At 47.2% G+C, this 132,292-nt stretch overlaps 5 protein-coding genes and 2 pseudogenes across 5 annotated transcripts; 1 reads left to right on the top strand and 6 right to left on the bottom strand.

The window, feature by feature from the left end:
* Nucleotides 1–24,621: 24,621 nt before the first annotated feature.
* Nucleotides 24,622–39,036, bottom strand: LOC136639097 (zinc finger protein RFP-like). The gene is made up of 6 exons (XM_066613122.1): nucleotides 39,001–39,036; nucleotides 38,288–38,383; nucleotides 37,670–37,907; nucleotides 32,683–32,829; nucleotides 28,903–28,935; nucleotides 24,622–25,139 (listed from the first exon to the last, which is right to left on the bottom strand). The coding sequence occupies exons 1-6, from the start codon at nucleotides 39,034–39,036 to the stop codon at nucleotides 24,622–24,624; spliced, it is 1,068 nt and encodes a 355-aa protein (XP_066469219.1).
* On the bottom strand, nucleotides 31,963–32,079 carry LOC136643505 (5S ribosomal RNA; annotated as a pseudogene).
* Nucleotides 39,037–47,205: 8,169 nt separating the features above from the next.
* LOC136639096 (E3 ubiquitin-protein ligase TRIM11-like) lies at nucleotides 47,206–63,830 on the bottom strand. Its single transcript, XM_066613121.1, has 7 exons — nucleotides 63,525–63,830; nucleotides 59,977–60,072; nucleotides 59,456–59,683; nucleotides 57,135–57,157; nucleotides 53,154–53,317; nucleotides 52,858–52,914; nucleotides 47,206–47,747 (listed from the first exon to the last, which is right to left on the bottom strand). The coding sequence occupies exons 1-7, from the start codon at nucleotides 63,828–63,830 to the stop codon at nucleotides 47,206–47,208; spliced, it is 1,416 nt and encodes a 471-aa protein (XP_066469218.1).
* On the top strand, nucleotides 61,761–61,880 carry LOC136643510 (5S ribosomal RNA; annotated as a pseudogene).
* Nucleotides 63,831–68,450: 4,620 nt separating the features above from the next.
* LOC136639095 (zinc finger protein RFP-like) lies at nucleotides 68,451–78,230 on the bottom strand. The gene is made up of 7 exons (XM_066613120.1): nucleotides 77,931–78,230; nucleotides 77,365–77,460; nucleotides 76,574–76,804; nucleotides 73,757–73,779; nucleotides 71,599–71,714; nucleotides 70,113–70,145; nucleotides 68,451–68,965 (listed from the first exon to the last, which is right to left on the bottom strand). Exons 1-7 carry the CDS (start codon nucleotides 78,228–78,230, stop codon nucleotides 68,451–68,453), a joined length of 1,314 nt encoding a protein of 437 aa, XP_066469217.1.
* A 5,476-nt stretch (nucleotides 78,231–83,706) lies between these two features.
* On the bottom strand, nucleotides 83,707–103,479 carry LOC136639094 (tripartite motif-containing protein 10-like). The gene is made up of 7 exons (XM_066613119.1): nucleotides 103,081–103,479; nucleotides 99,734–99,829; nucleotides 98,466–98,696; nucleotides 98,119–98,141; nucleotides 94,886–95,004; nucleotides 94,528–94,560; nucleotides 83,707–84,218 (listed from the first exon to the last, which is right to left on the bottom strand). Exons 1-7 carry the CDS (start codon nucleotides 103,477–103,479, stop codon nucleotides 83,707–83,709), a joined length of 1,413 nt encoding a protein of 470 aa, XP_066469216.1.
* An 8,001-nt stretch (nucleotides 103,480–111,480) lies between these two features.
* On the bottom strand, nucleotides 111,481–126,700 carry LOC136642168 (tripartite motif-containing protein 10-like). Its single transcript, XM_066618446.1, has 8 exons — nucleotides 126,615–126,700; nucleotides 123,385–123,830; nucleotides 121,332–121,427; nucleotides 119,476–119,706; nucleotides 118,035–118,057; nucleotides 115,885–116,003; nucleotides 114,872–114,904; nucleotides 111,481–113,170 (listed from the first exon to the last, which is right to left on the bottom strand). Exons 2-8 carry the CDS (start codon nucleotides 123,781–123,783, stop codon nucleotides 112,653–112,655), a joined length of 1,419 nt encoding a protein of 472 aa, XP_066474543.1. The 5' UTR covers nucleotides 123,784–123,830; nucleotides 126,615–126,700; the 3' UTR covers nucleotides 111,481–112,652.
* Nucleotides 126,701–132,292: the final 5,592 nt, after the last annotated feature.

Here is a 132,292-nt window from a genome sequence, read left to right as displayed (position 1 = left end):
CTGCCCTTGTTCAGGTAAAGCCTTTGAGGCATATCCAGGCCATTAATGTGGATGGTGAGAAGCATGAACCAAGTCAGATCTTGACCCTGATTGATAAATGGGGCAAGGAACAAGTTCAGCAGAGGCTGCCTCAAAGGCTTGAGAATTCCACTGCCCCACATCCCAGCAGGAAAAGGCCTGAAGGTCATTAATGGAAAACGGTGTGTGAGAGGTGGAACCTGGACTCTGAAGGGACAATGCTGGGATCTCAGAAGTTGAGCTTCTTCTCATCAAGAATAGGTACACAGCTTGGGAGTTTTCCTGGACTCTCAGCTCTCTCTGTCTGATCTCGGAAGCTAAGCAGAGTCAGGCCTGGTTACTACTTGGATGGGAGACTGTCTGGGAATACCGGGTGCTATAGGCTTATACCATAGTCTTTCGAGACTGAAGGTTGATAACCACCAGCTCTCTCTGGAGAACCAGGGGGCAGCAGTGGCTAGGAGCACGTTCAGGCACTTCTCTTTGAGAGACAGCCATACACTCCAGCATGCCCTGTTTGATGCCTGTTTCATTCAGAAAACTAACCTAATCCAGACAACTTTCTGAAAAAAAGAACAAGGAGTATTATTGACTGGAAAGAATTATCACAATTGTATCCCGAGTTGGTCTTATACTGTATATTCATCTATACCTCCCCTCCCCGCCCCTGCACAGCACTCATGCAGAGGCCACTGTCTCTTCTCTGTCCACCCACAACCTCTCTCACCCTCTCCCACCTGCCTGCTCATAGCTGTGCATCCCATCCCAAGTACACTGGCCCAGATAAAGACAATAGAACCTCAGACAATGATAGATAGGTGGCAATTCTGCCTTTGTGGGTGACTCCCACACACAGATAAGCCGATAAGCAAATAGTGAATTGGCAGATAAAGAGAACTGACTGCATTTGTATATCTTTTCAGCCAGAGTAATCCATGAAGTGGTTTACATAATACAATCAATCAATCAATCAATCTCTCCAGACAGCTTGCAATCTTCAAATAAAAATACAGAAGAAGCCAAACACAGAGATTCCAGAGAGGTTGCATTCATTGTATGATAAAGGACAGAGATGCAGTCATGAACATACAAGAGGGAGATGACACAGGAGACAAAAGGAGCTTGCATTCAAAGGAGACAATGCAAACAGGAGGTGCATAGGAAGGGCTTAATGATTGCATCATGTGGAGACAAGAGGTGGCATGATTTGGATTCTCTCCTTTCCTTCAAGGGTGTAGGACTAGCAGAGGAGGCCCAGGCAAATGAACCTGAGGTTCCAAAAACTGTCCAGAAACTTGCACTTAGGTATCCCAGTGTCCAATTTGTGTGCAGAAGATGTGGGTGAAACCTTCCAGGATGCTCTCCATTCGTCCTCTGCTCACTGCCAGCCTGCCAGGAAGCAAGGCTCCCCTGAGAGCAGGGCAGGATGGCAGGCCCCCCCCAACCTGCCGTCCTGCTCCTGTGCCTCTGGAGCTGGCAGCATATAGACATAGGGAGCAGTTTAAGGGCACTGCCCTCTGCCAGCCAGCCAGCCAGGCTCCTGTGAGAGCAGTGCAGGATGGCAGACTTTCCACCCCACCATCCTGCTCCTGTGACTTTGGAGCTGGGAGGCAATAGACATGGGGAACGGTTTAAGGGCACTGCCCTCTGCCAGTCAGCCATCCATCCATCCATCCATCCATCCATCCATCCATCCATCCATCCATCCATCCATCCAGGTTCCTCAGAGAGCAGTGCAGGATGGCAGACAGCCCCCCCCCCCCCACTGTCCTGCTCCTGTGTTTCTGGAGCTGGCAGGCAATAGACATGGGGAGCAGTTTAAGGGCACTGCCCTCTGCCAGCCAGCCAGCCAGCCAGCCAGGATCCTCTGAGAGCAGTGCAGGATGACAGGCCCACCCCCACCCCACTGTCTTGCTCCTTGCTTAGTGCTTTCCAGCAATGCACTGCAGCTCTGAGGTAAGGGAACAAACATTCTCTTACTTTGAGGAGGCCTTCGTGAGTGACACGCAACTGCAGGATGCAGCACATGTTCCATTGGCACTGCTGTGGCAGTGCTGGAATGTACTGACATAAGGGGTTAGGATCGCTCCCTTAGTCTGCCCTTCTGGGGTCTCCTTCCATCTCACCCTCTCAGAGCCTCAGATCCCTTCCTTAGGACTAAAGTCTCCCCCTCTTTTAAAAGTGTATTTCCTGTGTTTTGATTGGATCACATTGGATGACTTCACATCAGCAAAGATCTTGCTTCATTTGCAGGAACGGAGATGTTTAGTTGGTTTCCTGTAGGATTGACTGATTTCATCTCCTTGATGTCCAGGGGACTCTCAAAAAGTCTTCTCCAACACCACAATTCAAAAGCACCTATTCTTCAGCGCTCAGCCCTCCTTATGGTCCAGCTCTCACAGCCATACAGTACTACTGGGAAAACCATAGCTTGTCACCTTGGGAAAACCCCACCCATCACCTTTGTTGACAAGGTGATGTCTTGGCCTTTCATTAAGTTGTCTAGGCTTATCATAGCCTTCCTCCCAAGAAGCAAGCGTCTTTTAATTTCATGGCTGCAATCACTGTCTGCAAGGATCTTGGCGCCCAAGATGATAAACTCTGTCATGGCTTCCGTTTCTGCTCCTTCTATATGCCATGAGGTGATAGGACCGGGTGCCAGATAAATGCGTACAAAATTGAATCCTGTTTCTCTCACTGGGAGTCCAGCTACTGAACCATGTGACATAGTTATTTGTCTCCTGAATTCAGCAAGGCCTTAGACCTGCCATACTCTTCCAGCTGCTTCTAGTTGAGGCACAGCTATGTTGTGACCAACCTTTGCTCATTGCTTTGCTCATAACTCAGATATGATCTGCACAGGCGAGAAATTCTTTAAGTGACAGCTTCCAATATTCCTTACCATCACTAGGTGGCACCCATCAGATAATATCTACCTTGCTGTTCGGAAGGCAGGGAAGCCAGATCCCTTGGTCTCCCCAGAGCTTTCCCTTCATCCTTGCTCCCAAGGACAACTGGGGTGCCCCAACAACACTCAGCCCATTCTTGTCAACTGGGTACAGCAGTGGTTCCCAAACTTTGAAGCACTGGGACCTACTTTTAAAAACATCAGTCTTGGGGGAGCGTAGGGGGAACACTTGGGGGAGAAATAAAAGACAAATGGGATCTTTTGTCTTCAGTATGAAATGTACAAAGTGCTTTCCTATGACTTCCATGAATTCATTATAGGAGTTTAATAAATGGCATGTTCATGTTTAGAAATTAAAGCACAGCACAATGTATTTGCTGGCTGCCACTAATTTGGTAGAAAAGAATGCTTTACCAATTACACAATTGTTTTACAAGAAACTATTGCTCCCCCCTGGGGGCTGGGGATAAGAATAGGCCCTCAGTTTGGCTGTACTTGTCGTAAGAGGCGACTGAACAGCCACCGGGTAGATGGGACTCGTCAGCCTGGGAAGGCAGCTCATCTGAGAGAAGGAAAACTCTGATCCCAAACCTCCACTGCCTTGTGGCTACATCCAGTTATGGAAAAGGCTTCAGGAGTCAACCTCGAGGCAAAATCCAGAGCCGGAGTCCCTGAGGCAGTTCATGGCTGAACACAGTCACGTTCTGGCAACTCCTGCGACGCTGCTGGAACCAACCGTATTGGCTTCTGCCTTTCCATTGGACCATTTCAGCAATGTGGAGAGGGGGGATTTGCTGCATGGGTAATAGCCTATCCTCCATACCTACTTTACCCAGGCTTTGCGCACTGGAGAGGACACTCTGTTCCAGAGCCACCATTCAGAGCGTGACACCATGGTCTTCCGAGACTGAAGGATGCCAACATGCATCCTAAATCACTTTCCAGCACTGGCATTGCTGTGCCAGTGGGGCATATGCTGCATCCTGCTGTTGGGGGGCAGGAACGGATGCCTCCTCAAGGTATGGCAATGTTTGTTTCTTTACCTCGAAGGTGCATTACCCTTATGTCAGTGCTGGGAAGTGGGTTAGGATTGGGCCCTAATTGAGATAAGGCTTCTGAAAAGCCTAGAAGCCCAGCAGGCCAAGTGACATACCCAACCAATGAACACTGTGCTTGTGGCTCCAGCCTTTCCCTTCTCCAGCTACTGGGAGGGAGGAGGGGTGAAGGATTTCCCCTTCCCTAGAAGGCTTTGCAGAAGGGCTGTACTTGCACCCCACCTTCCAAATTCTGGCTCATTCACCAGCATGATTTTAGATGCTCAGAACCAGCCTGGTATGTAGTGCATCGAGTTTGTTGGACTCAGAATGGGGAGAGCAAGTTTCATATTCCTTCTCTGACTGCCCAGTCCTGCCCAAATCCCAATGCAGCAGCACTGACTCAGCTTACACTGAATCCCACTGGGAAGGGGGTTTGGCTGCTGGAGGCTCTGAAGAGCTAGGCCTTTGCCTGGCTCCATTGTGGTTGCTGCCTGACTCCATTTCGAGAGAGCTGCAACACAAACGTTACAAAAAAAAAAAAGGTCTCCTGCCAGTCCTGAGTAAATGGCTGGATTTATTTCAGGAATGTGTATTTCAGGTACAACACTTTTGGCAGTCCTCAAGTGGCTCAGGACAAGACTGTCAGGTGACCTCTTTTTGACACAAAAAAGAAAGGGTGAAGGGTTTTTCCACAGAGAGAGGAATCTGAGTGCACATAGAGTTGAGCTCCTGTATCGGCATCGAAAAAGGCCACTTGCCCCAAAGCACAGTTCAGGATCACTCGGATCTTCTTCACCTCCTGGCTCAGGAACAGAGGAAGGTCACCCAAGGGACCAGAAACTCTGTACTCTCCATCCCACATCCCCATGTCCCAGATCCCTATTATAGGATTAAGTCCAAAAAGGGTCTTTCTCCATAAAAAGTACTTGGTAACCCCCACAGCCCATTCTTCTTCACATCCCACATCCACATCCCAGAAGTGTCTCCCTGCTCTGTATCTCTGAAGGCCCAGCACAAAAGGTGAGTCTTCAAATCTCTCAGGATTGTCGGGGAGCTCTTGCCATTCGTCTCCTCTTCACACACTTTTGAGATCCTCAGACAGAACGAGTTGGCGATGAGCCGTGTCTGGAGCCAGAGTCACTTTTGCTGTCAGGGTGGAGGGAGAGGAGGAAAGCAGAATCAGCTGGGAGGCAGACCAACATCCTAACATGGTTAATTGCTTCATATACAGTCAGTTCTCTTTATAAGCACATTTGCTATCTGCGAGGGGCAGAATTGCTACCTTCTCTCATTATCTGCATCTCTGTTCTCCTTATCTGCCATGCAGAGGCCCTCCAGAGGCTACAGGGATCTTCAGAATGGTGCCCACAACCAGCACAAACCCATTAAAATGGCCAGCAGAAACTTCTGCATTTTAGAGGGGTCCACACTGGTTGCAGGAGTCATTCTGAAGATCCCGGCAGCCTCTGGAAGGTCTCAGCAGCATGCAGAGATATTGTGGCACTTCAGGCTTCACTCTGCTGACTTCCTGAGGGTGTCTGCTAGATCCTTCTGATGGCAGGGTAGTTACATGGGGTACATAACCCCATCGATCCTATAGAATCAGTGGTTCTTTATCTCCAGATTTGCTAACCACCAGGGTTTCCAGGAACCAAACCCTATCGGCCAATGAGAACTGAGTACATTTTTTTATACAGTGGGATAAAAATAAATGAATGAATCCTGAACCTGGAAACAAAACCTGGCTTTCCCCACACTGTGGAGGTGAGAAGTAGGGTCTGGCAGTGGTGAGCGAGGGGCACTCTGGAGATTGTTCAGCTGTGGATATTTTGTGCTGCAGCTTTTATTTTGGATATCATTTAAAAATGGTTTAAAGTGCTTTCAAGTTTAAACAACTTAAAAATGGGTTCAAATCTATATATTTAAAATAAGAGAGTATTTCTGTTCTGCTTCTTAAGGAAGTCAGCAAAGGAAGAGAGAAGGGAAGGAGAGAAGAACATTCCTACTACCTTGACACTTCCTGTGTGAACTGGACTCTTGTGGCTTCTTGGGAGAGTCAAGAAGCTCAAAAAACAGGCCCTGGTCATTCCCTTGCAATGACCCCAAGTAGAAACAGCATTACTGCAGACCAGCTCTGCAACACCTGGAAGCAGGATACAGGTGGGACCTTGACATCCACAGATTTTGTGGATATCCACTGATTTGAGTCACCACTGACACTGAGGTCCACCTTTAAATGCCTTGTAACAAGGGAAAAAAGTACTAAAATCCAATTTCTCATTTCACACTGTTAAATAATTATAATTTCATTCCATTAGATTCCATTACTTACTCCATTTAGTGGCTGCATGTGGTATAGCGTCAATACCAATGCATTCTGGGGTGACAATAGAGGAGTAAGAAAGCTGGAAGTGGGATTTTAAAGCTATTTTTTCCACTGATTTGGTATCCACTGATTTTTTAAATCTGTGGTTCTGGAGTGGAACCCCAGTGGATAGCAAGGCACTGACAGCCCTTCTGAAGCCCCATGTGTGCTGCAAGCAGTTGTGGACCTGCCCTTAGGTCCAATGGGCAAAAGCCCTAGGTCCGAGCCGCTAGGACCCTGTAGAAGCCTCTCTGAGGCTCCTGATGGGGGCAGAAACTGTGCTTCATGTTTCCTGGAAGCACAGTTTATAGTGTCGGGGAACCTCAGAGAGGCTTCCCCGATGTGGGCGGAGGTCGTGCAAGGTTCTGTGAGCCTTTGGTGAGTGGGGGGGGGGTGCTTTTTGTGTGGGGACAGCAACAGCCCACGGGGGTGCTATCGCAGGCCTTTTCCCTGGGCACGGGGCTGGGGAGGTCCACCGCTGGCTGCAATGGGTCTGCCCTCCCCCTTCCTGTCATACCAGACTGAAATCTGCATGATCACCCACTGACATCTCTTATCCACTCAGGCTACCATCATGGAATGATCATTAGTCAATTAGGATCAAAGGAGATCAATTAGGAAACTTTGACTGGGGGTAAGCCCTCACTGCCTGCTGAGGGCCCAATCCTATCCAACTTTCCAGCACCGGTGTAGCCACAATGCTGTCCCAAGGTAAGGAAACAAATGTTCCCTTACCTTGAGGAGGCCTCTGTGATTGCCTCCCCACCACAGGATGCAGCACATGCCCCATTGGCACAGCAGCACCGGCACTGGAAAATCGGATAGGATTGGGCTCTGAGTCTACTTGGGCATGCACCAGCTATACAGTTGCAACAAGTCCAAGTGGACTTGGTAAAGCTGGACTGAGACTGGGGATTGGGATAGGACAGAGGCTGTACCACTGCCACTGAGATCCCCATCCCTGGCCTCATAAGAACATAAGAACAGCCCCACCGGATCAGGCCATAGGCCCATCTAGTCCAGCTTCCTGTATTCCACAGCGGCCCACCAAATGCCCCAGGGAGCACACCAGATAACAAGAGACCTGCTTCCTGGTGCCCTCCCTTGCATTGGCATTCTGACATAACCCATTTCTAAAATCAGGAGGTTTCACATACACATCATGGCTTGTAACCCATAATGGATTTTTCCTCCAGAAACTTGTCCAATCCCCTTTTAAAGGTTTGGCCTCCATCTGCTTTCTCTGACCCATTTTGCCTCCTCTAACCCACCTCCCTCCTTCCCCATGAGCCGATTTAGCCCTGAACCTCTGCTTAGTAACCAATTTTCCTCCCCATCCTTATGTCAACCATTGGTCTGCCTAATAGAAAAGAAGTTCTTTGTTTCATAAAGCTCTTGAGCCCAGTTACTGGAAGAGCTGATGTTACCAGGCGTGTAACTGTTCACAAGCCACCCCCAGGCACCAGATCCTCAGAACACGAGCTATGTCCAAGGCTTTCGGGCTCCACTTGTGGGCTATCCTATGAATCTGGCTGCCCCAGATGAACCTTGGGCGGATTCAGCACTACTAAAGTATCAGGATTGGCTCATTGGTGAGCTGCTGTGGTAGTTAAGAATGCTGAATGATGGATGAAATTTTTCAAAAATGAACAAATTTAGAGGACTAGACGGAAATAAAGTATTGGCATGAAACTAGTCCCCCTTCTTTCCAATGAAGCCAATGAATGGCTACTGCCAGGGAAGCCACTCATGGTTCCTGAGAAAAATCGAATCAAACAAGCAGACAATTCTTGACAAGTCCCCCATCCCCTTTATGGCCTTTCCTCCATCTGATCCCACAGTTTACCTTCTTGAAGCGGAATTCCAGATTCCAGAGAGTCTGGGGAAGAAAAGGGAACAGAGATGAAGTATCACATCACTGTGTTCAGAACACGTGCTCTGCAGAAACGAAAAATCAGCTGATAACTTAATAGCATCCAATTTTTCTTAGAAAGTTGGGATAGACATGGGGGGGCAGAACCTTCCCCCAATTCTGATTTCTTCTGCAGTAGTCACACTTGTCTTCTCTTAATGGACATTTCTTCAACAATCCCTATTATACCTGTGCTAGAATTTAAAAGATAAAACAAGAGGGAAATGATCAAATTTGGGCAGGCAACACTTCAGATTATTGCCTTAAAACTTTTATTTATTATTATTATTATTATTATTATTATTATTATTATTATTATTATTATTATTATTAACAGTATTTATATACCGCTTTTCAACTAAAAGTTCACAAAGCGGTTTACAGAGAAAAATCAAATAACTAAATGGCTCCCTGTCCCAAAAGGGCTCACAATCTAAAGAGATGCAAATGAATACCAGCAGATTGCCACTAGAACAGACAGTGCTGGGATGAGCTGGGCCAATTACTCTCCCCCTGCTAAAAAAGAAGCACCCACTTGAAAAAGTGCCTCTTACTCAATTAACAGGGGTTCATAAATTAATTCTAATCATGGCTATTCAGAAGTTAAATCGCCTTATATGGGCATTTAATTTGGTATGATGCATATAGGAAAGCCTGAGGCCCAAAGCTCCAAATTAGATAAACATGTGATAGGATGAAATCGTATTGAAGCCATTAATTTCACCCTGAGTCACAACCATCTTTTTCCATTCAGATCAATGGGGCTGAGTAACAATAACTTTAGCTAAACTGGGGCCTTAGGGCCCAATCCTATCCAACTTTCCAGTACCGATGCAGCCGCAATGCAGTTCTGAGGAATGGGAACAAACATCCCCTGACCTTAAGAACATAAGAACAGCCCCGCTGGATCAGGCCAAGGGCCCATCTAGTCCAGCTTCCTGTATCTCTGGCAGGAGGTCTGGTCTAGAGGGTTGAGCCTCCATTTGCCTGAAGATAACATCCGAAGGTCGCCAGTTTGAGGCCACCGGCACCGTGCGACCTTGGAGCAGCTGACAAGCTGAGCTGAGTTATTCCATCTGCTCTGAGCGTGGGAGGATGGAGGCCAGAATGTGCGGCCAGATCAAGAACGAAACATCTGAATGTTGTGGTTCTTGGAAGATAGAACCTTTCTAATTGTAAAAATCCCTACAGGGTTTTAAATTGCCTGCCTGTGTAAACCGCCTTGAATAAAGTCCAAGGAGAAATCTGAGGACCTAGAAAGGCGGTATAGAAATACCTATTAAAAATCTCACAGTGGCCCACCAAATGCCCAAGGGAGCATACAAGACGCAGACATAACCTGCGTCCTGGTGCCCTCCCCTGCATCAGAGGCAGCTTGCCCCTAAAACCCAGGGACCTCAGCTTTGATGAGTGCCCCCCTACTGCAGGATGCAGTGTATGCCCTGTTGGCATGGCTGCACCAGCACTGGAAAACTGCATAGGATTTGGCCCCCAGTCTACACAAGTATTTTCCAAAGTCCAACCTGAAAAGCACATGTTGCATATTGCTACAACTTCATGTTGGGATCTCAAAACTCCAAAAGTTTGGGGTTTTTAGGAACAATCCAGAGCCATTTAAGCCAGGGAGAACCTTGAGTGAAAAGAGCCAGGGAGGCTATAGAGCGCCTGCAGAAATGTACCCCACTGCTTGCTGAAAGTCAGACAAGGAAGCCATTTCTGCCCAGGTCAGTCAGAGGGATGTCCAACTGCATACGTCAGTTCAGACTGCAAATTAAAATTCTTGTGTTTTTCTCTGAAGCCAGAGTGATTTGCTCAAGTGATCAGTTTTTTTTATTACCAGAGCTGAACTATTTTGTATAGTTCTCTTCCATTTTTCCTCCATGGAGTTGAGAGAAGTCAACACGAGTTGTCCAAGTAGCTTCCCAACCAGATATTGGGGACCAAGATCAATCACAGCCAGTGACTCAGCTAAGATTTTGGCTGACATCCAAGGCAATGACCTGGGCCCTGAATCAGATACATCTCAAGTGGCCTCTGCTGTCCTGTGGAGCCAGGGCAACTTCTTGATTTACTGAGGATTTACTGAAGAGTTGAGGGTTATGAACCAAGCAGGCAAACACCTAAAATAATGACGACAAGTCCAACTGAACACAAGTTAGAGTTCATCTGTGAAAAACTGTTTTTTTTCTCCCATGATTGCATTTGCAGAGACTTCCAGCAGAATTATTTCACCTAGTGCAGGGCCTGCTCCATTTACCTCCAATGGTGGAGAGGTCAGAACATATGACAGTCCCGCTGTGACATGTCCACTAGGCACTCGGAAGATAAACTCCACTCGTATCCACCAGGACTTGGACTCAGTGGGGTAGCCAACTGGTGCATTACCCCAGGACGTGGTGGTCAGCCTGCCATGCCCCCGTCCAAACAGGATGTAATTGTGGTGACATCCTGCCCCAGTTCATTTCTTGGCACACTCCTCAGAAGCAGCGGGCTCCCCTCTGGCCAGGCTGTACCCAGGAAAGCTCCTGGAGCTGGTTCCACCCATCCCTGAGCCTCTCTTGGTACCGTTGCCAGGAGAGAGTCCAGCTTCTCAACCGGTGACTGTGGTGAGACTCCTGTGGGGTAATCTCCTGTGGGGATTACCAACATGGCTATGAGAGGCTGCAGAGGCAGATACATTGCTGCCCCCTCAGAGATTAAATCTGCAACCTGGTATAGTAGATGCACAGGCAACTACGCAACTGCTTGGACTCCATATTGGCAAGTCCAGCTGAGGTCCCTGGGAAATCTAAGGATCCAGTTCTTTGGATTCTTTTCAACTTGTAGGGCCTGAGGAGGTGAACTGTATCAGATTGTCCAGCTGCCAGGGCCCCAAGGCCAATCCAAAGGCCAAATGTCACTCATGAGGTCCAATTAGGCAGCAACTGTTACCCTGCAGATGCCTGATCTCCTCTAATCTCGAAAGATTAGACCCTGACCCTGACCTAAGCAGGGTCAGGCCTGGTTAGTACTTGGATGAGAGACCACCTGGGAATACCAGGTGCTGTAGGCTTATACCATAATCTTCCGAGACTGAAGGTTGGCAACCAACAATCGAGGATACATTCAAGTCAGTGGAGTTACTCACACAGGCCTGTTTTGACAGACCCAGTTTGGTCACATTCATACCAAAACAGAAGCTAAACTATGGGCAATGCCACAAATATGCTCCCAAAAAGGGAGGTGCCCTGGAGAATAAAGACCTCTCCCCCCCCCCCCGTGCCAACACTCATAGGCTTCTTTTTCAATACTGTTCTATCCATTCCTTTTGTTAAATAAGAAAAGACTTGGAAGAACCATAAGCCAGTAGTGTAGCTAGGGGGGGTGCAAAGCAATAAGTTTTGCAGGGAGCCACAATGCAGCGTGTAAGCAGCCCCTCCACCTCCCCTTTGAAGCCATTCTGGGTGGTGGGAACAAAGCAGAGGTGGTTGTCTTGATTGTCCATGTGCTCCGTGCTGCATTCACCTCCATTTTGCTCCCAATTCCAATACTATGGGCTCATAGTGCTGGCAGAACTAGAGTTACACCGGTGTTACCTGCCTTCTATCAGTAAGAAAATCAATTTCAGTAGCGCAGTGTTGCATACGCCAAGAGTGCCAGAGTTGGGATGGAGGCATCCTGTGCAAGTTGGGAGAGCACCTTAGACACTCCGATGGAAGTGAGGCAGCGAAGAAGATGGAACAGGGTGAAGGGACGTGAAAAGGGTTGAGGAGGGTGTAAAAGGGATACAGTGGAGCAGCTTTGGGCAGAATAGGGCTGAATCCTAACCCTCTTCCTAGGCCTGATCCACCATCCTAGTTTAATATGGACTTGCATCAGCATTTTCTCTGGTTCAGGGAGTCTACTTGGACCTGCAGTGCAGAGGGGAAAGAATGTTCCCCTACCCAGAAGGAACCTCCACAACCTTCCCACCCCACAGGGTGCTGCAGGAACCTTTTTGGCACCACAGGAGCAGTGGGGATGGACAATAGGATTGGGCTTTCTAGATTGTTTCTTCAACTGGCACTGAGCTTTGTGGAATTCTCTAACACTATTAACAGCTGGGAACTTTTCATGTCCACATCTTTAACAGTGTTAACAGTCCAGAGTAATGTCCTTGTTGCCATTATTTTTACCTTTGAACTCTGTCTTGCTGGCCTCTAGAAAGAGATTTCTATCAGAGAAATCATGGATCCTCCACTTCAGTGCAGCAGCAAATGCTCCGGGGTTCTTAAACGACTCCATCTGGCACCTGGCGGAGATATTTAATATTTAATATCATCACTATCCATACAGTCCAGAAGTCCCAAGTGCAATAAGATTAAGGGATGAGATGGAAGAAACCAGCAGAAAGTCCAAAGTTTCCATTGAATGGGATGGGGTGAATTGAAATATCAGGTATCAGGGGCTGTGGGACCCCTCTTGCATTAACACTCCAAATTCCTTCAGTCTAATCACAGCGAGCTATACTATGTTGGGCCCTCAGTATCTGTTTGGGATTTATTCCAGAACCCGCAGTGAATACCAAAATCCAAGGATGCTGGAATCCTGAGATGGGGCAGGGTCATATTGCCACAATGACTTACTCGGAGGTTGCACCAGGACACTTGGAGGTTGCACCTCAGTCCACTCCAGTGGCCTCCCAGTACCTCAGAATGCCTGCCAGAGATGAGCAGAAGTTGCTGAGGTAAACTGGAAGTCCCTTCCGGTTGCTTCCTAAAGGCGCTCTGTGGAGCAGGGAGCCATTGACGGTGGTTGAAATCCACAGATGTGGAGCCTGCAGTTAAGGAGGGCCCACTGTACTTGGCTGCAAAGCCTTTCACTAGCCATCTTCCTCTTTCTCCTTTGTCCAGACACATTCCTGGCAAAGTTTGGTGGTTATTCTCCAGCCCCCCTAAGAACTCCACACTCCTTTTCCAGACTAGAGTGGGTACTGCTTTCAAAGAGTGTGTTTTGTTGGATTTGTTTTTCAGGAGTAACGTTGGAAGCCCAGATTTTTCAATCCTGGTTTCCATTAATGCAAACCTCTTAAGCGATCAGCCAAATGGGCCAAAGTATGAACCTCAGAAGAGTACATAGACCCCATTTTGTCTCCGATATACCCATTAAGAGCATTATACAGCAAGGAGCAAACTGCCCACCTGGGATGAACTTTGGTCAAGTTACTTACATCATTCTCTATGACTAGTCTCCAAATTCACTATCTCCAGTAGCCAAGGTAAGCCAGTAGCGGACTGTGGATCTACTGTTGGTCCCCTCCCGCTCCTGGGACATTAAACTCACACCCCCTGCTCCCTTCACTGCCCGCTCTCCGCCCCTGTTACGCCCTACCAGCACTGTTTATTGTAACCAAATAATCTTATTAGAAAAAGCAGAAAAAGTTACCATGAAGCCTGGTCCAGTGAAATTATTTTAGCACAGTTGGTAAGAACCTCAGCAGGACTGGGACACAATCTCCTGGTACCTGAAGGGGGGCACCGGATGACTCCCACTTTACCTGATGATGCTCTAGTCCAGTGATCTTCAACCTTTTTCATTCCCTGAAGTTGTCACGACTGAGGCTTACCAACCCCATTGGGGTCCTGACCCTGAGGTAGAAGAACACTGATCTAGAGCAGGGGTGCCCAAACCCCAGCCCTGGGGCCACTTGTGGCCCTCAAGGCCTCTCAGTGCGGCCGTCAGGGAGCCCCTATTCTCCAATAAGCCTCTGGCCCTCCAGAAATTTGTTGGAGCCCACACTGGCCCGATGCAACTGCTCTCAGTGTGAGGGCAACTGTTTGGCCTCTCGAGTGAGCTGTGGGATGAGGGCTCCCTCCACAGCTTGTTGTTTCACGTCTATGATGCAGTAGCAGCAGCAAAGGAAAGGCCAGCCTTGCTTTGTGCAAGGCCTTTTATAGGCATTGAGCTATTGCAAGACCTTCATTCCTTCATATAAGTTCATCTTTAATATATTCATTTATGTAAATTTATTCAAATTTGAAATGTAAATTAATTCAGTCCCCGACATGATGTCAGAGAGATGATGTGACCCTCCTGCCAGAAACATTGGACACCCCTGACAGCATTCCTTGAATCTTAACAGAAAAAGAAAAACATGGATTCCACTCACCTCTCCAAGATGTTCCCAATATTCTAGAGAGAAACAAAAGAAGGAATGGAAAAATCAGCATCTGCAACAGCACAAATGAAATCTGGCTAAGTGTCCAAATGCCTCTACCAGAGGCTGAAGATCTAATTTGCATGCCCTGCTGTCTGACCCATCTGCAGCTCAAGTATGTTTCTTGCACAGAATCTTCTCAGGGGCAGCACTACAGGAACGCTACCTCAGGGCATCCATCCAACCTGCTCCTTGTCTCCCTCCAAGCACACAGTGAAGACACTACTCTTCAACAAAGCATCTGATGAAGACATTAGGGCTGCAATCATGTACACACTTACCTGGGGGTAAGCCCTATTGCACTCAGCGGGGTGCACTTCTAAGTTAAGGCGTCTGCTACCAGGAGTCAAAGAAGATTTTGTAAGGCTCCCCCCAGAAGAAATCAAAATTAGTTAGGTAAATAAAAGAGTGTGCCCCATATTGGTGAGAGACAAGTTCTACAAGGGCCCTTGCCCAGCACATGATTCTCTCTGGGGCAGGGGCTCTGTTAAATTCATGGAACTCAGAACAGGGCAAGACACATACAAGATGGGGCTGCTTGGCTGGAAACGCAATGTCAGAAAGCTGAATAGGCAAGCAGCCTTTTTTTTAGCAAGGCTGTTCCCAACGGAGCTCCCTGCCACTGAACCCTTGAAGAGCTCCCTGCTGCCAGCCCCCAGCCCCATCTTCACGCATGCCCCTCCCCCTGAAAACAATATAAAATTATGCACAAGAACACCAGCAAACAGCCACTAGAAAAGACAGGACATCCACTAAAATTGAGTGTTGGGAGGGTTAGGACAGACAAAAGAAAGTATTTCTTTACTCAGCATGTGGTCAGTTTGTGGAACCCCTTGCCGTAGGATATGGTGACAGCATCTGGCCTGGATGCCTTTAAAAGGGGATTGGACAAGTTTCTGGAGGAAAAATCCATTACGGGGTACAAGCCATGATGTGTATGCGCAACCTCCTGATTTTAGAAATGGGCTATGTCAGAATGCCAGATGCAGGGGAGGGCACCAGAATGAAGTCTCTTGTTATCTGGTGTGCTCCCTGGGGCATTTGGTGGGCCGCTGTGAGATACAGGAAGCTGGACTAGATGGGCCTATGGCCTGATCCAGTGGGGCTGTTCTTATGTTCTTATGATGGTTATTCTCTCCCTGCTAAACATAAGAGCAGCCCAACTTGAAAAAGTGCCTCTACCCAGTTAGCAAGGGCAACTATGATACATGGAAAGGAGAACTGACTCATATTATCAGCTTATTGGTTCCATGCTGTATCGTAACACCTCATTGGCTCATGGAACGATCAGTTTCATTGGTCAGTTTTGAGTTAAGGAAATCCACTTTTTGTTCCATAAGGCACAAATGCCTTTTTCTGGTTAATAAGCTGTGGCTCTTGATAGAATATAGATATTTCAATGTCATTTGTTTCATTGCATTCTGCCTTAAATTACTTTTCCAATGATATATAACAAGATCATATTATTCGTAATTAGCAAGGTTTTCACAATTTTGGCCACTGGTGTCAAGCTCAGCTTGTTGTCCCCCTAAAGCCTGGCAGCTGTGGCAGTTGACCCCCAGCCCCCCTTAGCTATGCCACTTCTTCTGAGTAATGCATAGGATTCTGCTGTAGGTCTCAGTCACTGGCAGACTGTCTTTGATTGCTCCCCCTTCACCCACAAAAGTATTCCCAGATCTTAAAAATTATTACAGTTTTAACATTGGAATATTAGACTAGAAAGATGAAATGTGGGTTAATATGCATTAATGAATCAAATAAATAAAAACCTCAGTAGCAGTAACATAGAAGTGCATCTATTCATCAAAGCAATACAAAATTCTCCTCCATTAAGGTGTTTAGAGTAGCACCTTCTCCTTGGCCCCAGTTGCCAGTTGCCCTGGAGAGATGCACAGGAGCCTGTTTTTACTCCCTCTCCAGCACAGATGCACTTCAGAGAGTCAAGCCCTTTCTCAGCTGGCCCTGCAGTGCATTCATAGCACAGATCTGGCTGGCAATTTCCTTTGCCTATGAACTGGACCTGATGGCACAGCGAATGTGGCCTCTGGCTCCTCCTGAACAAGTCTCTTGTTCATTACTTCCAGCAACCTTACAGTGGGCAGCCAGAGAGATGCATATGGGAAAACTCCTATAAAGGCCCTCTTGCTCTGGAGAGCAGCACTGTAGTAGAGGAAGGGCTTAAAAGGGACTTGGCCTGTATTGCAAGCTCTCAGGAGAAAAAGCAGCTGAGATCCAGAAAAAGGGAGAGGTTTTGCTTTGACGATGAACCCCCCAAAGGCAGCTGATACGTTTTGAAACTTGGATGAAGGTTCCATACAAGTCCATGAGTCCATCAAGTCCATGACGACTCAAAAGACTGACTCGAGTCTCAAAACACTTGTTTTCCCTGGCTCCTGTGGATTCAACTCATGTGCATTTTGAAATTGGAAGTGATTCAAGACTCAGGAGTTTTTCTCAGGATCAATGAATGTGCAGTCCAAGTATCCTCTTCCCCAGTCACCTGGGAGGAAGCCCATGATAGCAATGAGGCTCAGAGTGAGACTTCTGAGTAGAGCTGCAAAAGTGTGGGTTGTAAGCCTTCCGGCTGTTGCGGGCGATGTGCATGCCCGCCCACCCACCTGCCCCCCCTCCACCTCTGTCCCCTCGCTTGCTAGTGCTGCCTGTCCCCTCCAACCTTGCTAAACTGGGACACCTCCTCTCTCCCTGTTGGTCCGTCTGTGGCATGCTGCTTGGCGTTCCTTCTGAGGGCAGAATCGGGAGTCGTGATATGAATGGGGGTGGGTGTGTTCATTGCTGGGGTTTGTAAGGAACTGATTGGTGCTTTCTACACTGTTTCACTCACTCAAAAAATAGCAAAGATTTTGTTTACTGATGGAATGGGGACATCAGGGGAGTGTTTAGTAAGAACACAGACACACTCAGCCAGCAGTTTTATTTTTTTCTGTGGAGCCACACCTGACTTGTTCACTGAAAGACTCTGACTTGAGTCAAACAGAGTTCCCAAAAGTCTCCTGCTGAATCCTGAAGGCCGCCCATTAAGACTTGTGCACAAGTCGAGTCAAAGGGGGCGGGGCTAGACTCAAGCATTGCCATGATGGATCGGCACATCCCTGGATAATGGCAACATCAGGAACAAGCAAGTGCAATTGTTGATTCCTGAACCCTTAAGATAGCAGTTTTCAAACTCTCAGGGAGAGCTTGAACCGCAGTAAGGGGGCGGGGAGGAGGTAGCGGCATCGCTAACAGGGCTGCAGGGACTGGGATGCACTCACCAGTCCCCGCAGCAGCCGTCCTGGGGTGCAGGGAGCCCTGTGCAAGCCTCTGCAGGGCCCTCCAGGCTTCTAAAAGCGAGTGCTCCACTTCCGGTTTTGCGAAGGTGGAGTGCAATTGCTCCACTTTCACTGTTGAAGACCTGGGCAGCCCTGCAGACGCTCGCACAGGGCTCCCTGCACACCAAGATGGCTGCTGCAGGGACTGGTGAGTGCATCTCTGTCCCTGCAGCCCTGTTAGGGACATGATCCTGGGGATCGCGTTGCTGCCTCCTCGCTGCCCCCCGCCTTAAGGGGGCAGAGGCCAGGGCCTTCAAGCTGGGGTGTCGTGACACCCCAGTTTGAAAATCACTGCCTTAAGAAGACTCCTGATGGATACAGTCATTCGTAGTTTGAATTCCCTGAAATCTTCCTCTATGGGGAACGCCCAATAAATTCAGCCATTAACAAGGTCAGAGAAGACCACTGGCTTACCTGCAGTTCATTTGCTGGCTGCTGCTGCTTCTCCTCCAGCTCCTGGATGAGGCTGTCAAGGGAGGAGAACTCCCCAGAAAGTCTGGCCAGGTGCTCATCCCATCTCCTTGCAATCTCCTTCTCCACTTCTTCTCTCTGGGACAGCAAGAGTGACTCTTGTTGCTCCACAAACTGGCGGAGTTCTCTGAAGGCAGCTGCAGTCTTCGCCCTCTCTTTTTCCATTTGTACCTGCGACAGGAGTATGGAAGAGGAGAAAAGCAGGTCAGTCCTGCAGTGTCAGTCCTGCAGGTTAAGAGGACTCGGTAGAAAGGGCACTTGGGCCTGTTGAAATCGACTGTATTGGCATTAATCATCGGGGAAGTGTTAAGGCCCAGCCTTAGGCCACCCGAAAATCCATGAATATTTCCTGGATGGGATTAGGACATCCGAAATTCTCAGTAATGCAGTCTGAGAATCGGGGCAGCCTCATGGCCCTTGAGTGTTCCACATTTTTGTGCATTCCAGATATGTGTTTATTTCCCAATATTATTAATTAGTACTACTAATACTTACCAGCAAGTCTAGGCATTCCTGCTCATTTTCAGCCTTATATACCAAAATGTTTTCTCTCTCTTTGCACAGGATCTTCACAGAGAGAAAGATTTGATCCTGGAGAGAAAACAGAAATCTCCATTTTATTGCTTTGTATTCCTAATCGCCTGGCTTCGTTATTTTTTTTTCCTCCTGTGCTATTGTTTGTTGATGTTTTCCTGCAAATTAACAACTCAACCACACAAATTAACTGCAAATTAACAACTTCCTGCAAATTAACAACTCTAGTCAAAATCCCAGCTCGTCTCAGTCAAACAGGAAGCAACAGGTCAAACCTGCACAGTTCTAGCCAGTTAGAAAGCTGCAAAACATGAAGATTAAATATATGGGAGAGGGCATATGAATCAACTCTATCCGTGTGCACCAGACATAAAGATCACAAGAAGTGGGGAGAGCCTGAGTAAGAAATCCTAAAAGCTACAATTTGGCAATACAGTTGCATTTCTGGGGTCCCCATGACAGGGCAACCCCCCATTTTCCACACACCCCCACACCCTCGGCCATGACCCGGAACTAATTGCAGTGACGTTGTCATCACCGCAATTACTTCCGCGCAGCTACCTCCTCTGTTTCCCTTTTTTTACAAAGGGGGAATGGAGGAATCAGCCTAGGCCCCGACGGAGCCTTCCGTGCCACTTGTAAGCTGCACGGAGGTCTCCACTGGAGTGGTTTGGGGCCACTGGAAGGCTCCGTCGGGGTCTGGGAAGCAGCACACTTCCCCTTCGTCTCTCAGGGATGCCCTCAGAGACAGAGGAGGGGCGCCCAGGAGTGCTGTGGAGTGGCAGCAAGAAGCTGCGACTCTAGCAGCACCTCAGCGCCAGACTGGGCCTCCCCTCCTCCCTTCCTCCTTTATAGGAGGAGAGGAGATGGGTGCCCTAAACTGTCAGCACAACGGGAATCGCGATTCCCATCACGCTGCCTCTCTAGGGCACTCCTTTCCTCTCCTCCTATAAAGGAGGAAAGGAGAGGGGACGGGCGAGTCCGGCACTGAGGCGCTGGAGAGGCAGCTTCTTGCTGCCTCTCCACAGTGCTCCGGGGTGCTCCTCCTCTGGTGGGGGGGACGAGGTGAGGAGGCGCCCCCGGAGAACATAAGAACCGCCCTGCTGGATCAGGCCATAGGCCCATCTATTCCAGCTTCCTGTATCTCACAGCGGCCCACCAAATGCCCCAAGGAGCACACCAGATAACAAGAGACCTCATCCTGGTGCCCTCCCTTGCATCTGGGGCTGGAGCTGCATCTTGCCTGGGGCTTTTGCTCCATTTGCCCCCCTCCAGGTACGCCAGTGAGGCAATACCTTTATGAGCACCACACAAGCAAATAAATGCTTAAGTTTCAGGTTCTCCAGAACTCGTCATCATGTCTGATGGAAAGCATAGCAAAAAGGGGTGGGGGCATGACATGAAGCCCCCAAAGCTCTGTGGGTTACGACAGTCCTAAAATGTACAAGAGAATTATGTGGATTCACGGCCCAACCCAATCCAACTTTCCAGTGCTTTCCAGTTCCAACAGGGAGCATGCTGCCTCCTGTGGTGTGGGGGCAATCATGGAGGCCTTCTCAAGGAAAGGGAGCCTTTGTTCCCTAACCTTGGGGCTGTATTGCAGCTGCATCCGCGCTGGAAAGTTGGGTAGGGTTGGGCCCTCAGTGTGGATTAGGAACATAAAAGGAGTCAGAAATCTTTCTATACCACCTGGAGATGGCTGTCACGTAGCTCTCCAGAGCAATGGATTTGGGTTGGAACTTTCTGTCAGCAAAGGGTGCAAAGAGAAAAGGCTGTGCATAAGTAAAATGAATAATTATAATAATTAAATTAAAGTAATTAAAAGTAAGCAAATATCTACTAGAACAAACTGGCTCGGATTCAGAATTCTGAATACATGAAGAAAGCCCTGTTTTATCTATCTCCGCTTTTATCAGCAGCCTACCTTGCACTCCTGGACGGCCTCCTCCACGAGAACCATACGGCGCTTCAGAAGGTCACTGAGGTCTTTGGCAACCTCAGCCATATTGGCCAGCTGCCTGTTTGGCCTCAGCTTCTTTGTCTGAACTATCACCCTACACTGAGGGCAGGTGGCCTCCATGGGTGACTCCTTCCAGCTCTGGGTGATGCAGACGCGGCAGAAACTGTGCCCACAGTCCAGGGTCACTGGATTTGTGCAATAGTCCAGGCAGACTGAGCAAGTCCCTTCGTCCCTCAGTCTCTTGCGGTAGCCTTCTGCTGCCATCACTCCGTCTACACAGTGCAGCGGACCGAATTCTTTGCATTCAGATGGGTTTTCTCTCGTCTTCCCTGCTCACCCAGCAGTTCTTGGTGGGTGGCAGAACTGAGTGTTTGTCTTTCCCAAAGTGCAGGAAAGGATCCAATCGCAGGCCTGGGGGATAGCAGAGTGCCGGCCTGGACCTGAAGATGTTTTCTTGCAGAGTGTATGCGAGCAGCAGAACATAGTCTCTGAAGGGAGAATGCTGGGAGGATTCTAGAAGATGAGCTCATCCCTACTGTGCTATTATTCCATGTATATGAATTGTGACATCCTTCAGCAGGAATATATGCAATCTGCACATGCCCAGAAGTACCCTTTTGCTTACTCCCAAGCAAGGATGTGGTGAAGGCACTGTTCCGAGTCACAAGTAGTCGAGAGTCTCTGCCCCCTTGACTCGACTCGCTCAGAAGTCTTGATGGGCGGCTGCCCAACTCGTCCTGAGCCATTTTTAGCCTATTCCACTCATATACATGGAATTCATATACATTTTGTCTCAAATATGTGTTTTTGCAAGAGGCAAGTCAACATGTGAGTCAGTGGGGAGTGTGTGTGTGTGTGTGTGTGTGTGTGTGTGTGTGTGTGTGTTGGAGTGCTTATTTAAGACTCCCCTGATGTCCCCATCCCAGCTGCAGTCAACAATGTCTGTGTGAAGTCCTTCACTTCAACCAACCAACCAAATCCACTTTCATGTCATTTATGAAAACAAAAGCTGTGCTGGGTTATTTGAGTGAGTGCAGCAGAGCAGAAAAACAATCCGTTACTTATGGACCCCAGCAAGTGCCCCACCCCCATGTTCACATCATCTCCTGATTCTGCCTTCAGAAGGAGTGCTGAGCAGCACATCATGGACAGACCAACAGGGAGGCATCCAAACTCAGCCAGGCAGGAGGGGATGGCCAGCCCAAGGGGACAGAAGCAGCAGGTGGAATTGAGGGTCAAACGTCGTAGCCAGGAGGTTTATGTTACAACCCCCAATCCTTTGCAGGTCTACAATGAAAGCAAGACACAAACCCAAGTCATGGATCCCAAAACCACGAGTCTTCATTACTCGAGTCTATATGAGTCATGACTCTTTTCAGAATAAGAGCCCCAAGTCAGGGCCAAGTCAGTGGCACTGGTGACTTGAGTTCATATGAGCTGCGGAAAATGTGTGACTTTGCATCTTGAGTCGAGTCTTCACGAGTCGAGTTCCCATCCCTGCTCCCAAGGCTGAACCCCACTATTGTGAATGGGTGCTGGGAATCCACCTTTCTTCAGATAAAGCTTTTGAGGCATATCCAAGCCATAAATGTGGATGGTGAGAGGCATGAAGCAAGTCAGATCTTGACCCTGACTGATAAATGTGGTGAGGAACAAGTTCAGCAAAGGCTGCCCCAAAGGTTTGAGAAATCATATTTTCCCCTCTTCCAATGCCCTCATTCCCAGCATGGAAAGACCTGAAAGGTTATTAGTGGAAAACTGTGTGTGAGTGCTGGAATCTGAACTCTGAAGGGACAAAGCTGGGATCTCAGAAGTTGAGCTTCTTTCTTCTCATCCCTCCACTGTTTTAATTGTGTGCATATGAGTTGTGACAATGAGTCCTGAGATAGAATATATGCACATGCCCAGAAGTATCTTTATGCTTACTACCAGGGCTGACCCCTGGTAGTGTAATTGGGTTCTGGGATTCTGCCTTTATTCAAATCAGTCTTTTGAGGCATATTCAAAGTGTTGATGTTCAAGGTGAGACTCATGAAGCAAGTGGGATCTTGACTCTGATTGATAAATTGGGTGAAGTTGGAATGACCACAAAGTCAGGGAGAATTCAAGGTTTTCTCTCTTCCCCTGCCTCCCAACCAATCAGGAAAAGGCCACCTCCCACTTCTCAATGTTAATGTGATGGTTCAGAGCTTGCAGGGCTATTCTTATGTTCTTATGCAAATTTGCAGAGCAGGCGTTGCCCCAGTACATGGTGGGAGGTCTGAGCAGAGAAACACCCTACCACCCAAATGGGACACATCTTCCTCTACAGTCTGTGGCACTGACACTTGGCCATTTTAGTGCATAACTGTCAATTGGGTGACAAGTCTTTAGTGAAGGACTTTGTCTGAAGCTTTGTTGGGTCCACTTGCATCACATCTATCAGACGGCTTTGCTCTAATTGGGGTGTGTCGATGCTGCAGCCCTTGTTGCTCAGTGTTCCCTCCTGTTCTTCCACGTTCAGTCAGAGATGCCATCTCTATTGTCATTGTTCATAAATGTAATCAAAGGATATGTGGGAGAGAGGGACAAACTTCACATGGGAGGGAGTTCCATAGTGAGGGGTCCCCACAGACACTGTCCCCTGGCATGTCTCCTCCAAGGCTGGTGGAACACACAAGACCGCCTCCTTGGGATCTCAGCACGGGTAGACTCCTGGAGGAAGATGGTCCATCCCAAGGGGTTTAGGGCTTTGAAGACCACAACCAGCAGCTGAGTCACTTTTGGACACAAACTGGTAACTCTGCAACGGAAACAGCAGAGGCCAGATGTGGTCAGAATAGCTTGCATCTGTTAGCACCTTCATGGCCACATTCGGTGCCAGCTGCAGCTTCCAAAGGGTGATCAAGGGCAGGCCCGTGTAAAGTTTATCACCATGCTGCTTGCCTGTGGCCCAGGGCTGACTGACAGCTTCAGGGCTGCACATCAACTTGGATGGATGAGAGCTGGGAATTGGCACCGACCCTCAAAGGCTTCAGAGATGGAAGGAGACAGGAGAGGAATTCATGTGGGTCTGAAGGAGGAAAGAGAGTTAGCAAGGACAGAAATAAAGGGTGAGAGATGGAAGAGGAAAAGGCAGGCTGCAAGGAGATGGTGCAGCAGAGGAGGAGGAAGAACAGAGTCCAGAGAGGGAGGCAGCAGGTGAGGCGGAGGGGGCTGGAGGGAGCCTAAAGGTGGACTGGGGAGAAGACAAAACCGCCAGACCTCTCCATCGATTCAATTATCTGCAGAAATTGGTATATGTTTGGGGTTCAAAAACACATCCTGAGGACCCAAAGTACTCCGCAACTTGGCAGAGAACTGTGCTTGGATGTTTCTGGAATGTTGGCCCCTTGAGATAGCCAGGAATGGTAGCACTACAAACCCATTGAAGGGTGTTGTGACAGTGGAACACACATTCCACTGGCACAACCGTTAGATAGGGTTAGGTTGTGAGTGGGCTTGAGAACGGCACCAATTCTTGGCCAATTAATTTTGCAGTTGTTGGTAGGAAAAGAGCTTTAATGGCTATCATGGAGTCTTCTCCTGCAAAATACCTTCATCAGCATCAGACTGAAGGTTTGTTCCTTGATTCCCCCCCCCCCCCCGTGCTTTGAGCACAGCTGTGGTTAAGGGGAGGGGTGAAGATGGCTCTTTGACTGATAAAAGGCTCAGCCCATCAGCACCACAAGTAGTTCTCTGACAGCAGGAGGGGGGAACTATTTCATGACAGACACAAGGGCTAGCCAATCAGTGCTGCACAAATGTTTGCAAATATTCAGTGCAAACATTACAGGAAATGATGTCTCCCGCCAGTCCTGAGCAAAAGGCTGAAAGTATTTCAGGAATCTGGTGAGGTTAGGTACAACTCTCTCTCTGCTGTCTTTGAGTGGCTCAGGGACAGATGGTCAGGTGGCCTCCTTCTGACACACAAAAAAAAGGGAGAATGGCCTCTCCGCAGAAAGAGGCATCGGAGAACACATAGAGTTGGGTTCCTGTGTCAGCATCAAAAAAGGCCACTCGTCTCCCAGCACAGTTCAGAGTCACTCGGATCTTCTTGAGCTCCTGACTCAGGGACAAAGAAGGGTCTTCCGGGGGAATAGAAACTCTGTACTCGTCATCCCACATCCCCATATTCCACATCCCTTCCGCAGGACTAGGATCATAGTCTCCCTTTCTTCTCACAGACTTCCTGGCAACCCCCACAGCCCATTCATCTTCACTTTCCACAGCAACTTCCCAGAAGTGTCTCCCTGCTGTAAATTCCTCGCATCCAAGCACATAAGGAAACCACTCAAATCTCTCGGGACTGTCGGGCAGATCTTGATCTTCATCTTCGCATGTCACACATTTGTGGTCCTCGGACACGATGAGTCCGGGATGAGCCGTCTCTGGATCCAGACTCACATTTGCTATTGGGATGGAGAGAAAGGAAGAGAAAGGAGAGAAGCAGAATCAGCTGGGCACTGACCACCATCCTAATATTGCTAATTTCATTCATATGCATTTTTATATGGTGGGATACAAATCTCTAAAATCCTGAGCCTGGAAACAAAACCTGGCTTTCCCCCCACTTTTGGAGGTGAGAAGGGCGGGTCTAGTGATGGTGAGTGAGGGGCACTCTGGGGCCTGCAAAACTGTAGATATTTTGTGCTGCAGCTTTTATTTTGTATATCATTGTCTTGTGCTGCTTAAGGAACAAGAAAACTGGAGTAAACACTTTTACCTTGGCCAGTTTGAAGAGACACTTTGCCAACAGTCTGAGGCTAAGAGGCAAAGAAGGAAGGCCCATACCCAGGGAGACAGACCAGGGAGAGACTGCACTTGCTCCCAGTGTGGAAAGGATTGTCACTCCCAGATTGGCCTTTTCAGCCACACTAGACGCTGTGCCAGAACCACCTTTCAGAGCGCGATACCAGAGTCTTTCGAGACTGAAGGTTGCCAACAAGAACAAGAGGAGTAAACACTTGGATTTAAAATAGCTTCAGATATATATGAAATGAAAGCATTGTTCTGGTCTGCTTCGTAAAGGAGTTAGCACAGGAGGGAAGAAGAGAAGAGCTTGCTTGACACATCCCACATGAACTGGATCCTTGTGACTTTCTGGGAGATTTGAGGAGCTCCAAAAACAGTCCCCTGGTCATGCCCTTGCAATGGCCTGGACTAGGAAGAGCTTCACTGCAGACCAGCTCTGCAACACCTAGAAGCACGCTGAAGCCCCATTTGTGCTCCAAGGGGTCTGACCTCCCACTTCCTAGCACACCAGGCAAGAATCTACACCATCACTCACTGATGTCTCTGCTCCACTCAGGCTACCACTGCGGAATGATCTTTATTCAGTTAGGCTCAGAGGGAATCAGTTGGGGAACCTTGACTGGGGGTTGGTTGGCAACCTTCAGTCTCAAAAGACTATGGTATAAGCCAGGGGTGTCCAAACATTTTGGCAGGAGGGCCACATCATCTCTCTGACACTGTGTCGGGGGCCGGGGGAAAAAATAATTAATTTAAATTTAAAATTTGAATAAATTTACATACATGATTAGAAATTGAACTTCTATGAATGAATGAAGGCCTTGTAGTTGTTCAAGGCCTGTAAAAGGCCTTGCACAAAGCAAGGCCAACCTTTCCTTCGCTGCCACTGCTGCATCACAGACATGAAACAGCAAGTAGTGGAGGGAGCCCTTGTCCCACAGCTCAGGTGAATAGTCGTCCTCATGCTGAGAGCAGTTGCATTGGGCCAGCATGGGCTCCATCAAGTCTCTGGAGGGCCAGAGGCTAATTGGAGACTGGGGGCTCCCCAAGGGCCTGATTGGGAGCCCCTGAGGGCCAAAAGTGGCCCCCGGGCTGGGGTTTGGGCACCCCTGGTATAAGCCTACAGCACCTGGTGTTCCCAGGCGGTCTCCCATCCAAGTACTAACCAGGCCTGACCCTGCTTAGCTTCCGAGATCAGACAAGATCAGCATTTCCTGCTGAGTCTACATGGACATGCACCAGCTATATAGTTGCAACAAGTACAAGTGCACCCAGGAAGGTGGATTGAGGCTGGTAAGGGGGATAGGACAGTGGTGGTGGTGGTGCTACCAATACACCCCCTTCCTGGCCTCCATCTGCTTTCTCCACTCTGTTCCTCCTCCTCCAACCCACCTCCCTCCCACCACATGTCCTGATTTACTGGTGCCAAGGCTGTTTCTCTGGATGCTAGCACACAGCCCAGTAGCTCATCATGTTCCTTGACGTCCAGATTGTAACGTATGGCGTGTCACCCTTTGCAACAGCCATAAAGAACTCTGCTCTGCTGGAACATGAGTTCCAGTGGCACAGGGGTTTATCAGAACTGGATCCTGAAACTTACTTCTCAATATAAAACACGCATTAAAGTGTCAAACGAGACCAGGGATGCCACACTCGTTTCATACAGAGGGCCAAAGTTAGCATTCATGGTGCCTGCTGAGGGCTGGAAGTGACATCATTAAGCAGGAAGTGACGTCATTGAGCAGATGATGGCCAGAAATAAGCATTTTGTTCTCACAGAAACTCAAAATGACAGATGATAAAATATGCAAATCTTGTTCGTATTTTCAAGATATGAGAGAGCCCAATTATAACGGGGGCCAGAATAATTGTTTCCAGGGGCCACATTCAGCCTGTGGGCCTTATGCTTGACACCCCTGAACTAGACTGAGGGCCCAATCCAATTTTCCAGTGCCAGTGCAGTCGTGCCAATGGGGTGTGTAGTGCATCCTGTGGTGGGGAGGCAGTCACAGGGGGCATCCTCAAGCTATGGGAACATTTGACCCCTTACCTTGGGGCTGCATTGAGATTGTACTGATGCTGGAAAGCTGAATAGGATTGGACCCTAAGGCTCCAATCTTTTACATGGCACAACTACAAAATATAACAGAGACGCAGTCAGGGCCTCAAACTAAATTTAAAGCTGGAAATTTGCAGAAACTGGGTTTGGAGCAACTTAGTTTAGGGAGGGAAGGGAAAAGTTCACTCTCTTTCATGTGATAGAATTGAGAGTTGCCCAGTGAAACTGACTGGCAGCAGACCAAGGTCAGACAAAATGAAAAGAAAGGGAAAATTTCAGAAAGGGAATGATCTAAGAATATCTATAAGCCTTGGTAGTGAAATGGAGCGCTCATGTCAGGAGAACAAGATACTTGAGGTAGGGTGGTCCACAAAAACCCTGAAATATTGGTGGCCAATATTCCTCCCCAATCTTAAGTCAACCATTGGTTCGCCTAAGAGCTGATGTTCGCCTAAGAGCACAGGAGACCAGGCATGTAGCTATTTGCAGGCCTCCCTCCAAGCACCAGATTCTCAGAACAAATGTGATAGCCTCGGCCTTAGGGCCCCATTTGTGGGCTTCCCTAGGCATCTGGTAGCCCCATTGTTGGACTAGATCAGAGGTGTCCAAACTTTTTGGCAGGAGGGCCATATCATCTCTCTGACACTGTGTTGGGGGCTGGGGGGAAAAGAATTAATTTACATTTCAAATTTGAATATATTTACATAAATTAATATATTAGAGATGGAACTTCTATGAATGAATGAAGGTCTTGCAGTAGCTCAAGGCCTATAAAAGGCCTTGCACAAAGCAAGGCTGGTCTTTCCTTTGCTGCCACTGCTGCATCACAAATGTGAAACAGCAAGTAGTGGAGGGAGCCCTCATCCCACAGCTCATATGAGAGGTTGAACAGTCACCCTCATGCTGTAAACACTCGCGTTGGGCCAGCATGGGCTCCAGCAAGTCTCTGGAGGGCCAGAGTCTCGTTGGAGACTGGAGGCTCCCTGCGGGCCGCATTGGGAGTCCCCGAGGGCCGCAAGTGGCCCCCGGGCCGGGGTTTGGGCACCCCTGGACTAGATTAATTTTGGGCTGACTCAGCACTACTGAAATAGCAGGACTGTAGCATCTGTGAGCTGCTCTAGTATTTAAAATGCTAACCGATGGGTAAAAATTACTAATGATGGGGTAAAAATTTTCAAATATGAGCAAATACTGAGAGCTAGAGGAAATTGGCACGAAATCAGTCCCTCCTACTCCTTTCCCACTACTGCCAAGTAAGCCACTCATGGTTCCCAAGAAGAACTGAATGAAAGAAGCAAGAAATTCTGTACAAGTCTCCCATCCTCTTTATTGACTTCTGTCCTCTATTCGATCCCACCGTTTACCTTCTTGAATCTGAAGTCCAGATAACAGAGAGTCTGGGGAAGAAAAGGGAACAGAGATGAAGTATCACACCACTGTGCTTAGAACACATGCTGTGCAGAAAAAAAAAAAAATCTAATTTTTCTTAATTCAAATCACAAAGTTGGAACAGACATGGGGGAATGCAGGCATCTCCTACAATTCTGATTTCTTTTGAGATAGTCACACTTGTCTTCTCTTAATGCACATTTTTTCAACAAATCCTATCATACCTGTACTAGAATTCAAAAGAAAAACCAATATGAAAATGATCACATTTGGCCAGTCAACACTTAAAGACTATTACCTTAAAACATTTATAGATCAATTCTAATCTTGGCTACTCAGAAGTTAAATTCCCTTGAATGGAATTCATTTGGTATGATGCATAGTAAGGACTGATGCCCTAAGGTCGAAATTAGCTAAACATGTGATGGGATGGAATCAAGTTGAAGCCATTAATTGAGTGAGTCACAATAATTGAGCCTAAATGAGTCACAACAATTTTTCCACTCAGGTCAATAGGATGTGCAGCGCAATCCTATATTGCACTGGAACAGGCAGGCCAGGAGGCCTGTGTTGTATCCAGCGCAAGATTGGGACCAGAAGTGGCTAAACCAGAGGCAAGGGGAAACTCTTTCCCTTACCCCTGGGTAAGCCACCACAGCCCTAATGGGTCTCCTTGGACTGGTGCCACTTCCAGAGATCGCACAAGTCCAAGGAGAATGGAGCAGCTTCAAGCTGCTCCGCACTGCTCAGGAAACAGGGCTGGGATTCCGCATCACAGCCTGGTCCCCAGCCCTGCTTCCCACTCTCCACCCACCTGCCCCCAGGAACACCCTCTGTCTGCCCTCCCCCTGCTCAGGAATGCCTCCCTCCCACCTCCTCCCTGCCCTCTGCAGACTCCTGCATCGGCTGAGCTTGGCCAACACAACCCTCCCTCCCCAAGTCGGTGTGGCAGTTGGATGCAGTTTCTGTGGGTCAGTGCACGTCCCTGTGCCAGCCTAGCCAACTCCTGAGGAGGAGCAAATGTGCTTTATAGCACGTTTGCAACCTTCCTGGGCTGGCGCAAGGGACTTGTGCCGGCCTAGGACGCAGTTGAGATTGTGCCCTTAGTCACAATAGACTTTAGCGGAACTGGGGCCTAAGTTTACTGAAGTATTTTCCAAAGCTGCATCTTGGCACCATCTCAGAACTCAAGTTTGGGGTTTCAGGAACAATCTAGAGCCATGTTAGCCTGGAAGAACCTTCAGTGAGAAGTGCCAGGAAGACTGCAGAATGCCTGCAGAAATGTGCCCATGTGCTGGCTGGAAAGTTGGAGAAGGAAGCCAATTCTGCCCAGATCAGTCGGAGGTTAGTCCAACTATATATGGCAGTTAAGACTGCAAATTAAAATCCTTGTGGCTCTCTTATGCCAGAGTGATTTGCTTAGGTGATCACGCCAGTGTTTTTTATTACCAGGGGCAGGGACTTCACTAGGGTTTGTGACACCTGGTGCAAGAGCTCATTGTGTCACTCTCATGATGGACCTCCTCCCGTATCAGACCATACAGAATAAATTACAATATCATACACGCAACCTAAATACAATGGCATCACTAGAATTGGTGTAACCCCCATTAAATTCATTCATTCATTTTAATATATAACAATAGAAGTAACCCAACAAATCAGTAACCAACAAAAAACTGTTCGCAGTGATCAGCTTGATGACACTCACACAACTGAATAAGAGGTCTAGTATTAGCTCTGATACATGGGAATGAGAGCTGAGTCAGACTAACACCTTATTGGTTCCCTGCTGTTACATAATAACATCTCATTGGCTCTCAGAACAATCTGTCTCACTGGTCAGTTTTGAGTTGACACAATCCACTTTTTGTTACATACGGGAGTTGTGTTTTCCTTTTCTGGGTATAAGGTTATAACGTCTGATAGAATACAGATCTTTCCATGTGGTTTATTGCATTTCATTCTGCAGTAAATTACTTATCAGTGATATATAACGTGAAGGTGGTATTTGGAAATACCAATACTTTACAAATTTTGGTCAGTAGTGGTGTCACCACCACCCCCAAGAGCATCACCCACTGCAGTCCACCCCCCCCCCCCGCAGCAATGCCACTGCCAGAAGTGAGCTATTTCCAATAGTTCTCTCTCATTCTTGGAGTTGAGAGGAGACAACCTGAGTTTCCCCAAGTAGTTTCCCAACCAGATATTCAAAACCAAGATCAACCAGAGCCAGATACTCATCATCAGATACATTGGTTCGGCCCCCAAAGAAATGACCTGGGTCCTGGATTGGATGAAATGAGAGAAAGACCCCTGGAGTGATGATGAAGGAAGGCTCCTAATGAATTCAATCAAGCTCATTTAGGGCTCATTTAGGGCCTATGTGGTGGTGACAGCAGTGACAAAGGTTATTTTATCTCCCATGATTGCAACAGCAGAAACACCCAGCAGAATTATAACGCAGGGCCTGCTCCATTTGCCTCCAACGGTGAAGAGGTTGGAGCATATGACTGTCTGCTGTGACATGTCTGCAAAGCACTCTGAAGATAAGCATCACTCACATCCACCAGGACTTGGACTCCATATTGGCAAGTCCCACTGCGGGCCCTGAGGGTTCAGTTCTTTTGCATTCTTTTCAGCTTGTAGGGCCTGAGGCTGTGGATAGGATCATCTGTAGTATGAAACTGTCCAGCTGCCCTCTTGATCCTTCCCGAGGGACTTCCAACCCCAAGGGCAAATCCTGGTCACCATCAGTCCATTGATGAGGCCCAGCTAGGACACATTCAAGTCAGAGCAGTTACTCACACAGGCCAGTTTTGACAGACCCTGTTTGGTCACATTCATACTGAAACAGCAGCTAAACTATGGACAATGCCCAATATGCACCCAATAAGCATGGTGGCCTGGAGAATTAGGACCTCCCCCCCCCCCCCCGCAACACTTGGGAAGGAGAAGCTGTGGCTGCCTTGTGTCCTGCAGCCCCAGGAAACTGAAACGGTTGGCAACCTTCAGTCTCGAAAGACTATGGTGTAAGCCTACAGCACCCGGTATTCCCACGGGGTTTCCCATCCAAGTACTAACCAGGCCTGACCCTGCTTAGCTTCTGAGATCAGATGAGATCAGGCATGTGCAGGTTAACAGCTGCTGCAACACTTACATGCTTCCTTTTCGATGCTGTTCTATCCATTCCTCCCTGTTAAATAAGGAAGGACTTGGAAGCACTGTAAGCCTTCTGTCAGTCAGAAAATCAGTTCCAGCACTGCACAGAGCTGTGTTGGGTTGCAGCCACCCTGTGCCCATTGGAAGAGTGCGCCAATGGAGCTGAAGAAGCTGGGAAGGCAGGACAGGGTGAGCAGGCATGGGTTGGGGAAGGTGGGAAAGGGTGGCGATGGGGATGAGTTCAGTCAATGGTGATGGGTTAGCATTGTCCTGAGTTAATGCAGACTTGCACCAACAAATTATCTGGTTCAAGGAGTCTACTCAGTAAACCTCTGCACTGCAGATCCATCAGGTAAGGGAAGGAATGTTCCCCTACCCAGAGGAGACCTCCACAACTTCCCCACCCCAAACAGTGTCACGGTAGCCTTTTTGGCACTGCTGCACCGGGGGGAGGGGGAAAGGAAAGGGCAGGCATCTCTGTATTCTCCTCAACTGGCATCTACTGTCTTAGCGTTCTCCAACACTACAAGTGACTGGGAATCTTTTACATCCATAGTACCCATGAATAACGTCCTAGTAGCCATTATTTGTACCTTTGAACTGCTTCATGATGGCCTCCAGAAAGGGATTGATGTCACAGAAGTCATGGATCTTCCACATCAGTGCGATAGGAAATGCCCCAGGATTCTCAAACGACTCCCTCTTGCACCTGGCACAGAGATATAATGTCACGTCACCATCTATAAAGTCCAGAATTCCCAAGTGCAGTAAAAGGAAGGAAGGAAGGAAGGAAGGAAGGAAGGAAGGAAGGAAGGAGGTGGAAGAAAATAGCAGGAAGTCTAAAAATGGAGAAAAGTGTAGCAGAGAGAAATGGATGCTCTCTGGGGAGTCATCTCCCAGGCATGAATAGAGCTGCTTCTGCTCAGCTTCAGACAGCTTCAGGCAGCCCCAACTACTGCCCCACACCTCCTGCCTTTTGTCTCCCATTTCTCCTTTCCCCTCCATTTCTATTCTATTTAGTACCAAATGCTGCTTGGCTTTTAGCTGTGTGCAAGTTGCATACACGCACTCTTTTCAATGACTGCTTGTTCATTTTATTGCATTTTACATTTACTCCTAGTGTACAACCGACCCACCTATCAAAACACATAGACGAACAGGCCTTGCTGAGGGAGAGTCAGCATGGCTTCTGTAAGGGTAAGTCTTGCCTCACGAACCTTATAGAATTCTTTGAAAAGGTCAACAGGCATGTGGATGCGGGAGAACCCATGGACATTATATATCTGGACTTTCAGAAGGCGTTTGAAACGATCCCTCACCAAAGGCTACTGAAAAAACTCCACAGTCAGGGAATTAGAGGACAGGTCCTCTCGTGGATTGAGAACTGGTTGGAGGCCAGGAAGCAGAGAGTGGGTGTCAATGGGCAATTTTCACAATGGAGAGAGGTGAAAAGCAGTGTGCCCCAAGGATCTGTTCTGGGACCGGTGCTTTTCAACCTCTTCATAAATGACCTGGAGACAGGGTTGAGCAGTGAAGTGGCTAAGTTTGCAGACGACACCAAACTTTTCCGAGTGGTGAAGACCAGAAGTGATTGTGAGGAGCTCCAGAAGGATCTCTCCAGACTGGCAGAATGGGCAGCAAAATGGCAGATGCGCTTCAATGTCAGTAAGTGTAAAGTCATGCACATTGGGGCAAAAAAATCAAAACTTTAGATATAGGCTGATGGGTTCTGAGCTGTCTGTGACAGATCAGGAGAGAGATCTTGGGGTGGTGGTGGACAGGTCGATGAAAGTGTGGACCCAATGTGCGACGGCAGTGAAAAAGGCCAATTCTATGCTTGGGATCATTAGGAAGGGTACTGAGAACAAAACGGCTAGTATTATAATGCCATTGTACAAATCTATGGTAAGGCCACACCTGGAGTATTGTGTCCAGTTCTGGTCGCCGCATCTCAAAAAAGACATAGTGGAAATGGAAAAGGTGCAAAACAGAGCGACTAAGATGATTACGGGGCTGGGGCACCTTCCTTATGAGGAAAGGCTACGGCGTTTGGGCCTCTTCAGCCTAGAAAAGAGACGCCTGAGGGGGGACATGATTGAGACATACAAAATTATGCAAGGGATGGAGAGAGTGGATAGGGAGATGCTCTTTACACTCTCACATAACACCAGAACCAGGGGACATCCACTAAAATTGAGTGTTGGGCGGGTTAGGACAGACAAAAGAAAATATTTCTTTACTCAGCGTGTGGTCGGTCTGTGGAACTCCTTGCCACAGGATGTGGTGATGGCGTCTAGCCTAGACGCCTTTAAAAGGGGATTGGACAAGTTTCTGGAGGAAAAATCCATTATGGGGTACAAGCCATGATGTGTATGCGCAACCTCCTGATTTTAGAAATGGGTTATGTCAGAATGCCAGATGCAAGGGAGGGCACCAGGATGACGTCTCTTGTTATCTGGTGTGCTCCCTGGGGCATTTGGTGGGCCGCTGTGAGATACAGGAAGCTGGACTAGATGGGCCTATGGCCTGATCCAGTGGGGCTGTTCTTATAAAAGCTATTTTGATTGCAACTAAAGCTTGGATTTCACCTGTCATTGTTAAATGCCACAATCAAATGAACATGTGCCATGACTCTAAATGTCTGGTTCCTGCACATTTGTGTCCCGTCCCCCCGGTGTGTATGTAGCACCACACATGTCCTAGAGTAGATCAGATAGCATGACAGAAGGGGCAGAGACATGCAATTGTAGTGAAATGGGGACAAGGGGAGCACCAGCAAGCAAATAAGTCACCCTTGGTGTCTTGGACCAGTCCTCCAGTCTAGTGAGATGTGGCAAAAACAGACTTCTAAAAAAGTGCATCTGGAGCACCAATCTCCCCAGTATGGGCTGGGAAAGTGCTAGTCAAGCTTCTCAGGTCTAATGCACCCTTGAATGGAAGCTTCCACTTTGAGGTTTTCACTGCTGTAATTCAGTCGGGCAACTCAGTGGGGACAGAACAATATCAGCTTTCTTCACATACGACTACTAAGAATACTTATATAAAGTTTTTCAGCAAGAGTAGTCCACAAAGCAGCTTACATATCAAAATACATCAGTACATGGTTCCCTGTCTCCAAAGGGTTCTCAAACTAAAAAAAAAAATACAGAAGAGACACCAGGAGCAATCACTGGAAAGGACACCATAGTGGCTGAAGAGGGACAGTTGCTTTCAGGAAAAGAGGACACCACATAAAAAGGTGCCTCTGCCCAGCTAGCTGGGGACATCTAGAGACAATTCCTTGACTCATAATACATGAAGGAAAAAGCGGGCTCCACTCACCTCTCTAAGGTGTCTCCAACATTCTAGAGAGAAACAAGAGAAAGCAGACAAAACTCAGTGAAGAAACCCTTATGAGACAATGAAATCTGACTAAGTGCCCACATGTCTCTGCCAGAGGCTGAAGGTCTCCTTCATAATCCCTGCTTTCTGACCCACCTGCAGCTCAAGTATGCTTCCTGGGCACCAGGCACAGAAATTTTTCAGCAGCTGTGCCACAAATGTGTAGAATCCTTCCTGAGGACACCCCTCAAACCCGCTCCCTGTTTCCCTCCAAGCACATGCAGAAGACACTACTCTTCAACAGAGCAGTTGGTGAAGATATTTGGGCTGCAATCTTATATACGCTGACCTGGGAGTAAGCCCTATTGCACTCAGTGGGGCTCACTTCTGAGGAGACATGCATAGGATTCAGTGCCCAGAACTCCTGTAAATAAGGAAAACTGTGGGTATTCAAACTCACAGTTTTTGGGGGGTGCACCCTCTGAACCCAACTGGAGCACAGCTCTGGTCAGGTTTGGAGGTTTCTGAGACCTGCAGAGGCAGCATTTGACCACTGGCAGTCCATTGCTTCTGTGGGTCCCAGAATAGGCATTTAGGTCCAAATAACCCTGCTTCCTGTTTCCCTGGGAAACCAGAAGTGACATTTTTATGCCTTTATAAGGCATTCCGAGGCCTGGGGAAGAGTTCCCCAATGTCCATTCTGGAGACAGCATGCGGGCTCAGAAACCTTCAGACCCAACCAGAGCTGTGCTTCAGCGGAAGGGGGGCAGATCGGCATCTGTAGGTTATGAAGTCTACAAATGTCAAACCAACAAGTAACATGGGGCCTGCACTACGCTTTTAACACCGATAACTGACTTAGGGCCCAATCCTATCCCATTTTCCAGTGCTGGTGTAGCCACAATGCAGGCCCAGGTAAGGGGAAAAAAGTTCCCATACCTTGAGGAGGTTCCCATACCGTCAATTGTAAAAATCCCTATAGGGATTTAGTATAGCCTGCCTATGTAAACCACCTTGAATTAAAGTCTGAGGAGAAATCTGACGACCAAGAAAGGTGGTATATAAATACCTGTACTATTATTATTATTATTATTATTATTATTATTATTATTATTTGAGGAGGCCTCTGTGACTGCCTCCCCACCACAGGATGCAGCGTAAACACCATCGGCACTTCTGCGCCCGCACTGGAAAACTGGATAGGATGGGGCCCTTAGGCTACAATCCTAACCACACTTTCCTGAGAGTAAGCCCCATTGAACAAAATAGGACTTACCTCTGAGTAGACCTGGCTAGGATTGTGCCCTTAGGAAGATAATATAATTAGCAAGGTCGGTTAATGTTCATTTAATAAATAAAACCTCAGTAGCAGAAACATGGAAATGCATCTATTGGTCAAAGCAATGCTATCCTGGTGTTTGACTTTGAGTCTAGTATATCAAACCCATAATGAGTCCAACCAGCTTTTACTTTAACTGCTCAGCTGCAAACCTGTGCTCAGCTTGCCATCTACTGCAAGCACTTGGACTCTTATCCCTCTCCAACCACTGGTACCTGAGAGTGTCAAGGGGAGCAAAGGCCACAGGGCACGATGCCTTCAGGGGCACCGCCACCTTCCTTTCAACCCCCCCACCTTTCTTCACCCCCTTACAGAGATCTTTGGAAGGCCAGGGAAGCCATGTGCAGCTTCCCCAGCCCTCCAAAGGTCTTGTAAGGCCTCCAGAGGGTTTTTAAGCCCCTCTTCTGATTTTGGGATGAAAACCAGATTTGACTGAGGCCTTCAGGAGGCTTCAGCACAGCCTCCTCCAGCCCACTGAAGGCTCCTGGACACAAGAGTGGGAGGTAGCATTCGCCTTCGTAGGGGCAGCCACATTCTGCTGGCCTGGACCCAGGCAGCACAAAGGACAGGACCACCTGTGCCTCCAGCCATCCCAAATCTGCCACTCTCTACTGATTACAGCACTGGGCAGCCTCACAGATAGCTCTGGAGGGATTTCAGCACATCCATTAGTCTCCAGGACAGAGAGATTCTTCCAATATTTTAACAAGTCCATTGAGGCAATTCTCCCCCATATCTACATAATCAATCAACACAGTTTGACAAGCTTGATGGAGTTTTATTGTTAAAACTACCAAATAAAGTAATATCATACAGAAATCTCTCTACCTTCTTATGGATACGGTCATTCATTGTTTTAATTCCATGAAATCTTCCTGTATGGAGGCACCTGCCAAACTCAGCCATTTACAAGGTCAGACTTACCTGCAGGAGTTCATTCTCTGACTGCTGCTGCTGCTTCTCCTCCACCTCCTGGATGAAACTGTTAAGGGAGGAGAGCTCCCCAGAAAGTCTGGCTATGTGCTCATCCTGACTCCTTGCAATCTCCTGCTTCACCTCTTCCACCCGGGCCAGCAGGAGCTTCTCTTGTTCCTCCAGAAACTGGTGCAGTTGTCTGAAGGCAGCTGCAGTCTTCTCCCTCTCTTCATCCATTTGTCTCTGCAACAGGAACATGGAAGAGGAGAAAAAGCAGGTCAGTGTTACAGTGCCTGGAGGAACATTGTAAGAACCATGGGCCTTTTGAAACAGGTTGTGGCTCCAATCCGATGCATGCTTTCCTTGGAGCAAGCCCCATTGAACAGAGTGGGACTTCAAAGCATGCATAGGCAAGTGCTGTGTATCAGTGGAAGAGTTAAGGCCCAGCCTTAGAGGAATCTGAAGATCAATCCATGAATATTTCCTGGGTGGGATGAGAGCATTGCAGAGTCTCCATGATGCACAGTCTGAGGATCAGAGCTACCTCATGGCTCTTCTGCGTTTTGCATTCTGTTCCAGATATGTGTTCATTTTCTAATATAATGAGCACTGCTAATACTTACAAGCAAGTCATAGCTTTCCTTCTCACTCTCAGCCTTATATACCAAAATGCTTTTCCTCTCTTTCCTCAGGATCTCCAGGGAGCGGCAGATCTGATCCTGGAGAGAAAACAGAAAACATTTCATTGCTTTTTTTCTCAAAGATCTAGGTTGTGCCAGAGTCACTGAGCTGAGTCACAAGTCGAGTCACAAGTCTTCACCCCTCGACTCACTCACAAGTCATAAGGGGCAGCTGTCACAACTCATCCTGACTTGTTTTTACTCAAGTTTGAGTCTTTTCAGGAACCCAGTCAAGCCACTAGTCAGATGTGGCTTCACAGAAAAAAAGGAGTTGTTAGTGGGGAAGGGGTGTTGGAGTTCTCATTTAACGCTCCCCGATGTACCCATCCCATCTGCCATCAGCGATGTGTTGAAGTCCTTCTCTTCAAACACCATTTTCATTTCATTTATGTGTAAACCAAAGCTCTGCTGTTATATTTGAGTGAGTGCAGCAGTGCAGAAAGTGTTGATCAATCAGTTCCTTACAAACCCCAGCGACGACAATCCCCCATTCACATCACAACTCCCAATTCCATCTTTAGAAGGAGTGCCAAACAGCACACGATGGACCAACAGGGAGGCGTTTGAGCTTGATAAGGGGAGAGGGGACCAAAAGCATGAGGGAACGGAAGCATCAGGTGGGAGGGAGGGTTGCCTGCAGTAGCCGGGAGGCTTACAACCCAATCCTTTGCAGCTTTATTCAGAAGTCCCATTGTGGCCAGTCAATGGAGCTTCCTCCCAGATAACTGTGGAGGATTAGGACTGCACATTCATTGCAGCCTAAGGCACAGAGGGGCACACAGGCAGGGTTGAAGAACTGATACGGATCAGAGGCGTACAGTCAGACTGGAAGTGAGCAGGCCGGCAGATGGGGCTGACCTCATCAGACATGACAATGGGTGGATCACGGATCAACGAGGTGGTAGCATGTCAGTTGGCCAAGTAGTGGCAACAGCAGCAGCAGCAGCAGCAACACAAGGCTACATCCACCCAGTGCCAGGTCTTTCAGGGCGAGGCGGAAGTGGCAAAAATAGTGAGCAAGCACACACTGACAGAAACCTGTCGTGGGCCAAAACCCACAAGTCTTTGTTACTCATGTTTAAGGGTCACGACTCTTTTCTGAGTCACTGCCATGAGTCCCAAGTCAGCGCCCAAATCAGTGACTTACATGTAACTCAAGTTCCCACGAGTCTTGGAAAACATATGTTTTCACAACTCAAGTTGAGTCTCCAAAATCAAGCGCCCAACCCTGCCTAAGGTCCTGGCTTTGTTATTTTCTTCTTCTGAGTTATCCTTGAGTGGTGTTTTCCTGCGAGTATCACTGCCCCCATCGCTGCCCTCCCCTCGCCCTGTTTCACACCTTCTCCCTTTGGAACGGGGACCAAAAGAAACTTTGAACCACCTGATAAAATTCCTGGCCCTGGGCCAGTCTGCACTGCTGTGTCCAAACCCTGCTTTTGGAGCACCCTGGCATGCACAATCTAGCTTAGAGCACCCAATCTTCATACTGTTCATCTTTAATACTTTCATCTTAGTGACATCTTCATACTTTCATCTTGAGGAAAGTTATTCTCCTCAAGAACCTCTTCCAGATCGCCTGAGCAGGGGGTGAAGCTGAGGCGAGAGTCACTGTAGTCTCCGTCCCCACCTCAAAAGCCACACCCTCCAAATCTGACCAGCCATGTCCCCAAATATGCAACAGGGAATGTGGAGCCCCCACCTTGGCAAACTCCTGGTCAGCCTTCTCCATGGAGAACATGCTACGGTGCTTCAGAAGATTGCTCAGGTCTTGGGCAATCTCAACCATATTGGCCAGCTGGCTGTTCGGCCTCAGCATCTTTGTCTGAACTCTCCCCCTGCACTGGGGACAGGCGGTCCTTTTGGGCGATCTCCAGCACTCAGCAATGCAGGCAGAGCAGAAATTGTGCCCGCAGTCCAGGGTCACGGGGTCTGTTAAATAATCCAGGCAGATGGGGCAACTCCCTTCGTCCCGCAGTCTCTTCCTGCAACTCTCCTCAGCCATGGCTCCGACTCCACTGTCCAGCGGGACGCGTTTTACGTTTTCTTCTTCCCTGCTCACCCAGCAGTTTTTGGAGGGAGGCGGAATGGGGCATTCCTTCTTTTCCAAAGTGCAGGAAAGGATCCAGTTGCAGGGATAATGATGTGGAGTGCCTGCCTGGTGCAGGAGAGAGCTCCTCCTGGAAGGTTGTTCTTTGAAGACTGTGTGTGAGCAGCAGAACCTGGATTCTGAAGGGAGAACACTGGGAGGGTTCTAGAAGATGAGCTCCTTTCTTCTCACCCCTGCTCTGCTCTTCTTCTGTGTATCTGAATTGTGACCGTGAGCCCTCAGAGGGAATACACAGCCCAATCCTATCCACACTTTCCTGGGAGTAAGCCCCATTGAATCTAATGGGACTTACTTCTGAGTAGACATGCATAGGATTGGGTGGACAGTCAGTACTTGTCATCTCCTATGGTTAGGTTTTTAGGAAACCTAGTAGATACCAAATTAATGGATACTGAATCATTGAGCCTATGTGAAAAATGGGGCTAGGTTCCAGGGGACCCTCTTCACCATATACTCATGTCCTTTCCCAGTTTGAAGAGACACTTGGCCAACAGACTGAGGCAAAGAGGCAAAGAAGGAAGGCCCATAGCCAGGGAGACAGACCAGGGACAGACTGCACTTGCTCCCAGTGTGGAAGGGATTGTCACTCCCGAATCAGCCTTTTCAGCCACACTAGACGCTGTTCCAGAACCACCATTCAGAGCGCGATACCAGAGTCCTTCAAGACTGAAGATTGCCAACAAACAAATAAATGACCACAGCATAGCCTGAAAATAATAATAATATTTTTAAATGATTTGTGAGAGTGGGAACAACAGGATCAAGCTGCAGAGGGGAGGTCATCCTTAGGGAAACACAGACACGCTGAGCATGAATCCAGAAATATACCAGTTGAGATTCTATGTTGGCAACCTTCAGTCTCAAAAGACTATGGTATCGTGCTCTGAATGGTGGTTCTGGAACAGCGTCTAGTGTGGCTGAAAAGGCCGATTCGGGAGTGACAATCCCTTCCACAACGGGAGCAAGTGCAGTCTGTCCCTGGTCTGTCTCCCTGGCTATGGGCCTTCCTTCTTTGCCACTTTGCCTCAGACTGTTGGCCAAGTGTCTCTTCAAACTGGGAAAGGCCATGCTGCACAGCCTGCCTCCAAGTGGGCCGCTGAGAGGCCAGGGTTTCCCACCTGTTGAGGTCCACTCCTAAGGCCTTCAGATCCCTCTTGCAGATGTCCTTGTATCACAGCTGTGGTCTACCTGTAGGGCGCTTTCCTTGCACGAGTTCTCCATAGAGGAGATCCTTTGGGATCTGGCCATCATCCATTCTCACGACATGACCAAGGCAACGCAGGCGTCTCTGTTTCAGCAGTGAATACATACTAGGGATTCAAGCACGCTCCAGGACTGTGTTGTTTGGAACTTTGTCCTACCAGGTGATGCCGAGGATGCGTCAGAGGCAGCGCATGTGGAAAGCGCTCAGTTTCCTCTCCTGTTGTGAGCAAAGAGTCCATGACTCGCTGCAGTATAGAAGTGTACTCAGGACGCAAGCTCTGTAGACCTGGATCTTGGTATGTTCTGTCAGCTTCTTGTTGGACCAGACTCTCTTTGTGAGTCTGGAAAATGTGGTAGCTGCTTTACCGATGCGCTTGTTTAGCTCGGTATCGAGAAAAAGAGTGTCAGAGATCGTTGAGCCAAGGTACACAAAGTCATGGACAACCTCCAGTTCATGCGCAGAGATTGTAATGCAGGGAGGTGAGTCCACATCCTGAACCATGACCTGTGTTTTCTTCAGGCTGATTGTCAGTCCAAAATCTTGGCAGGCCTTGCTAAAATGATCCATGAGCTGCTGGAGATCTTTGGCAGAGTGGGTAGTGACAGCTGCATCGTCGGCAAAGAGGAAGTCACGCAGACATTTCAGCTGGACTTTGGACTTTGCTCTCAGTCTGGAGAGGTTGAAGAGCTTTCCATCTGATCTGGTCCAGAGATAGAAGCCTTCTGTTGCAGTTCCAAAGGCCTGCTTCAGCAGGACAGCGAAGAAAATCCCAAACAAGGTTGATGCAAGAACACAGCCCTGCTTCACTCCGCTTCGGATGTCAAAAGGGTCTGATGTGGAGCCATCAAAGACAACAGTGCCCTTCATGTCCTTGTGGAAAGATCTGATGATGCTGAGGAGCCTGGGTGGACATCCGATCTTGGGGAGAATCTTGAAGAGGCCGTCTCTGCTGACCAGGTCGAAAGCCTTTGTGAGATCTATGAAGGCTATAAAGAGTGGCTGTCGTCGTTCCCTGCATTTCTCCTGCAGTTGTCAAAGGGAGAATACCATATCAGTGGTGGACCTGTTGGCTCGGAATCCACACTGCGATTCTGGATAGATGCTCTCTGCAAGTACCTGGAGCCTCTTTAGTGCAACTCGGGCAAACAGCTTTCCTACAACGCTAAGGAGAAAGATGCCGCGGTAGTTGTTGCAGTCACCCCTGTCATCTTTGTTCTTGTACAGCATGATGATGTTTGCATCCCTCATGTCTTGAGGTACTCCACCTTCTCTCAAGCAAAGACAGAGGATTTCATGCAGCTCAGTGACGATGATCTCTTTGCAGCACTTTAGGACTTCAGCAGGGATGCTGTCTTTTCCAGGTGCCTTGCCAAAGGCAAGGGAGTCCAGGGCCACGTGAAGTTCTTCTAGGGTTGGTTCACTGTCAAGCTCTTCCAGCACAGGCAGGCACTCAATGTTGTTCAGTGCTTCTTCGGAGACTACATTTTCTCTGGAATATAGCTCAGAGTAGTGCTGCACCCAGGGTTCCATCTGCTGCGCCCGATCCTGGATGACCTCGCCTGTGGCAGACTTCAGAGGGGCAATTTTCTTCTGTGTTGGACCTAGGGCCTGCTTGATACCATCATACATCCCCTTGATGTTGCCCGTGTCAGCTGCTATCTGTATCTCGGAACAGAGCTGGAGCCAGTAGTCGTTAGCACATCTCCTAGCAGTCTGCTGGACTTTGCTGCGAGCAGCTTGGAGGACCTGCAGGTTGCGCTCACTGGGACAGGCCTTGTATGCTGCTTGAGCTCTCCTCTTTTCCTCAATGACTGGTGTCAACTCCTCAGAGTGGGCTTCAAACCAGTCTGCTGCCTTGTTGGTCTTCTTGCCGAATATGGACAAGGCGTTGTTGTAAACGGTATTCTTGAAATGTTCCCATCTGTTGGATGCATTTGCGTCGGCCGGGCCTGGAAGAGATTCCTCAAGCGCACATGCAAATTCCTCCACTTCTCTCTGATCCCGGGTCCACTTTTCTCTGATCCCGGGTCTGATCCCAGTTGAGATTCTACATGGAACAAAATAGTGGCACCTCATGGTCTGTGTGTTTAGTTATTGCAAATGAGATTTCCCAGCTAAAATGGGAATTGCATTCTCTCAGAGGGGGCCAGTGAAGAGGAGGCATAACTAGGAGAGCACTTTGCCACAGGCAAGAGCACACCACCATGTGGCCAGTCATGGTAATGCCACATTGGTTTTGACCACAACTTGTGACAACAGCAGATTTCCTCAGGAAATCAAGAAAATAATCAACTTCTGGCAAAACACTCATTGCCCACTACAAGTCATTAATGTGCTGTTATTATAATATTGTAGTTATGATAGCTGTATGTTTATGGTTTATGAGGTGTATGTATAACTATAAAGCAGAACAGGGTCACCCTAAAACTTGCAGGATGATTGTGAGAATCACACACTAAGAGAGATGCCAGAGCACAAGAGGAGCCCAGCTGGATGTGGCCCAGAACTGTTAGTCTGGCACCCTGTTTCCCATAGTTGCCATTTAGCTGCCTCCAGGAGCCCAGCAGCAGGACGGCTATGCTTGGACTTACTTCTCAGTAGACATGCCTAGGATCACAGTCAAACGGCCCCCTCCCCCTGCACATCAGATCCCCTAAATCTGGCAGTACAAGCCAAAGCTCTACAGATGGGGGTCACTTGGAGAAGGTGCTCCAAACAAGAGCTGCCAGGCAGGTTCACAAGAAAACAGGCAAGTCTTCTGGTCCCTGATTCAGTTCCACTCAGTACTCTGGAGGGAATAGTGTGGTGGGAACAGGTGGCTCTGGGTCCGCACTCTGCCACTTCTAATGGAGGTGATGTGATGTCACCTCCACAAGGCCAAGCACTCATCTCACTGTCCCACTTTCTCCCCCTATCAGGTCCAGCCCCAAACAGTCATTCTCACATGCATTCCAGCCCAGTTAATACCTCTGCAACATTGACCCAACATCCTTTGCAATAATGACTTCAAGTGCAGCCATTTTAAAGGAAAATGTTTCTGGGGCTGCTTCTTTGGGAATGGCGGCTGGCCACAAGGAATGCTCTTTTAGGTGGAAAAGCAGATCCTAGGCAAGTTGAGACAACAAACAACCATTCGGGGGGGGGGGACATTCTTGTTACTGTGCAAGCAGCAAACAAAGTTTATCCTATGAAATTTCTGGTACAAGAAAGGAATCTTCATCATTAAATAAAAAAAATAAAGTTCCACTTTTGTCTTGGGAATGAGGGAGGTGGGTCTGTGACATTACAGATGCCAGCCCATCAGTTCTGAACATGACAGGGAAATCCAATTGTGCTCAGCCTTCTGTTTTTCTACACAAACACTGCTGTTATTTTACACATTGCTGACCCAGTAGAACAGAGAGCCTGAATGTAGACTCTCTGCGGTCAAAGCAGAAGGACAGGTAGGAAAAATCCCTGAAGTTATTCTTGGTCCTGGTCACTTACGTTAACTTTTTGATTCATTATAAGTCCATGATGTGTAGGTACAACTTGATTCCTTAACGACATGTGTGTGTGAACAGATTCCCTGCAAAAACACAGCCTGGGAGGCAATTCAGACGTCCCTGCCTGTGGTGCTCCACTTGTGATAGCAGAACTTGTGTGGGTGTGTTGTAATATGAGCCAAGGAAGCACTGACATCACCCATATACTGACATCCAGTTTCTCACTAGCTTTACGCTCTATCCAAAATGCAATGCCTCTGCTCTGTCACTTCAGCATCTGTCAAGAGTCACTGAGAGACCATTGTGTGAATCAACCAGTGGCGGTGGGGAGGCGAGAGAACTGCAGGGTTGTTGGAAGAAGAGGAAGGAATGAGGTCACTGAGAAGGGGGTGATCCTACCAAATACAAGGGTATAGCCGCATACTCCAAAGCCCAGCACTCCCTTCCCCAAAGCCCAGATCCCTTCCTTATAACTAAAGTCAACCCCTCCTTTTTAAAGCGTATTGTTCTTTCTTTTATTGGATTACACTGGAGGACTTCACATCAGCAAAGAACCTGTTTCGTTGGCAGGAAAGGAGATATTTAGTTGGCGACCGCAATTAAAGAAAAGGAAAGCTATGCATGCCTACTCAGAACTAGGTCTCATTGAATGCAACGGGCTTACTTCCAGAGAAACATGTACATAATTGCAGCCTGCTTCTCTCATTGGGGGTCCTTCCAACAATCCATGTGATGAAGTTATTTGTCCCCTGAATCCAGCAAGACCATAGACTTGCTGGGCTCTTCCCACTGCTTCTAGTTGAGGCACGGCTATGATGATGTGACCCACCTTTGCTCATAGCCCAGACAAGATCCGCACAGGTGAGAAATTCTGTAAGGAACAGCTTGCAGTATTTCTCACCATCACTAGGTGGCGCCCATAAGATAAATATCTACCTTTCCTGATCAGAAGGCAGGGAAGCCAGATATCTCAGTCTCCCTAGAGCTCTCCTCTCATCCCTGATCCTAAGGACAACTGAGATGCCCCAACACACAGTCCATTCTTGTTGACTGGGTTCAGCAGTGGTCCCCAAACCATTTTATACCAAGACCAACTTTTTAAAATGACAATCTTTGGGGAGTGTTTGGAGAAAACTTGGGGGAGAAATAAAAAAAACAAATGGTGATAATAAATAAAAGAAAGCTCCTGAAAAGCAGGCCAAGAGACATACCTAACCAATCGACATTCTGCATGGGGCTTTAGCTTTTCCCTCCCTCCGGAAGCTGGAAAGGTGGAGGGGTGCAGGATTTCCCCTTTCCCCTTCCCTAGAAGATTTTGCAGAAGGGCTGTGGTTGCCACCCAAAATCTCCCAAATTCTACTGAATTCACAAGTATGATATTAGATGCTCAAAACCAGCCTTGTAGCGCATCAAGTTTGCTGGACTCGGAGAGCTAGTTTCATATTCCTTCTCTGACAGCCCAATCCTGCCAGTGGCATCACTAGGGTTTGAGTCACCTGGTACGGGAGGCCAATGTGTCACCCAGTGGACCTCCTCCCATGCAATGGGCAGGGCAACGCCATGGGTGGTAGGAATGGTGCTGTACCATTGCCCTGCCCTCACTGTTTTTTTACTATAACCTTTGATGGAATAGAGATATTTTAATGAGGTTTATTTCATTCCATTCTGCATGAAATTCTGCATTGATTGTTGTATAACATGATGGTATTATTCGAAAATACCAATATTTTAAAAGATTTGGTCAGTAGTGGTGTCACCCCCCCCCCCGAGCATGTCACCTAGTGCGGCCGGCATCTCCTGCACCCTTCTAGCGATGCCACTGAATTCTGCCTAAAAAGCAGCACAGCTTACACTGCATCCCACGGGGGGGGGGGGGGAGTTTGGCTGCCGAATTCTCTGAAGAGCTAGGCCTTTGCCTGACTCCATTGCTGACTGACTCTATTTTGAGAGAGCTGTAATGCAAACATTAAAACAAATGTCTCCTACCAGTCCTGAGCAAAAGGCTGGATGTATTTCAGGAATGTGGTGCGGTCAGCAACAACTCTCTCTGTAGTGCTTGAGTGGCTCAGGACAAGAGTGTCAGGTGGACTCCTCTTGACACCCAAAAGAAAGGGAGAAGGGTCTCTCTGCACAAGGAGGTATCTGAATACACATAGAGTTCTGCTCCTGTATCAGCATTGAGAAAGGCCACTCGCCCCCCGTCACAGTTGACCGTCACTCGGATCTTCTTCACCTCCTGGCTCAGGAACAGGGGAAGGTCACCCAGGGGATCGGAAACTCTGTACTCCCCATCCCACTTCCCCAGATCCCAGATCCCTTCCTCAGGACTAATTTTAAAATAGTCCTTTCTCCACACAGACTCCGTGGCGACCCCCACAGCCCATTTTTCACGTCCCACGTTCCATTCTTCACGCCCCACATCCACATCCACATCCCAGAAGTGCCTCCCCGTTGTGAATTCCTCACAGCCCAGCACAAAATGCCAGTGGTCAAATCTCTCAGGATTGTCGGGGAGAACTTGCTGTTCATCTCCCTCTCTCACGCTTTTGTGATCTTCAGACAGGATGAGCTGGGGATGTGCTGTGTCTGGATCCAGAGTCACATTTGCTGTTGGGGGTGGAGGGAGAGGAGGAAAGAAAAGAGAAGCAGAATCAGCTGGGAGACAGACCAACATCCTAACATGGTCAATTGCCTTCACATATAGTCAGTTATCTTTATATGCAAATCTGCTATCTTCGAGGGGCATAATTGCTGCCTTCACTCATTATCTGGACCTCTGTTCTCCTTATCTGCTATGCAGAGGCAGCTTCCGGCAGCTGCAGGGACCTTCAGAATGGTGACTGCAGCCAGCACAGACCTCTTTAAAATGGATGGCAGAAGGGGTCTGCGCTGGTTGTTCCTGAAGGCTTCAGAAGGTTCCTGAAGGCTCTGGAAGGTCTCTGCAGCATTCGGACATATATTGGCACTTCCTGCTGTGTTCTGCTAGCTTTCTGAGGGTCTCTGCTGGATTCTTCTGACAGCAGGGAAGGTGCCCCTTCCCCACCCCCCTGGATACTCCTTGTACCTAACTCCATTGACCCCATAGGATCTGGGATCCAATTTGTTATCTGCAAATTCACTATCCCCTAGGGTTTCCAGGAATGTGGATTGAGGCTTGTAGAGTAGCAGGAATTGTAGAGTTTCCAGGAATGTAGATTGAGGCTAGAACAGTGGCGGTGCCACTGTTGAGACCCCCATCCCTGGCCCTCACCTGCTTTCACTGCCCCATTCCTCCTCCTCCAACCCACCTCCCTCCTTACCCACATGCTGATTTACTGGTGCCAAGGCTCTTTCTCTGAATGCTGGCACACAGCCAGGCCACTCACCACTTGTGGTGGTGTCCAGACTGTACTGTAGGGTGTGTTGCTCTTTTGCAGTGGTGTTGCAGGCCATCAGGATTGGGCCCAGAAAAATTACTTTCCCATAAATTTACAGTAGCTTGTTAAAAACTGACTGGTGCAGATAAAATAATTAGATTAAAGGCCCAATCCTATTGAGCCCAGTGCTGGTGGGATGCTTGTGCCATAAGGCACCAGAAGGAGACACACTGCACTGGCACGGGGCCTCAGCACTGGGAAGGCAACATTGGGGGACAGCCAGCAGTGTTACTGTTAGCCAGCAGAGAGACTTGTCGGGGAGGGTGGGAGGAAGGCAGGGAGGGGGCATAACTGGGCAGGGGAGGGCAGGATCGGCTCTGCAGGGGGGCAGGGATGGCAGCAGACTCTGCCGCAGAATCCTATACCCCCTCCCAACACGGACCTCCTCGATTCTGCACCAGCTCAAGAGGTGGCAAAGCCCTGAGGAGACCTATTGGGGCCACCGAGGCTTTACCTCTTTGCAGCAGCCATAAATTTCCAGAACGTTCCAGTGGGCCATCAGGATTGAGCCCTGAAACGTATTTCTCAATAAATATGCAGTGTTTGTCAAACTGTGGGTCAGGACCCACTAGGCGGGTCGCAAGCCAATTTCAAGTGGATCTCCATTCATTTCAATGTGTATTTTGTTTTTACTATATTAGCCTTGATGCTACCATGGGATGTGATTGCATTTGGGGAAATGTTTCAGATCTGATGTACATGCTTTGAACAATGATAGCCAATGATGGGGTAGATGTGGCTTACTCCAGGGTAAGTGTGGGTAGGACTGCAGCCTTTGGGATGTTTGGGGAAATTTTTAAACAGATCAGCAACCATGCAGGAGGGTTAGATGGGTTCTTCTTTATTTTAAATTGTTCATACTTATTGTAAACTTTTAATGTACTCAATTTGTTTTGAGTTTGTCATATGGTGTTAAAACTTGATGATGTCACTTCTGGCTATGACATCACTTCCAGGTGAATGACATCATTTCCAGTGGGTCCGGACAGACTGCCATTCTAAAAAGTGGGTCCCAGTGAGAAAAAGTTTGAGAACCACTGCATTAGACTGTTAAACCAACTGATTCAAGGAACTAGACTCAGAGCCCAATCCTGAGCTTGGACCGCTGGTGCACCACTGGCGGTGAGTGTCGCAAACACGTCGTGAAGCATATTTGTGACCCTCAGCGCTGCCCCAGTGCCGATGCTAGCTCAGCCCTGGCCAGCCCCGGCCACTGGATCACCGGTAGATCATAGCATGGCAATTGCGCAGACCACCAGGCAGCACAGAGGCGAGTAGAGGTGTGCGGGGTGGCAGGGAGGAGGTGTTCCAGGGCAAGGAAGGCAGAGAGAGGGCGGGAAGAGGGTGGGGAGAAGGTGTGCTGGGAAGGGAGTGGGGCAGAAGGGAGGCCGGACCATTGGACCTCTGCTCCACTGGATCCTAAGCTTCCGTGTTGGGTCCGCCACCCAACACGGAGGCTCTTGATCCTATGGCGACCCAAGAGTTGCCATAGAATCAAGTAGCCCCATTGTGGGGCTACTTGCCTTACCCAGGGGAAGGGGAAGAAAGTCTCCTACTCCCACGGTGCTGTCAGCGCTGCCCAGTTAGTGATTAGGATGCCACGGCATTTCATAAAGCCCCTAAGCCTAGTTGCTGGAAGAGCTCCCCCCCCCCATGCACCAGACCCTCAGAACAAACACAATGGTCAAGGCCTTCAGGCCCCACTTGCGGGCTTTCCTAGACACCTGGCAGCCCCATTGCTGGACTAGATGGACTTTGGGGTGATTCAGCACTGCTGAAGTAGCAGGATTGGATCATTTGTGAGCCGCTCTGGTAGTTAAAAATACTGTATAATGCAGTGTAAATTTTCAAAAATGCAAAAAAAAATTGAGAACTAAACAAAGTTGATATGGGCATAAAACAGGTCCCTGCTTCTCCATTTCCACTCCTGCCAATTAAGTTACTCGTGGTTCCTGACGAAAAAAACCAAGCAGTCACACCCTGAAAGTCCCTCATTTCCTCTATGACTTCTGTCCCCATCCAATTCCATAATTTACCTTCTTGAATCTGAAGTCCAGATACCAGGGAGTCTGGGGAAGAAATGAGTACAGAGATTAAATATCATACCACTGTGCTTAGAACACAATGCATGCAGAAAAAAAAATCAGATGGTAACTTGGGAGCATCTAATTTTTCCTACGAAGTTGGCATATACATGGGGTAGACATAGGATAGACAGGGGGGCGTGATAATTGTTGGGGGCAGAACCTTCCCCCAGTTCTGATTTCTTTTGAGACAGTCACATTTGTCTCAATGGACATTTCTTCAACAATCCCTATTTATACCTGTGCAAGAATTTAAAAGATAAATAACCAAGAGGAAAATGATCAAATCTGACCAGGCAATACTTAAGACTATTGTCTTAAAACATTTATAGATCATTTCTAATCATGGCAACTCAGAACTTAAATTTACTTTAATGGGACTCATTTGGTAAGATGCATAGGAAAAACTGAAGCCCAAAGGTTTGAATGGGATAAACATATGATAGGATTAAATTGAATTGAAGCCATTAATTTCACCCTAAATGAGTCACAACCATCTTTTCCATTCAGATCTTAGTCACAATAACTTTAGCAGAATTGAAGCTTCAGTCTACCCAAGTATGTTTCAAAATTTAATTGGAAAAATCTTGGTACAACTCCATGCCAGGATCTCAGAACTCAAGTTTGGGGTTTTCAGGAAAAATCCAGAGCCAGTTAAACCAGGGTGAACCTTCAGTAAGAACAGCTGGGAAGTCTGTAGAGTGCCTGCAGAACTGTGCCCGTGTGCCTGCTGGAAGTCAGAGAAGGAAGCCAGTTCTGCCCAGATCAGTTGGAGGGCTGTCCAACCACACACGGCAGTTAAGACTGCAAATTAAATTCTTGTGGTTCTCTTATTTCAGAGCGATTTGCTCAGGTGATCACTCCACTGTTTTTTATTGCCAGAGGTTGACTGTTTACTACAGTTCTCTCCCATTCTTCCTCCATGGAGTTGAGAGTAGCCAACGCAAGTTTCCCAAGTGGTTTCCCAACCAGATATTGGGAACTAAGTTCAATCAGAGCCAGTGACTCAGCTAAGATTTTGGCTGACATCCAAGGAAATGACCTGGACCCTGAATCAGATTCATCTCAAGTGGCCTCTGCTGTCCTGTGGAGCCAGGACAATTTTTTATTAAGGATTCACTGTTGAGGGCTACAAACCAAGAAGGCAGACACCTGGAATGATGATGTAGGAAGATTCGCGATGAACCCAATTGAACTTAAGTTAGTGCTCATCTGAGGGCCATGGAAGGGATGGCAGTGAAGAAAGCTGTTTTCTCTCCCATGATTGCATCTGCAGAGCCTTCCAGCAGAATTATTTTGCCTAGTGTAGGGCCTGCTCCATTTGCCTCTAATGATGGAGAGGTCAGAGCATAAGGCAATCCTCTAGTCTATGACATGTCCACTAGGCACTCGGAAGATAAATTTCACTTGTATCCACCAGGACTTGAACTCGGTGGTGTAGCCAACCAGTGTGAGACCCTGGGACATGCCAGTCAGACTGCCCCCTCCCATCCAACCTGGAATAGCGGTGACATGCCTGTCCCATATTCTTTCTCAGTGTGGTCAGAGGACAGCTGGCCACTTCTGAGGAAGCAGCAGGCTCTGCTCCGGCCATAGCACACTCAGGAAAGCTCCGGGGGTGGGTTCTGCCTGCCCCTAAGCCTTCCTTGGCATAGCTGATTAACTACACCGATTGCCACACCTGAAGTAATTGCAGCCATTTGGCCACAACGAGGAAGGCTTCATGGGCAAGGAATGATTCTGAAGGGGGTGGATGGGCCACTTGCACACTGCGATGAGGTTCCCTGCAAAACTAAGTGCTTTGGCCCCCTCTATCTACACTGCTGCCATACAAGTGGCTGAAGAGGAAAATGAAGAAACTCACAAAGATACCGAATGCGCTGGTGTCCCCAGAGACCTTTCCTGAGTGAATTAGAGCCCAGTCCTATGGGCTGGTAGAACTAGAGTTTGGACAGCGCTACCTGCCTTACATCAGTCAGAAAATTGTTTTCAGCAGTGTGCAGAGTGGTGTACTACAAGTCCCTGAGTTGGGCTGGAGACACCCTGTGCACATTGGAAGAGCACTTTTGACCTGCCAATGGAGCTGAGGCAGCGAGGAAAATGGGAAAGGGTGAACGGACAAGGAAGGGGTCAGGGAGGGTGGAAAGGGGCTGCTACAGGGGCAACTTTGGGTGGAATAGGAACTGGTTGGCTGAATCCTAACCCTGATTGACCAACCTAGGTTAACATGGACTTGCACCAGCGTTTTCTCGGGTTCGGGGAGTCTGCTTAGACCTGCAGTGCAGAGGGAAAGGAATATTGCTCCACAACTGCTCCACCCATAGGGTGCTTGCAGGAGCCTTTTTGGCACTACAGCAGCAGCGTGGATAGTGAATAGGATTGGGCTCTATATATTTTCAAATGGCACTGACCTTCGTGAAATTCTCTGTTAGCAACTGGGAACTTATCACATCCACATCTTCACCCGAACCGTGTAATGCCCAGTGTAATGTTCTTGTAGCCATTATTTTTACCTTTGAATTCCTTCATGATGGCATCCAGAAAGGGATTTATATCAAAGATGTCATAGATCCTCCACTTCAGTGCAGCAGGGCATGGCCCAGGATTCTCAAGGGGCTCTGTCTGGCATCTGGAGGAGATATTTAATGTCAAGTCACCATCCATACAGTCCAGAATTCTGAAGTGCAGTAAGAGAAAGGAATGAGGTGGAAGAAACTAGCAAAAGTCCAAAGGCTCCATTGAATGGGATGGGGTGAGTTGAAATGTCAGTTATCTGGGCCTGTGGGGGTCCCCTTGCCTTAACACTCCAAATTCCTTCTATCTCAGAGCCATACAGTGAGCAGTCAGTATCCATGGGGGATTGGTTCCAGGACCCACCATGGATACCAAAGTCTGCAGGTGCTAGAGTCCTGAGGTGGGGCAGGGTCACATCACCACAATGACTTACCCAGAGGTTGCGCCGGGACCTCTGGAGAGGACCACAGCCCATTGGCCGCCCAGCACATCAGAATGCCTCCCAGAGATGAGCGGAAGCTGCCAAGGCAACATGGAAGTCCCTTCTGGTAGTTTCCTACCAGGCATTCTGTGGAGCAGGAAGACATCCACAATGGTTGAAATCTGTGGATGTGGAGCCTGCAAATAAGGAAGGCCTACTGTACTTGGCTGCAAAGCCTTTCACTAGCTATTTTCCTCTTTCCTCTTTGCTTAGACATATTCCCAGAACAGTTTGGAAGTTATTCTTCAGCCCCTTTAATAACTCCACACTCCTTTGCCAGACTAGAGTGGGTACTACTTTCAGAGCGGGTGTTGTGCTGGATCTATTTTTCAGCAGTAACATTGGAAGCCCAGTCTTTAGTCCCGATTCTCATTAATGCGAACCTCTTAAGCAATCAGTCCAATGGAAGACTACACAAGAAGAGCACACAGACCACATTTTGACTATCTGATATATCCATTAAGAGCATTATACAGCAAGGAGCAAACTGCCCACTTGGGATGAACTTTGGTCAAGTTAATCTGATTTATATCATTGTCTACAGCTGTCCTCCAAATTCACTATCTCCAGTAGCTAAGGTAAGCCAGCAGGGAATGATGAAGAGTGGCTGGGCATGGGCCTAAAAGGGCAGGGAAAAGAAGGAATGGGGCAGTTTCTGGGTGGGGAGAGACATTCTCTACAACTGGAAAAGATGAAACTCTCCAAATGAAAAAGAGCCAGCCACAATAGGTTCTCCACAACATGACCTGGTTTGTCATTTCCTGATACTTTACAGACATAGATTGGCTGGGCATGGGCTGAACAAGGCAGGAAAAGGGAGAAATGTGGGAATTTCTGGGTGGGGACGGGGTGGGGAGGAAGCAGACTGGGAGAGAGATGTAGTGGATCTTGGCAGCACCCGTGTACACTAGATCCTAACCCTAACCCCTTCTCTCTCTTTTATTCTCCTTGGACAGCAAAAGCTTTCACATATCCAAGGGGACACATTGGAGCAGCAGAAGCTTGACCCGGGGTACAGGAATGAATCTTCCCTTACCTTGAGATGACACCTGCAACTGACCCTCCCACTGCAGGTAATAGCATGTGTTGCTTTGGTGCGGCCGTATCATTGGCAGGAGGTTTAATTAGGATCATTTATGTATTTTTATACCCCCTTTCCATCAATCAGACTTCTCATCTGATATTACCCAAGGCAGTTCACAGAGGCAGGCTGCCCTAGATCCCGTAAGGGTCTTTAAAATATTGCTCTAAACATAGAATCCTTCAGTCTCCAGGTATTTTTCTTCCACAGTGTAGTCATCTCTCTTAGCTACCCAGCACATGCCTTGAGCTTTCGCAGACAGCCACAGATCAGGCCAAGTGGGGGATCTCCAGTTGTTTCTTGCTTTTTGCTGACTGACATTCTCAAAATTCCAGTCTGCCCTCTCATTACAGTATGCATGTACTCCTCTCTCTCTCTCACCGAGGGTCTTGACTCTTCCAGTCATTTTGCTTCTAGGTACAAATAGAGCTGCTTCTGCTTAGCTTGAGGTTTCAGGTAGCTGCTACAAACCACCTGCCCTTTATCTCCCATTTCATTCATTCATTCATTCATTCATTCCGCCTTTATTGGCATAAAATCTCCCATTTCTCCTTTCCCCCTCCATTTCTATTCTGTCTAGTAACTGGTGCTGCTTGACCTTTAGCTGAACAGAACTGTGTGCAAGTTCCATACACATCATCTTTTCAATTACTGCTTGTTTATTTTCTTGCATTTTAACTATTGACTCTCCACGGACTCCTGTTGCACAGTCGACCCACCTAGAAATGCGACTTTGTTTGCAACTACAGCTCGGTCTTGCCTGTCATTGTTAAAATGTCCTACAGGTCTGGTTCCTGCACGCACATTTGCTCCCCTGCATGCACGTGCTACCAAACATGTCCTAGACTAGATCTGATCGTGTGAGAGAAGAGACAGACATGCATTTGCAGTGAAATGGGGACAAGGGGAGCACCAGCAAGTATGTCACCCATGGCTTTGGAGACCATCCTTCAGCCAAGTGACGTGTGGCAAAAACAGACTGTCCCAAAAAAAGTGCAACTGAAGCACCAGTCTCCCCAGTATGGACTGGGAAACTGCCAGTCAAGCTTCTCAGGCCTGCTGTGCCTGACTGGAAGCTTCCACTTTGTGGTTTCTGCCCCTGAAAATTCAGGAGGGCAGCTCAGTGGGGACAGAACAATATCAGCTTTTCCTTTTCTTCACATACTATGATTATTATTTTTTTAATAAGAATACTTGTATATCACTTTTTCAACAAGAGTAGTTCACAATGCAACTTACCTAGCAAAATGAATCCATAAATTGTTCCCTGTTCTCAAAGGGTTTGCAATCTTTAAAAAATATAGAGAGGAGAGATACCAGCAGCCCCTACTGGAAAAGGCACCATACTGGGTTGAAGAGGGACTGTTGCTCCAGTTGTGGTCCTGCCATTAGGTCCAATGGGGCAAAAGCCCAAGGTGTGAACTGCTAAGACCCCGCAGAAGCTCTCGACAGGGTCGGAAACAGGGCTTCCGGTTTTCCAGAAGCGCAGTTTAAAGCGTTGGGGAACCTCAGAGAGGCTTCCCCGACGAGGGTGGAGGTCGTGCAAAGCGTGAGCCTCAGGTAAGGGGGGGTAGCTTTTTGTGCGGAGGGGGCGGTGGCAGCATGCGAAGGGGCGCCATCGCCGACCTTTGCCCTGGGCATGGAGCTGGGGCGCTCCACCACTGAATTGCCCTCCCCCAGCTTAGTGACAGAAGACACCACCTTTAAAGGTGACTCTGCCCTGTTAGCAGGGGTTGTCTAGAACAGCGTTTCTCAACTGTCCCCCACTGTACCACTTTGCATGGTCCACCTACTAGAAGTACCTGGTGACGATGTCATTACCAGTTACTTCTGGACTGGGAGGCCAGGCACAGCATGACAAACACTGGTAGGAGGCTCAGGGAGAATAGGAGGGCTTTTCGAGTGTGTGAAAAGCCAAGCTGGAGCTCTACCCTCTGAGCTGAGCGTCCGAGTGCTTCTAGTCGCATTGCATGGCTGGTCTCACGGCCAAGCAGCAGGGGTCTAAGGGTCCCACAAGTGCCACCAGACACCACCTCATGTACCACCAGTGATATGAGTACCACTGATCTGAAACGGTGGTCTTCACCCTTTTCCATGACAAGATCCCAATAAACAAAGTATATGAGACTGTGGACCCACCATTGGTCCCTCTCCCTCCTGGGACCCTAAGCAGCTAATAAGCTGACTAGGACTATGATACAGTCTCCTGGTATCCGAAGGGGTACACTAAATGCTTCTCCCTTTACCTCGTGGTGCTCCAGTCCAGTGGCCTTCAAACTTTTCCATTCCCATAAGTTCATGCAACCTCAAAACTGAGGCTTCTTGACTTCCCTGGGGTCCCAACCCAAGGAGGAAGAACACTGATCTAGAACATTCCTTGAATCGTAACACATGAAGGAAAATGTGGGTTCCACTCACCTCTCCAAGATGTTCCCAATATTCTAGAGAGAAATGAGAAAGAAAGGAAAGCTCAGTACCTGCTACAGCACAAATGAAATCTGGTGGGTATCCCCATCCTAAGCTGCCCTGGAACAGGCAGGCTGGTGCGCCTGCCCTGCATCTAGAGCAGGGTTGGGGACAGTTGCGGCTTAGCCAGGGGCAAGGAGAATCACTTCCCTTACCCTGGGTGAAGTGGCAGCAGCCCCAATGGGACTACTCGTGTCTGTGCCACCTAAAGAGATGGTGCAGATCCAAGTGGCCTGAGGTTGACCCACACTGCCAGGGTTAGGATCTGGCACAAGTGTTGGATCCTGGCCCTGCCCCCACTCACCTGCCACCACCCATGGGCCCACCTGCCGCCCTCTCAGCCTCCCCCGCCCTGAAACGCCTCCTCCTCACCACACCCCGTCGCTTCCCCCACACCACCTATCAGACCCCTGCTCCAGCCTAGCTCAGCTGGCACAGGTGTACCTTTTGTGCCAACCGAGTGGGGCTTGCACCGGCCTCCTTGCTCTCTCAGTGGTTTGGCACTTTTGCAACACCAGTGGGCTGGTGCAAGGGACTTGCGCTAGCCCAGGGTGCTTTCAGGATTGTGCCCTAACTGTCAAAAAAGTTTTTACCACAGCCTGAAGACCTACTGAAGATTTACCAGAGGCTGAAGAGTGCAATGTCAGAAAGCTGGGAAGGCAGCCTTTTTTAGCAAGGCACTCAACAGGTGGGAAAGCCTGGCCTCTGAGCGGCCCGCTTGGAGGCAGGCTGTGCAGCATGGCCTTTCCCAGTTTGAAGAAACACTTGGCCAACAGACTGAGGCAAAGAAGGAAGGCCCATAGCCAGGGAGACAGACCAGGGACAGACTGCACTTACCCCCAGTGTGGAAGGGATTGTCACTCCCGAATCGGCCTTTTCAGCCACACTAGACGCTGTGCCAGAACCACCTTTCAGAGCGCGATACCAGAGCCTTTCGAGACTGAAGGTTGCCAACAACAACTCTGTTCCCAATGGAGCTGACACTCCCTGCCACCGCCTCCCCAGGCCTATTTTGTTTTCACATGCACCCCTCCTTCTGCAAACAATATAAAAAGATGCAGAAGACCAGTCACTAGAAAAGACACTGTGCTGGGGTTTTGAGTTATTCTCCCCCTGCTAAATATATAAGGAACAGTACTTGAAAAAGTGCCTCTACCCAGTTCGCAGGGGCAACTATGATACATGGAAATGAGAGCTGACTCATATTAACACTTCAGTGGTTCCATGCTATATCATAACAACACCTCATTGGCTCATGGAAAAATCAGTCTCATTGGTCAATTCTGAGTTAAGGAAATCAGTTCATGCGCTGTGACTCTTGAAAGGTTTTCACAAGTTTGGCCACTAGTGTCAAGCTCAGCTTGTTGCCCCCCTAAAGCCTGGCAGCTGGGGCAGTTGACCCCCAGCCCCCCTTGGCTATGCTGCTGCTACTGAGTATAGGATTCTGCTGTGGGTGTCATTCACTGACCGGCTGTCTTTGATTGCTCCCCTTTCTCCCACTAAAGGAATCCCACTGATCTTTGAAATTATGACAATTTTAACATTGGACTCGGAAGATGAAAAAACTTGCAAGGTGGGATAATATGCATTTAATGAATCAAATAAAATAAAACCTCAATAGCAGAAACATAGAAGTGCATCTATGCATCAAAGCAATAAAAGTACTCCTCCAGCTGCTGTGAGTGATACTCATCCACCTGCCCACCACTTCTATCCCCTTGCTTGCACTGCCTGTCCCCTCCCACCTTGCCAAGCTGGGATGCTTCCTCCTTCCCTTCCTGTTGGTCCATCTGCAACGTACTGCTTGGTGCTTCTTCTAAGGGTGGAATCATGATGTGAATGGAGATGGTTGGCTTCACTGCAGGGGTGCATATGTCAAGTCAAAGGAGGTGGGGTTACACTCAAGTCTTGCCATGGTGGATAGACTGGCACGTCCCTGGATAATGGTAATAGCAGGAGCACGTGCAATTGTTGATTCCTGAATGCTTGAGAAGATTCCTGATGGATACAATCATTCATTGTTTTGGTTGGTTGGCAACCTTCAGTCTCAAAAGACTATGGTATAAGCCTACAGCCCCTGGTATTCCCAGGCGGTCTCCCATCCAAGTACTAACCAGGCCTGACCTTGCTTAGCTTCCAAGATCAGACGAGATCAGGCATCTGCAGGGTAACAGAAGATTCCCTGAAATCTTCCTCTGTGGGGGATGCCATATACAAGGTCAGACAAGGCTAAATTCAACCATATACATGGTCGGACAAGGCCACTGACTTACCTGCACTTCATTTGCTGAGTGCTGCTGCTTCTCTTCAATCTCCCGCATAAGCTTGTCAAAGGAGGAGACCCCCTGGGAAAGCCTGGCCTGCTCCTCGTCCCTTCTCCTTGCAATCTCCTTCTCCACCTCTTGCATCTGGGCCAACAGGTATGTCTCTTGTTCCTCCAGAAACTGGTGCAGTTCACTGAAGGCAGCTGCGGTCTTCTCCCTCTCTGCTTCCATTTTCTTCTGCAACCGGAACAAGGAAGAGGAGAAAAAGCAGTTCAGTCTTGCAGTGTCAGGAGGACCCCATAGAAAGGGCACTTGGGCCTTTTGAAACATACTCATATAAGCATTAATCAGGGGAAGAGATAAGGCCCAGCCTTAGAGGAATCTGAAAACTCATGAATATTTCCCGGGTGGGATTAGGCCATCCCAAATTCTCAGTAATGCACATTCGGAGGCTCGGAGCAGCCCTTGTTTGTGCAGTCCAGATATGTGTTTATTTCCCAATCTTATTAATTAGTACTACTAATACTTACAAGAAAGTCTTGGTTTTCCTTCTCATTCTTAGCCTTATATACCAAAATGTTTTCTCTCTCCTTCCTCAGGATCTCCAAGGAGCGATCGATCCGATCCTGGAGAGAAAACAGAAAACTCCGTTTTATTGCTTTTTTCTCCTAAGCTCCTGGCTTTATTTTTTTTTTTTCCTCCTGTGCTGTCATTGTGGTGTTTTCCTGCAAATTTCTAATTTAAACTTGTATTACATATTGGTTTTATATTAACTGTAAACTGCCATCAGCACTGTCTTTGGAATAGAAAGACATGGTGCAAGTTTAGTAAATAAATAAGCAAGCCCATAACTATCAGAAATGGAAAACCGAGAGCCCAGTCCGATCCCCTTTGGTGCCCCTGCTGGGCCAGAGAAGCAGCCGGAGGTATCCTGAGGGTAAAGGAATATCAGTTCCTTTATCCCATGTACATAACATAAGAACAGCCCCACTGGATCAGGCCATAGGCCCATCTAGTCCAACTTCCTGTATCTCACAGCGGCACACCAAATGCCCCAGGGAGCACACCAGATAACAGGAGACCTGGATCCTGGTGCCCTCCCTTGCATCTGACATAGCCCATTTCTAAAATCAAGAGCCGGGCCCGATCAAACCACCCCCATCGCTGCCCCCCTTGACCCATTTTGCCCGCTCCCCACTTTTGGGAAGGAGTCAGTGGCTGATCTAGGGAAAATTGCACCCATGGCAAGCATATCAAAACATCTGAAACTCTTCTTTTATCTAAAGTTAGCATAAGACCAACATTTTAATAAAAACAGAAAAATGTGGTGTCAGGCTGTCAGGTGTCAATACACAGTCACACTACTGAACATGTATGCATATATGCATGTAGCATGTATGCACTACTGAAACAGAGACGCCTGCGTTGGCTCGGTCATGTCGTGAGAATGGATGATGGCCGGATCCCAAAGGATCTCCTCTATGGAGAACTCGAGCAAGGAAAGCGCCCTACAGGTAGACCACAGCTGCGATACAAGGACATCTGCAAGAGGGATCTGAAGGCCTTAGGAGTGGACCTCAACAAGTGGGAAACCCTGGCCTCTGAGCGGCCCGCTCGGAGGCAGGCTGTGCAACATGGCCTTTCCCAGTTTGAAGAAACACTTGGCCAACAGTCTGAGGCTAAGAGGCAAAGAAGGAAGGCCCATAGCCAGGGAGACAGGCCAGGGACAGACTGCACTTGCTCCCAGTGTGGAAGGGATTGTCACTCCCGAATCGGCCTTTTCAGCCACACTAGACGCTGTTCCAGAACCACCTTTCAGAGCGCGATACCATAGTCTTTCGAGACTGAAGGTTGCCAACTATAACTACTACTGAACTGTTTACAAAAGATTTTGAGAGAGCTTGCACCAGGGATGGAAACTCGAGTCAGATGACTCAAGTCCCAGTTGCAAAAATCAGCGTTTTTTTGTAGATTTGTGGAGACTCCATGCATGTGTGTGGAAGATGCAGCGAAACACTCAAGTCAGGGGACTGTGACTCATGAGTCTCCGTCAGCCCAGGTGACTCGGGTTGCCTGCCATGGGTTACGCAGCCTCCACCTCACACATAAAACCTCCTGCGCTTGTCCAGAAGCTGGGTTTGCACACGCAAGCAACAGCATCATCATATGTTCAGAGACTGGGCTGGAGTGGGTGGAGCAAAATGGTTAACTTTTTCAGTTTGGGCTTCAAAAAAGTGCCAGGTCTCGGGATGCAGAACTTGTACCAATTTTTGCAAATGTATTGATCTAATTGGTTTAGGTAGCTGGATAGCCCACATGCAGCTACTGTTGCCCTGCACATGCCTGATCTTGTCTGATCTCAGAAGCTAAGCAGGGTCAGGCCTGGTTAATACTTGGATGGGAGACCACCTGGGAATACCGGGTGCTGTAGGCTCATACCATAGTCTTTCGAGACTGAAGGTTGCCAATCATTATAGCCCACATGAGGGTCCTTCACATGTACAGAAATCGTCAGGGCGGCCACTCCTCTGGTTCCCCGAGAGCATCCCCTGGACAGAGTATGTGTCTCTGGGACAGAGAGGGGGAGAGGAGGAGCCAAGTGGGGCTTGGTACAAGTTGGTTTTGCAAAAAGTAGGGCCTGCAGGAGGTGGGGAGAAGCTGGTAGGGGGGAGGCAACACATGCTGGCCAGGCAGCTTAGATAAACCTGGATGCGAACCTGAGGTGTGTCATTCCTCTGACTGTATGCTGCAGCTTGCTTAACATTAGGAGGGTTCTCCCACATCCAGGCTGTTAGGCTGCTGTTATTATGGGATGCCTGCCCAGATGGACAGTGGGTACTTTGGCCCCCCATAACACCCCTCCTTTCTTCTAGAAACATGCCTGAAACCGTCAGTCACTGTATGCCTGAGCAGCGGGTTCTCTCTCCAGCCTCCCTTGATGCAGCCTGCCTATGCTGCGATGTCCATTGGGGTCACATGCCTCTGCTCCCCTGTATAGGCTAAGCTCACAGCTGCTTACCCGTGGGTTCCGCCCCATCCTGCACCCTCCTGCCTTGCTAAGCTGGGACATGTCCTCCCTCTCTCCCTGCCATGCCCTTGAGGTGAATGGGGGGTGGATGGATGGGTTTCTTTGGTTGCAGTTGGGGTGGGATCATAAGGAGGGAAGGAAGGGAAGGGACTGGTGCATTCTTCATTGCCACCTGGCAAATGGGATGGATGGGGACCCCGGGGGAGTGTATAAAGGGAGGTCACACAGCTCGGCAGCAGCCCTGTTTTCTTCTGTGGAGCCATGACAGTCTTTTTAAAGGGAACAACTGGACACGCGAGTCTCTTAGAGTTGCAAAAATGCTCTGGGCAGCTCGGAAAGTCCGCCTGTTATTTCTCATTTTCAAGTTGAGTCATGGGAAGCAGAGAGTCGCAACTCGACTACTGTTAAGTAGCACCTGACTTCCACAGCCCTGGCTTGTGTCCCCCTCCCTGAGCCTTGGCCCCATGGCACGCCACGTTGAACGAAGAGATTCACAAATGCATGCGTGCGCACTTCAGAATACACCTGCTCCTCAACCCCTCCCCTTGGCTTCTTCAGTTCTAGTCACTGGCTGCGCCCTCTCCATGACCATTTCAGGAGCACGCCATGTGGAAGTGTTTACAAACACCTGCTCTTCTCTACGGTGCCCATGTCTGCCTCAGAATATGCCTGCTCCCTCCACTGTGGCTTCTTCATGCGCACCGCTACCTTCTTTGAATGTAAGCCTGCTCCCAGTGCCTCCCCTTCAACAGCACCCAGGGCAAATGCCATGTCTTGCCCCAAGGACAACTGGAAGGAGCCCCCCTAAAATTCCTGAGCCTGGACCAGTTTGCATTGCCATGTCCAAACCCTGAGACTGGAGCACCATCACACACACAATTTGGCTCAAGGCACCCAGTCAATGCAGTGACTCTCCTCAACAGCTTCTTCCAAATCTCCTGGAGATTAAGCTGGAGGCAAAGGTCACTGCAGTCTCCATTCCTGCTTCAGAAGTCACAACCCCCAGATCTGACCAGTCACGTCCCCAAACGGGGAATGTGGAGCCCCCACCTTTGCAAACCCCCTTTCAGCCTCCTCCATGGAAAATGCTCCACGATGCTTCAGAAGATCACTCAGGTCTCTGGCAATCTCAACCATATTGGCCAGCTGGCTGTTTGGCCTCAGCTTCTTCACCCAAATTCTGCCCCTGCACTGGGGACAGGTGGTCTTTCTGGATGACAACCTCCAGCATTTGTCAATGCAGTTGTAGCAGAAATTGTGCCCGCAGTCCAGGGTCACGGGATCTGTTAAATAATCCAGGCAGATGGGGCAACTCCCTTCATCCCGCAATCTCTTCCTGCAACTCTCCTCAGTCATGGCTTGGACCGCACTGTGCAGCAGGCTGAGTTTCAAGTTCTCTTCTTCTCTGCTCACCCAGCAACGTTTGGAGGGAGGCGGAATGGGGCATTCCTTTTTTTTTTTTTTCCCCCAAAGTGCTGGAAAGGATCCAGGGGGGCTGGTGGGGGGTAGTGGAGTGCCTGCCTATCCCAGGAGCGGAGAGCTCCTCCTGAAAGGTTGTTCCTTGAAGAGTGTGTGTGAGCAGCAGAACTTAGACTCTGAAGGGAGAACACTGGGAGGGTTCTAGAAGATGAGCTCCTTTCTTCTCACCCTGCTCTGCTCTTCTTCTGTGCAACTGAATTGTGACTGTGGGCCCTCAGAGGGAATACAGCCGGTTCTCACTAGGTTTAGGTTCCTGAAAAACCGAGTGGATACCAAGTTAGCAGATACTGAATCATTGGGTCTATGGGAAAAATGGGGCTAGGTTCCAGGTGACCCTCTTCACCATACACTCCATGAACCTGAACCTTGACTTGAAGTTTAGAGGCTGGGTGATATTGAGGGCTCATCAACATCTCAAACAACTGATGCTTCCTCCTCCATGCTGGATATCCCTCAACGCCTCGAAGCAGCCATTTTCAACCTTTTTCATCTCTTGGCACACCGACAAGGCACTAAAATGGTCAAGGCACACCATCAGTTTTTTTTGGTTTTTTTGGCAATGAACAAGGCACACCATGCTGCTGGTGAGGGTCTCACATCCCCCACTGACCCTACTAATAAATGATCACCCCCCAAATTCCCATGGCACACCTATGGACCATCCTCAGCACATCAATGTGCCACGGCACACTGGTTGAAAATCACTGCCTTAAAGGTTGTGGCGATGATGAGTTCTCCATGCTGACTATCTCTCGACTCCTTGAAGGTTTCCAGAGTAATAACTATGCCTCAGAATTCAGCGGTGGGGAGGGGGTTGCTTCACCCGACCTCATCCTCCACCTTTTGGTGCCTTCCCTGAGCTTGACTCAGCCCCATAGCAGCCTTCACCTTCCAGAGACATCTCATCATCACCAGGGTTGTGAAGGTTCAGCTGGAGTCCTCAAGATGATGCCCAGGATGGTGGGACAAGTCTGGAAGCAACACAAATGTGTCAAAAGTTGCAATTAATCCTTGAGTAGCCAGTCACCAGTTTCTGTTGAGGCTCCAGCTAGGCCTGCTGTCTCTTCATGTTCGGGGGGGGGGGGGGGAGAGTCTGGAAGAAGAGAAGGAGGATCCCAATCTTGAATGCAGCATGAAAAAGTCCTAGTGATTTAGGAGGGGAATGTGATAATTTTTGTGTTCTGTCTCCAGCTTCAAGACACCAGTTCAGCTCCCAGCTGCTTCTGACTTTTTTCCTCTCTTCATTCTCCCCCCATAGCAATTGTATCTATATGATACACAGTGTCTCAGGCCTCCCATCATGCAGTTACCTGGAAGAAAGATGCAACTGGAATTAAATAAACTGTGAAGGAGTCAGTAATTGCTACAGTGGAGGAACGCGCTTACTGTTGCAGCAAAGAAACTCTGCATGTGCTCAAAGGCATTCTTGCTCTGCCCAGGTCTGAGAGCTGAGTTCTCCCAAGAACCCAAGATACACTCTACTAGGGAAGACTGACACTCACAGTAGCAGCTACCACTGCAGACTTGAACAGAGTGACATGTTTGAACACTCAAACCATTTCTACAGCATTTTCTGAGTGTGCACAGTGTTTCACGTGTATAGTCTGGACGCAATACTTACAACAGTCCTGTACATTGTGTACTATTATCCCCATATTACAAATGGGGGAGACAGAGGGCGCAATGCTATCCTGTGCTGGAACAGGCAAGCCAAGAGGTTGGAGCTGTATCCAGCGCAGGATAGTGACCAGAAGCAGCTTAGCCAGAGGCAATGAGAAACTTTTCCCCTTACCCCTGGGTAAGGGCTGCTGGCCCCTATGGGTCTCCTCGAACTTGCGCCACCTCTGGAGGTGGCACAAGTTCGAGGAGAGCAGAGCAACTTGAAGCTGCTCCATTCTCCCTGGAAATGGGGTTTGGGATTCGGCATAACTGCCAGATCCCAGCCCCGCCTCCCACTCCCACTTGCCCGACTGCCCCCGGGGCCGCCCACCACCTGCCCTCCAGCCACCCACAAGCACCTCTCTCCCACCTCTTCCCCGCCTCCCCCCCACCTACCTTTTCCGCATGCGTCGGCCAAGCCAGGACAACACAAGCATCCAAGGGGAAGCCAGCATGGAGGTTTATGACAGCCTCCACAGGCTGGTGCTTCTAGGAGCGCCAGCCAGGTTTCCTCTCGAGGAGGTGCAAACAGCACGTTTACAGCACGTTTGCGAACCTCCCAGGCCAGCAAACTTGTGCTGGCCAAAATCCATTCTGGGATTGCACCCTGAGACTGAAAAGAGAAGCTTGCCTAAGGTCACTTAGTGTATTTGAACCAGGAAGTCTTGATTCTCAGCTCAGTCTTTCAGCTGCTTTTAGCTTTTAGTCTTTTAGCTATTAACTTAAAAAAAAAAAATTCCCCAAAAGAGGATTACTAAATAGTAATAGCTGAAAAATCTCCTTCAAGGGGAGCTGGGGGGGAGGGGAGGGCAGGAGAGCTCAGGTCCTTCATACACATCTACCCAAGAGGAGGAGCAAAGCTATCTGAAAGAGCAAGAAAGAGTAAGTATTTGATCTGGGAGAAACTCATTTGGAAGCCAGGAGGAAGAGATGGCAGATGGAATCCAGTGAGCACTGCACCCCCTAGGCCATCCCACCACGTGAAAAATGCTCCCCACAATCTCGCCACCCCTCACCCCCTCATTTCAGCCTCCTCTCCCAGCTAGAAGGGGCATCCGTCACCCACAAATCGGCAGGGTGAGAGAGGATGAAACAGAAATGTGCTGGCCCCTCTAGTCACTGGCATTCCATATCAGAGCACACAGGATTCCTTTCCTCAGTGCATCACTCGGCATCCAAGTTCTACGATGAATATACTTTCTCCATCACCTGACCTGACTTGCAGGTCTTGCATCTGTACCATGCTGAAGTTGATTCCTAGATTCCTGTCCCTTAGTCGTCATAAGAGTTGTACTTGCATCCATTAGGGTTGATGGGCACATCCTTTTCTGCCCATTTGGCTCTCTCACTTTGCTCATGCCCAGAGATCTGAAGAGTGGGTGAGTGATAGGAAGCTGTGATAGGATAGGATGCGATAGTGATAGAGTGATAGGATAGGTGACATGGAGGAAGCTTAGCTTTCAATGTTTTAGTGCTGTGCTGTGTCTTGTATTGTCTCTCAAAAGATCTTTAAAAATCTTCCTGGATTGTAACCCTTATTCTTGTTGTTTAAAAGAATCCCTCATCTGCAAGAGGGATCTGAAGGCCTTAGGAGTGGACCTCAACAGGTGGGAAACCCTGGCCTCTGAGCGGCCCGCTTGGAGGCAGGCTGTGCAGCATGGCCTTTCCCAGTTTGAAGAGACACTTGGCCAACAGTCTGAGGCAAAGAGGCAAAGAAGGAAGGTCCATAGCCAGAGAGACAGACCAGGGACAGACTGCACTTGCTCCCAGTGTGGAAGGGATTGTCACTCCCGAATCGGCCTTTTCAGCCACACTAGACGCTGTGCCAGAACCACCATCCAGAGTGCGATACCATAGTCTTTCGAGACTGAAGGTTGCCAACAACCAAAAGAATCCAGTATCTATATTCTTACAAGCTTCTGCCTGTGCTTGGGTGTTGGGGAACTGAGTCCAACCAGTCTGGCCTGGTCACTTGGCTGCTACTGGGAACATTAGGAGGAACCATAGTCATGCACTTGGATCCCTGAGAGTTGAAAGGGGGTTCCAAGAGTTGGCTAAGCCCTGGAGGCCCTCAGATTTCAGTGGAGCTGTGAGGATGGGCTTCTAAAAGGATGGGGGCAGGTACCAATGGGGGATTTAGCCCTCAAGGAAACAGGTCCACCTGTTAGGAAATACTGGTGAATTTGTCAGAAATCTGTACTGTGGGCCCTTTTTATCCATGATTGCATCCAGCAAATGTTCTGAGGCATGGAGAAGATGGAGGTTTTGGGCTGGTTCTCTCCTCAGATTCGATTACACAGGCCTACCAAATTGAGGGTCAGAAAAGTTGCTTCCTTAAACATTACACCAATTCCTGGGTATATTTGGGATGCGGATTCCAAAAATGGCATCTGTTTTGCCCTATCACGTCTAGTTTTGGAGATATAGTATAGCCTCATTAGTGAATGGTTGAAGCAGCTTCCTCATGAGGAAGCCATGGTGTAGGCTTCCTCATGAGGAAGGTGCTTGAACCATTCACTAAAGAGGCTATGCTGTGTCTCCAAAACTAGACAAGATAGGGCAAAACAGATGCCATTTTGGGAGGGAGGGGTGAAGATGGCTCTTTGATGCAAGGCTCAGCCAATCAGCACCACAAGCAGTCCTCTGAAAACAGGAAGGGGGAAAGAGAGAGTTGTTTCATGACAGACACAAGAGCTAGCCAATCAGTGCTGCACAAATATAGTTTTAATGCAAACATTACAAAAAATGTTGTCTCCTGCCAGTCCTGAGCAAAATGCTGAATTTATTTCAGGAATGTGGTGAGATTAAGTACAACTGTATCTGCAATTCTTGAGTGGCTCAGGTACAGAGTGTCAGGTAGCCTCCTTCTGACACCCAAAAGAAAGGTAGAAGGGTCTTTCCACAGAAAGAGGCATCTGAGAACACGTAGAGTTGTGCTCCTGTGTTGGCATTGAAAAAGGCCACTCGCCCCCCAGCATAGTTCAGAGTCACTCGTATCTTCAGCTCTTGGCTCAGGCACAGAGGATGGTCACGTGGGGAAACAGAAAATCTATACTCTCCGTTCCACATCCCTGTGTCCCAGAACCCTGTCTCAGGCCTATGCTCAACACTGTCCTTTCTCTTTACAGTCTTTCTGACAACCCCCACAGACCATTCTCCTTCACTTCCCACAGTGACTTCCCAGAAGTGTCTCCCTGCTGTGAATCCCTCGCGTCCCAGCACAACCTGAGAACTCTCAAATCTCTTAGGATTGCCAGGCAGATCTTGCCATTCATCGCCACATCTCACACTTTTGTGGTCCTCAGACAGGATGAGGTTGGGATGAGCCGTGTCTGGATCCAGAGTCACCTTAGCTGTTGGGAGTGGAGGGAGAGGAAGAAAGGGAAGCAGAATCAGCTGGAGACTGACCAACTTCCTGACATCATTAATTGCCAACTGTGGTGCAGCAGGCCATCAGGATTGGGCCCTGAAACTTACTTCTAAATAAACATGCCTTAGAATGTTAAACTGATTGAAGGGGACAAAAATCCCCTTCCCCCAAGGAGATCTCCGGCGGCTGCCTTGCACCCACAGGATACAGTGGTTGCCCTTTTGGTTGTCAGAAAGCTCAGGATCACTTTTACATGGCAATTGAACTAAAAAAAAATATGTGTAATCAGGGTATCAAATTAATTTTAGAGCTGGAACAATCCAGAAACTGAGACTGGAGCATCTTAGTTTAGGGGAAGAAAGGAAAAGTTCACTTTCATATTTTAGAATTCAGAGCTGTCCAGTGAAATTGACTGGAAACAGACCAAGGCCAGACAAAAATAAATAAATTGAAAGTTGCAGAAAGGATTAATCAAAGAAGGTCTATAAGCCTTGGTCACAAAATGGAACACCCATGTCAGGAGAACAGGATACCTCAGGTGGGTTGGTCCACAAAAGCTACTAGCCCTGAAACATTTCTTAGTAGCCAATATTCCTCCACATCCTTATGTCAACCATTGCTTGCTTAAAAGAAAAAAAGTTGAGCATTTAATAAAGCTCCTGATCCCAGTCGTTGGAAGAGCTGATTTCTGGCACAGGAGACCAAGCATGTAGCTGTTTACAAGCCCCCTTCCAAGCACCAGATCCACAGAACAAACACAATGGCCATGACATTCGGGCCCCATTTGTGGGCTTTCATAGGCATCTAGCAGCCCCACTTTGTGACTAGATGAACCTTGGGCTGATTCAGCACTACTGTACGACTGAAGTTGCAGGACTGGATCATCTGTGAGCTGCTCTGGTAGGTAAAAATGCTGAATGATGTAATGAAATTTTTCAAAAATGAACAAATATTGGGAACTAGAGAAAAACAAAGTTGATATTGGCACAAAAATGGTCCCTCCTTTCCCACTACTGCCAATGAAGCCACTTGTGGTTCCTGAGAACAATCCAACGAAACAAGCAGAGAATTCTTGACAAGTCCCCCATCCCCTTCATGCTTTTCATTGTCCATCCGATCCCACAATTTACCTTCCTGAAGCTGAAGTCCAGATACCAGAGAGTCTGGGAAAGAAAAGGGAACAGAGATGAAGTGCAGCACAGATACTCTTTTAGCACATGCAGTGCAAAAAAGAAACAGCCAATGGAACCAATTAGCCAATTAGATAGCATCTAATTTTTCATAATTCAAATCACAAAGTCGGGAGAGACATGGTGGGGGGGACAGAACCCTCCCTCATTTCTTTTGAGATAAAAAACACAAGTGGGACTCTTATTATTCATCTTTATGAGAACAAAACCAAAAAAGATAACATGAGATAGCAAAGAAATGTCCCTAATGATCCCTACAAAACAAATAAAGAACATAAAAATGCAAGAGTGGAGCATTATATCCTAATTACTTATAACATTCCTTTTGTAGGCTCCATAATATCAAATATCAAACATCAATCCTCAGCAGTTCTTTCTAGTAAATTACTGAAATGACAACTTAAAGTTTTCTAGTCAATTTATCAATTCTCTTAATTCCTTCCCAATACTTTTAAATTAAGGGCACAATCCAGCCCTTGACTTGGGCCGGCAGAAGTCCTTTACACCAACCCAGGAGGGTCAAAAATGTGCTATAAGGTACATTTGCGGCTCCTCAGGAGTCAGGTAGGTCAGCACACAGAGGTGTGCCAGCCTGGGGAGGCTGGATTAAGGCACAGAATTAAGGGCTGGATTAAGGCACCGAAGCTTGCATCAGCCCGGCTGGGCCGACACAAGTCTCTGAGATAGGCGGGGAGGAAGCGGGGAGGGAGGCGTTCCTGGGCAGGGGAGGGTGGGCAGTGCATGGCCCTGGGGGCAGACCACCCCCAAGGTTAACACATTTATCAGCTTGGAGGGAGGGACTTCCTTCTTGAGTGATTTTGGGGCCTGTGTTCATTGGATCGGGATCATTCTGGTGACGTTGCATTCCCCTTGGCCTGCCCTTTCCAATGGACCAATGCATGATCACCTACTCATGAGTAAATGTGTACTGTGGCTCAGTTTCACTTTCCATTGTGCTCCATGCAGTTTCCTAGGCAGCTTCTGTGCATGTTAGAAGACTCTACACCCAGTGAAAGCAACAGAGGGAGCTTTCAGAGGGAGTTTGGGGCTGAGAAACACACTCAGAAGCACTCATGACAGTCCTCAGATGTTCCACAGCCTCTTTAATAGGTACATGGCAAAGTTATTTTATTAATTGAAGAGGATATTATGTTTCATCATCTTATAAGCCCAATTTCACATTATGGCTGTGCCTCACTCCTCAAGATGCTGCGGGGAACCAAACCGTTTTAGCACTACCGCACCATCGGGAGGAGGGGGAGGAAAGGACCGGGCTCTCTATAATTTCTCCTCAACCGGCACTGACCCTTGTGCAATTCTCCAACACTACAAATGACTTGGAACCTTTTACGCCCATGTATTCACCTATGTAATGTATTCATCCGTGTAATGTCCAGAGTAATGCCCTTGCAGCCATTATTCTTACCTTTGAATTGCTTCATGATGCCCTCGAGAAAGGGACTGATGTCACAGACGTCATGGATCCTCCACTTCAGTGAAGCAGGAAATGCCCCAGGATTCTCAAAACACTCCTTCTGGCACCTGATGGTGAGATATAACATCAAGTCACTGTCCATACAGTCCAGAATTCCCAAGGGTAATAAGAGAAAGGAAGGAGGTGGAAGAAAATAACAGGACGTCCAAAGACTCAGATAGGTGCAGCACAGAGAAACAGATGCTCTCTGGGAAGTAGTCTCAGATGTTCTCATAGAATGGGACAGGGTGCATGGGAATCTCAGCTACCTGGGTCTGTGGGACTCCTCTTGCCTTAACACTTCAATATCACAGCAGAGCTATACAGTGGGCCCTCGGTATTCGCAGGGGATTTGTTCCAGGGCCCATGATTCCAGGATATGAAAATCCATGGATGCAGGAGTCCCAAGATGGGGCAGGGTCACTTTGCCACAATAATGTATTCAGAAGCTGACCCAGGACCTCCAGAGGTTGCACCAGGACTGCAGCCCACTCCATAGGCCTCCAAGCACTTTTGAACGCCTCCCAGACATGAGCCGAAGTTGCCGAGGCAAACTGGAAGCCCCTTGGTTTGGTAGCTTCCCAAAAGTATTCTGCAGAGAGGGGAGACATCTGCAGTGGTTCAAATCCACAGATGAGGAACCTGTGGATAAGAATGGCCCTCTGTACCCAACTGCAAGGCCCTTCACTAGCTATCTTCCACTTTCCCCTTTGCTCAGTCACATTCACAGCACAGTCTAGAGTTTATTCTCCAGCCCCTTTAAAGAATTCCACATTCCTTTTCCAGTCCAGACTGTGTACTACTTTCAGAGTGTAGCATGTTTTTGTTGGATCCATTACTCAGCAGTAACAGTGGAAGCCCGAAGTCTTTCATTCAAGCTCCCATTAACGCAAACATAATTAGTGTTCTGTCAAATGGCCCAAAGAATGGGCTGCAGAAGAGCACACAAAGCCCATTTTGCCTCTCTGATATACCCCTTAAGAGCATTATACGGCAAGGAGCAAAATTCCCACTATGGATGAACTTGGGCCCAAATTAATCTGCCTTACTTCATTCTCTCCGACTGGCCTCCAAATGAAAAAGAGTCAAGCCACAGCTGGGTCTCCGCAGCATGACTTGGTTTCTCATTTCCTGGTAGTTTTCACTCTCATCCTAACTAGGCTTAAGCTGCCCTTTTGAGACTCCTACAGGAAGAGTTGATGGTACCAGTGATCCCCTGCAGGCTATCTCCAGTAGCAAAGGTAAGAGAGCAGTGGAGACAAAGAGTGCCTGGGCATGGGCCAAACAGGGCGGGGAAGAGGAGGGAGCTTCTGGGTGGGGAGGGGGTGGGCAGGAGGATGACTGGGAGAAGGATGACACAGATACCTGCAGAACCAGCGTGTACTGGATCCTAACTCCTTTCCCTGTCCCCTTCTCTCCCTTACTCTTCTTGGACAGCAAAGGAGCTGGCACAGATCCAAGGAGCTATATTGGGGCAGCAAATGCTTGACCCAGGGTAGGAGAATGAATCTGCTACCTCTACAGGAGGTAGGCACATTCTCCTTTGATGCAGCTGCATCACTGGTGGGTGTTTAATTAGGATTCTTTATTTATCTACCATCTTTCCCATCCTCAGACTTGTCATCAGATATTACCCAAGCCAGTCATTTAGGCAGGTTGTCCTAGACCCATTAAAGGTCTGGATATACAATACTGTTCTATATACATAGAACGCTTCAGTCTCCAGATGCATTTCTTCCATGATGTAATTGTCTCTCTTAGCCACCCAGCACATGCCTCAAGCTTCCACAGACAGCCACAAATCAGGTCAAGCCAGGGATCTCCAGTGGTTATTGCTCTTTGACAAGGAACACTCTCAAACTTCCACTCTGTCCTATCATTGTGGCATGTACTCCAGGGATTTCTCTCTCCCTCCCTTCCAGACACGAATCACTCTGCTCCTGCTTAGCCGCAGGAAGGCTTCAGGTAGCTCCACCTCTGGCCCACAACCTCCTGCCTTTTTATCTCCCATTTCTATTCTATCCAGTATAGGATGCTGCGTGGCTTTTAGCTGTATAGAACTGTGTTCCCTGACTCATAACACATGAAGGAAAAAGTGGGCTCCACTCACCTCTCCAAGAGGTCTCCAAGATTCTAGAGAGAAACAAGAGAAAGTAAACTCAGTACCTGCCACAGTGTGCAGAAACCCTTTATGAGTCAATGAAATCTGGCTAAGCGCTGAAATGTCCCTACTGGAGGCTGAAGATCTCCTTCAGTTGCAGGTGGGTCAGAATACAGAGCATGTGAAGTACATTTCCTGGGCACCAGGCACAGAACCTTCTCAGTAGCAGCGCCACAAGTTTGCAGAATCCTCCCTGAGGATGTTGATCAAACCTGCTCCTTGTCTCTGTCCAAGCACACACTGAAGACACTACTCTCCAATAGAGCAGCTGATGAAGACATTATGGGCCCAATTCTATCCAATTTTTCTGTGCCGGTGCAGCCGTGCCAATGGGGCGTGCGTTGCATCCTGTGGTGGGGAGGCAATCACAGAGGCCTCCTCAAAGTAAAGGAACATTTGTTCCCTTATCTCAGGGCTGCATTGTGGCTGCACAGGTACTCAAAAGTTGGATAGGATTGGGCCCTAAGGCTGCAATCCTATATACCCCTACTTGGAAGTAAGAGCTATTGCACTCAATAGGGTTTAGTTCTGAGATGCATAGGATTCTACTGTGAGTCTCAAAAGACTGTCTTTTATTGCTCCCGTGTCATCCACGAAAGTACCTTCTGTTGCTGATTTTTGAAATTACTACACTAGTAGCTGAGTTACAAAGATATAAAGCTTGTGAGTTAATATGCGTTAAATGAATAGAAATAAATAAAAACTTCAGTAGCAGACACATAGAAGTGCATCTGTTGATCAAAGCAATACTGTCACGGTGTTTGCACTTGAGGTCCAGAGGTTCTCAAACTGGGACACTGCGATGCCCCAGCCTGAGGAGCTCTGCCTTTACCCCTTTAAGGGGCAGGGAGGAGGGAAGGCAGCAACATAATCCCCAGGAGCACTCTGCTGCCATGGGTGACGTGGGCTTCATTGTCCTTATTCAGCGGCAGCAGCCTTCCAGGGTTGTGGGGAAACCCCATGGAAACCTCTGCAGGGCTTCCACAAGAGGGCGATCAGCAAAGGAAATGTAAAAATAAAGTTTACAATCACGAAACTGGAAGTGGTTTGTGATTATTTTCAGGATTCTAAGACTCAGGGAGCCCTGCAGAGGGTTACATGGGGCTCCCCACACCTCCTAGACCCTCTATCCCAAGTGCTTGGACTCTTATCCCCCTCCAACTATACCTTATCTGCCACACTCTGCAGCTCAAAGCTCAGGGCAGTCACACAGATAGCTCTGGAGGGATTGCAGCATATCAGCTCTTCTCCAGGATCAAAAGATTCTTCCAAAATTCTAACAAGTTCGTTGAGGCAGTTCTCCCCAACTTTCACGTAATTAGTCAACGCAGTTTCATAAGCTTAAAGAAGTTTCATTCTTAAAACAACCTAATAAAATAAAATCATACAGAAATCTCTCTACCTTCAAACAAGGCAATTGCAAGAAGGCTTTCAGCAAAGGTTTCATAATAGCAAAGGCAGCAAAGAAAATAATATCATCTTAATAGCTATGGTAGCTTACGGAAGTCCACTCAGAATTCTAATGACCAGCAGGGCTCTGACTGCAAGGTTATCTGCCTCTCTCTGTAAAATCTCAGTCTAATTTAAATACCCTTCTTCACTCCTATAGACACCTGTTGTCACTCCCACATTAGGGAATGCTACAGAAACTTCAGTTTAACTCTGGCAAACCTTTTCCTACTCTCTGATCCCTGATCCCTCATATCAGAGTCATTAACCCATTTCTGCCCAGACCACTGGTAAACATATTTGATACCTGTTGCGAATATGCAACATTGGACAGAAATGGCTTTAAATGATCTAGGCCAGTGGATCACAAACTGTGGGTCATGACCCAATTTTTGGTGGTTTGTGAACTGACAGGGTAGATTAGGCGATGTGCATCAAGGGTTAAGCAACCTGCTGCTTGAGGTGAGCACTGCTGCCCAATGACCATTATAGCCACAGAGGTCTGAGCAGTAGGTAAACTTTTTTTGGGTGGGTCTTTATGCTAAAAAGTTTGGGAACCACTGGCCTAGACACTTTATAGAGACTCTTCTTCCACTGTTCAACTTATCAGCTCTTTTCCAGCATCCCCTCTCCCTTTTTCCAAATATTAGATAAAAATAGGGGGATCAAGCACACAACCTCCTTGACAAATGCAAAATGCTCTTCCATTAAGATGTGCAGGCTAGCACCAGTACCTTAGCCCCAGTTGTCCTGCAGAGATGCACAGAAGCCTGTTTTTATCCCCTCTCCAGCACAGATGCACTTCAGAGAGTCAAGCCCTTCCTCAAATTGCCTTTCAGTGCATTCATAGCACAGACCAGGCTGGCAGTTTGCTCTGCCCATAAATTGGAGCTGGTGGCACAATGAATGCAGCATTTGGTTGCTCCCGCACAAGTCTCTTGTTCAGAAATTCCAGTAAACTTACAAAGAGCAGCCAGGATGCAAAATGGGAGAACTCACATACAGACCCTTTTCCTCTGGAGAGCAGCACCGTAAAGGGCTTGAAAGGAACTTGGCCTGTGTTGCCAGCTCTCAAAAGAAAAAGCAGTCAAGATGCAGAAGAGCTAGCGCTTTGACCAATGAACCGCCCAATGGCATTTTGAAACTTGGATAAAGGCAACCTCAGGAGCAAGCCAGTGCAATTGTTGATTCCTGAACACACAGGAAGATTCCTTATGGATACGGTCATTCATTGTTTTAATTCCATGAAATCTTCTTCTATGGGGGACGCCTGCCAAAGTCAGCCATTAACATGGTCAGACTAGGCCACCGACTTACCTGCAGGAGTTCATTCTCCGACTGCTGCTGCTTCTCCTCCAGCTCCCGGATGAGACTGTCAAAGGAGGAGAGCTCCCCAGAAAGTCTGGCAAGGTGCTCCTCCCTTTCCTTTGCAATATCCTTCACCACCTCTTCCATCTGGGCCAGCAGAAGCTTCTCTTGTTCTTCAAGAAACTGGTGCAGTTGTCTGAAGGCAGTTGCTATCTTCTCCCTCTCTGCTTCCGTTTGCTTCTGCAACAGGAACATGGAAGAGGAGGTCAGTCTTGCAGTGTCATGAGGCAGATTATGAAGACCCCATAGAAAGAACGCTTGGGCTTTAGAAACAGGTTGTGGCTGAAATCCTATGCATGCTATCCTTGGAGCAAGCCTCATTGAACACAATGGAACTACTTCTGAGTAGGCATGCATAGGAATGTGCTGTGTAAACATGAATCAGCGGAAGAGTTAAGGCCCAGCCTTAGAGGAATCTGAAGATCAATCCATGCATATTTCCTGGGTGGGGTTAGGGCTATCATGGTTGGCAACCTTCAGTCTCGAAAGACTATGGTATAAGCCTACAGCACCTGCTATTCCCAGGCGGTCTCCCATCCAAGTATTAACCAGGCCTGACCGTGCTTAGCTTCTAAGATCAGATGAGATCTGGCATGTGCAGGGAAACAGTTAGGGCTATCACAAATTCTCCATTATGCACAGTCTGAGGATTGGAGCTGCCTCACAGCTCTTGATTTTGCATTCAGTTCCAGATTTGTGTTCATTTCCCAATTTGAAGAATTAGCACTGCTAATACTTACAAGCAAGTCTTGGCTTTCCTTCTCACTCTCAACCTTGTATACTAAAATGTTTTCTCTCTCTTTCCTCAGGATACTCAGGGAGCGACTGATCTGATCCTGGAGAGAAAACAGAAATCCCTGTTGATTGCTTTTTTCCTCCTAATCACCAGGCACAGATAATTTTTTTTTCTTTTGTGCTATTGTTTAATGGGATTTTCCTGCAAATTTGTCATTTTAAACTTGTATGTCGTAGTGGTAATTGTAAACTGCCATCCGCACTGACTTTAGAATAGAAAGACATGGTAGAAATGTAGTAAATAAATAAGCAAGCAAGCAAACAAGGGCACAATCCTAACCAGGTCTACTCAGAAGTAAGTCCTATTGTGTTCAATGGGACTTACTCCCAGGAAAGTGAGGTTAGGATTGCAGCCTTAATGCTTTAACTCCTCAAGAGTTTCTTCCAGATCTCCTGATCAGGGGCTGGAACTGAGCTGAGGTTCACTGCAGTCTCCTTCCCCATCCCAGAAGTCCCCCCAGACCTGACCAGACAAGTCCCCAGATACATGTAGGGAACATGGAGCCCCCACCTTGCACTCCTGGGCAGTCTCCTCCACAGAAACCACACGGTGCTTCAGAAGGTCACTCAGGTCCTTGGCGATCTGGACCATATTGGCCAGCTGCCTGTTCGGCCTCAGCTTCTTCACCTTAACTCTCTCCCTGCACCGAGGACAGGTGGCCTCTGTAGGTGACAACCTCCAGCTCTTGGCAATGCAGGCACGGCAGAAATTGTGCCCACAGTCCAGGGTCACTGGATCCCTGAAATAATCCAGGCAGACGGAGCAACTCCCTTCGTCTCGCAGCCTCTTCCTGCAGCTTTCCTCAGCCATCGCTCTGACTTCACTGTGCAGCAGGCCCAGTTTTGCTTTTTGTTGCCCACCTAGTAGCTTTTGAGGGTGTCGCTTTTTTAAAGTGCTGGAAAGGATTTGGTTGTATGGGGCTGGTGGGGGGTAGTGGAGTGCCTGCCTATCCCAGGAGTGGAGAGCTTCTCCTGAAAGGTTGTTCCTTGAAGAGTGTGTGTGAGCAGCAGAACTTAGATTCTGAAGAGAGAACACTGGGAGGGTTCTAGAAGATGAGCTCCTTTCTTCTCACCCTGCTCTGCTCTTCTTCTGTGTATCCGAATTGCAACCATGAGCCCTCAGAGGGAATACAGTCCTCTTTAAACACTAAGGTTAGGTTCCTGGAAAAACAGTGGAAACCAAGTTAGTGGATACTGAATCATTGAGCCTATGGAAAAAAAATGGGGTTAGGTTCCAGGTGATCCTCTTCACCATACACTCTATGAATTTTATGAACCTGAATCATCACTTGAAGACTGTGGGGCTGGGTGATAGCGAGGGCTCATCCACATCTCTAACAACTGAGGCTTCCTCCTCCATGCTGGATATCCCTCAGTGTGTTGAAGATTGTGGTGATGCGGCTTTCTCCCTGCTGGCTATCTTTGAAGGTAGCTGGCTCAACAACAAGGCCTCAGTGCGGAGGGGGTTGCTTCACATGTCCTTCTCCACCAGTCTCTTGGCTTCTTCATAAGAAGAGCCCTGCTGGATTAGGCCAAAGGCCCATCTAGTCCTGTATCTCACAGTGGCCCACCAAATGCCCCAGGGAGCACACAAGACAACAGACACAACCTGCGGCCTGGTGCCCTCCCCTGCATCTGGCAATCGGAGACAGCCTGCCTCTCAAACCAAGAGCTTGCACATACCTACTATGACTTGTAACCCATAATGAATTTTCCTCCAGAAATTTGTCCAATCCCCTCTTAAAGGCATATAGCCATCACTACTTCCTGTGGCAGAGTTTCACAAACTAATTACACGCTGGGTAAAGAAATATTTTCTTCTGTCTGTTCTAGCTCTCCCAACACTCAACTTTCGTGGATGTCCCCTGGTTCTGGTGTTATGTGAGAGGGAAAAGAGTGTCTGTCCACTCTGCCTATCCCCTGCATGATTTTTTATGTCTCAATCATGCCCCCCCTCAGGTGCCTCTTTTCTAGACTGAAGAGGCCCAAACACTGCAGCCTTTCCTCATAGGGAAGGTGCCCAGTCCAGTAATCATTTTGGTTGCTCTCTTTTGCACCTTTCCTTGCCCCAGCCCCAGAGCAGCTCTAAGGCAGAGTTCTGGAGGCCTCTCATCATCGCCAGGGTTGTGAAGGCTAAACTAGAGTCCTCAAGATGGTGCCCAAATGGTTGGACAAGTCTGGAAGTGAACACAAATGTGTCGAATGATTCTCCATGGGCCAATACCAATGCTCTTTCGATGTAGAAGATTGACTCAATCCAGACAACCTTCTAAAAAATGGGGCACATAACTGGCTGGGCACAATTACCACAACCATAAAACAATGGAAGGATACAGTAGGTGTCTCCCCCCCCCCTCCACTATTACACAATGGATTTAACTTTTAACTTTATCAACATTTTGTTAGAAAAATGTTTTCCCTCAGGAACTGATGTAATGTAGGGAGAAACCGATATGAGGTAACACTGGCATTGGAGAGAAACATACTATAGCAGTGTAGGATGGAAGTCAGCGACTGTGTGTTTGGATACTGTTACAAAATCCTAACATATTATAATAAACTTCTGTCAGGGGCGTAAAACAGGTTTACAAGGGTTAAACAAGTGAGGTGAAGTTGCCCCCCCCCCCGAAAAAAAAGTGCAGTGACGACAGTTCAAACACCGTGCCGAACCACCTTCATGGCCATCTAAGGGCAGAGCACCAGAAACTTCTCTCTGAACACCTGGCCCAGCTTCCAGATAAAGACACGCTACCCATATATGGAAAGGAACAGCTAGAATAGGGATGTCAAACTCGTTTCATACAGAGGGCTGAAGTTAGCATTCATGGTCCCTGCCGAGGGCCAGAAGTGACATCATTAAGCAGAACCTGACATCAAGCAGATGATGGCCAGAAATAAGTACTTCGTTCTCACATAGAAACTCATTAGCTGCACATGACAGAAGAGAAAATGTGCAAATCTTGTTCATATTTTCAAGATATGAGAGAGCCTAATTATTAAGTTGGGAGAGCCCAATTTTAACAGGGGTCGGATAAATGGTTTCCGAGGACCGCATTTGGCCCGCGGGCCTTATGTTTGACACCCCTAAGCTAGAAGATTTCATCAGCCCTCTATAGAAAGGCAGAGAAAGTGTTTGGGGCTCAGTCCTCAGGACTGATGACAGAGTAATTCTTTACAGCAGTGTTTCTCAAACTGTGGGTCGGGACCTACTAGGTGGGTTGCGAGCCAATTTCAGGTGGGTCCCCATTCATTTCAGTATTTTATTTTTAATATATTAGACTTGATGCTCCCATGGTATGTTACTGCATTTGGGGAAATGTGACAGATCTGTACTTTTAACAAGCTACTATGTATATTCTGTTAACAACGGGCCTTACTCCTGGGTAAGTGTGGATAGGATCGCAGCCTAGGATTGTTAAAATGTTTCCTGCTTGATGACGTCACTTCTGGTCATGACATCACTTCCGGTGGGTCGTGACAGATTCTCATTCTGAAAAGTGGGTCCCGGTGCTAAATGTGTGAGAACCATTGCGGTGCGGGGCTTGGACCAAAGGACCAATACCTTGTCCTGCTATTCCATTTTGCTATCTTATTTTGCTAAGTTTTGTCTTTATTTCTTTGCATATATACAGAACAATATATTTACGACATCTGTATTGTGTTAACTTCACCCCTGCCTTGCAATGTGGTTCTTTGGGCTGTTGCACCAGACCGGACTCACTCCCTGTTATATATCAGGAGGAGGGCAGGAGGTCTGGTCTAGAGGGTAGAGCCTCCATTTGCCTGAAGATTAACATCCACAAGGTCGCCAGTTCGAGGCCACCGGCACCGTGCGACCTTGAAGCAGCTGGCAAGCTGCAGCTGAGCTGTTCCATCTGCTCGGAGCGTGGGAGGATGGAGGCCAGAATGTTAAACCAGATCGGAGCGTAACATCTTGTATGTAGTGGTTCTTGAAAGAAAGAACCTTCTTTCAATTTGTAAAAATCCCTGCGTGGATTTAATAAGCCTGCCTATGTAAACCGCCTTGAATAAAGTCTTGAATAAAGACCAAGAAAGGCGGTATATAAATACTGTATATTATTATTATTATTATTATCTGTTGGATAATCTTTATACAGCAGGCCCTCCTTATCCGCAGGTTCGACCTCCACAAATCTGAGCGACTGCGAATCCTGAGCCTGCCCCTCAAATCCAGGGCCTCAAGTAGAATGTTTTCTGCTGACAGAAACACTGAACACTGTTCTGACCAACTAGCTCTATAGGAAGGAATCCTTCCACAAATCTATACTGCCTAGGAAGAAATCATTCACATTTGTCTGCTTTGTGACTCAGAGGTTTGACTGAATACACAAGGTAGGACCTCACAAGAGACAGCCTTTGGAAAGGCTATCAGAAGTCTTCTGGATCTATCCAGGGAGCATCTAGCCAGCCAGTCTGCAGTGGCCAAATAGAGTCTTCTGGAAAACTCACCAATAGGCAACAGCTTGAGACAACAGCTCATCCTTGCTGCAATCAGTGAGTTGCACCAGGCATAATCTGTAGGGAGCCATTCAAAATGTGACATACTCTCTGGCTGGCTCCCTTTCATTGCACAGAATGGAGCTTACTTCTGAGAAAACAAGTGGGGTTGTCCTAGGTTTAGCCCCCTGGTTGTCTTGCCTTTTCCTTCCTCCCCCTGGTGTCTAGCCAAGTGACCTCTGCACCAAGGAGCACATCTGAACTCTCTCCCTTTTCTGTAATAAAACCTCCAGGTGCATTTCTACCTTGGGCTGCTTGAAACAGGCAGGGACAATATGGACAACACTGGGGTTGTGACTCTGTGTCTTCCTGCACATAAATGTTGACAAAATGTCCTTTACAAAGATAGTATTTTTCACAGTCCCACCCCCCACGCAAAGGAATTATGGAATAGCCAGCCTGGCACTTTTCTTCACCACATGCAGAGAAGGTAAAAGGGAAAAGCAGTAATTCCATTCCAGTGATAGGGTAGTGTGTGGGTATGACAGAAGTTACAACCTCACAAAGTGTACATAGGTGTCAGTGACAATGCCTTACAAATCAGGCAAAAATACAAGCAGAAGGGAAAGGGACTTGGGGACAATATCAATTCCCAAACTGCAGGCCTTAGAGGTGTTGCAAGGAATAATCTAGGGTGGGTGGAAAGTTGTCAGGCAGGTGCATCTCAAGTGGAGAGGATGATCCTCAAGTTGTAGACAGCAACTGCCAGATGTATCATGATGAAAGAGGTCATGTTTGCTTACATCTGTTATGAGAGATAGGGTGCAATCCTAACCCACTTTCCAGCACTGGAATAGCTGTGCCAGTGGGGCATGTGCTGCATCCTGCAGTTGGAGTGCAGTCATGGAGACCTCCTCAAGGTATGGCAATGTTTGTTCCCTTACCTCGAAGTTGCATTACCCTTATATTGGTGCTGGAAAGTAGGTTAGGATTGTGCCCTTAGATTAACCATGGCAGTCAGAGGGGCAAATGCACTGGGCCCAAGTGACTGCAGCATCAAAAACTAAGGATTAAAACTGAAAAACTAAAACTCAAATAAATGGGGTTTGTTTTTCAGTTTTAATCCTTAGTTTTTAGCTTCAAATGTGGTTTTGGTTTTTAGTTTTTAGCTTGGTTTTCAATCTTTAAGCACTTAGTTTTTAGAGCGAGTTTTTTAGTCTTTAAGGTTGTGTTTTCATTTTAATTTTCAGTTTTCAACTTAGTTTAGGTAAAAAAAAGCTAGACCATGGCACCCAATGGCACCCATGGCACCAAAAAAACCCGTTTATAGTTCAATATGGATTCCACCCATGAAAGCCTTAGCAAAAAATTGTGGGCAAAAAATTTAGAAAATGGATAATTTGCTAAAAATGTCACACCAGTGTCCCTGAACAGTAACAATAAATGAATAAAGCTTTGTTTATTTTGCATCTTCACAGGGATAGAAAAAGAGAGATTGAAAACAGGAATGGTGGAAACTAGAGGAGGAGACCTTGTGGCTAATGAGATGGCCCATTTATCAAATTCTGCCTTTGAGTAGAATACATCCTGGTAAGATTTATGGCTCTTATACATTATGGTTTCTTGCAGAAATAAGCTGCAGGGGAAATGAGGCATGCTGGATTACAAAAGGCTCCATTTACACTTTTTTCAATGGCAGAGAACAGAAGACTGTAGTGGCTTTTGTAGTAAAGGTGGTTCTTGACAGCTAAATGTTTCTTCTCATTATGAATTATTCAGGTCTAGAGAGGAAAACCATGACGACCTGAGAAGGAGATCATATGACTGCCTCAGTGACAGAGTTGGAGGTGGGCTTTTCCACGGACATAAAAGAAAGGAAAGAAGGTTTCTTCTGAGATTTCTGAGTACAGGTAGAGCAGGCCTGCTGTATCTGCATCATAAAAGGCCACCTGTCTTCCAGCACAGTTCAGAGTCACTCGAATCTTCTTGAGCTTCCCACTCAGAGACAGAGGAGGGCAGTCTAGGGGGATGGAGGCCTTGTGCTTACCTCCCCACAGCCCAACAGTCCATACCCCTTCTGCAGGAGTTGAGTAATAAAGGTCCTTTCTCCTCACAGACTGTCTAGCCACCCCCACGGTCCATATTTCCTCTGTTCCCACCATGACCTCCCAGAAATGTCTGCCTGCTGTAAATCCCTCACGTCCCAGCACAACAGAACCTACATCAAATCTCTTCAGATTGTCCTGTACATTTTGTGCACTTTCCCCCCATTTCACACTTTTACAATCCTCAGACAGGATGAGATGTGGATTAGCTGTGTCTGGATCCAGAGTTACATTTGCTGTAGATGAGGAAAGAAAAAAATGAACAGAATCAGTGGGAGACTGACCAACTTGATTAGCCAAGAGATACATCATTGAAAATTCATCCCCTCCCAATCAATGAGACTGCTTTCAGGCTTGGGGTGTTCCTCTATTCCTTCCATACTGTCCCTGCATTTGAACAGGGAACTTGCCTGGAATCTCAACAAAAACAGAAAGAGGGCTGTCAAACAACACACCATCATCACAGTGACTCATGTTTTACTCATTGATTTCGAATAGCTACCGTATTTTTCGCTCCATAAGACGCACTTTTTCCCCCAAAAAAAGTGGCGGGAAAAGTGTGTGCGTCTTATGGAGCGAATACTGCGGCACATGGCGCGGCGAGGAGACCGGAGACGGTAGGAAGCCGGGCGGAGGAGCCGCCGGCCAGCAGAGTTGGGGGCACTTCGACTTTGGCGGGGACAGACGTCCTGGGCACGTCTACTTGGAAGTAAGCCCCGTTCTCGTCAGCAGGGCTTACTCCCGGGTAAGCGCGGCTGGGATCACGGCGGAGTGGCCTCCCTCAGCCGCTGCTGGGGAGGAAGCGGCTCCAGGCAGCGCTCAGGGTCCTCTCTGGCGCCTCCGGCTGCAGCCCTGCTCACACTGTCCCGGGAGCACCTTTCTTCCGAGACCCGCCGGCGCGGACTGGGCTCTCAGTCGGGCACCTCTCCGGGCCGGACTTGTTGCAGAGCGCGAGGGCGGGGCTGTGCTCAGAGGAAGGTGCACGCTTCCTAGGAAGGTGCGGGCGGGGCTGTGCTCAGAGGAAGGTGTGCGCGGGGCTGTGCTCAGAGGAAGGAAAGCGCTTCCTTCCCTGGGAGCTGCGTGGAGCTGGCAGGCGAGCCGCGAACTTCCTGCCCTGCTTCGGCTGCTGGTGCGGCTGGTGGGGTGGAAAGCCACTTCCAGGACCGGCCTCGCTGGCATCAGAACAGGCGGGCCTCTCGCTGCGCTGCGCTCGTTGCCTGTGCGCTTTCTGGTTCAAATTTCCCTCGCTTGCGCCCTCCCACTCGCACTCCACACACCCAGTTTGCGACGTGTGTGTGTGGGGGAGGGGTGGCCCGCCCCCTCCCCCTCCCCCGCCCCCTCCCCTACTGTCCTGGGATCCCTCGTTCTCCCGTGTAGAGCCCTTCTGGCGCTCGGGGGGGGGGCCATAGCCTAAAAGCTCGAGCCTGTGCACAGCTACTCAGAAGTAAGTCCCCTTGTGTGAAACGGGACCTACTCCCTGGTGTAGGATTGCAGCCTGACAGCCCAATCCTCAGCAGGTCTACTCAAAAGGAAGTCCCATTATGTTCAGTGGGGCTTCCTCCCAGGAAAGTGTGCATGCGATTGTAGCCGGAGGTTGCAATCCTATTCACGCTGACCTGGGAGTAAGTCCCATTGACTATAATGGGACTTATGCCTGAGCTGATAGGCATAATATTGGACTGAATCCGTTACGTATTTTGTAGCTGGACCCTAGCAGTGTTGACAGTGACATTCCTAAACTGTGGGGGGGGGGGGGATAAACAGTGTGACACTGTTGGGGGGGATAAACTAGGTGGGGGGATAAACAGTGTGACACTGCATTTCTTGGTGTGGCATCAAGTCTGTGGATCACACAGACTTTAATAATAACTGTAGAGCCGAAGATCTGGAGCCTTCTCTGTTGTTCAATGGTCCCCATCCACAGGCGAACCTGTGGTGTCATTCTAAGCACAGGAGCTGGTTGGCAAGGCTGCAATCCTGTGCACGCTTTCCTGAGAGTAAGCCCCATTGAAGTTGGGCTTCTGACAAGCAGAGGATTGTGCTCAAAGGCTTCAGGGATCTCTGGGGAACTGACTTGCGAGTAGACACTGCTTGGGATCCGACTGAGAGCCGAAGCAGCTGACAGAAGGAAACTGTGAAAAAAAGCCTACTCGGGAGAAAGGGGGAGAGTCGGTGAAATTAGTGGCAGGTCTTTGTCCAGCCTGTTGTCAGACCTAAGCACTATTACTCCAAAGTAAACCCTCTCCCAAATTCAATAAACTTTACTCCCCCCCCCTCAAAAGGGTGCACAAAAGGGGGAGCCGAAGACAATGGGCCAGTCCCAAGAACCCACTGAGAAGTGGATGTTCCTGGGAGTGTCCTACACCTGCAGGAGCCCAGGCACACATCAGAACAGCACAAGTCTATGTATGTCTACTCAGAAGTAAGCTCCGTTGTGTTTAATGGGCTTTACTCCTAGGAAAGTTGTGTATAGAACTGCAGCAAAAAAGTTAAAGCAAATGGTTAGTGCTCAATGGTAAACACTGAAGAAATGATATTGACAGTTCCTTCATTTCTTGCAGAAAAATACTACAGTACCTCATTCTATCAGTGCAAGGATGATAAAGCAGAAAAGGCTAGCATATAAAATTCCTTTTAAACTAGTATTGGCAACCTTCAGTCTCGAAGGACTATGGTATCGCGCTCTGAAAGGTGGTTCTGGCACAGCGTCTAGTGTGGCTGAAAAGGCCAATCCGGGAGTGACAATCCCTTCCACACTGGGAGCAAGTGCAGTCTGTCCCTGGTCTGTCTCCCTGGCTATGGGCCTTCCTTCTTTGCCTCTTAGCCTCAGACTGTTGGCAAAGTGTCTCTTCAAACTGGGAAAGGCCATGCTGCACAGCCTGCCTCCAAGCGGGCCGCTCAGAGGCCAGGGTTTCCCACTTGTTGAGGTCCATCCCTAAGGCCTTCAGATCCCTCTTGCAGATGTCCTTGTATCGCAGCTGTGGTCTACCTGTAGGGCGCTTTCCTTGCACGAGTTCTCCATAGAGGAGATCCTTTGGGATCCGGCCATCATCCATTCTCACGACATGACCAAGCCAACGCAAGCGTCTCTGTTTCAGCAGTGAATACATGCTAGGGATTCCAGCACGTTCCAGGACTGTGTTGTTTGGAACTTTGTCCTGCCAGGTGATGCCGAGGATGCGTCGGAGGCAGCGCATGTGGAAAGCGCTCAGTTTCCTCTCCTGTTGTGAGCGAAGAGTCCATGACTCGCTGCAGTACAGAAGTGTACTCAGGACGAAAGCTCTGTAGACCTGGATCTTGGTATGTTCCGTCAGCTTCTTGTTGGACCAGACTCTCTTTGTGAGTCTGGAAAACGTGGTAGCTGCTTTACCGATGCGCTTGTTTAGCTCGGTATCGAGAGAATGAGTGTCGGAGATCGTTGAGCCAAGGTACACAAAGTCATGGACAACCTCCAGTTCATGCTCAGAGATTGTAATGCAGGGAGGTGAGTCCACATCCTGAACCATGACCTGTGTTTTCTTCAGGCTGATTGTCAGTCCAAAATCTTGGCAGGCCTTGCTAAAACGATCCATGAGCTGCTGGAGATCTTTGGCAGAGTGGGTAGTGACAGCTGCATCGTCGGCAAAGAGGAAGTCACGCAGACATTTCAGCTGGACTTTGGATTTTGCTCTCAGTCTGGAGAGGTTGAAGAGCTTTCTGTCTGATCTGGTCCAGAGATAGATGCCTTCTGTTGCAGTTCCAAAGGCCTGCTTCAGCAGGAGAGCGAAGAAAATCCCAAACAAGGTTGGTGCAAGAACACAGCCCTGCTTCACTCCGCTTCGGATGTCAAAAGGGTCTGATGTGGAGCCATCAAAGACAACAGTGCCCTTCATGTCCTTGTGGAAAGATCTGATGATGCTGAGGAGCCTGGGTGGACATCCAATCTTGGGGAGAATCTTGAAGAGGCCGTCTCTGCTGACCAGGTCGAAAGCCTTTGTGAGATCTATGAAGGCTATAAAGAGTGGCTGTCGTTGTTCCCTGCATTTCTCCTGCAGTTGTTTAAGGGAGAATACCATATCAGTGGTGGACCTGTTGGCTCGGAATCCACACTGCGATTCTGGATAGACGCTCTCTGCAAGTACCTGGAGCCTCTTTAGTACAACTCGGGCAAACAGCTTTCCTACAACGCTAAGGAGAGAGATGCCGCGGTAGTTGTTGCAGTCACCCCTGTCACCTTTGTTCTTGTACAGCATGATGATGTTTGCATCCCTCATGTCTTGAGGTACTCCACCTTCTCTCCAGCAGAGACAGAGGATTTCATGCAGCTCAGTGACGATGATCTCTTTGCAGCATTTTAGGACTTCAGCAGGGATGCTGTCTTTTCCAGGTGCCTTGCCAAAGGCAAGGGAGTCCAGGGCCACGTGAAGTTCTTCTAGGGTTGGTTCACTGTCAAGCTCTTCCAGCACAGGCAGGCACTCAATGTTGTTCAGTGCTTCTTCGGTGACTACATTTTCTCTGGAATATAGCTCAGAGTAGTGCTGCACCCAGCGTTCCATCTGCTGCGCCCGATCCTGGATGACCTCGCCTGTGGCAGACTTCAGAGAGGCAATTTTCTTCTGTGTTGGACCTAGGGCCTGCTTGATACCATCATACATCCCCTTGATGTTGCCCGTGTCATACATCATACATCATACATCCCCTTGATGTTGCCCGTGTCAGCACGTGTCAGCCCGTGTCAGCACCGTGTCAATCCCTGTAAAAGAGCCATTGTTCATCCTCGGCGACTTCAATGCTAGAGTTGGTGCTGATAACAGTTCATGGCCCACTTGCTTAGGTCAGTTTGGCACTGGGAGGATGAACGAAAATGGCCAACGCCTGCTAGAGTTTTGCTGTCATCACGGTCTCTGTGTCAGCAACACGTTCTTCAACACAAAGCCCCAACATAGAGTCTCTTGGAGACATCCAAGATCAAAGCACTGGCACCAGCTCGACCTGATCCTCACCAGACGCTCCAGCCTTCCCAGCATCAAGATCACACGCAGTTATCATGGTGCTGCCTGCGACACTGACCACTCCCTGGTGTGCAGCAGAGTGAAACTGCAAACAAAGCGACTGTATCACACGAAAAAGGAAGGAAGACCTTGCATTGATACCAGCAAGACCCGGGATCAGAGAAAAGTGGAGGAATTTGCACAAGCGCTTGAGGAATCTCTTCCAGGCCCGGCCAACGCAAACGCATCCAACAGATGGGAACATTTCAAGAATACCGTTTACAACACCGCCTTGTCCATATTTGGCAAGAAGACCAACAAGGCGGCAGACTGGTTTGAAGCCCACTCTGAGGAGTTGACACCAGTCATTGAGGAAAAGAGGAGAGCTCAAGCAGCATACAAGGCCTGTCCCAGTGAGCGCAACCTGCAGGTCCTCCGAACTGCTCGCAGCAAAGTCCTTTTAAACTAGAGGTAGTAAAATATGCTAAGGAGCATGGAAACAGAGCAGCGGAGAGACATTTTGGGCCTCCTCCAACTGAAAAAATGATTAGAGAGTGGAGGAAACAGGAGGATCAGCTGCAAAAAGCAGATAAAAGTACCGGTAAGCACACTTTCCGTGGGCATGCTGCAAAGTGGCCACAGTTGGAGGTGGACATGAAAGAATGGATCATACGTCAATGGAATAATGGCTTCTCTGTCTCGACAAAAATGATCATATTTGAAGCAAAACGCATTTCTATAGAGAAAGGCATTCAGGATTTTACAGGATCACCATCATGGTGCTACAGATTTATGAGGCGATGTGGTCTTGCTATGCGGACCAAAACTAGAATTGCACAAAAAATGCCAAAAGAATATGAATCTAAGATTCTGTCCTTTCATAAATTTGTTATTGATGCTAGGAAGAAAAATGGCTTTGAAATTGGCCAGATTGGGAATATGGATGAAGTCCCGCTAACCTTTGATGTGCCATCTAATAGGACTGTAGATCTGAAGGGTGCCAAAACCATCACTGTGAAAACTTCAGGGCATGAGAAGACCCATTACACAGCTGTGTTGTCCTGCTGTGCAGATGGCACCAAATTGCCACCCATGTTGATTTTCAAAAGGAAAACATTTCCAAAAGAAGTGATTCCGCGAGGAGTTGTTGTACATGTACATGAGAAAGGATGGATGGATGAAAATGGAATGAGAATATGGGTTGAAAAGTTGTGGTCCAAACGTCCTGGAGGACTTCTGAAAAAACGTGCCTTATTAGTGCTTGACCAGTTTAGAGCACATATTAGCGAACCAACAAAAAAATGCTTCAAAGAAGTGAAGACTCATTTAGCTGTAATTCCCGGAGGTCTTACCAGCCAGTTGCAACCTCTTGATGTTTCCATCAACAAGCCATTTAAGGTCTTAATGAGAGAAGAGTGGAACAAATGGATGGCTGCTGGTAATCATGATCTGACATCTACTGAACGAATGAAGAGGCCCACCATCACTCAAGTTTGTGAATGGGTGAAAATATCATGGGACTCAGTAAAGGAGGAGATCATTGTACAGTCATTGAAAAAATGTGGCATTAGCAATGCCTTAGATGGAAGTGAAGACTGTATCTTATATGAAGACAGCGAAGAAAGTGATGTCAGTGATTGTGAGCAAATGAGCTTCATGAATTCTGACTCTAGCGATGATGAGTTCTTGGGGTTTCCAGAAAACTAGAGTACTCAAACCTAGAGTACTCTCTCCATTTGTTAATGACAGTGATAATGGTTCTTAATGCCACTGTTGACTGCTGTTCACTTTACATGGTTCAAATGTTATTCTGTTATAATTTATTAAATATTTTATTACACTATTTGGTTCAGAATATTTTTTTTCCTGTTTTCCTCCTCTAAAAACTAGGTGCGTCTTATAGTCAGGTGCGTCTTATGGCGTGAAAAATACGGTATATCCTACTTTTCCTGTCCTTCAAGACAACTTAAAAGCAACAGAACACTTATTGTGCTCTTTTGTTTCAGAAAACTGGGTGAACAGAAGCAGGAGGGGATTCACACTCCATTGACACCCACCTGTGATCTGACCAGTCCAGACTTCCAAGCACAGTTTGAGTGCCACTACTCTGGTTAGTGAAAAACAGCCACCTGGTTATATATGTAGCAATAGGAAAACAGTGAATGAAGGGGGCTGGTTTTTACCAGATTCCTTGGAGACTAGATCAGGACACATCGTCTCCATTTTGTCTGTTAATGCAGACTAGCGGTATAAACAGAAGTTCCCTGTACAAGTTGATCATGAATAGGGTCATTAAGCTTGTTTTAAACCTTCTGAGGGTCTGTGATTGAAGCCAGCATTGCTGCTTGAAGCATGGTGTCAGAAGAGACAGAATCCTGAACTGCTTTGAGTTGCCCAACAGAGCAGAATACATACTTCTCTTTTATAATATTATAAAACATACATATTATAATAAACAAATAGAATGAGTTTACATTCTGCAAATAATGCAGCTCCTCCTGGATGTCCAGGTGTCGCCTGTAGCCAGGAGTGCCTTTGCCCAGCTTCGGCTGGTGCGCCAGCTGCGGCCGTACCTGTCTCGGGCAGATCTGGCCACGGTGGTCCATGCCATAGTGACATCAAGATTAGATTACTGTAACAGGCTCTACGTGGGGCTGCCCCTGAAGACGGTCTGGAAGCTACAGTTAGTGCAGAACACAGCGGCTCGGGTAGTTGCTGGAGGTTGGCTGTTTGACTCTGTCAAGCCGCTACTCCAGCAACTGCACTAGCTGCCCATTCGTTTCTGGGCTGAATTCAAAGTGCTGGTTATGAGCTTTAAAGCCCTAAATGGCTTGGGACCAGTATATTTGAGAGACCGCCTTCTTCCATATAGTTCGGTCCGTTCTCTAAGGTCATCAGAAGGGGCCCTGTTGGTTGTGCCATCATTGAGAGTGGTGAAGGGAATGGCTGCCAGAAACAGGGCCTTTTCGGTGGTGGCACCTGCACTATGGAATTCCCTCCCCTTTGAAGAGGAGGACAGCTTCCTCATTCTTAATGTTCTGGCGGGGCCTGAAGACTTTTTTATTCAGGAAAGCCTTCGAGGCCTCATAAGGGCTGTTTTATAAATTATGTCTTTTTACTGCATGCTTTTAATCTGCTATGTATTTTATCTTGTTTTAATTGTTTTTAATTGTTTTGCAGTTTTAATGTTTATTTGTATTTTAGTTTGTTTGTATTTTAAATTGATTGTTAGCCGCCTTGGGTGCCCTTCCGGGAGAAAGGCGGAATAGAAACTAACTAACTAAACTAAAACTAACTAACTAACTAAAACTAACTAAAACTAACTAAAACTAACTAAAACTAACTAACTAACTAACTAACTAACTAACTAACTAACTAACTAACTAGTTGGAAAAGGCAAACCTAATTTTGCCCAGCCATGGAGGATTTGGAAAGAGGAATTCAGTTTCCATGTGGACATTGTAATGACAGACAAAGGAAGCTCAGAAGATAAAAAAAAATTTTATTTGATTGGAGAAAGGGGGAGATAAACAATACTTTCTTTAGATATTTCCCAAACACAGCACACCCTCTGCAATAATGGCTTCTTATGAGGCCCAGTGTAGCCCACAAAAGAGTGAAATTGTGGAAAGATCTAACCTGAATATTACGTCTTTACCCAAGATCAAACAATAAGGGAAGCCACTGAAGAGTAATTTAAGGCTGCAATTCTAGCCACACTTATCTAGGAGTAAGCCCCACTGACTATAATGAGTCTTACTTCTGAGTAGGTATGTAAGGCTTAGGCTGTAAGCTATAATTCCAATAAGCTATAATTTTGGAATGTGTAACGACTTACTGATAAGGGATGGAATAGTAGGTGGAATCCAAAATTCTCCAGGGCAAGAGAGATTGCAGAGAGAAGCTGATCTGACTCTAGAAAAACCTTTGGACTTTTGCAAGGCAGAGTTGAGCCCTCCAAGGACAGGATTAGTACGCTATAAACCAGTTGTTCCAAACTCCAGGTAAGGGAGTTGGGAACCAGGTAAGTGTTTGCATGGGTGGGGAGGGGGGCAGTGACAACGCCGCAGGGATCACAGTGCTGCTACTTCCAAGGGGCTTTCTTACTTACCTGGGAGAAGCACTGGCCTCCTACAGGGCCCTTACGACGGAATGCCCTGCTTCCGGTTCCCATGGTATGACACAACCCACTAGTATGGGAACCACTGTTAAACTACTGCACACACTCGGTCACAAGCCGATCCCACAGATAAGTCGAGGGCAGGTTTTGAACCAACAATCATGGAATTTTCTATGACCCTCAGATAAGTCGGGGGTTAAACTTAGGGGGGTGTCTGACTATAGTTTTGTCTGATTTTACTTGAGGCCAGATCCTGAAAAATAACCTACCACTAATTGTTACCTAAGAACTGTAGTCTCTAATTTATTAAGAACATAGTAAAAGATCATAAGATACATTTTCATTCTTTTTAAATTCTGGTCTTCATCACCTTTTTGTAAGCACTATCACAGTAAGTGCACTATAAACAACATACCAGTAAAACATTGGTTCCCAACCTGGTATTCACGTACTCCCAGGGATACTCAACAAGACCTTTAGGGGTACTTGAAAAAGAATGGAATAAGGGTAGAAAAAGGCAGGTCATGCTCCAGAATGCCTTGTAAGACAGGAATGCCTTGCAAGGACCAGCAAGGCAGGAAGGGAGGCAGCTAGTTGGCTGTGAAAGCCCCACCAACAGCTAGTTTTTGGTCATCAATTCATGTATGAAACAGTGATTGAAAACCAGCACAGTAAAAAAGCTGAAACATAATATGGAAAGTGATCAGTCATCCAGAATTTCTCGGCACACTTCAGGTGCAAAACAGTGCAAAGGCACAGTCTTCTGTTCTTCAAACAGATAAAAAGAGAAAGCACTGTGATAAATACATGAAGTCTGGGCTTTCATATAGAGGAGAGGAGGGCTTGTATTATTAATTACAAACATTATGCTAATAGGAAGGGTACAATTTATGGAAATGGGCTGCCAAGGGATATGCAAGTGAAAAAGGTTGGGAACCCCTGCAGGAGAACCATGAATCAAATCCACCTTTAAGGTGTCTGGTGTGTTAAGCCAGAAGCTCTATGTACAACATACAACCCATAACACATAACTGGGAGTGTGCAATTCAATTCACAGCACAGAGATGCAGCTGCATAGATTTGCAATCCTTTTTACTCAGAAGTAGACCCACTGCTTTCCATGGGTGTTATTCTTAAGTAAGGGTGCATTGAATTGTAGCCTGCTTCAGATGGAAAGGAGGATTTGCATCCTGGTGTTTCAAAAAAACAGACCTGCTTTGCAAGCATTTGCAAAGCAGAACCAGGCTGCAGCAGCAGGAGAATAAAAGGTTAACAAATTGCTTCTAAGGCGATCTGCCTGCCTGCAGCTTGAGAAACCAAACCATTGACCCGGAGATAAGGCAAAGTGATAATTGGAGCTTGATTACTTGGCTAAAATTTCATGGACTATAGGCAAGTATCGGTAAGTCATCAAGTTGACCTGATTTGTGGCCTTAATTGAGCCCTAAAATTTACCTTTCTGCATGGGACATCCAGATACCACAGTGTCTGCAAGAGCAAAAGAACAGATATTATGTACCACTCTACTGTGTCTATAACAAATCTCACAACTGAACGATGAGTTCACAACATTCTAGTCTCTTTTTCCAAGGTAATAATTGAGAAGCTGAAGCAAATCTTGTACAAAAATATTGCAACAACTCTAGTCTTATTACACATAAATCATTCACACTTGCATATTATTTTTTACTTGCAATTTTTTATTAAATAATAATTTAAATAATTAAAAATATACATATATAGGGCTGGTCAGACAGAGCAAGAATAATCAAAAGCGGTTCATAATAACATGTTTGCAGCCATTCTTCCTTACCTTTGAATTGCTTTGTGACACCATCCAGAAAAGGGCTTAGATCACAGACATCCCAGAACCTCCACTTCAGCTCCAGAGGAAAAGCCTTGGGATTCTCAAATTCCTTTCTCATCTCACACCTGATGAACAGAAACCATTTTATTTCACCATCCATCCACTCCAAAATTTGAATGGAGCAAAAGAACAGAATTAAGAAGGTGGAAAGAGCAGGGCTATACAGGGGAAACATACTTAAACTACAGTATGACCTAAAAGGCCAAAAACATGCTTCAGCAGAAAGAAGCAAACTGCCTTGGGTGCCCTTCGCAGACAAAGGCGGAATACAAATCTAATAAATAAATAAAATAAAGACAGAGAAAGAGAGAGAGAGGCAGGGAACCTGGCTGTATCAGGTGGAAGACTGATCCAGCCCAGGCAGCATGTGATCTATGGTGACTCTGAGGTAAGCCCCATTGAGTCTAATATGATTTACTCATAAAAAAGTGCACACTATTTTGATTTTTTTAAAACCCCAAAAGAACTATATTATACATTTGCTTTAACATTCAATTTCCCAAGTTTTCTATCATTTCCTAGCTGTCTTTCTCAGTTACTGCATCTCTCCCTGCTCTCGGGGAAAGCATGGATCCAAATGGGATCAATTCAGTAGGAAAAGTTCCTTGGGAGTACTCATTTCTAGCACCCAACTCACCTCTGCATCCCACAAAGAAATGAAGGTTTTGAAAGTAGTGCCTGCAGTGTTAACAGGAACATAAGAACAGCCCCACTGGATCAGGCCATAGGCCCATCTAGTCCAGCTTCCTGTATCTCACAGCGGCCCACCAAATGCCCCAGGGAGCACACCACATAACAAGAGACCTCATCCTGGTGCCCTCCCTTGTATCTGACATAGCCCAAATCAGGAGGTTGCACATACACATCATGGCTTGTAACCCATGATGGATTTTTCCTCCAGAAACTTGTCCAATCCCCTTTTAAAGGCATCCAGGCCAGATGCCATCACCACATCCAAGGACATCCACAAACCGACCACACCCTGAGTAAAGCAATATTTTCTTTTGTGTCCTAACTCTCCCAACACTCAATTTTAGTGGATGTCCCCTAGTTCTGGTGTTCTGTGAAAGTGTAAAGAGCATCTCTCTATCCACTTTATCCTTCCCATGCATAATTTTGCATGTCTCAATTATTTCCCCCCTCAGGCGTCTCTTTTCTAGGCTGAAGAGGCCCAAACGCCATAGCCTTTCCTCATAAGGAAGGTGCCCCAGCCCAGTAATAATCTTAGTCACTCTCTTTTGCACCTTTTCCATTTCCACTATGTTCTTTTTGAGATGTGGTGACCAGAACTGGACACAATACTCCAGGTGTGGCCTTAGCATCGATTTGTACAACAGCATTATAATATTAGCTGTTTTGTTCTCAATACCTTTTCTAATGATCCCAAGCATAGAATTGGCCTTCTTCACTGCCGCCGCACATTGGGTTGACACTTTCATCGACCTGTCCACCACCACCACCCCAAGATCTCTCTCCTGATCTGTCACAGACAGCTCAGAACCCATTAGCCTATATGTGAAGTTTTGATTTTTTGCCCCAATGTCAAAAGAACATTTCTATCAAAAGAAATAATTAAGGGGGAGCCAGCCCTGTTCCACTAAGTGAATTTTCTCTGTAGTCTGCCTGTAATAACCCCCCACCCCCAAAAGAATCAGTGAGATTTCCAGCCCTCCCCAGTGCCCACTTTAAAGTTCTTCTATTTCCCGAATTGGCCTTTTCAGCCACACTAGACGATGTTCCAAAACCACCTTTCAGAGCGCGATACCATAGTCTCTCGAGACTGAAGGCTGCCAACAACTGTATTTCAAGCATATCAATATAAAGACCCTCCTGGCTTTACAAGTGCAAAGTAGAAAACATTCCCCTTACCAGCTCAAGCCTCTTTTTTGTCCTTTTTACTGGGGGGGAGGCTGCCTTCTGGAGCATTTGTTGTGTTCCATCAGATCGGGACCTTTCTAGTGTCCTCACATTCCCCTTTGCCTGACCTAATCACAAACCAAGGCATGTCTGCCTACTCACAAGAAAACGCAACCATGTGGCTTACTTTCGCTTTCCATAGGGCTCAATATACTCGCAGCTGAGAGGGCGGGACTTCCTTCTTGGGTGTTTTTTGGGGGCTGCATTCATTGGATCAGGACCATTTTGGTGTCCTTGGATTCCTTTCAGCCTGCCCTTTCTGACACACTAAGGCAAGTTCCCCTACTTGCGCGTAAACACGCAACAGGGCTTGGTTCCACTTTCCATAGGGCTCCATGCATTTTTTGTTTTCCAGTTTTTTGGCCATAACTTTTTAAGGAAAGGAGCTATTTCCCTCTGGTTTTTTGCAATACGGTCTGCCAGAAATTCTGCATCCAACAGTATATAGCATGATGGGGTTGCTCCTAAAACTGCAATTTTAGCACATTATATCCCCAGTGCGCATCACCGCCCCACACCCACCACACCCCCCTAGCGACGCCACTTATTCCATGACATTTGTCCATGAAGTGCACCTCCTGTGCCTCTCTCTGCATCTAGCTGGGGAGGAGGGCAAAGGGGTTTGTCCTTGACACTAGTAGTATTGGCAACCTTCAGTCTCGAAAGACTATGGTATCGCGCTCTGAAAGGTGGTTCTGGCACAGCGTCTAGTGTGGCTGAAAAGGCCAATCCGGGAGTGACAATCCTTTCCACACCGGGAGCAAGTGCAGTCTGTCCCTGGTCTGTCTCCCTGGCTATGGGCCTTCCTTCTTTGCCTCTTAGCCTTGACACATTGAGCTGAAAAAGGAGTGATATCCTCCAAGGCTCAGAGTGAGACCAGGGAGATCCCCAGTCATCTTCCTAGGCCTGGAGAAGGTTGAGGATGATCTCTCCATTCTTTCACAGGACTTGGAGAGACTCATAAAGGAATGAGACATTTTTTATTTCAGATCCTCTGAGAGTTGGCAAATGTCCCTCTGCTTCCTCCAAGTACATGTGTGGGTCACTGCATCTTTTGTGAATACAGTGCATCCTCAGCACTAATAGTAGGGAAAAGAAGACAATGCTCTGGAAGGGAAACCTGGTGTGTGGATCACAGAGTTTTAATCTGTGAAATGCTGGAGAGTAGGGAGAAGCACATTTTCTGCTCAGGAGCCTGGAAGGCCATAGCCGTCACCTGCTATTCCTAGCAACATGCAGCATGAAATGAGGGATCCACTTACCTCTGTAAGGTGTCTCCAATATCCTAGAAGGGAAAGACAAAAGGAGTACTGTAACTTCAGTAAACCCAGATAAAAGGAGGGTAAGAAAGGGCACCTCTTTTACACCCCAGTTTGGGGTCTTAGAACAACAGGTCTTAGAAGGGAAGTCAGTCACTAAAAAGTTATCATGTTAACAGATTCAATCAACATGGGAATCTCCAGGCCACAGTAAAATGAACACACTTCCTTATTCCTCTTGGTCGGTCCTCACGACCAAAAACCAAGTCCCTTCTGGGGGGTTAAGGACACAGAGACCAGTTTGTTTCCTTCCCCTGGAGAGGAACCTGGGCCACCTGCCACCATCTCACCTGCAGAAGCTCCCTTGCTGGCTGCTGAAGCTTCTCTTCCATTTGTTGGATGATACTTTCAAGGGAGACAAGTTCCTCTGAGAGCTTGTCTATGTGCTCGTCTCTTCTTGTTGAAATCTCTTCCTCTACTTCTTCCATCTGGGCCAGGAGAAGCTTTTTTTGTACTTCCAGAAATGCATGTAGTTGACTGAACAGAGCTAGTGTCTTTTCCCTCTCTGTTTTGGTTTGTTGCTGCAACAGATAGATGAAAAGAGGAGACAAGGACATCAGTATCAAGAACAGAGAGATTCAGTTTTCAGATAAGATATGAGAAAGGAAAGAAGGAAGCAGGAGTGGCCTAACCCCCTTCGATGCCCATGTGGTCAGGCACTGCCTCTCCTACAATGCACAACCATGCACATACATTTGTTTCCCTGCTGTCATTGCTCCAATTATCAGCCCCATCAATACCCCTGCCAACCACTTACCTTCTCCTTCTCCTTCCTAGTCCTGTCACCACTGTTCCCTTTTCCTCCACTTCCTCCTCCTTGTTCCCTTCCCACTCCAAAAAGCAGAAAAGGGTGAGGAGGTAAGGGAGAGAGTGCAGAGAGGAGTAGAGATTGGTGACCCATAGCCACTCCTTCTCTCAATTCCTCTCTCTCTCTATGTTTTGCAACAGCAGGCAGGGAGGAGGAAAAAAATGGAGACATAGACAGCAGCTGCTTCATCATCACACTTCTGCCACCACCAGTTTCCTGAAAACTCACAGAGACTCTCTGCAGCTCACAGAGAACTACAGTGGACCATATGCCCTGGGCTCAAAAAATGTTACAGGGTGGGGAAAGAGTGGTCATTTGAGACCCAGAGAGTTGGGATGCTGAACATCCATACTATTAGAGTTGAGTCACAGCCGATCTCGGTTATCGTCCTTCTTAAATTGGAATCATTTCAAGTTCCAGCCCTGCCCCTCCCACATCCACAAAGCTCCTCCTACCCATTCAGGCTCTATTTTTTTCCTTGCCCCCTAATTTCCCTTGTTACAGCACTGGGCTGCTCCCCTTATGTGATGCCGAGAACTCAAGAATTCACCAAGGCTCACGTGAACTAGGAAGTGCACTTTGACCTTTTGGAAGATATTACATCAAACTCAAGCAAGAAAAGGCTGACCAAATCCCACCTTTAGAATGGCCTTTCATGAAGAACCAGCCATTTGAACTCCATTGCATTTACTTTCACCTTTTACAGATATGGGTCCTAGTAGTTGTTCATCAGGTAATAGTGACACTTACAAGCAGGTCTCTGCTTTCCTTTTCTGTGGTTTCTTTATTTGATCGAATATCTTCTCTCTTCTTTTTCAGAAGCCTCAGGTACCTAGGGAATTGTAACTGTAAGAAAAAGGAAAGTAAGGTTCCTCTCAAAATTCTCCTTATGGAAGGAGAATCTTCCAGTTATCTGGGGAATGGTAACTGTAACAAACAGAAAAGTTCCTTTTTTCCCCTTGGGAGGGATACTATACAAAGCAGGGACAGCTTTAAGCCATTTCTGCAAAACGTTGCATACATGCAACAGGGATCAAATGTGTATATCTGTGGGCCAGGCAGAAATAGATTAAGCCAATTGGGCCAACTGCTCTGAACTGGGCACTGTGCTAAGCCCCTCCCCCTATGTTAAGGTAATCTAATCTTCTCAAACACACACAACACTTTGCAATGGACACCCCACACCACACTGCGGACTTTATAAAGAACAGCATGTTGAGCATCTGGTGGATGCAGAGAGCTTACTCCCCCTGCCCAAGGTCGCACAGCCTGGCACAGTTCCCGGGGAGTATGTGTGTAGCAGCTGTGGCTAAAAACTTGTGCCGGCGATGAGGAAACACACAGGACAGACAGCAGGTTCCTTCACCAAGCTTGTATTTACAGGTACTTTGCATTCCAGAACAGGCAGTAAGCCTGGGTCCCTTGCAGGGAACCAGAGCCACCCACTCTCACAATGTGAGGCGCACAGGGACAAAGTGCTCCATGTCCAGCCATCCAACAACCCCCATTTGACCGGTGGTGGCTGCTTTGGTTTTATAACATGGCTGGCCAATGGGTGCCTGTTTGAGGGCAGGCTTGGGCTAATTGGCCCCACCCATTTTCAGCTGGTCTGTAGTCACTCAGCAGGCAATCACTTTGCACCTGCTGAGTGACTCAGCACCTTCTTTGTTCTTTTGTAACAGGCTTTAACTGCTTCTGCTGGGCCTTGAAAAAACCTCCTGTGTTGAAATCCTGTGTATGTATGTATGTATGTATTGGCAACCTTCAGTCTCGAAAGACTATGGTATCGCGCTCTGAAAGGTGGTTCTGGCACAGCGTCTAGTGTGGCTGAAAAGGCCAATCCGGGAGTGACAATCCCTTCCACACCGGGAGCAAGTGCAGTCTGTCCCTGGTCTGTCTCCCTGGCTATGGGCCTTACTGGCTGGGGACTGCCCAGCTTAAGGCGGGCGGTAGCTGCCCAATGAGATGCAATGATCTCTCCCACCGTCGGAAGCAGCCCCTGGCGTCATGCTCTACGCCAATCGAGCAAAGACTTATAACCGGTAAACTGCTGCTTCCCGTGTTGTGCCGACGCCGTATGGCGAAGTTGGAGTGTCCTCTCCAGTGCGCGAAGCCTGGGTAAAGAAGGTATGGAGGATAGGCTGTTACCCATGCAGCAAATCCCCCCTCTCCACGTCGCTGGAATGGTCCAATGGAAAGGCAGAAGCCAATACGGTTTGTTCCAGCGGCGTCGCAGGAGTTGCCAGAACGTGACTGTGTTCAGCCATGAACTGCCTAAGGGACTCCGGCTCCTGATTTTGCCTCGAGGTTGACTCCTGAAGCCTTTTCCAGAACTGGATGTAGCCACAAGGCAGTGGAGGTTTGAGGTCAGAGTTTCCTTCTCTTAGATGAGCTGCCTCGAAATCCTGTGTACTGCTCCAATAATTCCCTTCAAAGAGATTGGGCACAAGCCTTGACATAGCAAGGGTTTTTAAATTTTTAATTCAATTCTTTTCTGAATTCTTAAGTCTTAAGTTTCTGAATTCTTAAGTTTATATTTTGAATTTTTAAACTCTATATACTGTAATATGTTAAAGAACAGTATAAAAATCTATTCCTCTGAAGTCAAAAAGACAAATATGTAAATACACACACCCCATGTGGTTTTTTTTAGGAATTTGTGGTTCATGTAAATATGAGTAAAAAACTAAGGGACAACAGAAGAAAATATTTAGGTGGCAGTAAGAAGCAGACTATAGCCAAGGAAAAGAAGACCAAAATAATTTTGATTTATATCTCTAAGATTCTACAGACCTTGGCTGTGAACCTGACTTCTCTCAGTGTCACAGGTGTGCCTTATGGCATGTTGGTGACACTCAGCGCCAATGCTTGGATTGGGCCCTTGGGCATCCTATCCAACTTTCCAGTGCCAATGCAGCCCTTAGGTAAGCGAACAAACGTTCCCTTACCTTAACGATTTTTAACCAGTGTGCTGTCATACATTGATGTGCTGCAGATGGTCTGCAGGTTGGCAACTGAACTTTGGGGGAGAGGCTTTTATTATTAGGGGCATTGGGGGATGTGAGCCCTCCACCAGCATTGCAGACTGCCTTGTCAATTGTAAAAAAAAAGGACGGTGTGCCTTGACAATTTTAGCGCCTTGTCAGTGTGCCATGAGATGAAAAAGGCTGACAATGGCTGCCTTATCTTGAGGAGGTCTTCATGACTGCCCCTAAATCACTGGATGCAGCACATGCCTTATTGCTTCATCAGTGCTGGAAAGATGGATAGGATTGGGCCCTGAATGGGCTTATGAGAATCAGCAAAGCCTACCATTATAACTTCCTGAGGTGGGGAAGGAGAGGACTACCCTTTGCACTTCCCTTGCTTTCACATCCAACACCAGGTGAACTGCTTCTAGACATACACTCACACTCACACTCGCACTTGCACTTGATTGCAAATTGGGAAAAGTTTGATCTATTTAACCAAAGGTTTTGGCATCAGAAAAATCATCAAGAGGGGGCTATCTTGCTTAGGTTAGAGCAGGGGTGTCCAAAGTTTTTGGCAGGAGGCCACATCTTCTTTCTGACACTGTGTTGGGGGCTGGGGAAAAAAGAATTAATTTACATTTAAAATTTGAATAAATTTACATAAGTTTACATAGATGAATATATTAAAGATGAACTTATATGAATGAATGAAGGTCTTGTAATAGCTCAAGGCCTATAAAAGGCCTTACACAAAGCAAGGCTGGCCTTTCCTTTGCTGCCGCTACTGCATCACTGATGTGAAACAGCAAGCAATGGAGGAAGCCCTCATCCCACAGCTCACTCGAGAGGTCAAACAATTGCCCTCACACTGACAGCAGTTGCGTCAGGCCAGTGTGGGTTCCAACAAATATCTGGAGGGCCAGAAGCTCATTGGAGACTTGGGGCTCCCTGAGGGCCGCATTGAGAGGCCTCGAGGGCTGCAAGTGGCCCCCGGGCCGGGGTTTGGGCACCCCTGGGTTAGAGAATAACTAGCATCAGCCCAGGAGGAAGCTGGACATACCTCAAGGAAATTCACACTCCACAGAACATTATAAACTTCTATTGTAAAGACTCAAATGATCCTACCTTGTATTCCTCAGCAGCCTCTTCCAGGAGAAGGATAGTATGTGATCGATGTTCCGGGGATCGCTCACAAAATAGGCACACAAATTTCTTATCCTCTTTGCAGAAGAGGTGGAGTTTTTCCATATGTTTCACACATAAATCCCCTTTTCCTGGATTTAGTAACAGAAGTTTGATTTTTTCTACTATATTTGCCAGTGAAAAGTTTGGTCGGAAATTCCCTTTCTTGATTTTGGCTTTGCAGAGGGGACACTCCAAGTCCCCCAGATCTTCCCATATCTCACAATAGTTGGTGATGCAGCCCCTGCAGAAGTTGTGGCCACAGTCCAGAGTCACTGGGTCTCTCAGGAACTCCGTGCAGATGGGGCACTCAAGTTCCTCTTCCACTGAGGCTGATGCCATGATGGGTGGAACCCCTACTACTTTGGCAGGGCCTATGGCCTGATCCAGTGGGGCTGTTCTTATGTTCTTATGGCAGAAGAGCAGGTCAGAAGACCTGAAACAGAACAACAGGATGTGAATGGGCAACAGAGAAGAAAGAAATGCCTCTTGGGGAAAAACTATTTCACAATCTCTCCTTTGCCAAAGCTCTGTGATTTCTCCAAGATGGTGCCATTACAAAGTCATCCTAAGTCTCCAGTGATCTCAACTCAAGAAGAAGCCAAAATCTATTCCAGCCATTTTCAACTACTGTGCTGTGGGACACTGGTGTGCCGCAGATGGTCTGCAGGTGAGCCGCGGGAGTTTGAGGGAGGACCATTTGTTAGTAGGGTCACTGGAAGATGTGAGCCCCTGCTGTCAGTGTGGTGTGCCTTGTCAATGGTCATAAAACCGATGGTGTGTGCCATGAGATGAAAAAGGTTGAAAATCACTGATCTAATCAATGTTGTCTCTGAAACGTGTGCCCACTCTGAGAAGCACACATAACAATATTGTAATGTTTTCATTCATTTGATTGATCATTTTGATTTTTATGATCCTACGCTGTTTTTCTAAATTTTAAATGTAGAGCCGTATAGAATTATCGCAGCCTCTTATCTGAGAGGTGAGTAGTTCAGGGGCAATACCAGTCACATACCTAGTATATTTGAGACCCAGAGCAGATAATTAAAAAAAACAACAACTAGATCAGACAAAATTATTTTACAATACTTTTTAAGGACTTGTTCAGGAGTGAGAGATGGAGCTGCTTGTCAGCCTGTGTGGGAGAACTGGAGGCCAGAAGTGAGACCAAACCAGGAAGATCCATTCTGAAATGTTGTTGGTTCTTGAAAAAGAGAACCTCTATGATTGTAAGAATCCCCTTGAGGGATTTAGAAATGCCTGCCTATGTAAACCGCCTTGAATAAAGTCAGAGGAGTAATCCGATGACCAGAAAGGCGGTATATAAATACCTAGTTGTTGTTGTTGTTTTCAATGCAGCTTTCAATGTGGTTTACTTCCAGGAGTAAGTGTGGGGAGGATTGCAGCCTTAGGGCCCAATCCTATCCTATTTTCTAGTGCCAGCACAGCCGTACCAATGGGGCATGCACTGCATCCTGTGGTGGGGAGGCAGACACAAAGGCCTCCTCAAGGTATGGAAACATTTGTTACCTTACCTCGCGGCTACATTGCGGCTGCAATGATGCTGAAAAGTTGGATAGGATCGGGCCCACATTTGCCAACAAAAATGTTAATATGGAAAACCAGTATTTTTGATACAGCAAATGGCTGGCAGATGCATCTGCATATTTATTCAGATGATGCATATTTACTCTCGTTGTATCCAGTGGGGCTTAATCCAGATCATGTACATTGCATTGTAACATCAGGGTGCCATTTTACAGGCCAAGGACTATCTTACAGCCCAAAAACGTTATCTGCAATACTGCTTATGGATTTCTCTGACCATTTCTCTTATAGGGCGAGAGGAGTACCAATGAGGTGGGCCTGGACTAAAAAACAACTCTTTGACCTAAAATCACCTTAGCAAAAGCATACTTTTGGTACACAAGGGACCCCTTGCTTTCCTGTATCCATTTAGGTTAGTAAGTTTGATAGTTGAGTACTAATGGAAGGAACAAGACTGCTAAACAAGATGCAGAAGGGGACATAAGGGGGAGGAGCAGGTGAGTTAATATCTCTGCCAGACACCAAGTACAGGAGAGGATAGTCACTTCCATGCAGGGCTCATGGGGGGGAGGAGGTAATTTGTACCTCAGCCCAGGGTCAAAAGGGGGGCTCGAGTCAAAGAAGAGCTGTCTGTGACAGATCAGGAGAGAGATCTTGGGGTGGTGGTGGACAGGTCGATGAAAGTGTCGACGCAATGTGCGGCGGCAGTGAAGAAGGCCAATTCTGTGCTTGGGATCATTAGGAAAGGTATTGAGAACAAAACGGCTAATATTAAAATGCCGTTGTACAAATCGATGCTAAGGCCACACCTGGAGTATTGTGCCCAGTTCTGGTTGCCACATCTCAAAAAAGACATAGTGGAAATGGAAAAGGTGCAAAAGAGAGCGACTAAGATGATTACGGGGCTGGGGCACCTTCCTTATGAGGAAAGGCTACGGCGTTTGGGCCTCTTCAGCCTAGAAAAGAGACGCTTGAGGGGGGACATGATTGAGACATACAAAATTATGCAGGGGATGGACAGAGTGGATAGGGAGATGCTCTTTACACTCTCACATAATAACAGAACCAGGGGACATCCACTAAAATTGAGTGTTGGGCGGGTTAGGACAGACAAAAGAAAATATTTCTTTACTCAGCGTGTGGTCGGTCTGTGGAACTCCATGCCACAGGATGTGGTGCTGGCGTCTAGCCTAGACGCCTTTAAAAGGGGATTGGACAAGTTTCTGGAGGAAAAATCCATTACGGGTACAAGCCATGATGTGTATGTGCAACCTCCTGATTTTAGAAATGGGCTATGTCAGATGCAAGGGAGGGCACCAGGATGCAGGTCTCTTCCCTGGCATCTTTTTAGATTGTGAGCTCTTTTGGGACAGGGAGCCATTTAGTTATTTGATTTTTCTCTGTAAACTGCTATGTGAACTTTTAGTTGAAAAGCGGTATATAAATACTGTTGTTAATAATAATAATAATAATAATAATAATAATAATAATAATAATAATAATAATAATATCTGGTGTGCTCCCTGGGGCTTTTGGTGGGCCGCTGTGAGATACAGGAAGCTGGACTAGAGGGGGCTATGGCCTGATCCAGTGGGGCTGTTCTTATGTTCACTGGACTCCGCCATGGGAAGCCCAGTAAACCTGGGCTCAAAAGACTTTTCTGGCTGTTGCCACCCTTCCTCTGCCCTATTTTGCCCCCTCCCCACCCCTCTTCGGCCAACCCTTGAAACCACTCTCCCCCACACTGTTTCACCCCTTCGCCTCCCCCTTTGGAAAGAAGCCCAAAAGAAACTTTTTACCCCCTGCTAAAATTCCTGGCAGAGGCCCAGGTTGAATACTACTGGGTGAAGGGGACAAGGCTGCTAAACAGAGGGTGTAGAAGGGGACATGGAGGGGGGGGGGAGGGAGATTCATATCCCTGCCAGGCACCAAGTACAGGAGAGGACAGTCACATCCATGCCTTCTTGTAAACATCTGGAATGAGCACAGAACATAAGAACATAAGATCCATTATGGGGTACAAGCCATGATGTGTATGCGCAACCTCCTGATTTTAGAAATGGGCTATGTCAGAATGCCAGATGCAAGGGAGGGCACCAGGATGAGGTCTCTTGTTATCCTGGTGTGCTCCCTGGGGCATTTGGTGGGCCGCTGTGAGATACAGGAAGCTGGACTAGATGGGCCTAGGGCCTGATCCAGTGGGGCTGTTCTTATGTTCTTATGTTAACAGCCCTGCTGGATCAGGCCATAGGTCCATCTAGACCAGCTTCCTGTATCTCACAGTGGCCCACCAGATGCCTCAGAGAGCACACAAGACAACAAGAGACCTGCATCTTGGTGCCATCCCCTGCATCTGGCATTCTGAGGTAACCCACTTCTAAAATCAGACGATTGCACATACACAACAACGGCTTGTATCTTGTGGTGGACTTTTCCCTCTAGAAAGTTGTCCATTTCCCTTTTAAAGGTATCCAGACCAGATGCCATCACCACATCCTGTGGCAAGGGGTTCCACAGACTAGGGTCAGAAGGGTCTGGAGTCGGAAGGGGAGGGGGGACCAGATGTCCTTCTCCTCTTGCTTCCCAAGAGCATCTCCTCCTGCCCCCTCCCGCTCTGGGCTACTTTAGGTGCACTTAACTATAAAGCTGGTGCGCGTCCCTTGCTGGATGTGGTTTCTCTGTCCCTCTTCTGCAGACTGATCCAGCCAGAGAGCAGCCAAAGATCCGGGCAGGGTGCCCTACAATCGGCTGAAAGCGGGAGATCTCGCCCTCCCAGAAGGGGAGGTGTTGGCCCTCCCCAGCCCTGTCCCCTCCCTCTGTCGACACGGGCGCTTTTGCTGCTGCAGGACCAATGAGGGGCGATGATGCCAGAGACTAAAAGCTGGAGTGGCAGCAGGGCAGGGCAGGGCACGTCGCTGGCAGCACACCTGGAACGGCGCCTGTTGCTGGGCGCACCCTCGATCCTTGCGCGCTCGATCTTCACCAATGGCTGCAGTCCCAACCTCACTTACCCTGGAGTAAGCTCCATTGGCTATCATGGCACTTACTTCTGAGTAGACAGGCATAGGATAGGGCTCCAGGGAAAGTGGCTTTAGCTTTAACACTGCAACACTGGTGGATCTTTGATTGCAGTGACTTCCACAAAAAGTCATTTTTAGAGTTTTGGGGACATCGCAGTGCCTTTCTCTAAGTGGTGCACCAAAGAATCCAATGGCTGGAGCATCAGCACAGCACACTATGTGTTCTTGTACAGTACAGTACAGTATTGGGGGGGGGGTCATTAGCTATATTAATTGCATATAAGCACTAACGTGGAGCTTTGTTGATTCTTAGGCTGCAATCCTAACCACACTTTTCTGAGAGTAAGCCCAATTGAAGAAAATAGAACTTACTTCTGAGTAGACCTGGTTAGGATTGTGCCCTTAGGCTCTTTTGAATTATACCTGTTTCATGGGAGTTAACTGCAGGGAGAGCTGAAATGGACTATTTGTAACATAAGAACAGCCCTGCTGGATCAGGCCATAGGCCCATCTAGTCCAGCTTCCTGCATCTCACAGAGGCCCACCAAATGCTTCAGGGAGCACACAAGACAACAAGACACAACCTTTATCCTTGTGCCCTCCCCTGCATCAGGCTTTCTGAGGTAGCCTACCTCTAAAACCAGGAGCTTGCACATGACTTGTAACATGTGACTTTCCCTCCAGAAATTTGCCCAATCCCCTCTTTTAAGGCATCTAGGCGAGATGCCATTACCACTTCCTGCGGCAAGGAGTTCCACAGACTAATTTGTGCTCCAACTTTGCTAGCTAATAAAAGGCATTGTGAAACATACAATATCTCTCTTCTGTTTTATTACCTTCTGTATTCTCTGTTACCTCCCTTCTGGAGGGCCCTTCATCAACATCAAATGTACGGCCTACAGACAGCAACTATGTATGGATATATTTTTGGACATTTGGAAGTCTTTCTTAGAAATATATGCATAGATTGCATATAAATATATTTTGTAATATTTCTGTGTTTTACTTATACTACAAATTTTTCTTCTTTTTAATTTTTATTCACTAATAGAGGAAAATGAGGGGGAAACACTTCTGAATGCCCCCACCAAAAAAACACACAAAACATTGATTGAAGCATCTGGTAGAACCCTTTCTTCTGAATGAAGCATTCACACTCTTCTGATTGTTGGAAGACTGAACATTCTTCTTGACAGTGGTGTCGGTGGAGAATGATTTGAACCTGATTCCTCAATAGGACAGGGGAGTCTGTGGCCAGGGATTTTTTATTTCATGGTTCATCTGCCTGCAGGGCAGATGCAGAGATGGGTTATCCGAAGCAGATGGAAAGCTGAAGAAGCAGAGGGGAGAAGCAAGTTGGAATTTAAGTCAGAAAAGGGCTCTTCACTAGGCCTTCACCAGGTCAGGGGGGGACAAAATCCCCAGGGCTTGGACCACCAGGGCTCTGGACCATGACAACACAAACTATACGGCACAAAACAAATTTATTCAGTGTTGCAGTTTTAATATCACCCAGACACTCAGATTTTGCTCCTCCTAGCTCTCTGCTTTTAGGCTGGGAGCCTGGTGATCAGGCCCGGAACCTGCTTGGCAAGCTGGTGTACTTGCAAGACCAACAATGCACCTGGAAGACCAGGGGTCCTGCTCTCCTCACTTGCCTCTGAGTCATCAGTCACTGAGCAGCAGGGAGTAACATCCCTTCTCTGCTGGGACTCCAGTACCTGCCAGAAGCCCTCCCCACCAGCTTCCTGTCCCCCTCCTGCATAGCAACAGCACTGAAGCCTTGCCTCTGCCAACCACCCGTTCTCCTTCCTGCTCATCTTTCTTGTTTCTCTGTCCCTCTCCTGCTCATCGCAGCACCTATGGAATCCTGGGAATCAAGCACTCTGCTGGGTCACTGCGGCAGCGTCCCCCATTCATTCCCCTCGCACAATGTGTTCCCATTACCTTGATTCTTCAGAATGGCACCTGTTTTTAGATACTTGATATGGTTTCCCCCTCTCCCTTGTGACTGGACAGGAATTCATCTCCCCACAAAATGATGTGTTCATTTCAGTTACATCTGAAGAGGCTGTGGCCCTCTTTTTCTCTGGTAGCAGGTTGGGAGATTGTATACAGGGAGAAAATGATATGAGGTAACACTGGCATTGGAGAGAAATACACAATAGCAGTATAGCATGGACATCAGCTACTATGTGTTTGAATACTGTTACAGAATCCTAACATATTATAATAAACTTCCGTCAAGGGCATAAAACAGGTTTTCAAGGGTTAAACAAGTGAGTGAAGTTTCACCTCCAAAAAAGTGCAGTGACTGTTATGGCAGTTCAAACACCATGCCGAACCGCCTTCACGACCATCTAAGGGCAGGACACCAGAACCTTCTCTCTGAACACCTGGCCCAGCTTCCAGATGAAGACATGCTTCCCATATATGCAAATGAACAGCTAGAATAGGGATGTCAATCTCGTTTCATACAGAGGGCTGAAGTTAGCATTCGTGGTCCTTGCTGAGGGCTGGAAGTGACATCATTAAGCAGAACGAGACAACTTCAAGCAGATGATGGCCAGAAATAAGCACTTTGTTCTCACATAGAAACTCATTAGCTGCAAATGACAGAAGAGAAAATGTGCCAATCTTGATAATCTTTTCAAGATATGAGAGAACCCAATTATCAAGCTGGGAGAGCCCAATTTTAACAGGGGCTGGATAAATTGCTTCCAAGGGCAGCATTTGGCCCACAGGCCTTGTTTGACACCCCTAAGCTAGAAGATTTCATCAGTTCTCTATAGCAGGGGTGCCCAAACCCCGACCCGGGGGCCACTTGTGGCCCTCGGGGACTCCCAATCCAGCCTGCAAGGAGCCCCCAGTGAGCCTCTAGCTCTTCAGAGACTTGCTGCAGCCCGTGCCTGCCTAAATGAATATATTAGAGATGGAACTTATATGAAAGAAAGAAGATCTTGCAATAGCACAAGGCCTATAAAAGACCTTGCACAAAGCAAGGCTGGCCTTTCCTTGGCTGCCGCTGCTACATCACAGATGTGAAACAGCAAGAGTGGAGGAAGCCCTCATTCCACAGCTCACACAAGAGGTCAAACAGTAGCCCTTATGCTGAGAGCAGTTATGTTGGGCCAGCGCAGGCTCCAGCAAGTCTCCAGGGGGGCAGAGGCTCTTTGGAGACTGGGTTTCCTCACAGGCCAGACTGGGAGTCCCCGAGAGCCGCAAATGGGTCGGGGTTTGGGCACCCCTGCTCTACAACAAGGAGCACATGTGAACTCTCTCCCTTTTCTGCAGTGAAACTTCCAGGTGCGTTTCTACCTTGGGCTGCTTGAAAGAAGCAGACACAATATGGACAACACTGGGGTTGTGACTCTATATCTTCCTGCACATAAGTATTGACAAAATGTCCTTCACAAAGACAGCATTTTTCATAGTCCTACACCCCATGCAAGGGAATTATGGAATATCCAGTCTGGCACTTTTCTTTACATGGAGAGAAAGTAAAAGCAGTAATTCCATCCCAGTGATAGGACAGTGTGTGGGTATCACAGAAGTTACAACCTCACAAAGTGTACTTACGTGTCAATGACAATGATTTCCAAATCAGGCACAAATACAAGCAGAAGGAAAAGGGACTTGGGGACAATATCACTCCCCTGAACCAAGGTTCCCAAACTGCAGGCTTTGAAGGTGTTGCAAGGAATAATTGGGGGAGGGGTGGAATATTGCCAAGCAGGTGCCTCTCAAGTGGAGAGGATGATCCTCAAGCTGTAGACAAAAACTGCCAGATGCTTCATGATGAAAGAGGTCATGTTGGTTTGCATCTGTTATGAGAGTTAAAATAATCACGGCAGTTACAGGGACAAGTGCGCTAGGCCCAAATGACTGCAGCATCAAAACTGCATGTGTGCATGGGCCGTCATAGCTGAAATACAATAAAGAAGAACATTCACAATATTTCACAAGTAGTTAGTTCTCTTCCATGGAAATCGTTCATGTGTACAACTCTGACTCAGTAAGTGCTGGATAATGTGGAAATAAACATGCATGGACGAACTGGAGAAAAAAAAAAAAGCTGTGCAAGCAACAACAGGAAGCAAGAAGCACTTCATGTTTTGGTCCAGCTACAATTTGGCCTTGTCCAAACACATACTCCATGCAGGCAACAATATAGAAATCATATGTCAGCATATATCACCAATATTTACGTACAAAAACTTAGAAGCCTTAGGACAGATAACTAGATTTGCCCGTCGTAGCACTGTCAAGCATCTGTAACAACACAACCCCGCTTCCGCCATGTATGAAGCAGATTTGAAACTCTATAAAAAGGTATTTTTCTTTCAAAAAAGACAATAATCAGAACTTGGATTTGGGCTAAAAAAAGGGGGGGAACAGGAGCCAATAAATGTAACCATACTGAAGTCATATCCTCAGAGAAAGAGGACCCTGTCCCTCTTCTGGCCATAGCATTTAGCAGCAACTGTGGGCAAAAAATTTAGAAAATGGATATTTTGCTAAAAATGTCACAACAGTGTCCCTGAACAGCAACAATAAATGAATAAAGCTTTGTTTATTTTGCATCTTCACAGGGATAGAAAAAGAGAGATTGAAAACAGTAATGGTGGAAACTGGAGGAGGCCTTGTGGCTAATGAGACGGCCCATTTATCAACCTCTGAGTAGAATATATCATGTGTAAGATTTATGGCTGTTATGCATTACAGTTTCTTCCAGTAATAAGCTGCAGTGGGAAGGCGGCATACTGGGGTACAGAAGGATCCATTTACACTCTTTTTGATGGCAGTGAACAGAAGACTGTAGTCTTATTGTGCTCTTTTGTAGTAAAGGTGGTTCTTGACTGCTAAATGTTTTTTCTCATTATGAATCATTCAGGTCTAGAGAGTAAAACCATGAGGACCTGAGAAGGAGATCATATGACTGCCTCAGTGACTGAGTCGGAGGTGGGCTTTTCCGTGGACATAAAAGAAAGGAAGAAGGGTCTCTTTGAAGAATGAGGTTTCTGAGCACATGTAGAGCAGATCTGCTGTATCTGCATCAAAAAAGGCCACCTGTCTTCCAGCACAGTCCAGAGTTACTCGAACCTTCTTGAGCTTCCCACTCAGAGACAGAGGAGGGCAGTCTGGGGGGATGGAGGCCTTGTACTCACCTCCCCACAGCCCAACAGTCCATACCCCCTCTGCAGGAGTTGAGTAAAAAAGGCCCTTTCTCTTCACAGACTGTCTAGCCACCCCCACAGTCCATATTTCCTCTGTTCCCACCATGACCTCCCAGAAATGTCTGCCTGCTGTAAATCCCTCACGTCCCAGCACAACAGAACCTACATCAAATCTCTTCAGATTGTCCTGTACATTTTGTGCACTTTCCCCCCATTTCACACTTTTACAATCCTCAGACAGGATGAGATATGGATTAGCTGTGTCTGGATCCAGAGTTACATTTGCTGTGGATGCGGAAAGAAAAAATGAACAGAGTCAGTGGGAGACTGAGCAACTTCTTTAGCCAAGAGATACATAATTGAAAATTCATCCCCTCCCAATCCGTGAGACTTCCATGTGCTGTTTTCAGGCATGAGGTGCTCCTCTTTTCCTTCCAGACTGTCCCTGCATTTGAACAGGGAACTTGCCTGGAATCTCAACAAAAGCAGAAAGAGGGCTGTCAAACAACACACCTTCATCACAATGACTCTTATTTTACTCATTGATTTCAAATAGCTATATCCTACTTTTCCTGTCCTTCAAGACAACTTAAAGGCAACAAAACACTTATTGTGCTCTTTTGTTTAAGAAAACTGGGTGAACAGAAGCAGGAGGGAATTGGATTCACACTCCACTGACACACACGTGTGATTTGGCCAGACTTCCCAGTACAATTTGGGTGCCACTATTCTGGTTAGCGAAAAACAGCCACCTGGTTATGTATGTAGCAATGTGAAAATAGTCAATAAAGGGGGTTGGTTTATACCAGATTCCTTTGAGACTAGATCAGGACACACATTCTCTATTTTGTCTGTTAATGCAGAGTTAGTGGTCTGAACTGAAGTCCCCTATACAAGTTGATCTTGAACAGTCATTAAGTTGGTTTTAAACCTTCTGAGGCTCTGTACTTGAAGCCAGCATTGCTACTTGAAACATGGTGTCAGAAGAGACAGAATCCTGAACTGCTTTGAGTTGCCCAACAGAGATAGGAAAAGCAGGATACATACTTCATATTAAAATAAACAGACAGAATGAGTTTACATTCTGCAAATAATGTGTTGGAAAAGACAAACCTAATCTTGCCCAGCCATGGAGGAGTTGGAAAAAGGTATTCAGTTTCCATGTGGACATTGTAATGACAGACATAAAGGAAGCTCAGAAGATAAAAAATTATTTTTACTTGATTGGAGAAAGGGGGAGAGAAATACGGTAATACTTTCTTTAGATATTCCCCAAACACAGCACACCTTCTGCAATAATGGCTTCTTATGAGGCCCAGTGTAGCCCACAAAAGAGTGAAATTGTGGAAAGATGTAACCTGAACATTACTTCTTTACCCAAGATCAAACAATACAGGAAGGCACTGAAGAGTAATTTAAGGCTGCGATTCTAGCCACACTTATCTAGGAGTAAGCCCCATTGACTATAATGAGTCTTACTTCTGAGTAGGTATGTAAGGCTTAGGCTGTAAGCTATAATTCTAATAAGCTATAATTTTGGAATGTGTAAAGACTTACTGATAAGGGATCGAATAGTAGGTGGAATCCAAAATTCTCCAGGGCAAGAGAGATTGCAGAGAGAAGCTGATCTGACTCTAGAAAAACCTTTGGACTTTTGCAAGGCAGAGTTGAGCCCTCCAAGGACAGGATTAGTATTCTATAAACCAGTTGTTCCAAACTCCAGGTAAGGGAGTTGGGAACCAGGTAAGTGTTTGCATGGGTGGGGAGGGGGGCAGTGACAACGCCGCAGGGATCACAGTGCTGCTACTTCCAAAGGGCTTTCTTACTTACCTGGGAGAAGCACTGGCCTCCTACAGGGCCCTTAAGGGGGAATGTCCTGCTTCCAGTTCCCCTGGTACGTCACGACCCACTAGTATGGGAACCACTGTTTAAACTAAGTCATCAAGTTGACCTGATTTGTGGCCTTAATTGAGCCCTAAAATTTACCTTTCTGCATGTGACGTCCAGATACCACAGTGTCTGCAGGAGCAAAAGAATAGATATTATGTACCACTCTACTGTGTCTATAACAAATCTCAGAACTGAACGATGAGTTCACAACATTCTAGTCTCTTTTTCCAAGGAAATAATTGAGAAGCTGAAGCAAATCTTGTACAAAAATTTAGCCACAACTCTAGTTTTATTACACATAAATCATTCACACTTGCATAGCTGAGGACTTGGAGATGTTTTGGAGGCTGCTGGTGGTTTCATGGATGTGAATCTACAGATGGCAGCCTACATAAACTGCTCTGTGTCTTCTTAAGAATGGCAGAGCCCTGCTGGATCAGACCAAAGGTTCAACTAACCCAGTATCCTCTTTGCTGCAACAACCAGCCAGATACTCCTGAAAAATCCACAGATGAACAGAAAGACAATAGCCCATTCCTGCTATTTCCCAAGAGGTATGCTGCAGTCATGGTTCATAGAGCCACCACAACAATTCATAGACTCTCAATCCATGAATATGTCTAGTCCCTACTGAAAGGCATCTGTGTTGGAGTTCATTACTACATTTTGTGGATCAAATTCCATTTATGCCAAAGGGGTTGGAGCATTCAGTTCTTACAAGGGAAGGCTGAAGCATTTGTGCCTATTTAGAAGAGAGATACTGGAGGGAGAGAGTCATGTTCGATATGGTCTAGAAGAAGTCATTAGAGAGACATTTTTGTTCCTCTCTCAAAATACTACAACTCCAATTCATCCCATGAAATTCATGGGCAGGGATTCACTCAAAGATGAAGCACATACTGGCTCCTATCTTGGAGAATCCAGGGCATTTTTCATTAATTACCCTTATCACAAACACTATGAGGTGTTTTAAATAAACCCCATTAAATATTTATTATTTAAATAAATAATTTAAATAATTAAAAATATACATATATAGGGCTGGTCAGACAGAGCAAGAATCATCAAAAGCAGTTCAAAATAACATGTTTGCAGCCATTCTTCGTTACCTTTGAATTGCTTTGTGACACCATCCAGAAAGGGGCTTAGATCGCAGACATCCCAGAACCTCCACTTCAGCTCCAGAGGAAAAGCCTTGGGATTCTCAAATTCCTTTCTCATCTCACACCTGATGAAGAGAAACCATCTTTTTCCACCATCCACCCACTCCAGAATTTGAATGCAGCAAAAGATCAGAATGAAGAAGGTGGAAAGAAGCAGGGCTATACAGGGGAAACAAAGACCAGAATACTTAAACTATGACCTAGGCTCTATTAGAGAAAAGGCCAAACACTTGCTTCAGCAGAAAGACACACACACAGAGAGAGAGAGAGAGATGCAGGGAACCTGGCTGTATCAGGTGGAAGACTCTGATCCAGCCCAGGCAGCATGTGATCTATGGTGACTCTGAGGTAAGCCCCATTGAGCCTAATATGATTTACTCACAAAAAAGGCACACTATTTTGATTTTTTTAAAACCCCAATGACACATTTGCTTTAACATGCAATTTCCCAAGTTTTCTATCATAAGAACATAAGAACAGCCCCACTGGATCAGGCCATAGGCCCACCTAGTCCAGCTTCCTGTATCTCACAGCGGCCCACCAAATGCCCCAGGGAGCACACCACATAACAAGAGACCTCATCCTGGTGCCCTCCCTTGCATCTGGCATTCTGACATAACCCATTTCTAAAATCAGGAGGTTGCGCATACACATCATGGCTTGTACCCCGTAATGGATTTTTCCTCCAGAAACTTGTCCAATCCCCTTTTAAAGGCATCTAGGCTAGACGCCAGCACCACATCCTGTGGCAAGGAGTTCCACAGACCAACCACACGCTGAGTAAAGAAATATTTTCTTTTGTTTATCCTAACCCGCCCAACACTCAATTTTAGTGGATGTCCCCTGGTTCTGGTATTATGTGAGAGTGTAAAGAGCATCTCCCTATCCACGCTGTCCATCCCCTGCATAATTTTGTATGTCTCAATCATGTCCCCCCTCAGGCGTCTCTTTTCTAGGCTGAAGAGGCCCAAACGCCGTAGCCTTTCCTCATAAGGAAGGTGCCCCAGCCCAGTAATAATCTTAGTCGCTCTCTTTTGCACCTTTTTCATTTCCACTATGTCTTTTTTGAGATGCGGCGACCAGAACTGGACACAATACTCCAGGTGTGGCCTTACCATCAATTTGTACAACGGCATTATAATACTAGCCGTTTTGTTCTCAATACCCTTCCTAATGATCCAAAGCATAGAATTTGCTTAGAATTTGCATAGAATATCATTTGCTAGCTGTCTTTCTCAGTTGCTGCATCTCGCCCTGCTCTCGGGTAAAGCATGGATCCAAATGGGATCAATTCGGTAGGAAATGTTTCTTGGGAGTACTCCTGTCTAGCACCCAACTCACCTCTGCATCCCACAAAGAAATGAAGGTTTTGAAAGTAGTGCCTGCAATGCTAACCTTGAAGACTCTCAGGCACCCCTCAGATTCCACCCCTAAACCTTGCAGTTCTTTAATCTAAACCCAGAAGTGATCTGAACAGGACAAGGCTATCAAAGAGAAATCCCAGACTTCCTTTCTCTTCTCTGCTACTGCCATGCTACATTGTTGGTTTGGTACACAGAGAAAGAGAAATTCCATGACATTTGCCCATGAAGTGCACCTTCTGTGCCTCTCCTCTTTTTGCATCTAGCTGGGTAGGAGGCAAAGGGGTTTGTCCTTGACACACTGAGCTGAGAAAGGAGTGATATTCTCCAATGCTCAGAGTGAGACCAGGGAGATCCCCAGTTATCTTCCTAGGCCTGGAGAAGGTTGAGGATGATCTCTCCATTCTTTCACGGGACTTGGAGAGGCTCATAAAAGAATGAGACATATTGTTGCTTTCAGATCTTCTGAGGGTTGGTGAATGTCCCTCTGCTTCCTCAAAATGCATTCGTGGGTCACTGACTCTCCTGTGAATACAGTGCAGCCTCAGTGTTAATAGTAGGGGAAAGGAGACAATGCTCTGGAAGGGAAACCTGGTGTGTGGATCAGTGTGTTTTAAACTGTGAAATGCTGGAGAGTATGGAGATGCACATGTTCTGCTCAGGAGCCTGGAAGGCCATAGCCATCACCTGCTATTCCCAGCAACATGCAGCATGAAATGAGTGGGATCCACTTACCTCTGCAAGGTGTCTCCAATATCCTAGAAGGGAAAGACAGAAAGAAGGAACTCAGGGCCTGCCCAGACCACACCGTGAAGTGCCTGGAGAATTTCTGGAGGGTGATGACCCTTAACTCCTTAATGTGTCTAGCGGGAGGGTTTAGCACACACCACTCAAGAGTTTGGGGGAGCAGCATGTCATCACAAAGCAAGGAGAAAATCTTCACCAGATAATGAAAAAGCAGGCAAATTGAGATACCAAAATGCCACTCAGAATGGTCTACTTAACCTGGGATTTCCAATCTTTGGCTGAGCCAACTGGAACAGCACGGGCTGGTGTCAGGGAACACTTTAGAACAGTGGTTCCCACACATTTAGCACTGGGACCCACTTTTTAGAATGAGAATCTGTCGGGACCCACCGGAAGTGATGTCATGACCAGAAGTGACATTGTCAAGCAAGAAAATTTGACACAATCCTAGGCTGCAATCCTACCCACACTTACCCAGGAGTAAGTCCCATTTAGTATCATTGTTAAAACCATATACATAGCAGCCTGTTAAAAGTACAGGTTTGCAGCATTTCCCCAAATGCAGTCACAAACCACGGTAGCATCAAGTCTAGAATATTAAAAATAAAATATTGACATGAATGGGGACCCACCTGAATTTGGCCTACCTAGTGGGTCCCGACCCACAGTTTGAGAAACACTGCCTTAGAAGGAGCTAGATAGGCATGTTGGTTCCAGCTCCAAACAAAGGCATTCTGTCCACAGCTGTCTGCCTCTCCAGCTCCCCCTTTCTAGACAGGGCTGTGGCGAGTTCATTGTGTTGGGCGTTTATTGTTTTGATTTTGTCAATATCTGGTGTTTTTTTGTTTCTGTTTTGTTTTTCTGTTTTGCTAATGACTAGTGCCTCTCTTCATCTGTTTTTACCATTTCCCCTTTCTCTTTTTGTATTTCAATAAACTCTAATATTTTGACAAATTACTTGTCCAGTTTTTATGTTCAGAGCCCAGATCCTACTTCACTCATGGTCTTCTGTTAGGGCACCACCCAGGGCAAGTGTGGAGGTGAGGGAGTTGGGACTCCCTTGCTCAATTCACTCCCTGGATTGTGCCTCTAGTCACTTAGTTCCAAGCTGAAACCCCAGTACTGTATCTTCAGTAAACCCAGACAAAAGGGGGGTGAGAAAGTGTACCTCTTTTTTACCGCAGTTTGGGGTCTTAGAACAGGTCTTAGAAGGGCAACAGGTCTTAGAAGGGAAATCAATCGCTAAAAAGTTATCATGATTCCATCAACATGGGAATCTCCAGGCCACAGTAAAATGAACACACTTCCTTATTCCTCTTGGTCGTTCCTGAACATAGACAGACCTTTTAATCAGCACCAAAAGCTGAGTCCCTTCAGTTAGTTTCCTTCCCCTGGAGGGGAACATAGGCTATTTCTGCCACCATCTCACCTGCAGAAGCTCCCTTGCTGGCTGCTGAAGCTTCTCTTCCATTTGTTGGATGATACTTTCAAGGGAGACAAGTTCCTTTGAGAGCTTGTCTATGTGCTCATCTCTTCTTGTTGAAATCTCTTCCTCCACTTCTTCCATCTGGGCCAGGAGAAGCTTTTTTTGTACTTCCAGAAACGCATGTAGTTGACTGAACAGAGCTAGTGTCTTTTCCCTCTCTGCTTTGGTTTGTTGCTGCAACAGATAGATGAAAAGAGGAGACAAGGAGACCAGTATCAAGAACAGAGAGATTCAGTTTTCAGATAAGATATGAGAAAGGAAAGAAGGAAGCAGGAGTGGCCTAACCCCCTTAGATGCCCATGTGGTCAGGCACTGCCTCTCCTAAAATGCACAATCATGCACATACATTTTTCCCCCTGCTGCCATCCCTACAAATATCATAAGAACATAAGAACAGCCCCACTGGATCAGGCCATAGGCCCATCTAGCCCAGCTTCCTGTATCTCACAGCGGCCCACCAAATGCCCCAGGGAGCACACCAGATAACAAGAGACCTCATCCTGGTGCCCTCCCTTGCATCTGGCCTTCTGACATAGCTCATTTCTAAAATCAGGAGGTTGCACATACACATCATGGCTTGTACCCCGTAATGGATTTTTCCTCCAGAAACTTGTCCAATCTCTTTTTAAAGGCGTCCAGGCCAGATGCCATCACCACATCCTGTGGCAAGGAGTTCCACAGACCAACCACACGCTGTGTAAAGAAATATTTTCTCTTGTCTGTTCTAACTCTCCCAACACTCAATTTTAGTGGATGTCCCCTGGTTCTGGTGTTATGTGAGAGTGTAAAGAGCATCACTCTGTCCACCCCCTGCATAATTTTGTATGTCTCAATCATGTCCCCCCTCAGGCGTTTCTTTTCTAGGCTGAAGAGGCCCAAACGCTGTAACCTGTCCTCGTAAGGAAGGTGCCCCAGCCCCGTAATCATCTTAGTCGCTCTCATTTGCACCTTTTCCATTTCCACTATCAATCCCCCTGCCAACCACTTGCCTTCTCCTTCTCCTCTCTTTTCCTGACACCACTGTTGCCCTTTTCCTCCATTTCCTCCTCCTGGTTCCTTCCCCACTCCAAAAAGCAGAGAAGGGTGAGGAGGTAAGGGAGAGAGTGCAGAGGGGAGTAGAGATTGGCGACCCACAGCCACTCCTTCCCTCAATTCCTCCCTCTCTGTGTTTTGCAGCAGCAGGTAGGCAGTCAGGAGGGAAAAAACGGAGACATAGCCAGCAGCAGCTTCATCACCACACTGCTGCCACCACCACTTTCAGGAAACAGACAGCTGCGATGCTCACAGGGAACTAGAGTGGGGCATATGCCCTGGGCACAAAAAATGTTGATGTTGTCATTTGTAGTCATTTGAGACTCAGAGTGTTCGGGCGTTGAACATTCATACTATTAGAGCCCAGACGCAGCTGATCTTGGTTCTTGTCCTTCTTAAATTGGAATCATAGCTCCAGTCCTGCCCCTCCCACATCCACAAAGTTCCTCCTACCGATTCAGGCTCTATTTTTTTCCTTGCCCCCTAATTCCCCTTGTTACATCACAGGCTGCTCCCCTAATGTGATGCCATGAACTCAAGAACCCACCAAGGCTCATGTGAAGACCAGCCCTATTAGGAAGTGCACTTTGACCTTTTGGAAGATATTACATCGACCTCAAGCAGGAAAATGCTGACCAAAGCCCACCTTTAGAATGGCCTTTCATGAAGAGCCAGCCATTTGGACTCTGTTGCATTTACTATCACCTTTTACAGATATGGTTTTGTAGTAGTTGTTCATTAGTTGTTCAGATAATAGTGACACTTACAAGCAGGTCTTGGCCTTCCTTTTCTATGGTTTCTTTATTTGATCGAATGTCTTCTCTCTTCTTTTTCAGAAGCTCCAGGTATCTAGGGAATTGAAACTGTAAGAAAAAGGAAAGTAAGGTTCCTCTCCAAATTCTCCCTATGGAAGGAGAATCTTCCAGGTATCTGGGGAATCCACCCACATTAGGGTAATCTAGTCTTCTCAAACACACACTGTTGTTGTGTTGTTGACACCCCACACCACACTGCAGTGTGAACAGAGAACAGTAAGGATTTTAATTTTCTTCTGAATTCTTAAAAGACAGTGGTGTTTGTTTAGACTGTTGATATTTTGAATTTTTAAACTATAATTTTATCCTGTCATATCTTATTTAAAGAACAGTGTAAAAATCTATTTCTTTCAAAAGTTAAGACGACAAGTATGTAAATATATATGTTACCATGTGATTCCTGTAAATATGAGTAAAAAACTAAGGGACAACAGAAGAAAATATTTAAGTGGCAGTAAGAAAAGGCCTATAACCAAGGCAAAGAATGACAAAATAATTTAGTTTTATATCTCTAAGATTCTACAGACCTTGGCTGTGAACCTGACTTCTCTCAGAGTGTCATGGGTGTACCTTATGGTATGTTGGTGACACCCAGCGCCAATGCTGAAGTATGTTAGGATTGGGCCCTCAGGCATCCTATCCAACTTTCCAGCGCCAATGCAGCCTCAATGCAACCCTTAGGTAAGGGAACAAACGTTCCCTTACCTTAGCTATTTTTAACCAGTGTGCTGTCGCACATTGGTGTGCCGCAGATGGTCTGCAGGTTGGCCATTGAAATTTGGGAGAGAGGCTTTTATTATTAGGGACATTGGGGGATGTGAGCCCCCCACCAGCATTGCAGACTGCCTTGTCAATTGTCCAATAAAGGACATAAGAACATAAGAACAGCCCCACTGGATCAGGCCACAGGCCCATCTAGTCCAGCTTCCTGTATCTCACAGCGGCCCACCAAATGCCCCAGGGAGGACACCAGATAACAAGAGACCTCATCCTGGTGCCCTCCCTTGCATCTGGCATTCTGAAGGACAATTGTGTCTTGACAATTTTAGTGCCTTGTCAGTGTGCCATGAGATGGAAAAGGCTGACAATGGCTGCCTTTTCTTGAGGAGGTCTTCATGACTGCCCCTAAATCATTGGATGCAGTGCATGCTTTATCGCTGCATCAGTGCTGGAAAGATGAATAGGACTGGGCCCTGAATGGGCTCATGAGACTCAGCAAAGCCTGCCTTTATCACTTCCCAAGATGGGGAAGGAGAGGGCTACCCTTTGGACTTCCCTTGCTTTCACATCCAACACCAGGTGAACTGCTTCTAAACATACACTCACACACACACTTGCACTTGATTGCAAATTGGGAAAAGTTTGATCTATTTAACCAAAGGTTTTGGCATCAGAAAAATCATCGAGAGTGGGCTAGCTTGCTTAGGCTAGAGCAGGGGTGTCCAAAGTTTTTGGCAGGAGGGCCACATCAGCTCTCTGACAATGTGTCGGGGGCCGGGGGGAAAAAGAATTGATTTACATTTAAAATTTGAATAAATTTAAATACATTTACATAAATGAATATATTAAAGATGAAGTTATATGAATAAATGAAGCTCTTGCAATAGCTCAAGACATATAAAAGATCTTGCACAAAGCAAGGCTGGCGTTTCCTTTGCTGCCGCTACTGCATCACAGACGTGAAACAGCAAGCAGTGGAGGTAGCCCTCACCCCACAGCTCATGCGAGAGGTCAAATAGTTGCCTCAGTTGCTGAGATCAGTTGTGTTGGGCCAGAGCGGGCTCCAACAAATCTCCGGAGGGCCAGAGGCTCATTGAAGACTGGGGGCTCCCTGAGGGCCGCATTGAGAGACCTCAAGGGCCACAAGTGGCCCCAGGGCCGGGGTTTGGGCACCCCTGGGCTAGAGAATAACTAGCATCAGCCCAGGAGGGAACTGGACATACCTTGAGGAAATTCACACTCCACAGAACATTAGATTCAATTATAAAGACTCAAATGATCTTACCTTATATTCCTCAGCAGCCTCTTCCAAGAGAAGGACAGTATGTGATTGATGTTCTGGGGATCGCTCACAAAACAGACACACTAATTTCTTATCCTCTTTGCAGAAGAGGTGGAGTTTTTCCTTATGTATCACACATAAATCCTCTTTTCCTGGATTAAGTGGTAGAAGTTTGATTTTTTCTACTAAATTTGCCAGTTGCCAGTTTCGCCGGAAATTCCCTTTCTTGATTCTGGCTTTGCAGTTGGGACACTCCAAGTCCCCCAGATCTTCCCATTTCTCACAGTAGATGGTGATGCAGCCCCTGCAGAAGTTATGGCCACAGTCCAGAGTCACTGGGTCTTTCAGGTACTCTATGCAGATGGGGCACTGAATTTCCTCTTCCACTGAGGCTGATGCCATGACAGGTGGATTACCTGCAGCTTTCTTAGAAGAGTAGCTTGCAAGACCTGAAACAGGACAACAGGATGTGAATTTTCAGTCTAGAAAAGAGGCACCTGGGGGGGGGGGGATGACGACATGATTGACACATACAAAATCATGCAGGGGATAGACAGAGTGAATGGAGACGCTCTTTTCCCTCTCACATAACACCAGAACCAGGGGACATCCACAAAAGTTGAGTATTGGGAGAGTTAGGACAGACAGAAGAAAAGATTTCTTTACCCAGCGTGTAATTAGTTTGTGGAACTCTTTGCCACAAGAAGTAGTGATGGCATCTTGCCTGGATGCCTTTAAGAGGGGATTGGACAAATTTCTGGAGGAGAAGTTCATTATGGGTTACAAGTCATAGTAGGTATGTGCAAGCTCTTGGTTTTAGAGGCAGGCTGCCTCTGATTGCCAGATGCTGGGGAGGGCACCAGGACGCAGGTTGTGTCTTGTTGTCTTGTGTGTTCCCTGGAGCATTTGGAGGGCCACTGTGAGATACAGGAAGCTGGACTAGATGGGCCTTTGGCCTGATCCAGCAGGGCTCTTCTTATGTTCTTAATGGGTAACAGAGAAGAAAGAAATGCCTCTTGGGGAAAAACTATTTCACAATCTCTCCATTGCCAAAGCTCTGTGATTTCTCCAAGATGGTGCCCCATTTGTGGAACTGCTAAGAGCCCAGGGACACTCTTTCAGCCATTTCAATAACCCGCTTTCCCTGAAACCAAAGGCCTTCAGAAGGCTTTGTTCTCTAGCCTGAAGGCAGCTAAGGGGCTGCTGCTGCCTCATAACATAGAGGAGACAACTGTAAATGGCAACTGTTAGCCCATTTAGCAGGGCAAGATGGGAGCTTTGTTGCTGATCTTAGCAGCGAAACTTCCTATTCTTACTAACAAGAATGTTTATATCCTGCTTTTCAACAACTATGTTCACAAAGCAAGGCAGCTGTGAGGATAGAAAAGCAGGAGCAAAGCTGTCCCTAGAAGAGAAGGCAGGGTGGAAGCCTGGGGTAGCTCAACCAGTGTAGGCCCCACATTATGGCCATATATTTGTTATGATTGCAATCTGGTGTCTTTCCTGGATGAGTATAAATAGAATGCTAGATGCAGGGAGGTGGCAGCAAGATGCAAGTATCTTGTGGTCTTGTGTGTGCTCCCTGAGGCATCTAGTGGGTTGCTGTGGTGGACCAGATGGGCCTTGGGCCTGATCCAGCAGGGCTCTTCTTATGTTCTTATGAAAGTACAGGACCCAGGGCTTCCACACAAGTTGCCCTGCACAAAGGATAGCTTTGCATAGGATACATATTTGCTCCTCAGAGCTCCTCAGAGGGAGGCTGAAAAATAAACATGGGAAACCATTATGAAGACATTCCAAGTCTCCAGTGATCTCACCTCAAGAGGAAGCTAAAATCTAGTTAATGCTGCCTCTGAAACTTGTGCCCACTCTGGGAAGTGGACATAATATTGTACTGTTTTCACTCATTTGATTGATTGTTTTGATTTTTATGATTCTATACTGATCTGCCAAATTTTAAATGTAGAGACTTACAGAATTAAATTTCTAAAACCCCCTAGTTTGGAGCTTGTGTTTGTCAGCCACCAAGCTCATGGAAGCAACATCTCCAGTGACTCTCCTGCTCTTCTCCCCACTATTAAGAGCAGCTCCCTGATGTGCCACAAAATATATCTTAGAACAGCCGCACTGGATCAGGCCATAGGCCCATCGAGTCCAGCTTCCTGTATCTCACAGTGGCCCACCAAATGCCCCAAGGACATCTACCTCTTGTCATCTGACAAAGATTAAAAACTTGGGAGACAAGCAGATCCTCCATATTCACATAGGCACATTTTTCCACTCTTGTTATGAACTGGGTCCCGCTCCAACAGGAGTCAGGCTCCCCTCTTATTGCAGCCTCAGATCTATTTGTAGCTGTGCTATGAGGTCTCCCACTCCTCTGAGAGGTGAGTAGTTCAGGGACAATTACCAGTCACATACCTAGTGTATTTGAGACCCAGAGCAAATAATTAAAAAAAATAATTAAAAAAAACCTCTCAGATCAGATAAAATTCTTTTACAATACTTTTGACTTGCTCAGGAGTAAGTGCTATTGTTTTCTATGCAGTTTTCAATGTGGTTACTCCCAGGAGTAAGTGTGGGGTAGATTGCAGCCTTATTTGTCCACAAAATTGTTAACATGGAAAACCATTATTTTTGATACAGCAAATGGCTGGCAGACTTATGCATATTTATTCAGATGATGCATATTTACTCTCATTGTATCCAGTGGGGCTTACTATAATAGGCCAACGTCTATATATAGCCCAAAGTCTATATTACAGCCAAAACAAAGTTATTTGCAATGCTGCTTATGGATTTCTCTGACCATATCTCATATAGGACAAGAGGAGTGCCAATGAGGTAGGTCTGGACGAAAAAACAACTCTTTGACCTAAAATCACCGTAGCAAAATCAGGCTTTTGGTACACAAGGGACCCTCTGCTTTCCTGTAGCCACTCATTTAGGTTAGTGAGTTGGATAGTTGAGAACTAATGGGTGGAAGGGACAAGGTTGCTAAACAAGAGGATGCAAAAGGGGGCATGAGGGGGGCAGGTGAATTAATATATTTGCCAGACACCAAGTACAGGAGAGGATAGTCATATGCCATCACTACATCCTGTGGCAAGGAGTTCCACAGACCAGGATCTGGAGTCAGAAGGAGAAGGGGGCTAGATGCCCTTCTTCTCTTGCTTCCCAAGAGCATCTCCTCCTGCCCCCTCCCGCTCTGGGCTACTTTAGGTGCACTTAACTATAAAGTTGGTGCGCGTCCCTTGCTGGATGTAGCTTCTCTGTCCCTCTTCGACAGACCGATCCAGCCAAAGATCCGGGCAGGGAGATCAGCCGAGCTTGAAAGCGGAAGAGCTCGCCTCGCCCTCCCAGAAGGGGAGGTGTTCACAGCTGGCCCTCCCCGGCCCTGTCCCCTCCCTCTGTCGACACTGGTGCTTTTGCTGCTGCAGGGCCAATGAGGGGCGATGGTGCCAGTGACTAAAAGCTGGAGTGGCAGCAGCGCAGGGCAGGGCAGGGCACCTGGCTGGCAGCACACCTGGAGCAGCCCCTGCTGCTGGGCGCACCCTCGACCTTCGCCAGAGGCAGCAATCCCAGCCTCACTTACCTAGGAGTAAGCTCCTTTGGCTATAGTGGCACTTACTTCTGAGTAGACAGGCACAGGCTTGGGCTCAAAAGGGAAGTGGCTTTAGCTTTATCTGTGCAACCTTGATGGATCCTTGATTGCAATTAATTCCACAAAAAGTCATTTTTAGAGTGTTGGGGACATCACGATGCCTTTCTCTTAAGGGGTGGACCAGAGAATCCAATGGCTGGAGCATCAGCACAGCACACTATGTGTTCTTGTACAGTACAGTACAGTATTGGGGGGGGGGAATCATTAACTATATTAATTACATATAACCACTAATGTGGATCTTTGTTGATTCTTAGGCTCTTTTGAAATATCTGCCTATTCCAAGTTAACGACAGGGAGAGCTGAAATGGACTATTTGTAGCATAAGAACAGGGGTGCCCAAACCCTGGCCATGGGGCCACTTGCGGCCCTCAAGGCCTCTCAATGCGGCCCTCAGGGAGCCCCCAGTCTCCAATGAGCCTCTGGCCCTTCAGAGATTTGTTGGAGCCCACACTGGCCCAATGCAACTGCTCTCAGTGTGAGGGCGATTGTTTGACCTCTCACATGAGCTGTGGGATTCGGGCTCCCTCCACTGCTTGTTGTTTCACGTCTGTGATGCAGTAGTGGCAGCAAAGGAAAGGCCAGCCTTGCTTTGTGCCAGGCCTTTTATAGGCCTTGAGCTGTTGCAAGACCTTCATTCATTCATATACGTTCATCTTTAATATATTCATTTATGTAAACTTATGCAAATTTATTCAAATTTTAAATGTAAATTAATTCTTTTTTTTCCCTGGGGGCCCCCCCCCCATCAGTGTCAGAGAGATGATGTGGCCCTCTTGCCAAAAACTTTGGACACCCCTGCATAAGAACATAGAAGAGCCCTACTGGATCAGGCCAAAGGCCCATCTAGTCCAACTTCCTGCATCTCACAGTGGCCCACCAAATGCTTCAGGGAGCACATAAGACAACAAGACACAACCTGCGTCCTGGTGCCCTCCCTTGCACCTGGCATTCTGAGATAGCCTACTTCTAAAATCAGGAGCTCGCACATACTTATCATGACTTGTAACCCATGTTACAGAGCGCAATACCATAGTCTTTTGAGACTGAAGGTTGCCAGCAACCCATGTTGGACCTTTCGTCCGGAAATTTGTCCAATCCCCTCTTTAAGGTATCTAGGCGAGATACCATCACCACTTCCTGTGGCAAGGAGTTCCACAGATTAATTTATGCTTCAACTTTGCTAGCTAAAAAAAAGATGTATTGTGAAACATACAGTATCTCCCTTCTATTTTGTTCTCTATTACCTTCTCTATTCTCTGTTACCTCCCTTCTGGAGGGCCCTTTAACTTTTTCAACATCAAATGTGTGGCTTACAGACAGTAGCTATGTATGGATATATTTTTGGACATCTGGAAGCCATCTGGTTGGTTTTTATTTTTATTCACTAACAGAGGTGAAGGAGGAGAAACACCTCTGAATGCCCCTTACCAAAAACTGATTCAAGCATCCAGTAGACCCCTTTCATCTGAGTGAAGCATTCACACTCTTCTGATTGCTGGAAGACTGAACATTCTTCTTCGGGGTGGGGTGGGGGGATGATTTGAACGTGATTCCTCAATGGGACAGGGGAGTCCGTGGTCAGGAATTTTTAACTTCATGGTTCATCTACCTGCAGGGCGGATGCAGAGATCGGTTGTCCAGTATTTCTTCTGGAAGAGGGAGCCCTATACAAAACCCTGGTCATTTCAAGTAATGCATAGGGCATAGTTATTAATGGTAAAATATAGGCACTTAGTGGTTTGTTGAGAAAGTCACAGGGCTGATGTTCCAGTCTTCCCTTCATTGCAAATACACTATGTATGAGAGATGGAATGTAGAAAGCTGACTTAGGCTGCTTCAGACCATGGGGTGATGTAGCTTATTACTACCTACCCAGACTGGCTGCAGATCCACAGAGTTTCAAGTAGGAGTCTTCCCCAGCCCTACCTGGATATGCCAGTGATTACACCTCAGGCATGAGGATGCTCCCCTACTGAGCAACAACCCCTCCTCTCAGAGCTCCCTCTCATTACCATCTCCAGGACACAGAAAGTTCTGACCTGGCTAAAGATGCACATAAGAAGAGCCCTGCTGGATCAAGCCATAGGCCCATCTAGTCCAGCTTCCTGTATCTCACAGTGGTTCACCAAATGCCTCAGGGAGCACACCAGACAAGAGACCTGCATCCTGGTGCCCTCCCTTGCATCTGACATAGCCCATTTCTAAAATCAGGAGGTTGCACAGACACATCATGGCTTGTAACCCATAATGGATTTTCCCTCCAGAAATTGGTCCAATCCCCTTTTAAAGGCATCTAGGCCAGATGCCATCGTCACATCCTGTGGCAAGGAGTTCCACAGACCAACCACAAGCGGAGTAAAGAATGGGAGGGCTGCAGGGGAACCTTCGAGCACAGAACTAGAGAAGCCCATGGGGGGGGAGTACAGGAGGGAATTTGTACCTGAACCCAGGGTCAAAAGGGGGGGGGTGTAGGTGCCAAAGGAGAGACCCCAGAAATTTCCTGGGATCTTACATTTTCTGATCTCACCTGGACTTGCTGCCTGCATGGGCAGTATGCACTGGCCAAGGAATGCACGCATAACATTCTATAACACAGTGTCAAATCTGGCCTGTTCCAGTTACTCTTTGGCTTGTGTATCCACTAACCATGAAATAGTGTATAGGAGCCCAGGGACACAGCTAGGGGACTACGGCTGCTGCAGAAGTCTGATCTGCACAGGACACTTTTCATTCTAGCACCAGCTGAAATATGACGATGCTAATTTTCTGCAATGGTTTTCTACATTTAAAATTTTTTAGAGAGACCTAGGAGTATGTTGTGCTTTCTGTATTACTATATCAAGGTACCAATACCATATGGGCAGGCAGACTTGCCCTCTGCATTGGGAAGCCTGGGAGACCTGGGCTCCAAAGACTTAGCCAGCTCTTGCCACCCTCCCCCTGCCCTGTTTCACCCTCCCCTCTTTGGGAATGGGCCTGAAAGAAACTTTGTACACCTTGATAAAATTCCTCTCCAAGGCCCTGAGAGAAGCCCTCAGTTTCTGCTGAGTTAGTAATGGATGGCCCTCTCCTGGTTTCAAAGCAAATTGCTGTACAAAATATAATATTTACTGACTGGGTGGGGGCACATATGGCTCACTGTATATTGGTTAACTGTAAAGCAATGAGGTCATCCAAGTAATCTTATTGCTCAAAAAATACTCCTGGAGGCTGGATTTGGAGCTTTGTAGTTTGTCACTTTGCACGTACTGAAACAGAGTTGCTGTTTTGAAGAGATCGTTTTAAAACTTTTTACTCTCTGTTTAGATTTTCACCTTTCTGCCACCACACGTCATGCTTGTATCACAAAAAGAGCAATCTGGGTGGAAAATGGATAATCTCTGTTAATTTGGCAGCCATTTAAAAAATGAATGAAAAATAACCCACACTAACCACAGCTGCACATCTCTAGATGAACACCTTTGCCCATTTGTATGTTTGTATCACAAAAGGAACGATTCTGATGTGTATTCTCACATCTCATGTTCACTAAATAGAAAGAAGGGGTTGTGAGATGTTGTGCGGATTGTATCACTTCTGCTAGAGTGGAGACAAACCACTTTTGAATGCTTCACAATCTTGGGAAAAAATTAAAAAACCTTTTCTGCCAATAGAAACCTAGCATATTGGGGAGAAACATTTAGCCCAGCCCTTTGCCTTCCGGTTTTCTATGTGCTGGGAGATTTTAGTGCAATGAGCATTCAAAAATGTGGTTTCCCCCATTCTGCAGGCTGGGAGTGGTACCATCTCTTCTAGAACCTCAGCACTTTTCTGCCTGTGTGGATGAGGCCTACGTGAAAGCCAATGGGAAGGAGGCCTGGTTAGTACTTGGATGGGAGACCGACTGGGAATACTGGGTGCTGTAGGCTTATACCATAGTCTTTCAAGACTGAAGGTTGCCAACCAGGTAGACCTGCCTGCTGAGGATCATACCTTATTATTATTATTATTATTATTATTATTATTATTATTATTATTATTATTATTATTAATAATAATAATAATAATAATAATAATAATAATAATAATAATAATAATAATAATAACAGTATACTTATGCTTCTGATGAAATGGACCATAGCTCATGAATATGCATGCAACAGTAAATGTTTTAGCGTTAAAGACTGTTGTTTTTGTTACAGATATTAATTTAACTCTGTTTTTAGCCACCTCATGCGTTTTGAGAATGGCCAGGCAGGGTATAAGGTATTTTTTAAATAAATGAATACATAGACTAGGGATGTCAAACTCGTTTCATACAGAGAGCCAAAGTTTGCATTTATGCTGCCTGCTGAGGGCCAGAAGTGACATCATTAAACAGAAAGTGACATCATTAAGTGGAAAGTGACATCATTAAGCAGGTGATGACCAGAAATAAGCACTTTGTTCTCACAAAGAAACTCATTAGCTGCAAATGACAGACGAGAAAATGTGCAAGTCTTGTTCTTACCTTGTTCAAAATCATCCTTTTGTGATTTTCAAGATATGAGAGAACCCAATTATCAAGCTGGAAGAGCCCAATTATAAGGGGTGTGTGAATAAATGGCTTCTGGAGGCCACATTCGGCCCGCGGGCCTTATGTTTGACACCCTTGACATAGACTAACATGTCAATCCTTCTGGAAATGTTACTATTTTAATTGCTGTGTGATTGTGTGAATATCTTGGGCAGACATCGGCTGTTATGTGTAACCCAAGTGTGGCCAACTGACTGTAAAAATGGCTGGGCTTGCTCCTCTGCCTCTAACTACAGCTCAGTGTGTACAATCAAGTTTTTCACAGTATGGGACTACAAGCCCTTATTGCTGTCTGCTAATCAAGCAGCTTTTAAAGGCATAGCTACAGAGACTTGTTGAAAAACTGAACAGTTAACCCGCTAAATAGTCAAACAAACTAATCAAGCCACATTCAAAAAGAAGGGCAAAATATTATAGCCCCTGTGCAGTTTGAGGCCACCACCAAATTGGCTGCTATCAGTCAGCAAATCCTTTCATCAAGTCTCCCCAAATAAATTGCATTCCATCAAGTCTAATCCAACCCAACCGAGCTACTTTCCAGAGATATTCAGATTTCCTTGATTTACCTTAAAGGTCCTACTTCTGTATCTAACAGTTGCAACAATATGCAGAAATTAAGAGTGTGAAGCTTTTCTTTTTGCTTTATCTGCATATCAGGAAATTTTTTGCTGCCCCCCATTTTTGTCAAA

Source organism: Tiliqua scincoides, chromosome 2 (genome assembly GCF_035046505.1).
Source record: "Tiliqua scincoides isolate rTilSci1 chromosome 2, rTilSci1.hap2, whole genome shotgun sequence".
Classification (NCBI taxonomy): domain Eukaryota; kingdom Metazoa; phylum Chordata; class Lepidosauria; order Squamata; family Scincidae; genus Tiliqua; species Tiliqua scincoides.
Note: the sequence above shows the minus strand (reverse complement) of the source record. Positions and strands in the feature narration are given on the sequence as shown.

Coding starts and splice junctions, on each gene's coding strand:
- LOC136639097 (XM_066613122.1), bottom strand. CDS start 39,036: ATGGGACTTCTGAATAAAGCTGCAAAGGATTGGGTT. Junction 38,384..39,000: donor AAGCTGCAAAGGATTGGGTT/GTAAGCCTCCCG, acceptor TTTTCTCTCCAG/GATCAGATCTGCCGCTCCCT. Junction 25,140..28,902: donor TGGACTTCAGATTCAAGAAG/GTAAACGGTGGG, acceptor CCATCCCAATAG/CAAATGTGAGTCTGGATCCA.
- LOC136639096 (XM_066613121.1), bottom strand. CDS start 63,830: ATGACTGAGGAGAGTTGCAGGAAGAGATTGCGGGATGAAGGGAGTTGC. Junction 60,073..63,524: donor CTGAAAGGGGGTTTGCAAAG/GTGGGGGCTCCA, acceptor TTTTCTCTCCAG/GATCGGATCGATCGCTCCTT. Junction 53,318..57,134: donor ATTGGGAACATCTTGGAGAG/GTGAGTGGAACC, acceptor ACTGCACTTCAG/AATTCTGGACTGTATGGATG.
- LOC136639095 (XM_066613120.1), bottom strand. CDS start 78,230: ATGGCTGAGGAAAGCTGCAGGAAGAGGCTGCGAGACGAAGGGAGTTGC. Junction 76,805..77,364: donor AGGAAAGCCAAGACTTGCTT/GTAAGTATTAGC, acceptor TTCCTGTTGCAG/AAGCAAACGGAAGCAGAGAG. Junction 71,715..73,756: donor CTTGGAGACCTCTTGGAGAG/GTGAGTGGAGCC, acceptor TCTCACCATCAG/GTGCCAGAAGGAGTGTTTTG.
- LOC136639094 (XM_066613119.1), bottom strand. CDS start 103,479: ATGGCATCAGCCTCAGTGGAAGAGGAACTTGAGTGCCCCATCTGCACG. Junction 99,830..103,080: donor AGGCTGCTGAGGAATACAAG/GTAGGATCATTT, acceptor TTTTTCTTACAG/TTACAATTCCCTAGGTACCT. Junction 95,005..98,118: donor ATTGGAGACACCTTACAGAG/GTAAGTGGATCC, acceptor TCTGTTCATCAG/GTGTGAGATGAGAAAGGAAT.
- LOC136642168 (XM_066618446.1), bottom strand. CDS start 123,783: ATGGCATCAGCCTCAGTGGAAGAGGAAATTCAGTGCCCCATCTGCATA. Junction 121,428..123,384: donor AGGCTGCTGAGGAATATAAG/GTAAGATCATTT, acceptor TTTTTCTTACAG/TTTCAATTCCCTAGATACCT. Junction 113,171..114,871: donor TGGACGTCACATGCAGAAAG/GTAAATTTTAGG, acceptor CCGCATCCACAG/CAAATGTAACTCTGGATCCA.